Genomic DNA, 144,179 nt, shown 5'->3' on the forward strand with positions numbered 1-144,179 from the left:
TTAACCATAGCAACACTTCTGATCATGACAAGCTAATGCATCTCTCACACACACATTTCTGTACACTGTCTCATGATCATTAAATGCAGTTTGAGGTGAAATACAATTATTCATTATTATTTTTCCTTGTAGCTATTGATTTACTTATTTGTATACTAAATTACCTTTTAATACAAATATAAAGTCATCCTAATTCTATTTCACACTAGGCTCTAGTTTCTATCAATCACCCTAGGCTCTAAAAAGCTCCCTGGCTTAACAGGCTTCCTTACAGGATGTATAATCTCCTGAGCAATCAATTCTCCACAGGATCAAAGCTTTTCTTGGCGTTTTTCTTTTGTTCTAAACCACTACACTTATAGGAGATTTGTGAATGTTGACAATATATTTCTAGATTGCGCAAAACACCCTCTTGGATCTTGACATAGACGTAACAGAATATTTTCACAAGATAATGTTAAATATCATTTCATATTTGTTTGAATAATTGCATCTATTTCTTCTATTTTTTTTGTTCTCATCCATTTTTTTGTTTTATACCTTGTTATCAATATTTATAAAAAAAGAAAAAAACAATCAAGCAAGCAATAATAAATAATAGGAAACAATTAAAATATGTATTATTCTTTCAAGACCCATATTCTAGTGCATTATACAGCACTATATATATATATATATATATATATATATATATATATATATCACAAAATGGATAATACATCAGAAATAGGCAACTTTAATGTAATGAAAATTAGCATTCCGACTGGAGGTAACTGCTCAGTAACTGCTCAGTGAATGTTGAGAATGCTGTTCTTTGTATTCTGTCAAATGATATTTGCTCCAAATCTGCTAAATTATTCATTTTCCTTTAGCAATCAATATTAATAATCAGATTTGCTCTGTGCCATTTTTAGTCACACTTCTGTTTAAGTGACTATAAATAAAGGTCACTGTGTTGCTTCCTGCTGCTGTTTTGAAGGTCCTTGCCTAATTAATTCCTAGCACTTTGCTTCTCAGAGCTTGTGATTAGCAATCGTAATCAAGTTCTGCAATTAACTGTCTGCTTACGCTGTGATTTGCTCAGCCTAACTCTACAAAGCTGGCTAGGACTATCTGTAATCCCTTGGCTCCCCTCCCCCTCCTCTCTGTCTCTAGACATTAGGTAAACACTTTCTGTAATAATTTGCAGGAAAATAGGATGTGTAGAATGTGTATCTTCACATCAGTTTTAAAGGAAAGCCCACAAAATCTCATTTATTAACAACACTGAATGCTGCAATTTCATATTAGGAAAAAATACATTAGAATAATCCTAAATTTACAATAGTGTTGAATACACTGTATATGAATATAATAAGTAGTCATTTTAACATTGTGATTCCTTAAAATATTCCTAGAATTATATGAATATAAATAAATAGATTTAATTCATACATCATTACTTTATGTGAATAAATAAATCTTTGTAATATACAGTATGTACAGTATGTTATGAGAAATTGATGTCTTCCTAACCTGAAAGGGTTTTTCTGATTTGTATCAACATTGTTGAAGGTAGCGATAATTTGTAATTAGGGATGAGCGAACCCGAACTGTAAAGTTCCGGTTCGTACCGAACTTTTATTATTTTTGGACCCCGGACCCGAAGTCGAACATTTCTGTAAAAGTTCGGGTTCGGTGTTCGGCGCTTTCTTGCCGCTTTTTGAAAGGCTGCACAGCAGCCAATCAACAAGCATCATACTACTTGCCCCAAGAGGCCATCACAGCCATGCCTACTAATGGCATGGCTGTGATTGGCCAGAGCAGCATGTGACCCAGGCTCTATATAAGCTTGAGTCACGTAGCGCTGCACATCACTCTGCTGTTACAAGTGTAGGGAGAGGATGCTGCTGGACTTGTGATTTCAGGGAGAGAATAGGAGAGAATCTAACTCAGCGATCTACAGACAAATAGTTGTGTGGGTGCAGGGCACTATCGTTTTACCCTGCCCTGAGCTCATTGACCAAAAAATACAAACTTTTAGAATTCTGTTAGCTAGGTGGGTGGCGGCGGCAGCGGACATTTTATGCATGCTCAGTGCACCAGCACTGCATCTGAGCTTTTGGGACATTGCAAATCACCATTTTTTTGGGGCAAACTACAACATCTGGATTAGTCAGTGTGCAATTTAAGGTAGAAATACACCCATCATTTTCAGGGGTTTTAAAAACACACTAGTTTTTTAAAAAAAACTGTATTTTCCAGATCTGCAAGTGTTAAATTCAAGTTTAATATATACAGCTTTCATATTCTGTTAGCAAAAAAAGACTTTTTTGGCAATCTACAACATCTGTATTAGTCAGTGTACAAGTTTGAATTAGGCATTTGAAATACAGCCATTTGAAATACAGCCTTTTTGCGCAAAGATATATTTACTTCAGGCCTACAGAGGTTCAGGCCCTGTGAGATACCCCCTCTACATACAGGGGTTCGAATTAGGCATTTGAAATACAGCCAGTTAGTGCAAAGATATATTTACTGCAGGCCTACAGAGGTTCAGGCCTTCTGAGATATTACCGCTACATACAGGGGTTTGAATTAGGCATTTGAAATACAGCCTTTTTGTGCAAAGATATATTTACTTCAGGCCTACAGAGGTTTAGGCCTTCTGAGATACTACCTCTACATAAAGGGGTTTGAATTAGGCATTTGAAATACAGCCATTTGAAATACAGCTTTTTTGTGCAAAGATATATTAACTGCAGGCCTACAGAGGTTCAGGCCCTCTGAGATATTACGTCTACATACAGGGGTTTAAATTAGGCATTTGAAATACAGCCATTTGAAATACAGCCATTTTGTGCAAAGATATATTTACTTCAGGCCTACAGGGGTTCAGGCCCTCTGAGATACTACCTCTACATACAGGGGTTTGAATTAGGCATTTGAAATACAGCCATTTGAAATACAGCCTTTTTGTGCAAATATATATTTACTTCAGGCCTACAAAGGTTCAGGCCCTCTGAGATACTACCTCTACATACAGGGGTTTGAATTAGGAATTTGAAATACAGCCTTTTTGTGCAAAGATATATTTACTTCAGGCCTACAGAGGTTCAGGCCTTCTGAGATACTACCTCTACATACAGGGGTTTGAATTAGGCATTTAAAATACAGCCATTTGAAATACAGCCATTTTGTGCAAAGATATATTTACTTCAGGCCTACAGAGGTTAAGGCCCTCTGAGATACTACCTCTACATACAGGGGTTTGAATTAGGCATTTGAAATACAGCCATTTGAAATGCAGCCTTTTTGTGCAAAGATATATTTACTGTAGGCCTACAGAGGTTCAGGCCCTGTGAGATACCACCTCTACATACAGGGGTTTGAATTAGGCATTTGAAATACAGCCATTTTGTGCAAAGATATATTTACTGCAGGCCTACAGAGGTTCAGGCCCTCTGAGATACTACCTCTACATACAGGGGTTTGAATTAGGCATTTGAAATACAGCCATTTGAAATACAGCCATTTTGTGCAAAGATATATTTACTTCAGGCCTACAGAGGTTCAGGCCCTGTGGTATACCATCTCTACATACAGGGGTTTGAATTAGGCATTTGAAAAACAGCCATTTGAAATACAGCCATTTTGTGCAAAGATATATTTACTGCAGGCCTACAGAGGTTCAGGCCCTCTGAGATACTACCACTACATACAGGGGTTTGAATTAGGCATTTGAAATACAGCCATTTTGGGCAAAAAAATCCTTTATTGAGGCCTAGTCTCGTTCAGGCCGTGTGAGATACACCCTTTACATACTGTCGTTCTATTCTACTATTAATTAAACACCCATTTAGGGCAAGATCCTAAATTTAAAAAATATGAGGAGAGCGTCAAATAAGGGACGTGGCCCAGGTCGTAGTGCTGCTGGTGGATCTCCTGTTGCAGAGAGAGGATGAGGTCGATATGTGCCAGCTACATGCACAAGTGAAACCCCTTCCTCAGGTGCGAGTAGGCGACAAAACCTACAGCGGTATTTGGTCGGGCCTAATGCTGCTCTACGAATGGGGAGGCCTGAACAAGTACAGGCGATAGTAGATTGGGTTGCTGACAGTGGATCCAGTTCCTTCACATTGTCTCCCACCCAGTCTCCTGCTGAAAGACAACAGTTGGCACCTACAGTTGTCCATCAGTCTTTCACCTCACCCCCTTGCAAATCAGCCAAGCAGTCTGAGCCCCAAGTCATGCAGCAGTCTCTTCTGCTTTTTGATGACTCTGTTAGCAGGGTTTCAAAGGGACATCCACCTAGCCCTGCCCCAGAAGTGGAAGAGATTGAGTGCACCGATGCCCAACCACTTATCTTTCAAGATGAGTACATGGGAGGACCATCGCAGCACGTCTCGGATGATGACAAAACACAGGTGCCAACTGCTGGGGCTTTCGAAAGTGTGCAGATCGACAAGAAAGGCAGGGGTGAAGACTGGGTGGAACATGATGTGGAGGACGATGAGGTCCTCGACATCACATGGACTCAAGGTCATGCGAGTGACCTATGTAGTTTGGAGGAAGAGGCGGTGGTCGCACAGAGCCACTAGCACAGCAGAAGAGGGAGCAGGGTGCAAAAGCGGAGCGGCCATCCTCTAGACAGTACGCCTCCTACTGCCCACCGCAGCAAGGGACCGAGCACACCAAAGCCACCTCCAAGGAGTTCCCTGGCGTGGCAGTTCTTCAGACAATGTGCTGACGACAAGACACGAGTGGTTTGCACGCTGTGCAATCAGAGCCTGAAGTGAGGCATAAACGTTCTCAACCTGAGCACAACCTGCATGACCAGGCATTTAAGTGCAAAGCACGAGCTGCAGTGGAGTAGACACCTCAAAAACCAAGAAAGGTCTCTGGCTCCTCCTGCTTCCTCTTCTGCTGCAGTCGCGGCCTCTTCATCCACCTCTGGAGTGACAGTGCCACCTGGCACCCCGCAAACAGAGGATCTGCCGGGAAAACCAACACCTGGGTCACCAAGCATCTCCACAATGTCCCATGCAAGCGTTCAGCTCTCCATATCCCAAACGCTGGAGAGGAAGAGGAAGTACCCCCCTACCCACCCGCGATCCCTATCCCTATCCCTAAATGCCAGCATTTCAAAATTACTGCCATCTGAAATGCTGTCATTCGATCTGGTGGAGACGGATATTTTTAAAGGCCTTATGGGGGTGGCTGTCCCACAGTACGTCGTACCCAGCCGTCACTACTTTTCAAGGCGAGCCATCCCTTCCCTGCACAACCAAGTGGGGGACAAAATCAGGTGTGCACTGTGCAACGCCATCTGTGGCAAGGTGCACCTGACTACGGATATGTGGACCAGTAAGCACGGTCAGGGCCGTTATATCTATATAACAGCACACTGGGTAAATTCAGTGGCGGCTGGGCCTGAGGTGGATAGCAGTTAGGCGCATGTCCTTCCACCACCGAGAATTGCAGGGCGGCTTCAATTTGCCTCCTGTTGCTTCCTCCTCCTACTCCGCTTCCTCATCTTCTACCAGCTCCTCATCCGGTCAGCGTAACACCTTCACCACCAACTTCAGCACAGCCAGGGGTAAACGACAGCAGACAGTTTTATAACTTATCTGTTTGGTGGACAAACCACACACCGTGCAGGAGCTGTGGACGGGCCTTGAACAACAGACCGATGAGTGGTTTGTCCCAGTCAGCCTCAAGCCTGGCCTGGTGGTGTGCGATAATGGGCGAAATCTCGTCGCAGCTCTGGGACTAGCCGGTTTGACGCACATCCCTTTCCTGGCACATGTGCTGAATTTGGTAGTGCAGAGATTCCTTAAAAATTACCCCGACATGTCAGAGCTGCTGCATAAAGTGCGGGCCGTCTGTGCGCGCTTTAGGCGCAACTTCAGCCTTCCCACTCACCGCCTCATATGCGACGTGCCTACAAGGTGGAACTCCACCTTGCACATGCTGGCCAGACTGTGCGAGCAGCAGCAGGCCATAGTGGAGTTTCAGCTGCAGCATGCACGGGTGAGTCGCTCTGCGGAACAGCACCACTTCACCACCAATGACTGGGCCTCCATGCGAGACCTGTGTTCGTTGTTGCGCTGTTTCGAGTACTCCACCAACATGGCCAGTGCCAATAACGACATTATCAGCGTTACTATCCCACTTCTAAGCCTCCTTGAAAAAACGCTCCAGGCGATGATGGAAGCGGATGTGGCACAGGAGGAGGAGGAGGAGGAAGAGGGATAATTTCATAGGGTTTCCAGCCAGTCATTCCCAAGTGGCTCCGAGGGTGGGTTCCTGCACCCACAAACCCAAGGTACACAATTGTCTAGCCAGGGCACAGTTCTGGAGGATGAGGAGGTGGAGGATGAGGAGATGGAGAAGGAGAAACCATGTTCACAGCAGGGTGGCACTGTAATGACCGACGTCACGCACAGGGAGGAAAACAGGGAAAGCCCTGCCCAAGGGAGAGGGAAAGGTGGTGACCCCTAACTCACCTTGCGGCTGGCACCTGACTGCCCTGACGTCCCTAGACGGGTTCCTCACCCGTGCGGCGATCACGTGCCTAAACCCTGGCTTTCCCTAATATGAGCCCTAGATAGTGAACGGGCCGGTGGGATCGCTAGTCCGCACCACTATCACTAAGAGGGAAACACCAGGGAGAGGACAGACAAAACAGACAAACACATACACCCAGGTGGGCGACCACAATAGACCAAGAAGGTCCAACAGGGATCCGGAGGGTAGCGTTCTGGACCAACTACCAGAGAACGCAGCAACACAGCTCCAGAAGGTCAGAATAGATGTCCAGGCAGGAAGCTCTATCTCTGGCAACCAGAGAAGTGTGAGAGAGGAATATAAGGAGGTCTGGGAGTGCTGGACAAGGAACAGCTGAGGAGAAGGAGCTACGGATCCCTGAGTGAGCCAAAAGGGTTTGCAAAGCAAACCCAGAAAGCTACCATAAGGAAAACAGCCCTATCTTAAATAGAGCGTGCAGCCAACCGCTGCGACTTCCTGACCCCGGGTATAACGGAGTCAGGCGTGGTTCTCGATACCCTCGTGACAGGCACCCAGACCAGCTCATGGCCATCACTGGTGTGTGGATGGGGGGATACAGAGGACACAGACGATACGCCTCCCACAGCTTTTCTTTGCCTCTGGGCAACCTGGCACACATGAGCGATTACATGCTGCAGTGTCTCCGCAACGACTGCCGAGTTGCCCACAATCTAACTTGTGCTGATTACTGCGTGGCCACGCTGCTGGATCCCCATTACAAGGACAACGTACCGTCCTAAATTCCCTCACTGGAGCGTGATAGTAAGATGCGCAAGTACAAGCGCACACTGGTAGACGCGCTGCTGGTTGAATTCCCACCTGACAGCGGGGGCACAGTGGAAGCACAAGGCGAATGCAGAGGACGAGGAAGAGGTCACCAATGCAGCTGGGGCACCGCCAGCACCTCAGAAGGCAGGGTTAGCATGGCCGAAATGTGAAAAAGCACGCCACAACAACCAGCACCACCAGCTGATATGGAACGTCTTAGCAGGAGGCAGCATTTCACCAACATGGTGGAGCAGTATGTGTGCACACGACTACACGTACTGAATGACTGGTCTGCCCCCTTCAACTTCTGCCCTGCATCCAGTGTATTATCTGAACGTGTGTTTAGCACGGCAGGGGGCGTCATCAAAGACAAGCGCAGCCGCTTGTCCACAGCCAATGTGGACAAGCTCACGTTCATTAAAATGAACCAGGCATGGATCCCTCAGGACTTGTCCGTACCTTGTGCAGAATAGACATGTATACCGGCACTAAGCAGCCATTGTTATACTGCAGCGCAATTGCTCATGTTTGTATTTTGAATATTTCCCACTCTTTTGGAGTGTACCTTAATTTTACAAAATTTAATTAAAACCTGTGTTGGCTATCTCGTTCCGTTCTCCTCCACCGCTGCTTCCACCTACTCCGCTATGTCCACCGCCTCCTCAAACTCCTACTCCATATGGAACTCCACTTCATAAATCCATTTGTACGTGTTTTATTTTATATAATTTCACTACTTTGTCATTTACATTTTCTGGTGGAATTCACCAATTTTTGGGTGTATAGTACCACTGCTATACCTAGTATGACGGTGTGACAAAACCAACCTCGCCACTGGGTTTTGGAGAGGCCTGGCTGCTGGCCTCTTGCCCCAGGATTATGGGCCATATACTAACTTTTAAACCCCTGAACCGATTCAAGTGAATTTTGGATAGGTTTGTCCCCAAGTTATACTGTTTAAATTGATGTTAGTTATATGTATGGCCAATGTAAACTCACAAAGTTGTAACAATTTATAATAAGTGTAACTTGTCAGCTTGGGAGGAAATGCTGGGTGTGTTTCTATTGTGCCATTGTCCCATTGTGTGTTTAAAGGGTGATGTCTGTCCTATTGTCTGCACATGTGTATTGGTGACTTCTCTTTGTCTTGAGAGATAATTGGATTGCTCCTCAGGTTGTCTCCGGGACAGAAAGGAGGGAACCATGATGCATTGTGGGGATATGTTGTATCTGTCCTATGTCACAGTCTTCATTCTGGTCCTCTGGGGGCGTGAACGATTGGTTGCTGTAGTTACATTGTATGTGTTGTAAATTACTGATTGGTTGTATTTCAAACCCCTGTGGGCAGTACTATGTTTGTGGTTTATGAATAAAAGAGGCTGTACTTGAAGTACAGTCAGACCACTGCTTGACCCTCAACACGGAGCCTTGTCTCGTTATTGGGGGGATCCGCTGTATGCTGTTAGAGGCTGATTGCCAGGAGTGTAAGCTGATTCCTGTTCGTCTGCTAGCAGCTATTCGTGAGGTTCCAGTTTGGAGTGCTACTTTGTATCCAGTTCAGGACATTGGTGTTCTGCAGTAGCTGGGCCTGTCTTTCAGAAAGGGGCTTATCGCCTAAACGGATTTTAACCCCTTGTCTGCTGAAACGGACCGTTACATTGGTGGCAAGCAGCGGGATCGTTCCTACAGCCAGAAGGACAGCTACAGGAGACACCATATCTGTGGATTCTACAATTTAAAGGCAACGCATGTCCCAGTACAGCGACCCTAAAAGCAACAGGATGGAACCAGCAGTGTTATACGAGGAGGAGGAGGACCTGGATGGCCGGGATGCATTAAGGAAAGGCATCTGGTACCAGGCCCTGGATAATGTACAATACCAGCGGGGTGAGAGTCTCCCCAGTGAAGAGCAGCGGTTGCAGAAGCAAGTGGCCCTGCGGATGCCCTTCCTGGGAGAGCAGCCCCTGGAGGAATGGGTGAAGGATCTAGAGCACCGGGTATGGCAGGAGCTATGGCTGGAGGATGCCTACCAGGAGCTTTGGTGGTATATGGCACAGTATATACCCTGGACAGCCGAACATGACAAGCCAGAGGGAGAGGCGTTTGATGGTCCTGGCTTGTTATGGGAGTCCTTTGCAGAGCCTGACTTCGGGAGCCCTGTACAGTCCAGACTTCAGGACATTTTCTATGAGAGGGAGGCTAGGCACGAGTGGGATGACCCCCATGAGGTAGAGCAAGACCTGGCTCACCTAGCAACCCTGGAGTGGGAACTGGAGCAGGACTACCGAGATCTCTTCCACTCCATTGGGAAGGCTCAGCAGGACGGTAAGGTGACAGACCCAGATCCAGACCCATTCAGCTCTGCAGATATTGTAGAGTGTTACTGGGAAGGACCCCAGGTGGCCGGTAGAGATGGGACCGAGGTCTCTCCACCGGTCCTGCAGGGAATTGGGAGCCCAGTCTCCATTCCCCAGCGGCAGTGTGAATTGCAGGGAATTGGGAGCCCAGTCTCCATTCCCCAGCTGCAGTGTGAAGTGCAGGGAGAGGAGAGCAGCGTCCTCCCTCCCCAGCGGCAGGCTGAGTTACAGGGGGCAGAGGTAGTTGTTCCTGCCCCCCAGCAGCAGAGTGATATGCCGGGAAGGCAGTGTGAAATGCAGGGAGAGGAGAGCAGCGTCCTCCGTCCCCAGCGGCAGGCTGAGTTACAGGGGGCAGAGGTAGTTGTTCCTGCCCCCCAGCAGCAGAGTGATTTTTTGGGAATTGGGAGCCCAGTCTCCATTCCCCAGCGGCAGAGTGTCCAGCAGGGAATAGAGAGCCCAGTCTCCTTTCCCCAGCAGCAGGACACTGTATTGGGAGCGGAGACGGTCGGTCGCCCTCCCCAGTGGCTGGAAGTATGTATGGGAGAGGAGCTCGTTACCCCCTCTCCCCAGCGGCAGCTTAACGCACCAGGGGGAGACAGTAAGCTCCACAACAGTACAGATGGGACCTTGGTCTCTGCACCTACAGCACAGGGGGTAGAGACAGTCGGTCTCCCCCTCCAACAACCAGACTCTAAGCCAGGGAGCAACACAGAGACCGGAAGTACCAGCTTCCAACATAAACTTGGTGGACTCACTGGACAGAGACAGGCTACCAAATGCAACAGGTACAGTATTGGGTTGTGGGTGGGCTGCCAGACTAACTCAGGTACCGACCGGCGTGAGGTCAGGTATCTTGTTAGTCTTCCCTGGGAAGGGGAGATGTGTGACAAAACCAACCTCGCCACTGGGTTTTGGAGAGGCCTGGCTGCTGGCCTCTTGCCCCAGGATTATGGGCCATATACTAACTTTTAAACCCCTAAACCGATTCAAGTGAATTTTGAATAGGTTTGTCCCCAAGTTATACTGTTTAAATTGATGTTAGTTATATGTATGGCCAATGTAAACTCACAAAGTTGTAACAATTTATAATAAGTGTAACTTGTCAGCTTGGGAGGAAATGCTGGGTGTGTTTCTATTGTGCCATTGTCCCATTGTGTGTTTAAAGGGTGATGTCTGTCCTATTGTCTGCACATGTGTATTGGTGACTTCTCTTTGTCTTGAGAGATAATTGGATTGCTCCTCAGGTTGTCTCCGGGACAGAGAGGAGGGAACCATGATGCATTGTGGGGATATGTTGTATCTGTCCTATGTCACAGTCTTCATTCTGGTCCTCTGGGGGCGTGAACGATTGGTTGCTGTAGTTACATTGTATGTGTTGTAAATTACTGATTGGTTGTATTTCAAACCCCTGTGGGCAGTACTATGTTTGTGGTTTATGAATAAAAGAGGCTGTACTTGAAGTACAGTCAGACCACTGCTTGACCCTCAACACGGAGCCTTGTCTCGTTATTGGGGGGATCCGCTGTATGCTGTTAGAGGCTGATTGCCAGGAGTGTAAGCTGATTCCTGTTCGTCTGCTAGCAGCTATTTGTGAGGTTCCAGTTTAGAGTGCTACTTTGTATCCAGTTCGGGAGTTTGGTGTATCCTGCAGCAGCTGTGCCTGTCTCTCAGAAAGGGGCTTATCGTCTAAACGGATTTTAACCCCTTGTCTGCAGAAACGGTCCGTTACAGACGGTTAAAAAAAATTAAAATAAATAAATTGTCATTAACATTTTCTGGGGAAATTAACTAATTTTTGGGTGTATAGTACCACTGCTATACCTAGTAGGCCGGTTAAAAAAAAATAAAAAAAATTGTCATTAACATTTTCTGGTGAAATTTACCAATTTTTGGGTGCATAGTACCACTGCTATACCACCTAGTAGGCCGGTTAACAAAAAATATATATTTGTCAGTTACATTTGCAGTTGAAATTCAACAATTTTTGGGTGTGAAGTACCACTGCTATACCTAGTAGACAGGTTAAACAATAAATTGGTCTCTTACATTTTATGGTGAAATTTACTAATTTTTGTGATGTACCACTGCTCTACCTAATAGGCCAGTTAAAAAATAAAAATAAAATTATCATTAACATTTTCGGGTGAAATTCACCAATTTTTGGGTGTATAGTACCACTGCTATTCCTAGTATGACGGTTAAAAAAAAAAGAAAAAATGGTCATTAATATTTTCGGGTGAAATTCATTAATTTTTGGGTGTATAGTACCACTGCTATACCTAGTAGATGGGTTAACATAGTAACATAGTACATAAGGCCGAAAAAAGACATTTGTCCATCCAGTTAGGCCTGTCATCCTGCAAGTTGATCCAGAGGAAGGCAAAAAAAAACACTGTGAGGTAGAAGCCAATTTTCCCCACTTTAGGGGAATAAAAAATTCCTTCTTAACTCTAATCAGGCAATCAGAGTAACTCCCTGGATCAACGACCCCTCTCTAGTAGCTATAGCCTCTAATATTATTACACTCCAGAAATACATCCAGGCCCCTCTTGAATTCCTTTATTGTACTCACCATCACCACCTCCTCAGGCAGAGAGTTCCATAGTCTCACTGCTCTTACCGTAAAGAATCCTTTACGCAGAGGATGTCCCCTGGTCACAGTTACAGTCCTGGGGATAAATAGATGATGGGATAGATCTCTGTACTGACCCCTGATATATTTATACATAGTAATTAGATCTCCCATCAGTCGTCTTTTTTCTAAAGTGAATAACCCAAATTTTGATAATCTTTCAGGATACTGTAGTTGCCCCATTCCAGTTATTACTTTAGTTGCCCTAAACAATAAAAAAAATTGTCTCTTACATTTTATGGTGAAATTCACTAATTTTTGGGTGTGATGTACCACTGCTATACCTAGTAGGCCGGTTAACAAAAAACAAAAAAATTGTCAGTTACATTTTATAGTGAAATTCAGCAATTTTTTGGTGTGATGTACCACTGCTATACCTAGTAGACCAGTAAAAAAAAAAAAAAAAAATTTGTCAGTTAAATTTTAGGCTCAAATTCACCAATTTTTGGGTGTGATATACCCCTCCTCTATCTAGTTGACAGCTTAATAAATTTAAATAATTTTTATTTTACATTTTCGGGTGACAATAAACAATTGTTTTCTGTAAGGGACACGGACGCGGACATGGTCGTGGTGGTGTTAGTGGACCCTCTGGTACTGGGAGAGGACGTGGCCGTTCTGCCATAGCCACACGTCCTAGTGAACCAACTACCTCAGGTCCCAGTACCCACCAGAATTTACCAAGTAGACAGGGTAATTAATTTCTGTAATTTTTCTGTTACATTCTTGGGTTGACATTATACAATTTTAGACGTGAATAAACCCCTGCTCTGCATAAGTGACAAGGAATAAAATTTCTGAAATGCTTCTTTAATTGATGCCCGCCACCTGATTCAATGCTTAAACTTAAGCAAGTTGTACCACATTTAAGCTTCAATACTTTGTCCCACATTTCCGCTACACTCTTTTGGCCAACATTTGCGCCTCAATAGCTTTCCCCACAATTCCGCTTGACTCTTTTGGCCCACATTTGGGCTTCTGTAATTTGTCCCACATTTGCGCCTCAATAAGTTTTCCCACATTTCTTCTTGATCCCAAATGTTTTTTAATAAATTTATCTCCCTTAAATTTGGTCTCTTTTTCTCACGCTCCCTCTCCGGCCTGGAACCCTGATTCCCCGCCAACCGTAATCACCATGGTAGGCGTATAAAAGAACATTGAAAGTTGATAGAGCAGATATCAAATTGGATCGTGAATAGGGATGAGCGAACCCGAACTGTATAGTTCGGGTTCGTACCGAATTTTGGGGTGTTCGTGACATGGACCCGAACCCGAACATTTACGTAAAAATTTGGGTTCGGGTTCGTTGTTCGGCGATTTCTATGGCGCATTTTGAAAGGCCGCAAAGCAGCCAATCAACAAGCGTCATACTACTTGACCCAAGAGGCCATCACAGCCATGCCTACTATTGTCATGGCTGTGATTGGCCAGTGCAGCATGTGACCCAGCCTCTATTTAAGCTGGAGTCACGTAGCCTCGCACGTCACTCTGCTCTGATCAGTGTAGGGAGAGGATGCAGCTGCTGTTAGGGAGAGATTAGGCAGGGATTAACTCAGCAAAAACACTTAATGAAGTGATCGATCTACAGCTGTGAATCATTCAACTTCTGCTAGTTAATTGCTCACTGTTTTTAGGCTGCCCAGAGCATTTTTCTGTCACTTTTTTCTGGGGTGATCGGCGGCCATTTTGTGTCTTGTGGTGCGCCAGCACAAGCTGCCACCAAGTCCATTTAACCATCAATAGAAGGTTTGTTTTTTTGCTATATCCTACATCAGGGGCTTGGCCGTGCTTATTGTCACCCCTAGAAACTCAGGATAGAATTTTCTATATTTTATTGAGGGGTGAAATTCACTTGCAGAAATAGCAATCCCCTAAATCTGGTGTTCCAGCTGTAGCTAGCCAAGTGTAATACTGTCTTCTGTCTGGCAAAGGATATATTTTTTTCTGGGGTGAAATTCAATTGCGAAAATAGCAATACCCTAAATCTGAGGTTACTGCTGTGGCAGGACAAGTTTTATAGTGTCCGTCAAAGCATAGTTTTTGTTCTGGGTTGAAATTCTATTCCCAAAATAGCAATACCCTAAATCAGTGGTTTCTGCTGTTGCAGACCAAGCGTAAATCTGTCCGTAAAAGGGTATATTACACTCAGCGTGCATCTCCAAGTGTATTTTTTTCCGTAAAAGGGTATATTACACAAAGTGTTAAATTACAATTGCTTAAAGCATAAGCCTTTAAATTTGAACGCACTATTGTGCATCTCATAGTGTATTTCTGTCCGTAGAAGGGTATATTACATTCAAGGTTCAAATTCAAGTGCTGATAGGGTCATCCTCAACAACTTCACACGCTACCGTGCATCTCCAAGTCTATTTCTTTCCGTTAAAGTGTATATTGCAATAAGTGTTAAAATACAAGTGCTCAAAGCATAATCCTACATATTTTTTCACACGCTACTGTGAATCTCCAAGTGTAATTCTGTCCGTAAAAGGATACCTTTCACCCAGGGCCTAAATACTAGGCCTACAATTGATATTCCCCTAAATCTGTGGTTACTGCTGTGCCTGTGTTAGTGTAATACGGTACATAAATAGATAGCCAGATAGTGCTAGGTGCCTGTAAAAAAAGGCCTGAATTTGAATTCAATACATTGGGCCAAATAATTTTTTTCTTGTTTTGTGGTGAACGGTAACAATGAGGAAAACATCTAGTAAGGGACACGGACGCGGACATGGTCGTGGTGGTGTTAGTGGACCCTCTGGTACTGGGAGAGGACGTGGCCGTTCTGCCATAGCCACACGTCCTAGTGAACCAACTACCTCAGGTCCCAGTACCCACCAGAATTTACAGAGATATTTGGTGGGGCACAATGCCGTTCTAAGGATGGTAAGGCCTGAGCAGGTACAGGCATTAGTCAATTGGGTGGCCGACAGTGGATCCAGCACGTTCACATTATCTCCCACCCAGTCTTCTGCAGAAATCGCACAGATGGCGCCTGAAAACCAAGCCCATCAGTCTGTCACATCACCCCCATGCATATCAGGGAAACTGTCTGAGCCTCAAGTTATGCAGCAGTCTCTTATGCTGTTTGAAGACTCTGCTGGCAGGGTTTCCCAAGGGCATCCACCTAGCCCTTCCCCAGTGGTGGAAGACATAGAATGCACTGATGCACAACCACTTATGTTTCCTGATGATGAGGACATGGGAATACCACCTCAGCACGTCTATGATGATGACGAAACACAGGTGCCAACTGCTGCGTCTTTCTGAAGTGTGCAGACTGAACAGGAGGTCAGGGAGGAAGACTGGGTGGAAGACGATGCAGGGGACGATGAGGTTATAGACCCCACATGGAATGAAGGTTGTGTCACTGACTTTCAGAGTTCAGAGGAAGAGGCAGTGGTGAGGACCGAGCCAACAGTGTAGCAAAAGAGGGAGCAGGGGCAAAAGCAGAACACCCGCCGCCAAGAGAGTTCGCCTGCTACTGGCCACCGCCACCTGGGACCTAGCACCCCAAAGGCAGCGTCAAGGAGTTCCCTGGCGTGGCAGTTCTTCAAACAATGTTCTGACGACAAGACCCGAGTGGTTTGCACGCTGTGCCATCAGAGCCTGAAGCGAGGCATTAACGTTCTGAACCTTAGCACAACTTGCATGACCAGGCATCTGCATGCAAAGCATGAACTGCAGTGGAGTAAACACCTTAAAAACAAGGAACTCACTCAGGCGGGGAGCTACCCTCTTCTGCTGCTGCCTCGGTCTCTTCCTCTGCCTCGGGAAGGAACGTTGGCACCTGCCGCCCAGCAAACAGAGGCTGTACCACCAACACCACCACCTCCGTCACCCAGGCATCTCCACCATGTCACACGGCAGCATTCAGCCCTGCATCTCCAAACATTTGAGATGGAGGGCCCTGAATGCCAGCATTTCTAAACTATGGCCTATGAAATGCTGTCATTTAGGCTGGTGGACACAGACAGCTTCAAACAGCTCATGTCGCTTGCTGTCCACAGTATGTTGTTCCAGCCGCCACTACTTCTCCAAGAGAGCTGTGCCTTCCCTGCACAACCAAGTATTCGATAAAATCAAGTGTGCACTGCGCAACGCCATCTGTGGCAAGGTCCACCTAACCACAGATACGTGGACCAGTAAGCACGGCCAGGGACGCTATATCTCCCTAACTGCAACTCTGGGTAAATGTCAAGTGGCGGCTGGCCCCAGGCGGAGAGTTCTTTGGCGCACGTCCTTCCGCCGCCAAGGTTCGCTGGGCAACATTCTTTGCCTCCTGTAGCCTCCTCCTCCTACTCGGTTTCCTCCTCCTCTTCTTCCACCTGCTCATCCAGTCAGCCACACACCTTCACCACCAACTTCAGCACAGCCCGGGGTAAACGTCAGCAGGCCGTTCTGAAACTCATATATTTGGGGGGACAGGCCCCACACCGCACAGGAGTTGTAGCGGGGTATAGAACAACAGACCGACGAGTAGTTGCTGCCGGTGAGCCTCAAGCCTGGCCTGGTGGTGTGCGATAAATGGGCGAAATCTCGTCGCAGCTCTGGGACTAGCGGTTTGACGCACATCCCTTGCCTGGCGCATGTGCTGAATTTGGTGGTGCAGAAGTTCATTCACAACTACCCCGACATGTCAGAGCTGCTGCATAAAGTGCGGGCCGTCTGTGCGCGCTTCCGGCATTCACATCCTGCCGCTGCTCGCCTGTCTGCGCTACAGCGTAACTTCGGCCTTCCCGCTCACCGCCTCATATGCGACGTGCCCACCAGGTGGAACTCCACCTTGCACATGCTGGACAGACTGTGCGAGCAGCAGCAGGCCATAGTGGAGTTTCAGCTGCAGCACGCACGGGTCAGTCGCACTGCAGAACAGCACCACTTCACCACTAATGACTGGGCCTCCATGCGAGACCTGTGTGCCCTGTTGCGCTGTTTCGAGTACTCCACCAACATGGCCAGTGGCGATGACGCCGTTATCAGCGTTACAATACCACTTCTATGTCTCCTTGAGAAAACACTTAGGGCGATGATGGAAGAGGAGGTGGCCCAGGAGGAGGAGGAAAAGGGGTCATTTTTAGCACTTTCAGGCCAGTCTCTTAGAAGTGACTCAGAGGGAGGTTATTTGCAACAGCAGAGGCCAGGTACAATGTGGCCAGCCAGGACCCACTACTGGAGGATGAGGAGGACGAGGAGGAGGAAGAGGATGATGCATGTTCACAGCGGGGTGGCACCCAACGCAGCTCGGGCCCATCACTGGTGCATGGCTCGGGGGAAACGCAGGACGATGACGATATGCCTCCCACAGAGGACAGCTTGTCCTTACCTCTGGGCAGCCTGGCACACATGAGCGACTACATGCTGCAGTGCCTGCACAACGACAGCAGAGTTGCCCACATTTTAACGTGTGCGGACTACTGGGTTGCCACCCGGCTGGATCCCCGGTACAAAGACAATGTGCCCACCTTACTTCCTGCACTGGAGTGTGATAGGAAGATGCGCGAGTACAAGCGCACGTTCGTAGACGCGCTACTGAGAGCATTCCCAAATGTCACAGGAGAACAAGTGGAAGCCCAAGGCGAAGGCCAGAGGAGGAGCAAGAGGTGCCAACGCAGCTGTGTCACGGCCAGCTCCTCTGAGGGCAGGGTTAGCATGGCAGAGATGTGGAAAAGTTTTTGTCACCACGCCACAGCTAACTGCACCACCACCTGATACGGAACTTGTCAGCAGGAGGCAACATTTCACTAACATGGTGGAACAGTACGTGTGCACACCCCTCCACGTACTGACGGATGGTTCAGCCCCATTCAACTTCTGGGTCTCCAAATTTTTCACGTGGCCAGAGCAAGCCTTTTATGCCTTGGAGGTGCTGGCCTGCCCGGCGGCCAGCGTTTTGTCTGAACGTGTATTCAGCACGGCAGGGGGCGTCATTACAGACAACTGCAGCCGCCTGTCACAGCCAATGTGGACAAGCTGACGTTCATAAAAATGAAACCAGGCATGGATCCCACAGGACCTGTCCATCCCTTGTGCAGATTAGACATTTATAACTACCTCCCCTTAACCATATATTTTTGTACTCCAGGGCACTTCTTCATTCAATCCTCTTTTTTAAATTTTACCATTATATTGCGGGGGCAACCCAAAGTTGAATGAACCTCTCTTCGTCTGGTTGCCAGGGGCCTAAATATCGTAAACTGGCCTGTTCCAATGGTGTGTGACATGAAGCCTGATTCTCTGCTATGGGACCTCTCTCCTCTGTCTGGGTGCCGGTGCCTAAATATCTGACAGTGGCCTGTTCCAGTGGTGGGTGACATGAAGCCTGATTCTCTGCTATGGGACCTCTCTCCTCTGTCTGGTGCCGGGGCCTAAATATCTCACAGTGGCCTGTTTCAGTGGTGGGTGACATGAAGCCTGATTCTCTGCTATGACATGAAGCCTGATTCTCTGCTATGGGACCTCTCTCCTCTGGCTGGGTGCCGGGGCCTAAATATCTCACATTGGCCAGTTCAGTGGTGGGTGACATGAAGCCTGATTCTCTGCTATGGGACCTCTCTCCTCTGTCTGGGTGCCGGGGCCTAAATATCTCACAGTGGCCTGTTCCAGTGGTGGGTGACATGAAGCCTGATTCTCTGCTATGGGACCTCTCTCCTCTGTCTGGGTGCCGAGGCCTAAATATCTGACAGTGGCCTGTTCCCGTGGTGGTGACATGAAGCCTGATTCTCTGCTATGACATGAAGGCCTGATTCTCTGCTATGGGACCTCTCTCCTCTGTCTGGGTGCCGGGGCCTAAATATCTCACAGTGGCCTGTTCCAGTGGTGGGTGACATGAAGCCTGATTCTCTGTTATGGGACCTCTCTCCTCTGTCTGGGTGCCGGGGCCTAAATATCTCACAGTGGCCTGTTCCCAGTGGTGGGTGACATGAAGCCTGATTCTCTGCTATGACATGAAGCCTGATTCTCTGCTATGGGACCTCTCTCCTCTGTCTGGGTGCCGGGGCCTAAATTTTTCACAGTGGCTGTTCCAGTGGTGGGTGACATGAAGCCTGATTCTCTGCTATGGGACCTCTCTCCTCTGTCTGGATGCCGGGGCTAAATATCTCACAGTGGCCTGTTCCAGTGGTGGGTGACATGAAGCATGATTCTCTGCTATGACATGAAGCCTGATTCTCGGCTATGGGACCTCTCTCCTCTGTCTGGGTGCTGGGCCTAAATATCTCACATTGGCCTGTCCAGTGGTGGGTGACATGAAGCCTGATCTCTGCTATGGGACCTCTCTCCTCTGTCTGGGTGCCGGGGCCTAAATATCTGAACAGTGGCCTGTTCCAGTGGTGGGTGACATGAAGCCTGATTCTCTGCTATGACATGAAGCCTGATTCTCTGCTATGGGACCTCTCTCCTCTGTCTGGGTGCCGAGGCCTAAAATATCTCACAGTGGCCTGTTCCAGTGGTGGGTGACATTGAAGCCTGATTCTCTGCTATGGGACCTCTCTCCTCTGTCTGGGTGCCGGGGCCTAAATATCTCACAGTGGCCCGTTCCAGTGGTGGGTGACATGAAGCCTGATTCTCTGCTATGGGACCTCTCTAATTGATATTGGTTAATTTTTATTTATTATTTATTTTTTAATTCATTTCCCTATCCACACTCGTTTACCTACATTTTTCTGCCTTTTGCAGCCCTCTAGCCCTTTCCTGGGCTATTTTACCAGGCCGTTTTAGTGCGAAAAGTTCGGGTCCCCATTGACTTCAAAGGGAGTTCGGGGCGAAGTTCGGGTCGAGTTCGGATCCGAAACCCAACATTTTCGGGAAGTTCGGCCGAACTTCTCGAACCGAACATCCAGGTGTTCGCTCAACTCTAATCGTGAACATCACGGGGACGTGCGACATGGTGGGTAGGGCAGTAAGTATGCACACACCTACACGAACTGACAGAGGTCAGCCCCTGCAACTTCTGGGTCTCCAAATTGGGCACATGGCCTGAGCTTGCCCTTTTCGCCTTGGAGGTGCTGGCCTGGCCTTCAGCCGGTGTATTGTCTGAACGTGTGTTTAGCACGACTGGAGGGTTATATTTCCCAATGTTTTGGGGTGTACCCTAATTTAAAAAAATATAAATAAATTTAAAACCAAAAAGCAGTGTAGGCTACTTCCTCCTCCTCCACCGCCACTTCCACCTACACCGCCACATCCACCGCCTCCTCAACCTCCTTCTCCATATGGACCTGGTCCTCCTAGATCAAGATTATAATTTTTTTTTTTTACGTATTTTATGTCATTTTAAGTCATTTCCCTATCCACATTTGTTTGCAGAGCACTTGCCATGCTCTTAACCACATTTTGACGCAATTTTCAGCCCTCTAGCCCTTTCCATTACATTTTTACAGCCATTTTAGTGCTCAAAAGTTCGGGTCCCCATTGACTTCAATGCGGTTCGGGTTCGGGGTCAAGTTCGGTTCAAGTTCGGGTCCCGAACTCGAACTTTTTTCCGAAGTTCCGCCGAACCCGAACATCCAGGTGTCCGCTCAACTCTATTTGTAATGTGTTTATTTCTTTTCTTGATTGCTTCCATCCTGGGCTGTGTTCACATGACTAATTGACTATGCAGCTCTTTCTTATTTCCTGTGATGTTATGTCCATGGGTGTCAGTGATAGTGTTGAGCGTGAATATTCGAATTACAAATATTTATCGCGAATATCGCCACTTCGCGAATTCGCTAATATTTTTAATATAGTGCTATATATTCGTTATATCGAATATTCGTACTTTTTTTCCATCTGAAAACATGATTCCTCCCTGCTTCTTGCTTGTGGGCCAATGAGTCATTGGACCACAAGCAACTTAAGCAGGGAGGAATCAAGACTTCAGATGGAAATAAATTACGAATATTCTGAAAACGAATATATAGCACTCTATTCTATAGTCCTATATATTAGTTTTTTTGAATATTCGTCATTTTTTTCCATTTGAAGTCATGATTCCTACCTGCTTAAGTTGCTTGTGGGCCGATGACAGTTCACTTCATATGGAAAAAAATTACGACTATTCTAAAAATCTAATATATAGCACTATATTCTATAGTGCTATATATTCTTTTTTGACCCACTTCGGATTACTCGATTTTTACATTGCAGATTTTTCGCAATCACGAAAATAATCTTATGCAATTTTTGCATTGCAGATTTAATCGCAAATACGAATATTCGTGAATATATGACGAATATTCTACCACATATTTGCGAAATATCATGAATTTGAATATTTCCCCTGCCGCTCATCACTAGTCAGTGATAGGGGAGTGTCTATGTAACTAGCTGGGTAGGAGGAGCAATAACCTAGCTTGTCATTGTTAGAGGCAGTGCTGGAGCTGTGGCAGAGAATGAAGAAGTGCATCATGGGTTTGGTTGGATACAGGAACAGGAAGTGTTACATACAGGAAGGAAACAAACCAGAGTGATTTGGAAGCACGTACTTCATAGGCAGGAACATCTCCCTCGGGCAGAGATCAGGGGAGGCATTCCATGTCAGTAATGAGCCTGAGCATATACTATGTTTCCAGGCTTATTACTTGTATATATATATTTTAAATTTATTTTTATTCAAATACAAAAAAAATCACATAATAAATAATTATACACAACAAGCAGATATTTTTACATTCCCAATTTTACCCTACCTTCCCTCACCCATCCTATCTCTGAGAGAGAGAAAAAAAATAACAACATTTTCCCACACATTATCTAGTATATCATACCTTATTGTTCAACCAACTTTTCCAAAATTTGTCAAGGTAGTCCTTCATTTCCCTATTATTGTATATTATCCGCTCCATCTTTTCATATTCTCCACTGACCTCTTCCAGTCCGCTACCAAGGGTGGGTCCTTCTCCATCCACTTTTTAATTATAACAAGTCTTGCCTGAAATAGTTTACAGAGTACCCTCCTATCCATTCTTGAAAGGTAGAATTGTAAAGTACCTTCCAATATACAGTACAAGCAACTGGATCTCCTTCTATTTGTACTCCCAGAATCTTTTTAATAATATCCGCTATCCCTGACCAATAACGAAACAATTTGGGACACCTCCAAACTAAATGATAAAGCTCTGCTTGTTCCATAACACATCTAGGACATTCATCAGAAGATTTCAGACCCATCCTTTTGAGCAGCACTGGAGAGCGGTACAGTCTATAAATAAAGAAAAACTGGGAAACCCCATGAGAGGCCCTCATTGAAACCAGAGGCCTATTCCTTAATATACAGTACAGACCAAAAATTTGGACACACCTTCTCATTCAAAGAGTTTTCTTAATTTTCATGACTATGAAAATTGTAGATTCACACTGAAGGCATCAAAACTATGAATTAACACATGTGGAATTATATACATAACAAACAAGTGTGAAACAACTGAAAATATGTCATATTCTAGGTTCTTCAAAGTAGCCACCTTTTGCTTTGATTACTGCTTTGCACACTCTTGGCATTCTCTTGATGAGCTTCAAGAGGTAGTCCCCTGAAATGGTTTTCACTTCACAGGTGTTCCCTGTCAGGTTTAATAAGTGGGATTTCTTGACTTATAAATGGGTTTGGGACCATCAGTGGCGTTGAGGAGAAGTCAGGTGGATACACAGTTGATAGTCCTACTGAATAGACTGTTAGAATTTGTATTATGGCAAGAAAAAAGCAGCTAAGTAAAGAAAAACGAGTGGCCATCATTACTTTAAGAAATGAAGGTCAGTCAGTCAGCCGAAAAATTGGGAAAAACTTTGAAAGTAAGGGCTATTTGACCATGAAAGAGAGTGATGGGGTTGCTGGCGCCAGATGACTCTGGTGCCTCCACAGTCCACCGGTACCTGAAGTCCCAATCGAGTTGGTTTGGGAATGAGCTGGAACGCAGAGTGAAGGCAAAAGGGCCAACAAGTGCTAAGCATCTCTGGGAACTCCTTTAAGACTGTTGGAAGACCATTTCAGGGGACTACTCCTTGAAGCTCATCAAGAGCATGCCAAGAGTGTGGCAAAAGCAGTAATCAAAGCAAAAGGTGGCTACTTTGAAGAACTAGAATATGACATATTTTCAGTTGTTTCACGCTTGTTTGTTATGTATATAATTCCACATGTGTTAATTCATAGTTTTGATGCCTTCATAGTCATGAAAATAAAGAAAACTCTTTGAATGAAGAGGTGTGTCCAAACTTTTGGTCTGTACTGTAGCTTACCATTGTTCCTCCGATTTTCATTCAATATCTCTTTTTCCATTTTTCTTTAGCCCGTATTTTGAACTTACCCCGTTTCATTTTCATCAATACTCTATGTCTTCTTGAAATACTCCCTTTTTTCTGTTCTGTTATCCAAAAACTGTTTTATGTTTTCCATCGGAGTCTTTTATATTTTAAGAATCTGCCTGTGTTGAATTAATTGCCTCCCTCAATTGCAAATACATCTTTATCCAAAATCCAAATTCTTGTCTCAAGTTACAAAATCTTTCAACACATCCTGTTCAAAGAACTGTGACAACCATCAAACTCCTTACTTTCCCAATTCACATAGTGCTTAATCTTTTGGACTTCTCTCAAATTAACATTACACCATATAGGTGTAAAGTTTATATATCCTTTAATAGCCATAATTATTTTCACTTCCTTCCAAACATGATCCATTAAATTTAAAGACACAATTACTTATAATCCCCAATACTCCAGACTCCAACACCTCCATCATCCTACATTGACTATCTTTTCACCCCAAGTTCCCCAAATAACCAACTCAGAATGGGTGTTATTTTATCTATATTCATAAGCTTAAACTGTGCCACCAAAAAATAAAAATACCAATTAGGAAGTGCATATTTCAAGGGGTGAAACACAGAAACTGGATCGCTCATCCACAATTGCTATGCTTAGAGCTAATTAACCTCGCTTCTCAGTGCAATATTAAAGTGTACAGCCCCCTATACTGCATGCTGTACAAGAGGCATTAGGGTACATTTTGATCAAAAGGCATAAGCCCACTCACCACGCCAAGGTTGCCTCTTTGAGTGGGACCTACTCTGACAAAAAGGTGCAGCACAATCCGGTGACAAAGCGGCACTGCCCTAGTCAGTGGCAGGACCCAGGAGTCAAACAGCAACGCTGCGGTCTGACAATTCCACCCATGGCACTGGATCTCACCAACCCACCAGCACAGCGCCACAAAAACAAAGGCCACCAAGAAGTACTGCACCATGTGAACAGTTTTCTAACACAACATGTTCATTGCTTTTAGGAACTGCAGGTCAATTACACTTATAAGTGCCATCCCCCCTTCCTTAATAGGTAATTGCTAAATTTCTTTCCTAATCCTAGGACTTTCTCCTTTCCAAATAAATTCCCTCATCATCCTATCCATAATATTGAAAACCCTAACAGGCAACCACACTGTAGCACACTGTAATACATAGAGAATCTTTGGAAGAAAAATCATCTTTATCAGATTAACCCGTCCCATCATTGACATTGGTAATCGTCTCCAAATGTGGATTTTCCTTTTCAACTCCTGTATAAGGGGAACTACATTTAACTTAATATATTCATCTAAACTCTTTGCAATATTTATTTCCAAATACTTAACTACTTCCCACAACGTGTACATCCAAACACTCATCTTGTTCCTTATCACCCAATAACATCAAATGTGATTTTCCCCAATATATTTTCAAACCTGAATAATACCCAAATTTCTCAATAGTGTCCATTACTTGTATCAGAAAAAAACTATAAAATATCATCTGCATACAACATTATTTTCTCCCTTGCATTACCATATTAAAAACCCTTAATACTTTCATTCTCCCTTATACTAATCGCTAAGGGTTCTATTGCAAAGAGCAGCGGGGACAGGGGACATCCCTGCCTAGTGCCCCTAAAAAGGTCAAAAGGCAGGGACATAACACCATCCGCAGATACCCTCGCTCTGGGACTCAAATAAATCAACTTGATCCAACTTATGAAAGAGTCCCCAAACCCAAAGCACCTGAGGACCTCCCACAGATACTCCCACTCCATGCAATCAAATGATTTGGTTGCATCCAGCGACAATATCACTTTTTTCATATCTTTATTTCCTTCTAGATTCATAAAAAGTCTCCTAACATCGGAATATATAATTCGCCCAGGAATAAATCTTGTCTGATCTTCATTAATTATTGTTTTTATTACTTTTGATAACCTATCTGCAATACCCTGGCTAGTCATTCAATGTCAGTATTTAACAAAGAAATGGGTCTATATGACTCTAGCTTTAGTAAATCCTTATCAGCTTTAGGGATCAGAACAATGAGAGCCTCCTCCATAGAAGCAGGCAATTCATTTAATGTCTTGGCCTCAATCAGGGTCTCCATTAATTCCGGAAGTAACTCCTGACTAAACTCCTTATATATTTCAAATGGTAACCCATCCCGCTCGTTTGTTGCTCGTTGAAATCAAAGCTCTGACCAATTACTCAAGTTGTATATTTTCATCCAAATAGTTTTTCTGCTCTTCAGTGAGCCCCCTAAAGGGGATACCACCCAAGTATTGACACAAGTCCTATTTTCTATATAAAATGTTATATTTATGCAACTCTTGATAGTGTTCTCCAAATGCATTGCTAATCTGTTCGGGAGTCCTAACTATATCTCCGCTAACATTTTGTATTGCGCCTATTAGTGTTGATCGAGCACCAAAGTGCTCAGGTGTTTAGGTGCTCGGGTTGAACACCTTGGGTGCTCGGTGCTCTACAGAGCACCCGAGCACAATAGAAGTCAATGGGAGAGACCCGGAGCATTAAACCAGGCACTGTCACGGCCAGGCCATGTCCGTGACTTCTTACCGCATGCAGTTGCCGGTGGTTTTGCATGGGTCTTCAACCACGGGTGAAGGGCCGCTTGTCTGTGGCCTCACTTGTGGTTTGCCGCGGGCAACCAGTGTTGGGGTTTAGCAGCAGAGCAGCCTGAGCGTTGCTAGGCAGCTTGCTGCCGCTGGGCATGCGGTCTCACACCTAGCAACCTTTCTGTTAGGTGTGTGTGTTGTGTGCACCGTGTTGTAATGTTATTGTGTGCACATTTCCCTTTATTTATGTGTGTTTCCCTTCTGTGGCATTGGAAGGGTTAACTTCCTTCCCAGTGTGTGTGTGATGTCACTGGGTGTGTCTTACCTTTGCGTGTGGCCACTTTGGCCTATATAAACCCTCTCTCTAGCAGGGCTCAGGAGGTTGCTTCAGTCTTGCTAGCTGAAGCAGTCTCCTGTGCTTTCCATTCCTCTGTGAGAGCCACCACTGTGGTCATAGGTTTCAGTTCAGGTTTTATGTCTTATTAAGTTTATGCTTACCTGTATGTGTCATGTCTGGGTGATGGTCTGTTGGGATTTTCCTATGTTGGTTTGTGCAGCTAATGGTTCTGGTTTCTCTGTGTCAGGGATCCAGTCAGCAAGGCTGTGGCAGGTTGGTTGAGCTACTGAGTTCACCTGCCATTTCCGTTAGTCTGTTTGTGTTTCCCCTTTTTCCCAACAGCTTGGCCGTTGAGACTCCTGCTCCTCCGTGCCTAGGAGGAGTGGGTTGTCTACTCAGCTCCTAGCTTAGGGCCATCTTGAGGGCTAGCAGGGACTTCTAGGTTCCAGAGCATGAGCCCTCCTACCATCAAGGTTGGCTCATGTAGCTAGGAGCCAGGGTCAGGTTAGGGATGCGTTTAGGAGGTGACCTGCTCCCTATCCTGTTCTCCTGGCCTAGTAGGCCATAACATCACCTGGTTCTACACGGCTGAGGATTTCCCCCATCCTCAGCCGTGACAGGCACCCCCTGCTCTGAAGAGTGAAGGGTGTCTGGTTCATAGGAAAAGGTCAGAAATTGATGGAAACATCACCGAAATGGTTCGGGAACAGCATGGGGAGGATGTCTGGATGCATCTTGGACTCCCAGGTCACTGCTGGGAATTATGTTGTCCGAGTAGTACGCCACTTTTACAGACTGACACTAATTACGTACAAAACCGAAGATAAAATCGATTTTAGAAAAAAAATTGTTAGGAAACATTCCTGTATATTTACTTGTATATAGAGTGCAAGTGCTGCCAAAAACTTCAAGGAAGAGACACTCCGATACAACCTGTATATCACATAAAGGAGGGCCTTATTTACATTGTGGTACAATTGTTCAGGTAGTGGGACTCCTACACTCATAAAGCGTATGCACTAAGTGAAAGGGCTGCCAAAAATTACAAAGAAACTGACACTACAATACACGCTTTATTACACATAAAGGAGAGCATCATACACCCTAGAAAAATTATGATTGATGGCCTGCTGGTGACCCTCAAAAACATTAGGAGCATGGGACTGCTGGTGACCCTCTAAAACAGTGGTTCTCAACCTTTCTAAAGCCGTGACCCCTTAATACAGTTCCTCATGTTGTGGTGACCCCCAACCATTAAATTTTTTTCCTTGCTACGTCATAACTAATTTTGCTACTGTTATGATGACCCACCAAAAACACGCACAGACACCAATACACCAAATGATAATCAAATACCCAAGTATCATTCATAACCACAGAACTATAGCATAAATACAAAATATTTGTAACAAATAAATACTTTAAAATAAATAATAACAACAAATACTCCCTAAAAATAAATAGTGTGTGCGCACAGTACCCCTCAAATATATACTCCAGTGGTGCCTCACAGTACCCCCCCCCCCAAAAAAAATAAAATAAAATCAGTGGTGCTCAGGGTAGCCCTCAAATAAATAAATTAGGTGGTGCATCAAGGGGTCCCCCCCCCCCCCCCCCCAAATAAATAAATTAGAAGTGCTCAGGGTCCCCAAATAATTAAATCAGCGGGGCTTCAGGTCTCCCCAAATAAATAAATCAGCGGTGCTCAGGCTACCCCAAAATAAATAAATCAGTGGGTGCATCAGGTTTCCCCCCCAAATAAATTAAATCAATGGTGCTCAGGGTCCCCCAAATAAATAAATCAGAAGTGCTCAGGGTCCCCCAAATAATAAATCATCGTAGCTTCAGGGTCCCCCCCCCAAAATAAATAAATCAATGGTGCTCAGGGTCCCCCCCAAATAAATAAATCAGCGGTGCTTCATGTCCCCCCCAAAATAAATTAAGCCTTGCTCAGGCCAAATAATTAAATAAAATTAGCCAGGCTCAGCCAGGCTCAATTAAATCATTGGTGGCAGTGGTACTCAGCGGCGGTGTCATTAATGAAAAAACTCGGACCTCAGCAGATAGGCGGCCCGACTTACCCATCCAGACGTCAGGCTCCTTCAAGCACAGGCAGTGATAGGACATCACTTCCTGTGCACGAGGATAAGGGGCCGCTGCCGTTGTGCGGGCAACCCACAATCGGAAGCCTCAGGCGACCCCCCGGAAAGGGCCGATCGACCCCCAAAGGGGTCGCGACCCCTAGGTTGAGAACCGCTGCTCTAAAACATTACGGGCGAGGGCCTGCTGCTGAGCTGACCATCTAAAACATTAAGGGTAAGGGTCTGCTGCTGAGCTGACTCTCTAAAACATTAGGGTCAAGTGCCTGCTGTGGAGCTTACCATTGAAAAAATTTAGGGGCGAGGGCCTGCAGGTGAGCGGACCCTGTAAAACATTATGATTGAGGGCCTGCTGGGGAGTTGACCCTCAAAAACATTATATGCGAGGGTAAAACACTAGTGATGCACCGGCGCTTGCACTAAAATAGACAGATGCAGCGGTACCGCAGCGGTATCGCCACCGTTGAAAATCAAATAAATGATGTATGTAATATGTGTATTAGGTACTGCGCGACACCCCCTATTATTCTCCTTGCCAGTTCGGCACTTTGAAGGTCCGCAGTAAATATTACAGAAATTCACAGATTTTTTTGGAATACCTTATCCTGGATGTTCCTCTGCGAGGGCTGTTCCCCTGCGTCTTTCTGGCTTTTTCTTTTTTCTTTTCTTTTAAGTGCCGTTCGGGATGAGGAAAGGTGTAGGGGGCTGAACCCTAATGGTAATTGATGATTTTTTTATAAAATAGAGAGCTTGCCCCGGCCGGTGGCACAGCTCGTGGTTAAAAGGAGCCGCTCGTTCGCGCTCGCACAGAGCGCTGTGTGACGTCACGGCAGTAGCTACGGTGGACCAGGAGGACCAAAGTTTACTCCAACGCGCTTTGATTAGTTCGCTAATCTTCGTCAGGAATGATTCTTCTGGCTCCTGGTGCTATTTTTAAAGGTCCGTATCTCCTCCCTTCCTTAACCCCTTCATCCCTGGCATTCTAGATTGATGTTATTGAAAAGCAAATAATTCTATCTCTGAGTTTAGTCCTGAGGGTACCAGAGTATTTAAGTTGAATATCCAGCGGCTTTCTGATCTGGACATTTTCTTGATATAATCTCCTCCCCTTTTGTCTTTTTTAACTATTTCAATACCACAAAAAGTGGTGCCGCTGTTGTTTCCTCCGTGTTTCTCCTTATAATGTCTAGAGAGTGGGTGACCCTCATATTTTCTTCCTATATTGTAAATGTGTTCCCCTATTCTTTTACTTATGGTTCTCTTTGTGCGTCCTATATATGTTTTTTTACACGGACATGTTATAGCGTATATTGCACCCTGACTTCTGCAGGTCATGTGATCCTTTATTTTGTATGTTTCTGTGTCCCCTGTCTATTCATTTTTTATTTCCATGCTTGTGTGCTGTTTTCTGTTTATTTTTAATTTTTTGCAGACACCGCAATGGCCGCATGGGAAGAAGCCTCCCTGAGGTTTTTGTCCTAAGATGGCATTTATTGTTTGGTTGTCGTTTTTCTTGCTCAGGCATTTATTAGTGGGGGCTATTATACTTCCCACATTTTTAGCTTTTCTATAGATGAATTTTGGATTTTTGGGGATCTGATCTCCTATTATTTTGTCCTTCTTCAGGGTTTCCCAATGTTTTTTGATTATCCTTCTCAGTGTTCCTGCTTGGCTGTTATACTGTGTGATGATGGGTGGCATTTCAAAGATTCCTGCTTTTGTATTGTCTTCTGTTTTTTTCTTCTTTTTATTAATTAGCTCCTGTCTGTCTAGTTTTCCTACTAGTTCTTTCTGTATTAGTAGTTTTTCCTTGTTGTAGCCTCTCTCTTCGAATTTTTTCATCCGCCTCTGCTCGATATTTATTTTCCTTTGTGCAATTACGTTTTAGTCTCATGAATTGTCCCTTTGGAATATTTTCCAACCACTGTGGGAGATGGCAGCTCTCGCGGGAGATGAAGCTGTTAACATCTGTGGGTTTGTTGTATGTCCTTGTTTGTATATTACTATCCTCTATGTAGATGGTTAGATCCAGGAAATTAATTGTGCTATGACTAAATATTGGTCTGATTTCCAGATGATATTCATTGTTGTTAATTTCCTTAAAGAATGTATTTAGTTCTTCTTTTTATAGATTTCATCGGTGCATGCATCATGTTCATTTTAAAAAGAAATTATTTTTTATTCGGGGACAAGTTTTATATACAGCAGTGGGGTACCGCGATGGGGACGAGATTCGCACCGGGGTTCGCAAACATACTGTATATGTTGGCCAGTGGGAGCATCAAGTCATCTACCCCCACGGCCAACTCCGGTCGAATCTCGTCCTATGGAAACGTTTTATAGATGATATCATATTCATCTGGGCAGGGGAAAAAGAAGAACTAAATACATTCTTTAAGGAAATTAACAACAATGAATATCATCTGGAAATCAGACCAATATTTAGTCATAGCACAATTAATTTCCTGGATCTAACCATCTACATAGAGGATAGTAATATACAAACAAGGACATACAACAAACCCACAGATGTTAACAGCTTCATCTCCCGCGAGAGCTGCCATCTCCCACAGTGGTTGGAAAATATTCCAAAGGGACAATTCATGAGACTAAAACGTAATTGCACAAAGGAAAATGAATATCGAGCAGAGGTGGATAAAATGCAGAAAAAATTCGAAGAGAGAGGCTACAACAAGGAAAAACTACTAATACAGAAAGAACTAGTAGGAAAACTAGACAGACAGGAGCTAATTAATAAAAAGAAGAAAAAAACAGAAGACAATACAAAAGCAGGAATCTTTGAAATGCCACCCATCATCACACAGTATAACAGCCAAGCAGGAACACTGAGAAGGATAATCAAAAAACATTGGGAAACCCTGAAGGAGGACAAAATAATAGGAGATCAGATCCCCAAAAATCCAAAATTCATCTATAGAAAAGCTAAAAATGTGGGAAGTATAATAGCCCCCACTAATAAATGCCTGAGCAAGAAAAACGACAACCAAACAATAAATGCCATCTTAGGACAAAAACCTCAGGGAGGCTTCTTCCCATGCGGCCATTGCGGTGTCTGCAAAAAATTAAAAATAAACAGAAAACAGCACACAAGCATGGAAATAAAAAATGAATGGACAGGGGACACAGAAACATACAAAATAAAGGATCACATGACCTGCAGAAGTCAGGGTGCAATATACATTATAACATGTCCGTGTAAAAAAACATATATAGGACGCACAAAGAGAACCATAAGTAAAAGAATAGGGGAACACATTTACAATATAGGAAGAAAATATGAGGGTCACCCACTCTCTAGACATTATAAGGAGAAACACGGAGGAAACAACAGCGGCACCACTTTTTGTGGTATTGAAATGGTTAAAAAAGACAAAAGGGGAGGAGATTATATCAAGAAAATGTCCAGATCAGAAAGCCGCTGGATATTCAACTTAAATACTCTGGTACCCTCAGGACTAAACTCAGAGATAGAATTATTTGCTTTTCAATAACATCAATCTAGAATGCCAGGGATGAAGGGGTTAAGGAAGGGAGGAGATACGGACCTTTAAAAATAGCAGCAGGAGCCAGAAGAATCATCCCTGATGAAGATTAGCGAACTAATCGAAGCGCGTTGGAGTAAACTTTGGTCCTCCTGGTCCACCGTAGCTACTGCCGTGACGTCACACAGCGCTCTGTGCGAGCGCGAATGAGCGGCTCCTTTTAACCACGAGCTGTGCCACCGGCCAGGGCAAGCTCCGTATTTTATTTAAAAAAATCATCAATTACCATTAGGGTTCAGCCGCCTACACCTTTCCTCATCCCGAACGGCACTTAAAAGAAAAGAAAAGAAAAAAGAAAAAAACGAAAAAGCCAGAAAGACGCAGGAGAACAGCCCTCGCAGAGGAACATCCAGGATAATATTTCTGTAATATTTACTGCGGACCTTCAAAGTGCCGAACTGGCAAGGAGAATAATAGGGGGTATATGTCGCGAGTACCTAATACACATATTATATGCGAGGGCCTTCAGGTGAAGCTGAGCCTCTAAAAGATTAGTAGGTGGAGGCCTGCTGGTGAGCTGACCCTCTAAAACATTATATGCGAGGGCCCTGCAGGTGAGCTGACCCTCAAAAAGATTGTAGGTGAGGGCCTTCTGGTGAACTAACCCTCTACAACTTTATATGCGAGGGACTGCAGGTGAGCTGACCCTCTACAACATCAGGAGCCAGGGCAGAACTAATAAGCATGTTGATATGATGGAAGAGGAGGGAGGACACGAAAGGGAAGATTGATCCATATACCCTTTTTGTGGTGGAAGGGGTGCATGGGAATACAGTGTATTCAGTACATTATAAAAAACACATTTAAAGTGCTTTATGTTCAGCCGCTTTCTCTGGTGGAGCAGAAAGTCAGGGGCAATCCAGGCTTGTTCATTTTTATGAGTAAACCTGTCAGCATTTTCAGTTAACAGGCGGATGTGCTTATCAGTTATTATGCCCCAGACCTGGAGCACTAAAGCCTGGAGCAGGGCAGTCCAGCACATCCAAGGCGTAGAGCGCCAGTTTGTGTCATGTGTCCAACTTGGACACCCAGTAGTTGTAAGGCACTGAGGGATCATTCAGGATGCTGACACGGTCTGCTATGTACTCCTTCACCATCTTTTTTTCAAAATTTTTTCCCTCCTTGTGACACTAGGCCGCGCACAGGTTGAGGGTGCTGGCGGGGTGGGTGTCATGAAGTGTCCCATGCCTTGGGAGTGTTTGCCCTGCATTTGTTGGAACTGCTGTGTGTTCCCTTGTCTCCCTTCGCCGGTTGCCTAAGGAAGTATGGACAACGCCAGCGTTGTCTGATGGAAAGTTTTGGACAAGGATCTTCTAGTATTGCACCGTTTTGCTCGTCCTCTCCACCACAGGAATGAGAGATGAGTTCTCCTTGTAGCGGGGGTCGAGAAGGTTGAACAACCAGAGATCGGTATTGTCCAAAATGTGTAAACTCGTGGGTCATGGGAAAGGCAGCCTAACATAAAGTCAACCATGGGCACCAGACTTCGCTGTTGTCATCAGGAGGATGACTCTCAATCTCCTTATCCTCTTCCTCTTCTTATGCCCATCAACGCTGAACAGATGGAATTAAACTTCCACGAGTACTACCCTCTGTAGCGGAGGCTACCGTCTCCTGCTCCTCCTCCTCCTCCTCCTCCTCATCATCATCATCATCCAATTTGCACTGAGAAGACGAACCTTAGGGTGGTCTGGCTATCACTCTGTGTAATGTCTTCCACATTTTCACCTCTTACACATGCAAAGCATCGGCCTTAATTGTGAGCAGCAAGCGTTTGAGTAGACATATAAGTGGGATGGTGATGCTGATAATAGCATTATAACTGCTCACCATCTGTGTTGATTCCTCAAAGTTTCTTAAAACCTCACATAGGTCAAACATCCATGCCCACTCCTCGCTTGTGCAGAGCGGAACCTGACTGGAAAGGTGACGCCCATGTTGAGGCTGGTATTCCACTACTGCCCTCTGCTGCTCACAAAGCCTGGCCAACATGTGGAACTTTGAGTTCCAGCACGTGTTCACATCGCACAACAGTCGATGAGCTGGCAATTGTGAGCGCTGCTGCAGCGTTGACAGAACGGCGGAAGCTGTCTATGTATTGCGGAAATGGGCACACACACGGTAGCTCAGGCAAATTGGGGTAGGTTTTGAGAAACCACTGAACCACTAAGTTGAACACATGGGCTAGGCATGGGATGTGTGTGAGCTTCCGGAGATCCAAAGCCACCACCAATTTACGGCCATTATCAGACACAATCATGCTTGGTTCTAGGTTGAGTGGCGAGAGCCACAGCTCAGTCTGGTCTCTTATCCCCTGCCACAGCTCTGCGGCGGTGTGCTGTTTGTCATCTAAGCAGATCAGCTTAAGTACGGCCTGTTGCCGCTTCCCCACTGCAGTGCTAAACTGCTTCCAGCTACCGACTGATGGCTGACTGATGCTGCAAGAGGATAATTCTGAGGTGGAATTGGAGGAGGAAGCGGAGGAGGAGAATTTTGGGTTGGAGCCACTAACGTAGGTGCTGGCGGAGACTCTGATGGAATTAGGGCCCGCAATCCTCGGTAGTACCTATGCCATCCCAGGGTACGACTCGCTCCCAGCCTCCACAATGTTCACCCAGTGTGCGTCAGGGAAATGTAGCATCACTGGCCGAAAGAACTTATCCATGTGTCAGTGGTTAAGAGGACCTTCGCAGTAACTGCGTTGGTCAGAGAGCAGGTGATGTTACGGGACACATGCTGGTGTAAGGCGGGAACGGCACACCTCGAAAAATACTGGGGACAGAGTACCGCATGACGGCCACCGACATCAGGCTACGGAAGGCCTCAGTGTCCACAAGCCTAAATGGCAACATTTCCAGGGCCAGTAATTTTGAAGAGAAAAATTGTTGCGGCTGGTAGTGATGAGCGGCAGGGGTCATATTCGAATTTGCGATATTTCGCAAATATTTTGTTATATTTGTCAAATATTCGTTATATTCTACAATTTTTTAACTCGAAAAATCGGCAAGGTAATGATCGCGTTATATGCGAGTATGCAAATTTTCTTAATGTGAATTTTTGTAATACTAATTTCCGTAATGCGAATTTTCATAATACTAATTTTCGTAATGCAAATTTTTATCACAAATTTTTCTACTGCCGAGTAAAAACATGATTCCTCCCTGCTTCTTGCTTGTGGGCCAATGAGTCATTGGCCCACAAGCAACTTAAGCAGGGAGGAATCATGACTTTAGATGGGAAAAATTATGAATATTCTAAAAAACTAATATATAGCACTATATCGAATATATATTCATTTTTTCGAATATTTGTAATATTCTAAAACAAGAATATATAGCAATATATCGAATATTCGAAAAAAAAACAAATATAGAGCAATTTAGCTAATATAGTGCCATAATCTTTTTTTTTAATAGTTGTCAATTTTAATTTTATTTTTTAATTAGGGTACACTCCAAAAGAGTGTGAAATATCCAAAATACAAGAATGAGCAATTGCACTGCAGTATAACAATGGCTGGTTAAAGCCATTGTCTATTCTGCACAAGGTACGGACAAGTCCCGTGGGATCCATGCCTGGTTCATTTTAATGAACGTGAGCTTGTCCACATTGGCTGTGGACAGGTGGCTGCGCTTGTCTGTGATGACGCCCCCTGCCGTGCTAAACACACGTTCAGATAATACACTGGCTGCAGGGCAGGCCAGCACCTCCAAGGCGTAGAGGGCAAGCTCAGGCCATGTGCCCAATTTGGAGACCCAGAAGTTGAAGGGGGCAGACCCGTCATTCAGTACGTGTAGGCGTGTGCACACATACTGCTCCACCATGTTGGTGAAATGCTGCCTCCTGCTAAGACGTTCCATATCAGCTGGTGGTGCTGGTTGTTGTGGCGTGCTGACAAAGCTTTTCCACATGTCGGCCATGCTAACCCTGCCTTCTGAGATGCTGGCGGTGCCCCAGCTGCATTGGCGACCTCTGCCTTCGCCTTGTGCTTCCACTGTGCACCCGCTGTCAGGTGGGAATGCCACCAGCAGCGCGTCTACCAGCGTGCGCTTGTACTCGCGCATCTTACGATCACGCTCCAGTGAGGGAATTAATGACGGTACATTGTCATTGTAACAGGGATTCAGCATCGTGGCCACCCAGTAATCAGCACAAGTTAGATTGTGGGAAACTCGGCGGTCGTTGCAGAGACACTGCAGCATGTAATCGCTCATGTGTGCCAGGCTGCCTAGAGGCAACTAAAAGCTGACCTCTGTGGGAGGTGTATCGTCTGTGTCCTCTGTATCCCCCCAGCCACGCACCAGTGATGGCCATGAACTGGTCTGGGTGCCACCCTGCCGTGAACATGGTTCCTCCTCCATCTCCTCATCCTCCACCTCGTCATCCTCCAGAACTGTGCCCTGGCTGGACAATTGTGTACCTGGAGTTTGTGGGTGCAGGAACCCGCCCTCAGAGCCACTTGTGAATGACTGGCCGGAAACCCTACGAAATGATCCCTCTTCCTCCTCCTCCTCCTGTGCCACATCCTCTTCCATCATCGCCAGCAGCGTTTTTTCAAGGAGGCATAGAAGTGGGATAGTTACGCTGAGAACGGTGTTATCGGCACTGGCCATGTTGGTGGAGTACTCAAAACAGTGCAACAAGAAGCAAAGCTCTCGCATGGAGGCCCAGTCATTGGTGGTGAAGTGGTGCTGTTCCGCAGATCGACTCACCCGTGCATGCTGCAGCTGAAACGCCACTATCGCCTGCTGCTGCTAGAACAGTCTGGCCAGCATGTGCAAGGGTGGGGGAGTTCCACCCTTGTGGGGCACGTCGCATATGAGGCGGTGAGCCGGGAAGGCCGAAGTTACGCTGCAGCGCTGACAGGCGAGCAGCAGCAGGGTGAGAACGCCTGAAAGCCGCACACAGACGACCCGCACTTTATGCAGCAGCTCTGACATATCGGGGTAATTTTTAAGGAATTTCTGCACCACCAAATTAAGCACAAGCGCCAGGCAAGGGATGTGCATCAAACCGGCTAGTCCCAGAGCTGCTACGAGATTTCGCCCATTATTGCACACCACAGGCTGGGTTTGAGGCTCATTTGCACCAACCACTCATCGGTCTGTTGTTCAAGGCCAGTCCACAAGCTCTGTGCAGGTGTGGGGTTTGTCCCCCAAACAGATAAGTTATTAAACTGCCCTGCTGTCGTTTACCCCTGGCTGGCTGAAGTTGGTGGTGAGATGTTACGCTGACCAGATGAGGCGGTAGAGGATGAGAGGATGCGGAGTAGGAGGAGGAAGCAACAGGAGGCAAACTGAAGCGCCCTGCAATCCTCGTGGTGGAAGGACATGCGCCAAACTGCTATCCGCCTCAGGCCCCAGCCCACCACTGCATTTACCCAGTGTGCTGTTATGGAGATATAACGTCCCTGACCGTGCTTACTGGTACATGTATCCGTAGTGAGGCTGCACCATGCCACAGATGGCGTTGCGCAGTGCACACCTCATTTTGTCCCCCCAATTGGTTGTGCAAGGAAGGGATGGCTCGTCTGGAAAAGTAGTGGCGGCTGGGCAACGACGTACTGTGAAACAGCCACCGCCAAAAGGCCTTTAAAACTATCCGTCTCCACCAGACGGAAAGACAGCATTTCAATGACCAGTATTTTGACAATGCTGGCATTCAGGGCTTGGGATCGTGGGTGGGTAGTAGGGGTACTTCCTCTTCCTCTCCAGTGTTCGGGAGATGGAGAGCTGAACGGCTTCCGTGGGACATTGAGGAGATGCTTGGTGACCCAGATGGTGGTGTTGTCTGGCAGATCCTCTGTTTGCGGGGTGGCAGGTGGCACTGTCACTCCAGAGGTGGATGAAGAGGCCGAGACTGCAGCAGAAGAGGAAGCAGGAGGAGGCTAGAGACCTTTCTTGGTTTTTGAGGTGTCTACGCCACTGCATCTCGTGCTTTGCACTTAAATGCCTGGTCATGTAGGTTGTGCTCAGGTTGAAAACGTTTACTGCCTGCTTCAGGCGCTTGATTGCACATCGTGCAAACCACTCGTGTCTTGTCGTCAGCACATTATCTGAAGAACTGCCACGCCAGGGAACTCCTTGGAGCTGGCTTTGGTGTGATCGGTGCCTTGCTGCGGTGGGCAGTAGGTGGCTACTGTCTAGGGGACGGCCGCTCCGCTTTTGCACCCTTCTCCCTCTTCTGCTGTGCTGGTGGCTCTGTGCGACCACCGCCTTTTCCTCCGAACTACACAGGCTCACTCGCATGACCTTGATTCCATGTGGGGTTAAAGGACCTCATCGTCCTCCACATCATCTTCCACCCAGTCTTCACCCCTGCCTCCTTGTCAGTCTGCATCATCATCATCCGAGACGAGCTGTGATGGTCCTCCATGTACTCATCTGAAAGATAGTGGTTGGGCAGCGGTGCACTCAATCTCTTCCACTTCTGGGGCAGGGAGAGGTGAATGGCCCTGGGAAACCCTGCTAACAGAGTCATAAAAAAGCAGTAGAGACTGCTGCATGACTTGGGGCTCAGTTTGCTTGGCTGATTTGCAACGGGGGGTGAAGTGAAAGACGGATGGACATTGGCTGCAGTTGCCAACTCTGATCTTTCAGCAGGAGACTGGGTGGGAGACAATGTGAAGGAACTGGTGCACTGTCAGCAACCCAATCTACTATCGCCTGTACTTGTTCTGGCCTCACCATTCGTAGAGCGCATTAGGCCCGACCAAATACCGCTGCAGTTTTTGTCGGCCTACTCGCACCTGAGGAAGGTGTTTCACTTGTGTGTGTAGCTGGCACAGATCGACCACGTCCTCTCCCTGCAACAGGAGCTCCCACCAGCAGCACCATGACCGGGGCCCACGTCTTTGTTTAACGCTCTCCTCATATTTCTCAAATTTAGGATCTTGCCCTAAATGGGTGTTTTTTTTAATAGCAGAATATAACAACAGTATCTAATTGTGTATCACACACATACAGATGTAGACTAGGCCGCAATTTAAGATTTTTGCCTATAATGGGTGTTTTTATAATAGCAGAATAGAATAACAGTATCTAAAGAGTATATCTCACAATGACATATGCAGCAAAGGCCAAAAAAGGCTGTTTTATTAATAGAAGAATATAACCACAGTATATAAAGGTTGTATCTCACACGCCTGATCCAGACTAGGCTGCAATTTAATTTGTTTGCCAAAATGGCTCTATTTCAAATAACTGATAAGAACCCACAGTATATAAGTCTGTATCTCACACGTACTGTCCAGACTAGGCCGCAATATAAGTTTTTTGCCCAAATGGGTGTTTGTTTATTAATGAATATGACAGCAGTATATAACCCTTGAATTTCACACATGCTGATGCTGCAAGGGCTGTAAATTGTGTATTTGGCAAAAAAGTGTGTTTTAAAAAACCCTGAAAATTATGGCTGTATTTCTAGCTTAAATTGCACACTGACTAATCCAGATGTTGGATATTGCCAAAAAAGTGAGTTTTTTTTTTACTAACTCAATATGAAAGCTGTATATAACCCTTGAATTTCACACGTGATGATGCTGCAAGGGCTGTAAAATTTGGTATTTTGGCAAAAACTGTCTTTTTAAAAACCCAGAAAATTCTGGCTGTATTTCTAGCTTAAATTGCACACTGACTAATCCAGATGTTGTATATTGCCAAAAAAGTGTTTTTTTTAGTAACAGAATATGAAAGCTGTATATATTAAACTTGAATTTCACAAGTGCAGATCTGTAAAATAGTGTATTTGGCAAAAAAGTGTGTTTTTAAAAACCTAGACAATTATGGCTGTATTTCTAGCTTAAATTGCACACTGACTAATCCAGATGTTGGATATTGCCAAAAAAGTTAGTTTTTTTTACTAACTCAATATGAAAGCTGTAGATAACCCTTGAATTTCACATGTGCTGATGCTGCAAAGGCTGTAAAATTGGGTATTTTGGCAAAAAAGTGTGTTTTTAAAAACCCAGAAAATTATGGCTGTATTTCTAGCTTAAATTGCACACTGACTAATCCAGATGTTGGATATTGCCCAAAAAGTTTATTTTTTTTACTAACTCAATATGAAAGCTGTATATAACCCTTGAATTTCACATGTGTGATGCTGCAAGGGCTGTAAAATTGGGTATTTTGGCAAAAAAGTGTGTTTTTAAAAACCCAGAAAATTATGGCTGCATTTCTAGCTTAAATTGCACACTGACTAATCCTGTAAATGCACCAGATGTTCTATATTGCAAAAAAGGGTGATTTTTTAAAACAAGATTATTAGTGCAGTATTTCAAGCTTGGATTTGAATATCACAAAAGCTCAGATGCAGTGCTGGTGCACTGAGCTTGCATAAAATGGCCGCCGCCCACCTAACTAACAGATGGATAAAAGTTATTTTTTCTGTCACTGGGCTCAAGGCAGGGTAAAAAGATTGTGCCCTGCACCCACACAACTAAATGTATGTAGATCGCTGAGTTAGATTCCAGTTCTGAACAAAGATTCTCTCCTATTCTCTCCCTGAAATCACCAGAAGCATCCTCTCCCTACACTAGTAACAGCAGAGTGACGTGCAGCGCTACGTGACTCAAGCTTATATAGAGGCTGGGTCACATGCTTCACTGGCCAATCACAGCCATGCCATTAGTAGGCATGGCTGTGATGACTTCTAAAGGTCAGACAGTTAAATGCTTGTTGATTGGCTGCTCTGCAGCCTTTCAAAAGACGCTAGAAATCGCCGAACAACGAACCCGAACCCAAACTTTTACTGAAATGTTCGGGTTCCGGGGTCCAAAAAATCCTAATGTTCGGTACAAACCCGAACTTTACAGTTCGGGTTCGCTCAACCCTAATTACGAATATTCAAAAAACAAATATATTCGATATAGTGCTATATATTTGTTTTTTAGAATAGTCGTCATTTTTTTCCATCTAAAGTCATGATCCTCTTTGCTTAAGTTGCTTGTGGGCCAATGACTCTTGGCCCACAAGCAAGAAGCAGGGAGGAATCATGTTTTTACTCGGAATTGAAAAATTCTCGAAAAAAATTTGCATTATGAAGATTTGCAGTACGAAAATTCGCAATCAACTCTACTCCTAAAGTCAAAGATACTGCAGCCTTCTCATTGGCCCACAAGCTAGAACCAGGGAGGGATCATGTGTACTGTATTCGAAATTACAAATATATATCACTATATTCTAAATATTAGCGAATTATCGAAGTGCCTATATTCGCGATAAAATTTGAATATTCGTGATCAACACTAGTGAACACTAGCAACCTCACCACAACCAGCAGGATCCGCAACATGGCATCCAAGCTCCCTAACAAGTGGGCCGAACACCTGGGTCCACAATCTGGGTCTGCGGGTCACACACTGCCTCCTCATCCCCTGTGTTACGCACTGCTGAACAATCCCCTGTTGAAGGCGCAGGCCCGGATGCCCCTCGCCCTGCACTTGGACCTTCGCAAGAACCATCAGCAACAACATCCACTTCCCTGTCCTAGCGCAGCGTCCAAATGTCCATAATACAGTCATTTGAACGCAAGCGCAAATACCCACCCACCCACAGGCCATAGCACTAAAAGCGCAACTTTCGAAATTACTGGCCCTTGAAATGTTGCCATTTAGGCTTGTGGACACTGAGGCTTTCCGCAGCCTGATGTCGGCGGCCGTCCCTTGGTACGCAGTCCTCAGTCGCCACTATTTTTCACGGTGTGCTGTGCCCGCCTTACACCAGCATGAGTCCCAGAACATCACCCATGCCCTGGACAAGTGCTGGTGGCCAGGGGCGCTACATTTCCCTGACCGCACACTGGGTGAATGTTGGGGAGGCTGGGAGTGAGTCATACCCTGGGATGGCACAGGCGCTACCCAGGCCCAGGATTGCGGGCCCTACGACCATCAGGGTCTCCTCCAGCAGCTATATTACTGGCTCCAACCTCCACTTCTCATCCTCGACCGCCTCCTCCAAAAGGGGACAAAGAGCACACCGCCGCGGAGCTGTTGCAGGATATAAGGGACCAAACCGAGCTGTGGCTCTCGCCACTCAACCTACACCAGGCATGGTTGTGTCTGACAATGGATGTAACTTGGTGGCAGCTTTGGAGCTCGGCAACCTGAAACACATCCCATGCCTAACCCACGTCTTAAACTTAGTGGTCAGTGGTTTATCAAAACCTACCCAATTTGCCAGAGTTACTAGTGAAGGCGTGCCGCGTGTGTGCCCATTTCCGAAGTCGTCCATAGCTTCAGCAGTCTGTCAACGCTGTAGCAGCGCTTGCGACTTCCAGCTCACTGGCTGTTGTGCTACGTGAGTACGCGCTGAAACACTACGTTCCACATGCTGGCCAGACTTTGTGAGCAGCAGAGGGCAGTTGTGGAATACCAGCTGCAACATAGTCGTCACCTTTCGAGTCAACTGCCACTATTCACAAGCGAGGAGTGGGCATTGATGTAGACCTCTGTGAGGTTTTAAAAAACTTTGATAAAGCCACACAGATGGTTAGTGGTGATAACGCTATTATCAGCGTAACCATCCCACTGCTGTGTCTACTCAACGATCGCTGCTCACAATTTAGGACGATGCTCTGAATGTGGCAGACAAGGAAATGGGCGGGGACATTATACAGAGTGATAGCCAGACCACCAACAGTTTGTCTTCTCAGTGCGAATTGACCATGAAGAGGAGGAAGAGGAGGAGGAGGATCTGGAGACAGTTGGTAGTACCCATGGAACTTTAATTCCATCTGTCAGCGTGGATGAGCAAAAGAGGAGGAGGAGGATGAGGAGATGGAGAGTCATCCAGATGTCAACATCGACGTCTTGCCTGTTGGTACTCTGGCACACATGGCTGACTTCATGTTAGGCTGCCATTCCAGCGACCCTCGCATTATACGCATTTTAGATAACACGGATTTCTGGGTGTTCACCCTTCTCGACCCCGCTATAAAGAGAACTTCTCATCTCTCATTCCTATGGTGGAGAGAACGAGCAAAACGGTGCAATACCAGAAGATCCTTGTCCAAAACTTTCCATCAGACAACGCTGGCGGCAGAGTCCATACTTCCTTAGGCAACCGAGGAAGGGAGACAAGGGGAACACACAAGAGCAGTTCCAACAAATGGCAGGGCAACACTCTCCAAGGCATGGGACACTTTCATGACACCCCGCCAGCAACCTCACCCTGAAGCACAGCCTAGTGTTACAAGGAGGAACAGTTTTGGAAGATGGTGAAGGAAATACCTAGCAGACCGTGTCAGTGTCCTAAATGATCCCTCAGTGCCTTACAACTACTGGGTGTCCAAGCTGGACACGTGGAACGAACTTGCGCTCTACGCCTTGGAGGTGCTCGCCTACCCTGCCGCCAGTGTTTTGTCTGAGCGTGTATTTAGTGCTGCTGGTGGCATTTAACAGATAAGCGTATCCGCTTGTCCACTGGCAATGCTGACTGGATTGCCCCTGACTTCTTAATTCCACCAGAGGACAGCTGAGCTGATGATTAACATAAAGGCAATTTCAATCTATCATTTATAATGTACTCAATCTACTGTAGTGTATTCCATGCACCTTTTCCACCACAAAAAAAAGAGTATATGGTTGAATCTTATTTTCTCCTCCTCCTCATCCAGATTGTATATATTCCCTCCACTCTAATTTTTTTTAATAGAGTCAGCTCAGCAGCAGTCCCTCGCCCCTAATGTTTTAGAGGGTCAGCTCACCAGCAGGCACTCGCATATAATGTTTTAGAGCGTCAGCTCAGCAGCAGGCCCTCGCCCATAATGTTTTAGAGGGTAAATTCAGCAGCAGGCACTTGCATATAATGTTTTACAGCGTCAGCTCAGCAGCAGGCCCTCGCCCCTAATGTTTTAGTGTCACGAGGGTGTCAAGAACCACGTCTGACTCCGTTAAACCCGCGGTCAGGAAGTCGCAGCGGTTGGCTGCGCTCTCTATGTAAGATAGGGCTGTTTCCTGATGGTAGCTTTCTGGGTTTGCTTTGCAACCCCTTTGGCTCACTCAGGGATCCGTAGCTCCTTCTCCTCAGCTGTTCCTTGTCCAGCACTCTCAACCTCCTTATATTCCCCTCTCACACTTCTCTGGTTGCCAGATATAGAGCTTCCTGCCTGGACATCTATTCTGACCCTCTGGAGCTGTGTTGCTGCGTACTCTGGTTGTTGGTCCAGAACGCTACCCTCCGGATCCCTGTTGGACCTTTGTGGTCTGCTGTGGTCGCCCACCTGGGTGTATGTGTTTGTCTGTATGTCTGTCCTCTCCCTGGTGTTTCCTCTAGTGTCAGTGGTGCGGACTAGCGATCCCACCGGCCCGTTCACTATGTAGGGCTCATTTTAGGGAAAGCCAGGGTTTAGGCACGTGATCGCCGCACGGGTGAGGAACCCGTCTAGGGACGTCAGGGCAGTCAGGTGCCAGCCGCAAGGTGAGTCAGGGGTCACCACCTTTCCCTCTCCCTTGGGCAGGGCTTTCCCTTTTCCCTCCCTGTGCGTGACGCCGGTCATTACATTATATCTGGCCCTTATTTTGCGTAGGTAAAAAAAAAATATATATATATATATATTTTTTTTTTTTACCTACTTAGAATCTAGTATGGATCAAATTGCTGCTCTGTCCAAACAATTTCATGGCCTGTCTTTGGAGGTGGAAGGATTGAAGGCGTCGGTCCTCCAGCAACAGCAGAAATTACAACTGACCGCAAGCCCAGCGGTTGCTACTGGTAACCAGGTTGTTGCGGAACCCAAGGTCCCTCTCCCTGACAGATTTTTCTGGGGGAAGGGACAAGTTTTTGACATTCCGTGAGGCCTTTAAATTATATTTTAAACTGCGCCCTTACTCCTCTGGTAATGAAGAACAGCGGGTGGGGGGTTGTTATTTCCCTGCTGCAGGGGGACCCGCAGTCCTGGGTGTTCTCTTTACCTACTGATTCACAGGCTCTTCGGTCAGTGGATGAGTTTTTAGGGGCCTTGGGTCTCATATATGACGACCCTGACCGAGTCGCATTGGCTGAATCAAGATTACGGAGACTCCTACAAGGAGAGCGGCCGGTAGAGGAGTATTGCTCTGATTTCCGTAGGTGGGCTACGGATACCCAATGGAACGACCCGGCTCTCAGGAGTCAGTTCTGCTCTGGGTTATCCGAAAGGGTTAAGGATGCGCTTGCATTATATGAGACCCCCTTTTCCCTTGATGCGGTTATGTCCCTTTCTATCCGAATAGATAGACGCCTTAGGGACAGGTTGAAAAAACCAGGGCAGTCAGGTGCCAGCCGCAAGGTGAGTCAGGGGTCACCACCTTTCCCTCTCCCTTGGGCAGGGCTTTCCCTTTTCCCTCCCTGTGCGTGACGCCGGTCATTACATTTAGAGGGTCAGCTCACCAGCAGACACTCGCATATAATGTTTTAGAGCGTCAGCTCAGCAGCAGGCCCTCGCCCATAATGTTTTTAGAGGGTAAGTTCAGCAGCAGGCACTCGCATATAATGTTTTAGAGGGTCAGTTCAGCAGCAGGCCCTCGCCCATAATGTTTTAGTGGGTCAGTTCAGCAGCAGGCCCTCGCCCCTAATGTTTTAGAGGGTCAGTTCAGCATCAGGCCATCACCCCTAATGTTTTAGAGGGTCTGCTTAGCAGCAGGCCCTCGCCCCTAATGTTTTAGAGGGGTCAGGTTGCAGAATGCCCTGGCCCCTAATGTTTTAGAGGGTCAGTTCAGCAGCATGCCCTCACCCCTAATGTTTTAGAGGGTCAGCTCAGCAGCAGGCCATCTCATATAATGTTTTACAGGATCAGCTCACAAGCAGGCCCGAACCTAAAATCTTTTACAGGGTCAGCTCACCTTCAGGCCCACAACTCAAATCTTTACAGGGTCAGCTCACCTGCAGGCCCGCAACTCATGCTGCCTTGTTTTGAAGTAGTAGCCCTAGCCGTTTATCAGGCTGCCTCTCCGGCATGGAACCCTAATTCCCTGTTACCCGTGATCACCATGGTAGGTGCATAAAAGAACATCGAAAGTTGATATGGAAGATATCCAAATGGATCGTGGATGTCATGGGGACGTGCGATCAGGCAGAAGTTATCTAGAGTCAACAAAGCGGCAGCAGGGCCTCTCCTGTATAACGTTTCCTAATCCAAAATACCTGTCACGGCGGGGAGTGGGGGAAACCCCCCACCGGGGCGATGTTAAAAGGATAAGGAAGCTGCTAGGCCACGACTACGGGATTAGGGAGCAGGTCACCTCCTAAAACGTTCCTATACTGACCCTGACTCCTAACTGTATGAGCCAACCCAGATGGTAGGAGGGCTCATACTCCGGAACCTCGGGTCCCTACTAGCCCTCAGGAAATCCCTGGACTAGGAGCAGGGTAAGACGACCTGTTCCTCCACATCACGGACGAACAGGAGTTTCAACTGACAAAGCTGCAAGGAGAAGGGAACATATACAGCATATGGATATGGCAGGTAAGTGAAACCAGTTCCACACCTACCTGCCACAGACACACTGACTGGAACCCGTGCACACGTGCTGATGTCCATAAAGGACAGAGCACACATCACAAATCATACAGGAAACCAGAACACCATAGCTGCAATAAGGTGAGAAAGCACAAGAACATAAACTTAACATTATGACATTTACTTATGACCACAAGGGTGGCCCTCACTGGACAGTTGGGATAAGAAGACCAGGAGGATGACTCCAGCATACATCATGGCTGGAGTACCCCTCAGCATCAGGTCTCCAGAGAAAGCTAAATAGCCCAAGCAGCCACACCCACTCAGACACACTAGGAAGGGAGTTAACACTTCCAACACCAGACAGGGTAGTAAAGCCACTTAAAGGGAAATGCACACACAACTTAAGCCCCGTGCACACCAAACAGGGAAAGTGCACACATACAAACACATGTTAATAGAGGCAACCGCATGCATTGACAGCGAGCCGCCTAGCAACCAGCTCAGGCTGCTACACTACCAACAACATCATGTTGCCAGCGGCAACCACACGTGAGGAAACAAGCTCACAGCTCTCACCTGCGGCAAACCAACAATCCTGGCCGCTGGCAACTGCATGCGGATCTAGGACTCACGACCATAACCATAGTCGTGACAATACCGCAGTGACATTCCCTGTAATTTTTTACTACTTATTCCAATAACAGGGCATCTTAAGAGTCCTGTATTGTTATTTATCGTCACTACTTCCCCGAGTCGGGAGTGGGTAATTGCCACGCGCTTGCTGCCTTCCTTGCATGTTTCTGCTTTAAGAACTTGAACCCCCCTCTCCACCCAATCAGATTTCAGCCATTGACCTCCCTTGGATGTGGTATTCCTTTCTCAAGCTCCCTCTCTGGCATCGAACCCTGATTGCCCATCCATTACCCATGATCACCATGGTAGGCGCAGAAAAGAACATCGAAAGTTGATAGGGCAGACATCCAAATGGATCACCGCTGTCACGGGATGTGCAATCACCCAGAAGTTATCTAGAGTCACCAATGCCGTAGCAGGCCCTCGCCCCTAAGGTTTAGATGGTCAGATCAGCAGGCCCTTGCTATAAATGTTTTTGAGTGTCACCAGCAGGCCATCAATCATAATTTTTCAAGGGTGTGTATGATGATCAGATTCGTTTTGTAAACTGGGATTACTTTAAAACATAACATTTACTAAGTCATTTAAAATAATGGTTTCTGCAAGGTGATGGACAACAACAATATCTCCAATATACCACTTCAAATGCATGAAAAAGGGTGGATCTTACCCCATTCTGTGGATCCACATTCAATGGAGAAATTTCCTGGTCTTGGAATGTACCAGGAACCGGTGTGACCAGGGTCCTTGCGTCGGTATTGGCACTGCAGATAACTCCTAGTAGGCCCTATTCTGCCTTTCCTACCTCGCTAGGGGTCAGGGCTACAAGCAGCGCCTACCTATCACACATGGAGCACCCGCCCCGACAGGGGCGACCCCACACCGAACCTTTCCCTCAGTATGGGTCTAGTGTTCTATATGGCCCTAATTACAAAGCCCTACATGCCATGTTTCTGTCTTTCTTTTGAGACATCATCAGGGGACTTCACACATGTATTCAAGGGCAGCTGGAAATAAAATCACAAACATACACTAAATACAGGTCACATATATTACTGAGTACCGCATATGAGATAATCATCAGCAGGCTCAGGTTACTTACTAAAGATCAAGGTGGTTTTGGCCTCGTGTCTTCACTCAGGATATTCAGTTGTTCCTATCCATGCTGTACAGTGGGAAGTGTCCCATGACAGCCAGTGTCTCACCACAAACAGCAATGATTTGGGTGAGCATTCAACAGTTGTTATCCTCATCCTTATATACCTCTCCTTCCGGTTAGTGTACGCCCCCCCTAATTACCTACCTCACCTGTCCGTATCCATTGTGGTGCATGTTGCTGCAAGTGGAACGCACGCCGCTCGCATGCGTTCCACCGGACCGGAAGTTGTAATCACATGGGTCGGGCTGACCGGAAGTGAGGTAAAGACCTGCATCTAGGCGTCGCTGGTAACATAGCAACCTCCAAACGCACGGCCAATTCCCAGGCATATGATAATTTGCCTGCTCTTTTCTATATGCACAATCGCAAACCAGATTTATTAGGCAGGATTGCCAAACTCGATCTCACACTCATCATAGCCATTACCAAATAGGCCTGGGGGACATACGATATCAGAATTCCATCTGGAAGGGGAGCAAGTGGATCCATATTTATACCGAATCGGCCATCACATCTCACATTTTTATTATGAGCTATGATGTTTCTACTCAATCCCAGTAGATCTTCAGTATTCTGGTCAGATCATCCATTACATCTCACATGCCCATCACTATGGATGAGCTAATGTGAGTGGGAGGGAGATCTGGCCATTTTACAACACTAAACCGCTCCTAGGAGTAAAGATTATTCATATAAAGCAGCAGTAATTTTGTTGTTCGTTTAGGCCAAAAGGGTGAACTGTCTTCAAATAGAAGATCCATTTTGCTTCACATTGAAGGATCCTTCTATCAAAATCGCCCCTTCTTATTCCTGGCTTGATTTTTTCAATCCCCATAAAGGAGAGACAGTCCAGCCTGCCATCATGTTCAGTGTTCACGTGTCGTGCCACCGACGTAACTCTGCCATTTCTGATGTCGCTCACGTGTTCTCCTATCCTTCTCCTCAGTTCTCTCCCTGTCTTCCCCACATATTCCTTTCCACATTTACATGTAATTTTGTACACCAATCCCATGCTTTTACAGTTAATCATATCATTAACTGTATACATTTTGCCAGTGTTATTGCTCCTAAATGACTTTGCCTTGGCCATAAAGGGCACGCCACACATCCTCCGCATCTGAAGTTACCACTGATGCCTCTCTCAAGCCATGTTTTTTTATGAGGCACTGGTGTATAGTGGCTATGCACCATCATATCACGGATGCTTTTACCACGTCTGTACGTGATGCTGGGGTGCCCCTTTATGACCTTGCAAATATCTGGGTCCATCTGGAGCACATGCCAATGTCTTGATATAATGTCTCTTATTGCAGAGGAACAGCCATTGTATGTGCTAATGAGTCGGATTTCTCTATTTTCACTGGCGCCACTAGTCTTGGGGATATCAATTTTTGGGGCCAATAAAGACCCCCTGTCCTTGTTTAGGGCCATTTGGTACGCTGGGGTGAGTATACCTCCTGGGTATCCACGATCTAAGAAACGGGTTTTGAGGTCACCCGCCTGTTTGATGAACTCTGAGCGCCTGGAGCAATTCCTCCTTAGACGTAGGTATTGCCCTCTCGGTATTCCCTTCCTGAGGGGATATGGATGGCTACTTTCCCATCTCAGGAGTGAATTTGTGGAGGTCGGTTTCCGATAGATAGATGTCTCCAGGCAGCCCATCCCATTTATACTGACGCAAATATCCAGAAAGGAGAGTTTAGATGGATCGCATTCTGATGTAAAATGGAGGCCTATCTCGTTCTGGTTCAATTCTTGAACCCAGGCAGAGAACGTCTCCTTGCTCCCCTTCCAGATGACGAAAACGTCATCTATAAATCGCGCCCATTTTTGGACACACTGTAATTCTATTGTGGACTCATCCCCAAATACTATGGTGTTCTCCCACCAGCCCAGGAACAAATTAGCATACGATGGGGCACAAGGGCTCCCCATCACAGTGCCCCTGAGCTGGTGGAAGAACCGCCCATTAAACAGGAAATAATTCCTTTTCAATGTGAATTCTAATAATTCCAACACAAAAGCATTGTGTGCCCCAAAATGTTTGCCTCTAGACGATAGAAAGTAGGCCACTGCATGCAAGCCCCACTTGTGTGGTATGGATGAGTATAGTGCTTCCACATCTACACTCCCCAATATACAGCCTGCATCCAGATGAATACCCTCCATCTGTCTAAGTAAATCCCCAGTATCTTTTACATGGGATGATAAGGAAAGGACGAAGGGTGCCAAGATCTTGTCAATGTACACTCCTAGGTTTTGATTCAGGCTATCAATGCCCGATACAATCGGACGCCCTTTTAAAGGGTCATAGCCCTTGTGTACTTTTGGCAGACTGTAAAATGTGGCGATTTGTGGGCATTCTGGGTATAGAAAATCCATTTCTTCCTGGCTGATGAGTTTATTGAGTTTTGCTTTGATCAAAATATTTTTTAACTCTTTTTGATAAGTCATGGTTGGATCACTTTTTAGGATTTCATAGCAATCCCGTGGAGCTAGCAGTTTCTCGCACATCACCTCATAATTCTTTGTACCCAGGATGACTGTGTTGCCACCCTTGTCTGATGGCTTGATGACAATACTTTTATTCTTGGACAATTCCTCCAAGGCACACAGTTCATCCTGGGTACAATTATGAGGTGATGAATGCAGGTGGGTGGTCTCCAGGTCAGTGCTGACCAGTTTGAGAAATACATCTACGCAGTTTGTCTCACCTACCGGGGGTGTCCTCCTGCTCTTTATTTTAAGAGCTGTAAAGGGCCCTTCACCCAATGACGGTTCATTAGTCCCTGTTAGACTTTCTAAAAGTTTTACATCAGGTACCATCTCTCTGGGGACACCCATCTCTGCACTTTGTTTTTTCTCACAGAATGGGGTAAGATCCACCCTTTTTCATGCATTTGAAGTGGTATATTGGAGATATTGTTGTTGTCCATCACCTTGCAGAAACCATTATTTTAAATGACTTAGTAAATGTTATGTTTTAAAGTAATCCCAGTTTACAAAACGAATCTGATATTTATTTGGGTGTAATCAGATATTACCACAGATTTATCCAGTGTGGTGATATAATTAATTTTATTTTTGGTGTGTATGATGCCCTCCTTTATGTGTAACAAAGGGTGTTTTGGAGTGCCGGTTCCTTGTAATTTTTGGCAGCCCTGTCACTTAGTGCATAGGCTACCTGAACAATTTTATCACAATGTGAATGAGGCCCTCCTCTATGTTATATACAGGCTGCTTAGGAGTGCATCTTGCTCGTAATTTTATTGCAGCACTTGCACTTTATATACAATTGAATATACATGAAAGAATGTTTCCTAACAATTTTTCCAGAAAACTGTAAAAGTGGCGTATAACTCGGACAACATGGTTCTCAGCAGCGACCTGGGAGTCCAAGATGCATCCACACATCGTCCCCATGGTGTTCCCGATCCATTTCGGTGGTGTTTCTGTCACTTTCTGACCTTTTCCAATGGACCAGGCACCCTCCCCTCTTCAGAGCAGGGGGTGCCTGGTTGTCTCCCATTGACTTCCATTATACTTGGGTGCTCGGCCGAGCACGCGAATATAGCAATGTGTTCGGCCCGAACACCCAAATACTTTGGTGCTCGATCAACACTAACCAACACCTCTTCCTCCGAACTGCACATGTGACTCGCATGACCTTGATTCCATATGGGGTCTAAGACCTCATCATCCTTTACATCATCTTCCACCCGCTCCTCACCCATGCCCTCCTTGTCGGTCTGCACACTGCAGAAAGCTGCAGCAGTTGGCACCTGTGTTTCGTCATCGTCAGAGACGTGCTGTGGTGGTCCTCCCATGTCCACATCCTGAAACATAAGTGGTTGGGCATCAGTGCACTCAATCTCTTCCACTTCTCGGGCAGGGCTAGGTGGATTGCCGACAGAAACCATGCCAACAGAGTCATCAAAAAGCATAAGAGACTGCTGCATGACGTGGGGCTCTGACTGCTTGGCTGATTTGCAAGGGGGTGAAGTGAAAGACAGATGCCCATGGGCTGCAGGTGCCAACTCTGCGCTTTCAGCAGAGGACCTGGTGGGAGACAAAGTGAAGGAACTGGAGGCACTGTCAGCCACCCAATCTACTACCGCCTCTACTTGTTCTGTCCTCACCATTCATACACCGGTATTCGGGCCTACAAAATAACGCAGAACGTGCACCTGAGGAAGGTGTTTCATTTGGGCGTGTAGCTGGCACAGATCGACCACGTCCACGTCCTCTCCCTGCAACAGGAGCTCCAATAATACCAGTAGCACCACGTCCCTTATTTGATGCTCTCCTCATTCTTTGAGGTCACCCACCAAACTAACAGATGGATTAACTAAATATACACTCACCTAAAGAATTATTAGAAATAGCATACTAATACGGTGTTGGACCCCCTTTTGCCTTCAGAACTGCCTTAATTCTACGTGGCATTGATTCAACAAGGTGCTGATAACATTCTTTAGAAATGTTGGCCCATATTGATAGGATAGCATCTTGCAGTTGATGGAGATTTGAGGGATACACATCTAGGGCACGAAGCTCCCATTCCACCACATCCCAAAGATGCTCTATTGGGTTGAGATCTGGTGACTGTGGGGGCCCTTTTAGTACAGTGAACTCATTGTCATGTTCAAGAAACCAATTTGAAATGATTCGAGCTTTGTGACATGGTGCATTATCCTGCTGGAAGTAGCAATCAGAGGATGGGTACATGGTGGTCATGAAGGGATGGACATGGTCAGAAACAATGCTCAGGTAGCCCGTGGCATTTAAACGATGCCTAATTGGCACTAAGGGGCCTAAAGTGTACCCAGAAAACATCCCCTACACCATTACACCACCACCACCAGCCTGCACAATGGTAACAAGGCATGATGGATACATGTTCTCATTCTGTTTACGCCAAATTCGGACTCTACCATTTGAATGTCTCAACAGAAATCGAGACTCATCAGACCAAGCAACATTTTTCCAGTCTTCAACAGTCCAATTTCAGTGAGCTTGTGCAAATTGTAGCCTCTTTTTCCTATTTGTAGTGGAGATGAGTGGTACCCCGGTGGGGTCTTCTGCTGTTGTAGCCCATCCGCCTCAAGGTTGTGCGTGTTGTGGCTTCACAAATGCTTTGCTGCATACCTCGGTTGTAACGAGTGGTTATTTCAGTCAACGTTGCTCTTCTATCAGCTTGAATCAGTCGGCCCATTCTCCTCTGACCTCTAGCATCCACAAGGCATTTTTGCCCACAGGACTGCCGCATACTGGATGTTTTTCCCTTTTCACACCATTCTTTGTAAACCCTAGAAATGGTTGTGCGTGAAAATCCCAGTAACTGAGCAGATTGTGAAATACTCAGACCGGCCCGTCTGGCACCAACAACCATGCCACGCTCAAAATTGATTAAATCACCTTTCTTTCCCATTCTGACTTTCAGTTTGGAGTTCAGGAGATTGTCTTGACCAGGACCACCCCCCAAAATGCATTGAAGCAACTGCCATGTGATTGGTTGACTAGATAATTGCATTCATGAGAATCAGAACAGGTGTTCCTAATAATTCTTTAGGTGAGTGTATTTCCCTGTCATGTATGCAGTGCAGGTGTACCTCAGACAAACAATGGGAATATGTCACCCACTGAACTACCAGATGGATTAACTAGATTTATTTCCCTGTCACATATACAGTGCAGGTGTACCTTAGACAAACAATGGGTATAGGTAACCCACCGAGCAAACAGATGGATTAACTAGATTTATTTCCCTATCCCGTTTGCAGTGCAGGTGTACCTCAGACAAACAATGGGTACATGTCACCCACTAAACTAACATATGGATTAACAAGATTTATGTCACGGTCATGTATGAAGTGCAAGTGTACCTCAGGCAAACAATAGGTACATGTCACTCACTGAACTAACAGATGGATTAACTAGATTTATTTCCCTGTCACATATGCAGTGCAGGTGTACTGCACAAAAACAATGGGTATATGTCACCCACCGAACTAACAGATGTATTAACTAAATTTATGTCCCTGTCACGTATGCAGTGCAGGTGTACCTCAGACAAACAATGGGTATATGTCACCCACTGCACAAACAGATGGATTAACTAGATTTCTTCCCCTGTCACATATGTAGTGCAGGTGTACCTCACAAAAACAATGGGTATATGTCACCCACTGAACTAACAGATGGATTAACTAGATTTACTTCTCTGTCACATATGCAGTGCAGGTGTTCTTCACAAAAACAATGTTTATATGTCACCCACCAAACTAACAGATGGATTAACTAGATGTATGTCCCTGTCACGTATGCACTGCAGGTGTACCTCAGACAAACAAGGGGTATATGTCACCCACTGAACTAACATATGAATTAACTAGATTTATGTCCCTGTCACGTATACAGTGCAAGTGTACCTCACAAAAACAATGGATATATGTCACCCACCAAACTAACAGATGGAGTACCTAGAATTATTTCCCTATCCCGTTTGCAGTGCAGGTGTACCTCAGACAAACAATGGGTATATGTCACCCACCAAACTAACAGAATGATTTAACTAGATTTATTTCCCTATCCCATTTGCAGTGCAGGTGTACCTCAGACAAACAATGGGTATATGTCACCCACTGAACTAACAGAATGATTTAACTAGATTTATTTCCCTATCCCGTTTGCAGTGCAGGTGTACCTCAGACAAACAATGGGTATGTCCCCTACCAAATTAACAGATGGATTAACTAGATTTATTTCCCTGTCACGTATGCAGTGCAGGTGTACTTCAGGCAAACAATGTTTATATGTCACCCACTGAACTAACATATTAATTAACTAGATTTATTCCCCTGTCACATATACAGTGCAGGTGTACTGCACAAAAACAATGGGTATATGTCACCCACCGAACTAACAGATGGATTAACTAGATTTTTTTCCCTGTCACATATGTAGTGCAGGTCTACCTCACAAAAACAATGGGTATATGTCACCCACCGAACTAACAGATAGATTAACTAGATTTATTTCCCTGTCATGTATGCAGTGCAGGTGTACTTCAAACAAACAATGGGTATATGTCACCCACCGAACTAAAAGATGGATTAACTAGATTTATGTCCCTGTCATGTATACACTGCAAGTGTACCTCAGACAAACAATGGGTATATGTCACCCACCAAACTAACAGAATGATTAACTAGATTTATTTCCCTGTCACATATATAGTGCAGGTGTAGCTCAGACAAACAATAGATATATGTCCCCCACCAAACTAACAAATGTATTAACTAGATTTATTTCCCTGTCACTTTTAAAGTGCAGGTGTACCTCAGACAAAAAATTGGTATATGTCACCCAATAAACTAACAGATGGATTAACTAGATATATTTCTCTGTCACATATGCAGTGCAGGTGTTCTTCACAAAAACAATATTTATGTCACCCACTGAACTAACAGATTTATTAACTAGATTTATTTCCTTGTCACGTATGCAGTGCAGGTGTACCTCAGACAAACAATGGGTATATGTCACCCACTGAACTAACAGATGGATTAACTAGATGCATGTCCCTGTCATGTATACAGTGCAAGTGCACCTCACAAAAACAATGGGTATATGTCACCCACAGAACTAACAGATAGATTAACTAGATTTATTTCTCTGACATGTATGCAGTGCAGGTTCACCTCAGACAAACAATGGGTATATGTCACCCACCAAACTAACAGATGGATTAACTAGATTTATGTCCCTGTCACGTATACAGTGCAAGTGTACCTCAGACAAACAATGGGTATATGTCACCCACTGAACTAACAGATAGAATAACTAGATTTATGTCCCTGTCACGTATACAGTGCAGGTGTACCTCAGACAAACAATAGGTATATGTCACCCACCGAACTAACATGGATTAACTAGTTTTATTTCCTTGTCACGTATGCAGTGCACGTGTACCTCAGACAAACAATGGGTATATGCCACCCACTGAACTAACAGATGGATTAAGTAGATTTATTTCCCTGTCACGTATGCAGTGCAGGTGTACCTCACACAAACAATAGATGTATATGTCACCCACCGAACTAACAAATGGATTAACTATTATATTTTTGTGCGTACAAAAATAGTGGTAGGTTTGTGGTGGCTCACTAGCAAGTAGTTAAGGTATGGTGCTGCAAGCTCATAGAGGGAATCACCCCACCCTCTCTTAAAGGCAAATGTAGTAATAGGAAAATGAGCGAGCACTCATACACTTGGCAACCAGATTGACATGTGCAGAAAATATTTATTAAATCCCCATAAAATACAAGTAATAAAATTTATAAGAACAATGTAGCAATAATATACAACATTACAGTCACATATATTGTGGTAGATATGATCGACACTATATTCATATGACTCAATAGTGTCGATAAATTCAATAGTATATATCTCACGAAAAAACTTCAAGTATACAGTGGGGGAAATAATTATTTGACCCCTCACTGATTTTGTAAGTTTGTCCAATGACAAAGAAATGAAAAGTCTCAGAACAGTATCATTTCAATGGTAGGTTTATTGTAACAGTGGCAGATAGCACATCAAAAGGAAAATCGAAAAAAATAACTTTAAATAAAAGATAGCAACTGATTTGCATTTCATTGAGTGAAATAAGTATTTGAACCCTCTAACAAAAAAAGACTTAATACTTGGTGGAAAAACCCTTGTTTGCAAGCACAGAGGTCAAACGTTTCTTGTAATTGATGACCAAGTTTGCGCACATTTTAGGAGGAATGTTGGTCCACTCCTCTTTGCAGATCATCTCTAAATCCCTAAGGTTTCGAGGCTGTCTCTGTGCAACTCTGAGCTTGAGCTCCCTCCATAGGTTTTCGATTGGATTAAGGTCCGGAGACTGACTAGGCCACTCCATGACCTTAATGTGCTTCTTCTTGAGCCACTCCTTTGTTGCCTTTGCTGTATGTTTTGGGTCATTGTCGTGCTGGAACACCCATCCACGACCCATTTTCAGTTTCCTGGCAGAGGGAAGGAGGTTGTCGCTCAGGATTTCACGATACATGGCTCCGTCCATTTTCCCGTTTATGCGAATTAGTTGTCCTGTGCCCTTAGCAGAAAAACACCCCCAAAGCAAAATGTTTCCACCCCCATGCTTGACGGTGGGGACGGTGTTTTGGGGGTCATAGGCAGCATTTTTCTTCCTCCAAACACAGCGAGTTGAGTTAATGCCAAAGAGCTCTATTTTGGTCTCATCAGACCACAGCACCTTCTCCCAGTCACTCTCTGAATCATTCAGGTGTTCATTGGCAAACTTCAGACGGGCCTGCACATGTGCCTTCCTGAGCAGGGGGACCTTGCGAGCCCTGCAGGATTTTAATCCATTGCGGTGTAATGTGTTTCCAATGGTTTTCTTGGTGACTGTGGTCCCTGCTAATTTGAGGTCATTAACTAACTCCTCCCGTGTAGTTCTAGGATGCTTTTTCACCTTTCTCAGAACCATTGACACCCCACGAGGTGAGATCTTGCGTGGAGCCCCAGAGCGAGGTCGATTGATGGTCATTTTGTGCTCCTTCCATTTTCGAACAATCGCACCAACAGTTGTCACCTTCTCTCCCAGCTTCTTGCTAATGGTTTTGTAGCCCATTCCAGCCTTGTGCAGGTCTACAATTTTGTCTCTGACATCCTTGGACAGCTCTTTGGTCTTTCCCATGTTGGAGAGTTTGGAGTCTGCTTGATTGATTGATTCTGTGGACAGGTGTCTTTTATACAGGTGACTAGTTAAGACAGGTGTCCTTAATGAGGGTGACTAATTGAGTAGAAGTGTCTAACCACTCTGTGGGAGCCAGAACTCTTAATGGTTGGTAGGGGTTCAAATACTTATTTCACTCAATGAAATGCAAATCAGTTGCTATCTTTTATTTAAAGTTATTTTTTCGATTTTCCTTTTGATGTGCTATCTGCCACTGTTACAATAAACCTACCATTGAAATGATACTGTTCTGAGACTTTTCATTTCTTTGTCATTGGACAAACTTACAAAATCAGTGAGGGGTCAAATAATTATTTCCCCCACTGTATGCTGTTATTTGAGAAGAGGGGGTATTATCTTCTAGCGCTCTATCCCAATTTGGGAAACTGAATGTCACTGAAAATGCTGTAGGTGTATTCACTGGGAGCGCAATATGTTCATAAAGTGTCCACAGGAATCCTGATAATATGAAAAGTCTCTTATAGCATATCCTTTTAAGCTCGATATGAGCCTTGGATTGAAGAAAACTTTAAATCGATGTTTGGCTTACCGTCTAGCGTCTGCTGTCTCCCTATTGCTTCAATGGAGCTTTAAATATTTGCCGGCTTATTCAGTCGCTCCATACAGCAAGCTGGGTTAAATTTCACGGGAGTTCCAAAGATCGCAGGAGTTGCCACTCTGTTCCGCAATTTCCTTTGGTGCAGCTTTCAACGATAAGAATAGTTAATCCTTTACTGTAGAGATTTTCTTCTGTATGGCCATACAGTATTATCGGAGGCTTTTCAATGCAGGTACATCACTTGTTTCACCATACGCGTTACGCGTAGATTCACTCTCCCTTCCTCAGTGGTCAAGTGTCTGCCTGCTCTGCCTCCATTTTTATCCATTCCTTTAATTGCTTCCCAAATCTTGGACACCTGTTGTTCATGCTACTCCCAGTTTGCCAGGGAATCCTCCCACATAATCAGGGGATAATTCAAAACAGCCTTGATTTTTAAATAAAAATAAAAAATATATATATATTTTTTTTTTTCCCTCTTGCAGTTTCCATGCGTTTTTTATGCGTTTTCTGGGGGACACATGCGTTTTTTGGCACAGATGTCCCAATTGGTGTGATATATCATTGTGTGAAATATAAACTTGATATCTGATTGCTAACACTTATAAAATGACTTTTTATAATAAAATATTATTAAATAAATTTTCAAGATTAAAATATCAATATAAGAATATAAAACAATAAATAATAAATGTGAGGAATCTTGAAAGTTTCATAGGAATCTTAGAGTTTGATACAATTATTCGGATTAACCCAGCTTGCTGTATGGAGCGACTGAATAAGCCGGCAAATATTTAAAGCTCCATTGAAGCAATAGGGAGACAGCAGACGCTAGACGGTAAGCCAAACATCGATTTAAAGTTTTCTTCAATCCAAAGCTCATATCGAGCTTAAAAGAATATGCTATAAGAGACTTTTCATATTATCAGGATTCCTGTGGACACTTTATGAACATATTGCGCTCCCAGTGAATACACCTACAGCATTTTCAGTGACATTCAGTTTCCCAAATTGGGATAGAGCGCTAGAAGATAATACCCCCTCTTCTCAAATAACAGCATATACTTGAAGTTTTTTCGTGAGATATATACTATTGAATTTATCGACACTATTGAGTCATATGAATATAGTGTCGATCATATCTACCACAATATATGTGACTGTAATGTTGTATATTATTGCTACATTGTTCTTATAAATTTTATTACTTGTATTTTATGGGGATTTAATAAATATTTTCTGCACATGTCAATATGGTTGCCAAGTGTATGAGTGCTCGCTCATTTTCCTATTACTACATTTGCCTTTAAGAGAGGGTGGGGTGATTCCCTCTATGAGCTTGCAGCACCATACCTTAACTACTTGCTAGTGAGCCACCACAACCTACCACTATTTTTTGTACGCACTATTCACCCCTGTGTGTGAGCTCCTTTACAGTAGATTATGGACATTTGGCACCACATTGAAAGTAAAAAAGCGAAAGCAGAAAATTTTAAATTTGATGATATGCAGGATGATGTTTTTAGTAGCGATAAAGCTATGGCAGATGTCTTTAGAGAATTAGAGGGACTACTACAGAAACAACTCAGACAGTATTGGGAGATAAGGTCCCTACAGCAGTATATAGAGCATTGTAAAATTCCTAAGGGGTTAATTTTGAACAAAACCCCAGCACAAGATCTCCTGGATGAGGAGTTTGAGGGGGAATGGAATAGATTACTTTTCTCCTGTTCCATTTCACTCATGCAACTCATAATAAAAAGGAGAACAGCACTATTGGAAGTGCTGAATCAAAAAATTGGAAAATTAAAAGACCACCTTGAAAAATTCTCTAGAAATAGTGAATTTGAAATGTGGCAACAAAGACTCTGTAGTGGATTAGATAAAATTGAGAGTGAGATCATTAATAAAAAAAACTAAAAAACACCAGAATACACAGAGAAATCACCAGGGTGAAAGATCTGGGGAACAAATTCCCTTATCACAGAATGAGATCTCAAAAGGGAAGAAAAGGGAAGGGGATAGGGATCGGCAGGGCTTATCAGACAGCTACTCAATCTCTGTGACCAACAGATATGAGGAGCTGTCTGATCGGCATTTTTTTAGATCATACCCCAGCACATCACAGAGCACGAATACGGCACAGAGAAAGGACACCTCCCAATCACAGTTTAGAATCACCGACACATCACTACAATTTAAGACCCAAGAGCACTTATCAATACCAGAACACAGGGAAGGGACAACATCACATATCATAGAGACAGGATCACCATGCACCCCAAAAGATGAATCACACAGAACAAGTAAGATACCAACACTCAAGACACAGAGGAGGGTCAGAAAGACAAGACGAAGTAAGAGGAAGAGACACATATCACAAAAGACATCACTAGCAACGGATCTCAGCGCAATAATTAATTTAAGTTCAACCACCCTGACTAAAACCCAAAATAATCTGTTAGAGAAAGGTCTGAAGTTTGCCCCCACCAATAAGATGGATAAATTCTCTACATACATAGGAGTACAAAAACTAATAAGGAATATCTGCCTCAAAAAATATTTTATCAAAAATCCAATTGTGAGGAATGAGAAAGTGATAGTTGAAAAAACCGTAAAAAAGACAAAAAACCTAACAAAAACCTCCTAAAAAATAAATCAAATATGTTCCCAAGGAGTGAAATCAGTAAAGAAATAGGAGCCTTTCAGAAGTGTGTAGAGGAAGATATTTGCAAACTAAAAGCTAGACCAAGAGCCACAAACAATCTTACCAGAGGAGAGTTTGAGGCATTGAAACAATTACAAAAAAACCATTCCATCACCATACGCCCCGCGGACAAGGGAGGTGCGGTAGTGGTGATGGACACAATTAATTATAATAGGGAATGTCTCCGACAACTCTCAGATGGGGAGACCTATCAAAAATTGGGGGAGACCCCCTTGAGAGATTTGAGTTGGAGCTCAGGAGATACAGTATGGACGGATTGGATAATGGTACAATATCACAGCAGGAACTGGATTTCATTTTGGGCACGCAGAGGAGGCTACCATGCTTCTACTGCCTGCCCAAAGTGCATAAAAATCCGAATGATCCCCCAGGACGCCCTATCGTCTCAGGGATTGGATCTATCACATCCAACCTGTCCAAATATATAGACGTACAGTTACAGCCAATAGTCAAGAAAACCAATTCCTATATTAAAGACACTACCCAAATCATACAGATTCAGGAAAACCTAGATGTCCAGTCTGGATGGATTATGGGTACACTTGATGTTCAGTCACTTTATACTGTGATTGAACATCAGCAAGGAATTGATGCTGTAAAAATGCAATTAATAAGAGATGGCTCGTATAGGAGCAATAAAAAAAGAATTTATAACGAAAGGAATAGAGTATATCCTGAGCCACAACTACTTCTTTTTTGAGGGGGAATTCTTCCTGCAGAAGCGGGGTACCGCCATGGGGACCAGATTCGCCCCCAGCTATGCTAATTTGTTCTTGGCTGAGTGGGAGTACAACCTCATCAAGCCAAGGCTGGGGACGGATCTGGCCCTGTGGCGCCGTTATATAGATGATGTGATCTTCATCTGGAAAAAGAGTAAAGAAGAATTGGAAAAATTCCTAGAAATAATTAATATTAATAATTTAAATCTGGTCTTTACCTCAAACATACATGAGAGCACCGAATTCTTGGATTTATTAATCACACAATCTGGTAATAAATATATATGTGAGACATTTTGTAAATCCACAGCTAGAAATAGTTATATTGATTTTTCTAGCTGTCACCTGCCAAAATGGCTGACAAATGTTCCCTCTGGTCAGTTCCGTAGGATTAAGCGGAACTGCACAGAGGGACATACTTTTGAGATGGAAGCCATTGAGATGAAAAGACAATTTATTGAGAAGGAATATCCTGAAAACTTAGTGGAGGAGTCACTCAACCAAATTAGGAAATTAGATAGAAGAGAGTTCTTTAATAAGGAGGACAATAAAGATAAAAATGAGATGGATAATGAGAAAGATAAAACACAAAATAAAGAAGCCATGAGAGTTGTTCTTCCATTTAATGAGAATTATAGGAAGATTCAGAAAATTATCAAAACCCATTGGCACCATGTGTTGAATGACAAAATTGTGGGACACTTACTCCCGACTGTTCCAACGATTACCTTCACTAGGGCACCCAATCTAGGTATCAAGGTGGCCCCTACCGTGAAACCGTGGAAACAGAATAAGTTGAGTTTTTCAGGAACTTGGTTGAGTTTGAAGGGTTTTTATAAATGTGGAAGGTGTATGGGTTGTAGAATGAATAAAAAACCCCGCCTGACGACTAATGTCCCCTCGACTCAGAACAATTTTAAATGGGAGATAGAGATTGTCTTACATGTGACTCCAGTGGAGTTATCTACCTTCTCCAGTGCCCCTGTAACAGACAATATATAGGACGTACCAAGAGGCCATTCAAAAAAAGAGTGGCCGAACATATTGCCAACATCAGGAAGGGTTATGATAAACATTCCCTATCTAAACATTATAAAGAGATGCATAATCAGGATCCATCGAGCCTGGTGTTTACGGCACTGGAGAAGGTGGAGAAACACTGGAGAGGCGTTGATTTTATCAGACAAATGTCTAGGATAGAATCCAGACGCATTTATGAATTTGGATCTCTACAACCGAAAGGCCTTAATTCGGAGTTGGAAATTTTTGGATTTATGTAGGTTGGGTGTCTCGTGGCCGACGGCACGTCGCATGCTAGGCAGTTTATCGGCGCTGCGACGTGTCCTTGGCTCCGAGATACCCACCCTTCTTTCTCTATCAAATCCGAATAATTGTATCAAACTCTAAGATTCCTATGAAACTTTCAAGATTCCTCACATTTATTATTTATTGTTTTATATTCTTATATTGATATTTTAATCTTGAAAATGTATTTAATAATATTTTATTATAAAAAGTCATTTTATAAGTGTTAGCAATCAGATATTAAGTTTATATTTCACACAATGATATATCACACCAATTGGGACATCTGGGCCAAAAAACGCATGTGTCCCCCAAAAAACGCATAAAAAAATCATATATTCCAAGCTATATATTTTTTTATTTTTATTTTAAAAATCAAGGCTGTTTTGAATTATCCCCTGATTATGTGGGAGGATTCCCTGGCAAACTGGGAGTAGCATGAACAACAGGTGTCCAAGATTTGGGAAGCAATTAAAGGAATGGATAAAAATGGAGGCAGAGCAGGCAGACACTTGACCACTGAGGAAGGGAGAGTGAATCTACCCGTAACGCGTATGGTGAAACAAGTGATGTACCTGCATTGAAAAGCCTTCGATAATACTGTATGGCCATACAGAAGAAAATCTCTACAGTAAAGGATTAACTATTATTATCGTTGAAAGCTGCACCAAAGGAAATTGCGGAACAGAGTGGCAACTCCTGCGATCTTTGGAACTCCCGTGAAATTTAACCCAGCTTGCTGTATGGAGCGACTGAATAAGCCAGGCAAATATTTAAAGCTCCATTGAAGCAATAGGGAGACAGCAGACGCTAGACGGTAAGCCAAACATCGATTTAAAGTTTTCTTCAATCCAAAACTCATATCGAGCTTAAAAGGATATGCTATAAGAGACTTTTCATATTATCAGGATTCCTGTGGACACTTTATGAACATATTGCGCTCCCAGTGAATACACCTACAACATTTTCAGTGACATTCAGTTTCCCAAATTGGGATAGAGCGCTAGAAGATAATACCCCCTCTTCTCAAATAACAGCATATACTTGAAGTTTTTTCGTGAGATATATACTATTGAATTTATTGACACTATTGAGTCATATGAATATAGTGTCGATCATATCTACCACAATATATGTGACTGTAATGTTGTATATTATTGCTACATTGTTCTTATAAATTTTATTACTTGTATTTTATGGGGATTTAATAAATATTTTCTGCACATGTCAATCTGGTTGCCAAGTGTATGAGTGCTCGCTCATTTTCCTATTACTATTATATTTTTGTGTCAGGGGTACAAATATGGTGCAAGGCCCCCACAAAAAAATCGCTATAGGTCACCCACAGAATTAACAATCAGATTAATTATTATATTTCTGTGTCAGGGGTGCAAAGCTGGTGTATTGCACCCACAAAAAAAATCCCTATAGGTCACCCATAGTATAAATAGCCAGATGAGATTCCTAATACTTTCCCTCACTTTAGCTGCCTGCTTCCTGTCCCTGCAATACTCAGAGCTGATGGGCGGTGCTACACGTGATCCAGCTTTTATAGAGGCTGGGTCACATGATGTACAGGCCAATCAAAGCCATGACATTACTAGGCATGACTGTGATGGCTTCTAAGTGCCCATAGCTTAAAAGCTTGTTGATTGGCTGCACTGCAGCCTTTCAGCAAGCTTTATTAAATGCCTGAACACCGAACCTGAACGCAAACTTTTCCTGAAAAGTTCGGGTTCGGGTCCGGGCACCCGAACTCGCAAAGTTCGGTATGGACCCGAACTTTACAGTTCGGGATCGCTCAACACTAGCCATAAACATCCCTTTAACTACAGCTTCAAAATCAGTCTCCAGTTCAGCAGTGGTTCTCTTTTACATCAGATGATGATCGGGTAAACTATTGGGAACAAGCATTATACAAGTGCTTGTTACCAATAAGTAGACCAATGAAAGTTACTGCTGATTACCAAACAGATGAGTCAAACATTTCTTTTGTTGGGTGATCACATTCATTAGTTTTTCCTTTCAAAGAAATTAGCAAACATTTCTAAAATTCTATTTTGACTTTCTTATTATAGGGCATTGAGATTGATGGGGGATAACTGCAACTAATTGTGCATTTGGCAAACACTGATTTCAGTAAGTATATTTATATACACATTCAGTTATTTATTTATTTTATGCACTTGTATAGCGCTACTATATTCTGCAGCGCTTTACAGACATTAGCAAACAACTGTCCCCAATGGGGCTCACAATGTAAGGTCCTTATCAGTATGTCTTTGGAGTGTGGGAGGAAACCAGAGTACCCAGAGAAAACCCATGCAAACACAGGGAGAACATACAAACTCCATGCAGATGTTGTCCTTGGTCGGATTCGAACCTAGGACCCCAGCGCTGCAAGGCACCAGTGCTAACCACTTCATATAAGATAGGGCCAGGGGCTATCCATATTATTCAGTATATTGGGCAGACTAGATGGGCCAAATGGTTCTTATCTGCCGACACATTCTATGAGCCACCCATATTCGGTTGTATTATCTACTGTACCTTCATGCATTAACTTGCTAATTTTCTGCTAATTAGTACATAAAGCTTGTTTGGAAGTCAATTATTGTATGTAAATTGCATAGTTTGCCTGGACATATTGCTCTTAAAATGCAATAAAGATTTTGATTGGCAGAAATCCAGGTGCTAAGACCCCACCGGTTGCTGGAACAAAGAAGCAAAGGCACTCACTACCACTTCAGCTGTGATCATCTTTGGGTTTATACAAAGATGTTAAAGGGGTTATTCCATGATTAAAGAGGACCTTTCACTAGAATAAAACATCTAAACTAACCATACAGACATGGAGAGCGGCGCCCAGGGATCCCCCTGCACTTACTGTTATACCTGGGCTCCGTTCTCCCGGTATAGCCTCCGGTATCTTCACAGTTAGGCTCCACCCAGGGGAACCTGCTAGCGTCTCATTCTCCCATGCTGTAGAGCTGGCCAATCGCAGCGCTCAGCTCATAGCCTGAGAGAAAAAAAAGCCTCTCAGGCTATGAGCTGAGCGCTGCGATTGGCCAGCTCTACAGCATGGGAGAATGAGACGCCGGCAGGTTCCCCTGGGTGGAGCCTAACTATGAAGATAGGAGTAAAACGACGGCCCCTACAGACAAAACAACAAGTAAGACAAATACATACACAGACTGGTACATAGAAAAAGACCAGTAAATAAAGGTGTTGGTAAGGTGTTAGTGGTGGACTAGACCATGGATGGCAAGCCGAGCACGGCTATGTCAGCAGAAATTGGCAAGCCCTAGTGACTCCCTGCTTGGCCTGGTCCACCCTACAGCAAATATCCTCGGGACGGGGTCCAAAAAGCCCCGCAAGGGGTGGCCCAGACAGGAACTCTTAACCTAGATAGATGACCCTAATAAGGCCCTCACATATCAGGAAGAAAAATCCGTCAAAGGAGCAAAAAACACAATTTTACCAATATAAGCGTAACCCCACCACAGAAAATATCCACAGAAGGGGATAGAAGTGAGAGGAATACTCAAGTGTCCCGACGCATTTCTTCAAAAAGAGTATGCCCCAGGATTCATCAGGGGACACGGGGCGGTACTACGTTCAGGTTACGGTTGAGTCTAGAAATCATATCAGAAACAAAGACTGAATAAGTAAAACAGCGTATGCATGCTTCCATACCATCAGCCCATAGGGCCATGAAGGCAGCTTACTTACTTTTGTATGGCAGCGGTCAAGCGTATAGCTATAGTTCCACCAGCAGGCTGTGACCCAGGGTGGTGGTGTCCGCAGTAGTGGGGTGACCGGCAGTTATTGTGGCGATAAACGCCCCTTTTATGAGGCTGTGGGGCCCTGTGCGTTGTCCAGACGAGCCCCCGGCGCCCCCGTATGACGTCACAGCCAGTGCGTCCGTCATCCGGTCTTGTGACCGGAAGTGCCGCACTTGCACATGCGCAGAGGATTCGCCCTGCGTGTCACAGGCCCGAGGTGGAACGCACAGAGGCGCTTCCGCATCACGTGACCGCATCACAGGCCGTCAGAGCATCGCGGGGGTCACGTGATCGGAGCGCACCAGAACCAAGCAATCCCAGGTGAACAAATAAGAGCCGTGTCAGGCTCCATGTCCAGACAGGATAGTGTCACCATAGGATATTTAGAATAGTATGCACGACCACTCCTCCGGTCTGCATACAGTAGAGACTTGGTTGCCCCCCTTCTCATTAGAGATTACCGGTAGGAGGGGCTTATGAACCCAATCATTACAGAGCTTGGAATATAAATCTAACATAGGAACAGGGGGGAGCGGTACACCGCTCATTGGTCTAGTAGGACCTCAACCTCCCCATCCCTAATATCTAAGGGGGACATGGCAATGTCTGGCCACTGTTCCCCTAATGAGACCAATAATACAGAGGTTTTATGACCAGGAAAAACTGATACCAGGAATATGTCTGGAAAAATTGATATTTACAAAAAACATGAGAAGTTTAATTGTTCATTAAGGCCCTGAGGGGTGACTGTGTTGAGGGTGAAAGTCCACCAACACTCCCTCTGTAGAATACGCCTATTCCAGTCTCCCCCTCGTGTGGGTCTTGGCACCCGCTCAATGGCCATAAAGGTGATGGCCGAGGTGCGTCCATCATGTACCGTCTGCACGTGGCGTGCTACGGGGGTATCCTTGCTGTTACGGATGTCCCCGAGATGTTCCCCCATGCGTTTGCGTAACTCCCTAAACGTTTTTCCTATATAGCGGAGTCCGCAAACGCATGTAACCAGATAGATCACGCCCGCCGTACGGCAATTCATAAAGTCCTTCACCTGATAAACAGTATCATTAGGTTCCCCAATGAAGGACTTACCCTGTGAGAGGCTGCCGCAGAAGCTGCAATGTCCGTCACGGGTTTGCTCAACCACGTCCGTGGCTTCGCCAGAGGGGCAAAGTGGCTGTGCACGAGTCTGTCCCGCAAATTGTTGCCTCTACGGAAAGTTAGTGAGACACTAGGGCCCAAAACGTCCGAAAGGTCAGGGTCCATGAGAAGTGTCTCCCAATGTCGTGACAAGATCCCCCTCACCTGAGAGGCCGCGGCATCAAATGTTCCTATCACCCGGACAGTACCTTGAGATTCCTTCTCCCTGTTGGTTACAGGATGGAGAAGTTCTGTCCGAGTCCGTGATTTGGTCTTCTCATACGCCAGTCTGAGGGTCCTATCAGGATACCCCCTCTCCCGAAATCTTGCTCTTAGGTCCCTCGCCTGGCGCCTGAAGTCACCGGACTCGGAACAGTTGCGTTTCAATCTCAGGTACTGTCCGGTCGGAATACCTCTCTTGAGGGGCACAGGGTGGCAGCTATCCCATCTGAGAAGGGAGTTGGTGGAGGTCGGCTTGCGATAGATGGAGGTGCTGAGGCCGCCCCTCCCGTCCCTACAGATCACCACATCAAGGAAGGGGAGGCGGTCCTCCACAATCACCGAGGTAAACCTCAGGTTGAAATTGTTTATATTCAACTCCGAGATGAACCTCTCAAAGTCGCTCTCTGGTCCGCTCCACAGCACGAAGATATCGTCAATGTAGCGTGACCAGAGAGCGACCATATCGGCGAACCATGGTGACGGTTCAGCAAACACAACCGACTCCTCCCACCAGCCCAGGAGCAAGTTAGCATACGATGGGGCACAAGAGCTACCCATCGCAGTGCCCCTGAGCTGGTGGTATATACGTCCATCAAACAGGAAGAAATTACTCACTAATATGAACCTCAAAAGTTCAAGAGTGAAGGTATTGTGCTCCACATACTGTTGGCCCCTGGTCTTCAAAAAGTGGCTACTCGCTTCCAAACCTCGTTCGTGTGGAATGGAGGAGTACAAGGCCTCCACATCCACAGAGGCTAGAAACCAGTGAGGCTCGATGCAAATGTCCTCCAGTTTCCCTAATAGGTCCCCAGTGTCTCTGATATGAGACGGCAGAGATGACACAAAAGGACGTAGCACCTTGTCCACGTAAATGCCGCAGTTTTGGGACAGACTACCCACCCCCGAGACAATGGGGCGTCCCCTGATTGGGGTGGTCTCCTTGTGCACCTTCGGCAGACAATAGAATGTAGCCGTGACCGGGTGGAGTGGATACAAAAACTCATATTCCTCACCACTGATGAGGGAGGCTTTCTTTGCTCTATCCAGAATGTGTCTCAAAGTCCCCTGCAGGCCGGTGATAGGATTACTGGGGAGTATTTCATATCCCATCCTATCCTCCAGGACTGTGAGACACATTCTACGATATGCCGGCATGTCCATTATTACAATATTGCTAACTTTGAAAGGGACAAGGATATTGTCATCAAGCCCTCAGACAAGGGGGGCAATATTGTAATAATGGACATGCCGGCATATCGTAGAATGTGTCTCACAGTCCTGGAGGATAGGATGGGATATGAAATACTCCCCAGTAATCCTACCACCGGCCTGCAGGGGACTTTGAGACACATTCTGGATAGAGCAAAGAAAGCCTCCCTCATCAGTGGTGAGGAATATGAGTTTTTGTATCCACTCCACCCGGTCACGGCTACATTCTATTGTCTGCCGAAGGTGCACAAGGAGACCACCCCAATCAGGGGACGCCCCATTGTCTCGGGGGTGGGTAGTCTGTCCCAAAACTGCGGCATTTACGTGGACAAGGTGCTACGTCCTTTTGTGTCATCTCTGCCGTCTCATATCAGAGACACTGGGGACCTATTAGGGAAACTGGAGGACATTTGCATCGAGCCTCACTGGTTTCTAGCCTCTGTGGATGTGGAGGCCTTGTATTCCTCCATTCCACACGAACGAGGTTTGGAAGCGAGTAGCCACTTTTTGAAGACCAGGGGCCAACAGTATGTGGAGCACAATACCTTCACTCTTGAACTTTTGAGGTTCATATTAGTGAGTAATTTCTTCCTGTTTGATGGACGTATATACCACCAGCTCAGGGGCACTGCGATGGGTAGCTCTTGTGCCCCATCGTATGCTAACTTGCTCCTGGGCTGGTGGGAGGAGTCGGTTGTGTTTGCTGAACCGTCACCATGGTTCGCCGATATGGTCGCTCTCTGGTCACGCTACATTGACGATATCTTCGTGCTGTGGAGCGGACCAGAGAGCGACTTTGAGAGGTTCATCTCGGAGTTGAATATAAACAATTTCAACCTGAGGTTTACCTCGGTGATTGTGGAGGACCGCCTCCCCTTCCTTGATGTGGTGATCTGTAGGGACGGGAGGGGCGGCCTCAGCACCTCCATCTATCGCAAGCCGACCTCCACCAACTCCCTTCTCAGATGGGATAGCTGCCACCCTGTGCCCCTCAAGAGAGGTATTCCGACTGGACAGTACCTGAGATTGAAACGCAACTGTTCCGAGTCCGGTGACTTCAGGCGCCAGGCGAGGGACTTAAGAGCAAGATTTCGGGAGAGGGGATATCCTGATAGGACCCTCAGACTGGTGTATGAGAAGACCAAATCACGGACTCGGACAGAACTTCTCCATCCTGTAACCAACAGGGAGAAGGAATCTCAAGGTACTGTCCGGGTGATAGGAACATTTGATGCCGCGGCCTCTCAGGTGAGGGGGATCTTGTCACGACATTGGGAGACACTTCTCATGGACCCTGACCTTTCGGACGTTTTGGGCCCTAGTGTCTCACTAACTTTCCGTAGAGGCAACAATTTGCGGGACAGACTCGTGCACAGCCACTTTGCCCCTCTGGCGAAGCCACGGACGTGGTTGAGCACACCCGTGACGGACATTGCAGCTTCTGCAGCAGCCTCTCACAGGGTAAGTCCTTCACTGGGGAACCTAATGATACTGTTTATCAGGTGAAGGACTTTATGAATTGCCATACGGCGGGCGTGATCTATCTGGTTACATGCGTTTGCGGACTCCGCTATATAGGAAAAACGTTTAGGGAGTTACGCAAACGCATGGGGGAACATCTCGGGGACATCCGTAACAACAAGGATACCCCCGTAGCACGCCACGTGCAGACGGTACATGATGGACGCACCTCGGCCATCACCTTTATGGCCATTGAGCGGGTGCCAAGACCAACACGAGGGGGAGACTGGAATAGGCGTATTCTACAGAGGGAGTGTTGGTGGACTTTCACCCTCAACACAGTCACCCCTCAGGGCCTTAATGAACAATTAAACTTCTCATGTTTTCTGTAAATATCAATTTTTCCAGACATATTCCTGGTATCAGTTTTTCCTGGTCATAAAACCTCTGTATTATTGGTCTCATTAGGGGAACAGTGGCCAGACATTGCCATGTCCCCCTTAGATATTAGGGATGGGGAGGTTGAGGTCCTACTAGACCAATGAGCGGTGTACCGCTCCCCCCTGTTCCTATGTTAGATTTATATTCCAAGCTCTGTAATGATTGGGTTCATAAGCCCCTCCTACCGGTAATCTCTAATGAGAAGGGGGGCAACCAAGTCTCTACTGTATGCAGACCGGAGGAGTGGTCGTGCATACTATTCTAAATATCCTATGGTGACACTATCCTGTCTGGACATGGAGCCTGACACGGCTCTTATTTGTTCACCTGGGATTGCTTGGTTCTGGTGCGCTCCGATCACGTGACCCCCGCGATGCTATGACGGCCTGTGATGCGGTCACGTGATGCGGAAGCGCCTCTGTGCGTTCCACCTCGGGCCTGTGACACGCAAGGCGAATCCTCTGCGCATGTGCAAGTGCGGCACTTCCGGTCACAAGACCGGATGACGGACGCACTGGCTGTGACGTCATACGGGGGCGCCGGGGGCTCGTCTGGACAACGCACAGGGCCCCACAGCCTCATAAAAGGGGCGTTTATCGCCACAATAACTGCCGGTCACCCCACTACTGCGGACACCACCACCCTGGGTCACAGCCTGCTGGTGGAACTATAGCCATACGCTTGACCGCTGCCATACAAAAGTAAGTAAGCTGCCTTCATGGCCCTATGGGCTGATGGTATGGAAGCATGCATACGCTGTTTTACTTATTCAGTCTTTGTTTCTGATATGATTTCTAGACTCAACCGTAACCTGAACGTACTACCGCCCCTTGTCCCCTGATGAATCCTGGGGCATACTCTTTTTGAAGAAACGCGTCGGGACACTTGAGTATTCCTCTCACTTCTATCCCCTTCTGTGGATATTTTCTGTGGTGGGGTTACGCTTATATTGGTAAAATTGTGTTTTTTGCTCCTTTGGACGGATTTTTCTTCCTGATATGTGAGGGCCTTATTAGTGTCATCTATCTAGGTTAAGAGTTCCTGTCTGGGCCACCCCTTGCGGGGCTTTTTGGACCCCGTCCCGAGGATATTTGCTGTAGGGTGGACCAGGCCAAGCAGGGAGTCACTAGGGCTTGCCAATTTCTGCTGACATAGCCGTGCTCGGCTTGCCATCCATGGTCTAGTCCACCACTAACACCTTACCAACACCTTTATTAACTGGTCTTTTTCTATGTACCAGTCTGTGTATGTATTTGTCTTACTTGTTGTTTTGTCTGTAGGGGCCGTCGTTTTACTCCTAATACTTAATAAAATTGACATTTTAGTAGTTACTGCCCCTTTTAGTTTATTGATATCGTTTTTTGAGCAGTATTCAGGGAGACACTCCTGTCTTCTCCTGACTGACCACCTTTATTCTAACTATGAAGATACCGGAGGCTATACCTGGAGAACGGAGCGGCGCCCAGGTATAACAGTAAGTGCAGGGAGATCCCTGGGCGTCGCTCTCCATGTCTGTATAGTTAGTTTAGATGTTTTATTCTAATGAAAGGTCCTCTTTAATTTAAAAAAAATAAATTAGATATCATATAATACATGACAATCTCTTTCTAACAAAGCTAGAACCAGCCTCACATAGATCCAAAGATCTCCCCATTCATTGCTCTGCTAGGTTTATATCAAGATGAAAGCTCAAGGGGAGTGTCTTTTCTGCTGCAGCTAAGGGGGCATGTCCATGTTCTTCCTATAAAATATGGAAAAGACCACGGCACTAGTGGCCTTTTCCATATTTTATGAGTATTAAAACTTACCACTAAGCACTGCCTTGATCTTAGAGGTGTGTCGTTCAACTCTATTTCTGAACATGTTCTCCCTATCAGGGGGAAGTAGAAGGATAAAACTGAGCATGTGCGGCTTCCTCAGTGAGCAGGTCAAAGAAATAAGAAAAAAACTAACTGCAGGTGGTGCTATACAGATACATTTTATTAAAAAACTCACTGGCTATGCAAAGTATTTCATTATATGCCATTACAAAAGTATTCAGATCCAGGTGCTGGTTTGAAAACTGTACAATATTTTTCATTGGACAATCCCTTTAAGGTATACATATTTCTAGATATCCATGAACCATATTACTCAGCTCTCCAAAGGGAGCCAAACAAAGCTGACCAAAGCGCTGCCGAGTGCTTCTGTCCCTTCATTATCAAAATTCCTGATATATCCCATGATTTATCCTATGTGAGGAAATACAATTATTTTTAACACTTACAATCTATTTGAAACTTCCATCCAGCCAAATATATGAAAATATTCACATTATTCTTTGTTAGGCTATAGGCCTGGAGCAAGTGTTATTTGACCCCTATTTTTCTACAGATTTAATTGAGAATGATATAGGTTTCTGTCTTCATGGTAAGTTAAGGCATCCTTTTCTATTTCAAGCTGTTAGTGTTATACGTTTTTCCGTTCTCAGAATCTGACAGCTTCAAGCTAAAGTACCGTATGTGTGCCCCTGAACAAGCAAAAATCTTTTTCTACTTTCTGCTCTGCAAGTGTGTTCATTTAATCTCATTGGGGATCTGACAGCTTTCTATAGCTTCTGAAGTAATTCCTTTGCACTCATTTCAAAGAACTATAAACATTAGGAAAGAATGCTGACTGGTGTTTGCATGCAGAAACCTGCGGTAGGCAACTTAAGCCCTGAGCAAAGACTTTCTACTCTCCGAGTGTCTACTCTTAGCTCCAGGATTATAGGTAACAACTACAAACAGCACTTTGTCTTCATGACAGCTGAACTAATACATGTAAATATGCACTTACTCGTCTGCTGTGGAGTAGATGGCTGGGGGTGCAGAGATATTGATTATATTTGTTTTAATAATATATACAACATTATATAGTGGTTAGAATAGATAGGATCAGTGTAACAGGGTTCCGAAGGTGCACTCGGTCCCCCATTGCCCGCAGAACTGTTGCTTAGCTTTTGGAATGAGGATCTGTGTTTGACCTCATTCCCAGGGCGGCTTTACTGCTGGGTGGCTCCCTGCTCCTAAGTCTGCCTTGAGTGCCGAGCTGATCACTCGGTGCTCAACTGGTTGGTCTGTCGGTCATGTGACGCTGGCCACATCACATGACCCTCACTCCCCACTATAAATACAGGCAGCCTGCTAGCCACAGGTTGCCTGTTAATTTCTAGGTTCCTGGCTATTTGTTGGACTATTGAATACTCACCTGATTACGTTCCCTGACAATCCTTTTGCCTGCTCCTCCTGTACTGCGCATCCGTCCTGGTATTGTGACCTCGGCTCCCACCTGACTACTCTCTTAGGACTCCTCTTGTACTTCTCTACTCTCCTGGTATTTGACCCAGAGGGTGCAGGAGCTAGGAGAGAAACTCCGTTCTTGTGAGTTAGGGCAAGGTTCTTCCACTCCTCTGTCCTCCACTCCACATTTTGAACCCCAGATCAAGCTCCCAGAACCCTTTTCTGGAGACCGGAAGAGGTTTCTCTCCTTTAAGGAGAATTGAAAACTCTACTTCCGTTTGCGCCCCGTGTCCTCCGGTCCCGAGAGCCAACGCGTGGGGATTATCATTTCTCTACTACAGGGTGATCCCCAGGACTGGGCATTTTCCTTCCTCCTGGGGCCAGTTATCTAACTTCTTTTTCAGGCCCTGGGTACCCTCTATGACGAACCAGACAGGGCCCTGGTAGCCGAGACGGCTCTTAGAGCACTGGTTCAGGGCCATCTCCCTGCGGAGGAGTATTGCACCCAATTCAGACGGTGGTGTGTCCCCTCAGGATGGAATGAACCAGCCCTGAAGAGTCAGTTTAGGTCTGATCTATCTGATAATTTAAAAGATCTATTAGTCAATTACCAAATTCCTGAGACCTTAGAGGAGATGATGACCCTAGTTGTCCGACTTGACAGACGAGTTAGAGAGAGACGACAAGAACGACAGTTCTGTTCTCAGATGGTGGTCCAGCCAGAGGCCTTTTCCAGGGACAACACTGAGGCCTCCACCGAGGAACCCATGCAGGTTGGCATGACCCGGGGTAATCTTCGTCGCAGACGCAGAGAGTGCTTCTACTGTGGAGATCCTGGCCATTGGATCAACAAGTGTCCTAAGAGGGTCCTCTCTGACAAGTCTCCTAAGGCAAGACAACCTAAAGACCAGGTACACCCTGATTTTTCTAAAGGTAAGCTTTTGGTACCCATATCAATTTCTCTGGGGGTTAATAAGTGGCCGGGTAAGGCCTTTATTGACTCTGGTTCAGTGGCCAGCTTTATTGACTTTGAGTTTGCTTGTAAATTGTCTATTCCAATGTTTGCTTCACCTACACCTATCCATGTCATGGCTATTGATGCTACTCCCCTGATTGGTGGTACGGTGAGGTCATGTACCTCTGAAATTTCTCTGTCCGTGGGTGTGTGCCACTCTGAGAGATGTTCTCTTCTAGTCCTGGAGAACCTACCGGTTGAGGTGGTACTAGGGTTGCCTTGGCTCAGTTTACATAACCCCACAATTGATTGGTCCAAAGGAGAGTTGGTGAAATGGGGACCTAAGTGTGACTCATGCTTGTCCGTGGTCCAGGCTGGGGTTTCAGTAAGGTCTAATACTTTACCCTCTGTTATTAAGGAATATTCTAATGTGTTCTCGTCCCTTACTCCAGAGGTTCTACCCCCCCCATAGACCTTATGATTGCGCCATAGAGCTAATTGAGGGTGCCGAATTCCCTAAAGGTCGAATTCATAATCTTTCAGGGCCCGAACGCAAGGCTATGGAAGATTATATTAAGGAGAGCCTTGCTAAAGGGCATATTAGACCTTCAGTCTCTCCTATGGGAGCGGGGTTTTTCTTTGTTAAAAAGAAGGATGGTGGTCTTAGGCCTTGTATTGATTACCGGAGATTAAATAAAATCAATGTCCAAAATAGATACTCTCTCCCATTGATTCCGGATTTATTTAACCAGGTTTTGGGGGCAACCTGGTTTTCCAAGATTGACCTGAAAGGGGCATACAATCTAATCCGAATCAAGGAGGGAGACAAATGGAAGACAGAGTTCAATACTCCGATAGGACACTTTGAATATCAGGTGATGCCTTTTGGACTCAGCAATGCCCCAGCTGTGTTCCAAAACTTAATGAACGATATTCTTAGGGAGTTCTTAGGTAAATTTATTATTGTCTATTTTTGACGACTTTTTGATATTCTCTCCTGATTTCGAATCTCATGTGTCCCATGTCAAACAAGTATTAGAGGTGTTGAGGGAGAACCAGCTATACGCTAAGCAAGAGAAATGTCTTTGGTGTACAGGAGATACTGTTTCTAGGGCATGTTTTGACTCCTCACGCCTTTAAGATGGATCCTGGTAAGGTTTTAGCAATTAAGCAATGGGTAAGGCCTTCATCCTTAAAGGCTTTACAACGGTTTTTGGGTTTCGCTAATTACTACCGTAAATTTATCATGAATTTTTCTGTAATTGCTAAGCAATTGACCGACCTTACTAAGAAAGGGGCGGATTTAGAGAATTGGTCTACCAAGGCCATTTCTTCATTTGAAACATTTAAAAAGGCATTTAGTAGCCCTCCCATTCTGATCCAGCCTGATCAGGAGAGACCCTTTATTGTGGAGGTGGATGCGTCCGAGGACGGTGCTGGAGCAGTCCTTTCACAAGGTCCTGCTAGCCTCACCAACCTGAGACCGTGTGCCTTCTTCTCTAGGAAATTCTCTCCCACGGAGAGAAACTACGACATAGGGAATATGGAGCTGCTGGCTATTAAATGGGCATTTGAGGAGTGGAGAATTTTTTTGGAGGGGGCAAGGCTTCGAGTAACTGTTGTCACTGATCATAAAAACCTAATGTTTCTCGAGTCCGCTAAGAGGTTGAATCCCCGACAAGCCCGATGGGCTCTGTTTTTTACTCGTTTTGATTTCTCCATTACGTTCAGTCGGGAAGTAAAAATGTGAAGGCAGACGCATTATTTCGGAGCTTCTTAGAAATTCTCTCCCACGGAGAGAAACTACGACATAGGGAATATGGAGCTGCTGGCTATTAAATGGGCATTTGAGGAGTGGAGAATTTTTTTGGAGGGGGCAAGGCTTCGAGTAACTGTTGTCACTGATCATAAAAACCTAATGTTTCTCGAGTCCGCTAAGAGGTTGAATCCCCGACAAGCCCGATGGGCTCTGTTTTTTACTCGTTTTGATTTCTCCATTACGTTCAGTCGGGAAGTAAAAATGTGAAGGCAGACGCATTATTTCGGAGCTTCTTAGAAATTCTCTCCCACGGAGAGAAACTACGACATAGGGAATATGGAGCTGCTGGCTATTAAATGGGCATTTGAGGAGTGGAGAATTTTTTTGGAGGGGGCAAGGCTTCGAGTAACTGTTGTCACTGATCATAAAAACCTAATGTTTCTCGAGTCCGCTAAGAGGTTGAATCCCCGACAAGCCCGATGGGCTCTGTTTTTTACTCGTTTTGATTTCTCCATTACGTTCAGTCGGGAAGTAAAAATGTGAAGGCAGACGCATTATCTCGGAGCTTCCATGCTTTTCAACCCACTGAGACGCCGCCTGAATCCATCCTACCAGCAAACATCTTCTTAGCGGCTCTAACCCAGGATATCTCGGCTCGCATTAAGGCTGAACAACATCTAGCACCGGCATCCACCCCAACAGATAAGTTGTTTGTTCCCGTACAATTTCGTCTCCAGCTGTTGGGTGAGTGTCACGATTCTGCCTTTTGTGGACATCTGGGTGTTGAGGGCACTAAGGATCTGGTTTCTAGATCTTATTGGTGGCCCACTCTGACCAGGGATGTCAAGTCCTAAGTGTCAGCCTGTGAGGTTTGTGCAAGGTCTAAGACAACTAGGACTCGCCCTGCTGGTAACCTACGACCCCTACCCATTCCCAGTAGACCCTGGTCCCATATCTCGATGGACTTTATAACTGACCTACCACTGGCGGAGGGTAAGACTGTGGTTTGGGTAGTGGTCGATAGGTTTAGCAAGATGGTTCATTTCATTCCCCTGTCTAAACTTCCGAATGCTAAAACCCTGGCGTCTATTTTTGTGAGAGAGATTGTTCGTTTACATGGCATCCCGGAAAATATTGTTTCGGACAGGGGTGTGCAGTTTGTGTCCAAATTCTGGAGGGCCTTCTGTCAAAGATGTAAAATTTTGTTGTCTTTTTCTTCCGCCTACCATCCTGAGAGTAATGGGCAGACTGAACGCCTTAATCAGTCTGTGGAACAATTCCTGAGGTTGTTTGTTGCTGATGACCAGCAATTATGGGTCAAATTCCTTCCGTTGGCTGAATTTGCTTTGAATAACCGTGTCAATTCTTCTGCTGGGGTCTCCCCTTTCTTTTGTAACCATGGTTTTCATCCCGTTTTCATTCTGGGTCGTCCGTCTCCTCCTCTAACCCTGAAGCTGATAAACTCTCCTCCGAACTGTGCACAGTTTGGGCCCGGGTTCAATCGAACCTAGAAAAGGCTCAAAGTTCTCAAAAACTCAAGGCCGATAGGAGACGTTCAAGGGGGGTGAACTTTCAGGTTGGGGATAAAGTATGGTTGTCCTCCAAGAATCTATCTCTCAAGGTAGCTTCTAGAAAATTTGCTCCTCGTTTTATTGGACCATATAAGATCACGGAGGTGATTAACCCGGTATCATTTAGGTTGGAGCTGCCCGAGTCATTCCACATTCATAATGTGTTCCATAAATCTCTACTTAAAAAATATTTTGAACCGGTAGTACCATCGAAAGCCTCGCCTCCGCCGGTTCTTGTTAATGATGCTGTCGAGTATGTCGTGTCTAAAATAGTGGATGTCATGAAGGTGAGTAACTCCTTGCAGTACCTAATTCACTGGAAGGGGTATGGACTTGAAGAGAGATCTTGGGTACCTGACAAGGAAGTTCATGCTCCTAGACTGGTTCGTAAATTTCATTTAGAACACCCTGAAAAGCCATTTCCTGAAGTCTTGGGTCCGGTGGCCCCTCGTAAAAGGGGGGGTACTGTAACGGGGTTCCGAAGGTGCACCCGGTCCCCCATTGCCCGCAGAACTGTTGCTTAGCTTTGGGAATGAGGATCTGTGTTTTACCTCATTCCCAGGGCGGCTTTACTGCTGGATGGCTCCCTGCTCCTAAGTCTGCCTTGAGCGCCGAGCTGATCACTCGGTACTCAACTGGTTGGTCTGTCGGTCATGTGACGCTGGCCACGTCACATGACCCTCACTCCCCACTATAAATACAGGCAGCCTGCTAGCTACAGGTTGCCTGTTAATTTCTAGGTTCCTGGCTATTTGTTGGACTACTGAATACTCACCTGATTCCGTTCCCTGACGATCCTTTTGCCTGCTCCTCCTGTACTGCGCATCCGTCCTGGTATTGTGACCTCGGCTCCCACCTGACTACTCTCTTAGGACTCCTCTTGTACTTCTCTACTCTCCTGGTATTTGACCCCGGCTTCTCCTGACCATTCTTTGCTTAACCCTTTGTACTGCGTAGCTCTCTTGGTTCTGACTCGGTCCATTCATGTTCCGTTTTTTGTCTTGTCTGTCTTCCCTGCACGTATCCTAAGTTAGGGACTGTCGTCCAGTTGTCCCCTGTCATCAGGACTCGTGAGGCAAGTAGGCAGGGCCAGGGGTGAGGGTGGAGCGCAGTGGTCACTATCCTTCCCCCTGTGTGTGTGTGGACGTGACCGTTACAATCAGTCAGTGTAAGGAATTATATTGGTTTTTACTATATATATATATATATATATATATATCGTAGGAAGGAACAAGGGGCCATCATTGATGGACGGTACGTGTCACCAAGGTTCCTGGCCTCGTGAGGTAAGAGCCATTTTTTTTCTCCTGAAGTGTCATTATTGCAGATTGCAGTCTGACACTTCAGCTGGCTAGTATGGCTGTAAAGGTGATCCGGGACGGCTCTTAATGGGAGTAGCCAAAGTCCTGGGTGGCTACTCCCCACGTTCCTGTCACCGCCAGCTGTCTGAGAAGCTCTGGCAGACGTTCTTCTGTACCTCTTGCATGATGTTCTTTGTTTTGGTTTCACTTTGTCATCTCTTTTCCTTCTCCCAGCTGTCATCTATTTACACTGATAGCCTCCCTTTATATTCCCTCCCATACTGCCTCACTTTGCGGTTTATACTACTTCCTGGATTGTGTTCACTGCCAGAGGCTGCAACTGCTGGTTCCTCAGATAAGTCTTTTCCTTTATTTGTGTTTCCGTACTGGCTTGATTCTAGGTGACCCTGACTCCTTCCGTATTAAGTGCAGGGAGCCGGTGGTCGTGTCCCCTCACTATTATAGGGTTTTCAGGTGTCACACAGTCTAGGTATGAGGGCATGCAATTATCTATCATAAAGATCTTTGCATGGGCAAAGCAGTCAGGGAGAGCTCTAGGGGTTTTATAGGGCTCACCCATATGTTCCTTAGTTTGGGATCAAGTCAGTCGGATGTTTATTTATAACTTCCAGTTTTCTGCAACACCATCCGTGACAGTTCCAGGCCGGGTCTTGGCAGGCTTATAAGAGCAGTCAGCACTATCAGGTGGTGTGGATTTTCCTCCATCTGACAGTGAAACTGTGGAGTCCTCTAGGCTGAAGACTGCAAACAGGCGTGAAGGCCACCTGGAAGCCTGCCAGTAAACTTTTCTGTGGCTGAGCATTCAGCCAGGTGTGAACCAACACCTAGGATTCCAGGTGAACATTGTTTTGTTTTTGCTGTGTGTGAACAAGCATGAAGACTGTTATGTTTTGCTGAGTGCGAATAAAACACTGAAGTTTGATTTACAACCTGATTCCTTGCCTCTATAATGCATCCGCTAACCTGTCTACCAGAGCAAATCCCCACAATATATATATATATATGAGGTCATTTATTATCCTGAAATACGCCTATATTAGATGTATTTCAGGCGCAGATTGCGATGTAACAGTTAGTTGCGCCGCAATCTGCGACTTTTCCCCGCTCACACCAGGTCTAAAAAAGTAGGTGTGGCATGGGCAGGGAAGGGGCCATAATTTTCTATGTCTGTTTTAGGTGTACATTTAGACTGGCGCTGGATAGTTCTAGTGGAGAGTGTTCAGACAGGTAACAGCTCAGACAGTTTTAAAAACTGACATTGTATGTGGTTCTTGATATCCCTCTGTGCACTCCTCATCATAAATTAAGCACATTCTCTGGCAATCGCATGCCTGGATTAAAACTATGCGATCTAGTAGCTGGCATAGATTACAGTTAGCATTTATACCAGAAAACTGGTGTTAATGATGATAAATGTGACAGAACCAATGACCACACCCAAACTTATTTTTTAGAAATGCTTCTTTTTTAGAAAGTGTTAGGGTCACACGAGCGTTGCTGGTGACGTGCGGGAAAATATGCGGGTGCGTTGCGGGAATATTCGCGATTTTTCCCCACGAGTGCAAAGCGTTTAATGCATTTTGCACGCGCGTGAGAAAAATCGGCATGTTTGGTACCCGAACCCGGACTTCTTCACAGAAGTTCGGGTTTGGGTTAGGTGTTGTGTAGATTTTATTACTTTCCCTTATAACATGGTTATAAGGGAAAATAATAGCATTCTTAATACAGAATGCTAAGTAAATTAGGGATGGAGGGGTTAAAACAAAATAAAAAATATTTACCGTATTTTTCGCCCTATAAGACGCACTTTTCCCCCCCCCCAAAAAGTGGGGGAAAAATAGCAGTGCATCTTATGGGGCTAATGCTGTATTTCTCCAAACTGTCAATGATACGCCGCGCCGCGATGCCGCGCGGCGGGTGTATCAGCTGAGAGGGAGGAGGGGCTGGGGGCCGGCATCTAGTTTTATAATGACAGCAGGGCCCGTGCAGTGACTGTATTCTACTACACGGGCCCCGCTCACTGTACAGTCGTGGCCAAAAGTTTGGAGAATGACACAAATATTAGTTTTCACAAAGTTTGCTGCTAAATTGCTTTTAGATCTTTGTTTCAGTTGTTTCTGTGATGTAGTAAAATATAATTACACGCACTTTATACGTTTCAAAGGCTTTTATCGACAATTACATGACATTTATGCAAAGAGTCAGTATTTGCAGTGTTGGCCCTTCTTTTTCAGGACCTCTGCAATTCGACTGGGCATGCTCTCAATCAACTTCTGGGCCAATTCCTGACTGATAGCAACCCATTCTTTCATAATCACTTCTTGGAGTTTGTCAGAATTAGTGGGTTTTTGTTTGTCCACCCGCCTCTTGAGGATTGACCACAAGTTCTTTAATGGAATTAAGATCTGGGGAGTTTCCAGGCCATGGACCCAAAATGTCAACGTTTTGGTCCCCGAGCCACTTAGTTATCACTTTTGCCTTATGGCACGGTGCTCCATCGTGCTGGAAAAGGCATTGTTCTTCACCGAACTGTTGTTGAATTGTTGGAAGAAGTTGCTGTTGGAGGGTGTTTTGGTACCATTCTTTATTCATGGGTGTGTTTTTGGGCAAAATTGTGAGTGAGCCCACTCCCTTGGATGAGAAGCAACCCCACACATGAATGGTCTCAGGATGCTTTACTGTAGGCATGACACAGGACTGATGGTAGCGCTCACCTTTTCTTCTCCGGACAAGCCTTTTTCCAGATGCCCCAAACAATCGGAAAGAGGCTTCATCGGAGAATATGACTTTGCCCCAATCCTCAGCAGTCCATTCACCATACTTTCTGCAGAAGATAAATCTGTCTCTGATGTTTTTTTTGGAGAGAAGTGGCTTCTTTGCTTCTCTTGACACCAGGCCATCTTCCAAAAGTCTTCGCCTCACTGTGCGTGCAGATGAGCTCACACCTGCCTGCTGCCATTCCTGAGCAAGCTCTGCACTGGTGGCACTCCGATCCCGCAGCTGAATCCTCTTTAGGAGACGATCCTGGCGCTTGCTGGACTTTCTTGGACGCCCTGAAGCCTTCTTAACAAGAATTGAACCTCTTTCCTTGAAGTTCTTGATGATCCTATAAATTGTTGATTGAGGTGCAATCTTAGTAGCCACAATATCCTTGCCTGTGAAGCCATTTTTATGCATCGCAATGATGGCTGCACACGTTTCTTTGCAGGTCACCATGGTTAACAATGGAAGAACAATGATTTCAAGCATCACCTTCCTTTTAACATGTCAAGTCTGCCATTTTAACCCAATCAGCCTGACATAATGATCTCCAGCCTTGTGCTCGTCAACATTCTTACCTGAGTTAACAAGACGATTACTGAAATGATCTCAGCAGGTCCTTTAATGACTGCAATAAAATGCAGTGGAAAGTTTTTTTTGGGATTAAGTTAATTTTCATGGCAAAGAAGGACTATGCAATTCATCTGATCACTCTTCATAACATTCTGGAGTATATGCAAATTGCTATTATAAAAACTTAAGCAGCAACTTTTCCAATTTCCAATATTTATGTAATTCTCAAAACTTTTGGCCACGACTGTATATACCGTAATCTTATCTATAATTGTAGGCATTGTTAATATATACAAATTCAGGGTAATCAGCGCCTGTATTACTTACAACAAGCGCTCGGTAGCAGAGAGGAGGGAGGAGGCAGGCCGGGAGGACGGGCGCTGGCAGCGTGAGTCACTACGTCACGCGGCTGCGCCGCCCACTTTATGAATGAAGCAGGCGGCGTGGGATCATGACGTAGTGACTCACGCTGCAAGCGCCCATCCTCCCGGCCTGCCTCCTCCCTCCTCTCTGCTACCGAGCGCTTGTTGTAAGTAATACAGGCGCTGATTACCCTGAATTTGTATATATTAACAATGCCTACAATTATAGATAAGATTACGGTATATACAGTGAGCGGGGCCCGTGTAGTAGAATACAGTCACTGCACGGGTCACGCTGTCATTATAAAACCAGATGCGACCCCCACCCCCTGTATTGGGGGTCATACACACTACAGGGACACTGTTATGGAGGGGATCTGTGGATGACACATATATGTGTCATCCACAAATCCCCCCATAACAGTGTCATCCACAGATCCCCATAACAGTGCAATCCAGAGACCCCAATAAGAGCCATCCAGAGATCCCCCATAACAGTGTCACCCACAGATCCCCCATAACAGTGTCACCCACAGATCCCCCATAACAGTGTCACCCACAGATCCCCCATAACAGTGTCCTCAACAGATCCCCGATAATAGTGTCATCCACAGACCACCATTAGTTCAAAACCCACCAAAAGCACACCTTTTTGTTCAAAATATTTTTTTTCTTATTTTCCACCTCAAAAACCTAGGTGCGTCTTATGGGCAGGTGTGTCTTATAGGGCGAAAAATACGGTAAACTCACCTCATCCAGTTGTTTGCGCAGCACGGCTTCTCTTCTTTCTCCTTCTTTGATGAGCTTCTTCTTTGATCCGCACATCACATGGTCCATCACATGATCCATCACCATGGTGGTGGATCATGTGAGTGATGGTGATGGATCATGTGATGGACTATTTGATGAGCGCAGTGACGTCACCACAGGCCTGGTCTGGCTGTCCCTTATGAGTTTTCCTGCACAAGTTATTATTTGGATTGATTACCTGCATATGATTTCTGGTCTGAACTGTACTGCCGTCATTTGATAAATCCACCATTGTTTAAAGTCTGTCTGGTTGTTTGGGGTTCTGCACCATTAGGCTGAGTTTACACGGGCATTGCGGGAAAACATTGTAATGCGTTTTGCACTCGCGTGAGAAAAATCGCGCATGTTTGGTACCCAAACCCGAACTTGGGATCGGTGTTCTGTAGATTGTATTATTTTCCCTTATAACATGGTTATAAGGGAAAATAATAGCATTCTGAATACAGAATGCATAGTACAATAGCGCTGGAGGGGTTAAAAAAAAAAATAATAATAATTTAACTCGCCTTAATCCACTTGCTCGCGCAGCCCGGCATCTCTTCTGTCTTCATCTTAGCTGTGTGCAGGAAAAGGACCTGTGGTGACGTCACTCCGGTCATCACATGATCCATCACCATGCTAAAAGATCATGTGACGGACCATGTGATGACCGGAGTGACGTCACCACAGGTCCTTTTCCTGCACACAGCTAAGATAAAGACAGAAGAGAGGCCGGGCTGCGCGAGCAAGTGGATTACGGTGAGTTAAATTTTTATTTCTTTTTTTAATCCCTCCAGCACTATTGTACTATGCATTCTCTATTCAGAATGCTGATATTTTCCCTTATAACCATGTTATAAGGGAAAATAATAATGATCGGGTCTCCATCCCGATCGTCTCCTAGCAACCGTGCGTGAAAATCGCACCGCATCCGCACTTGCTTGCGGATGCTTGCGATTTTCACGCAGCCCAATTCACTTCTATGGGGCCTGTGTTGTGTGGAAAACGCACAATATAGAGCATGCTGCGATTTTCACGCCACGCATAAGTGATGCGTGAAAATCACAGCTCATGTGCACAGCACCATCGAAATGAATGGGTCAAGATTCAGTGTGGGTGCAACGCGTTCACCTCCCGCATTGCACCCGCACGGAATACTCGCCCGTGTGAACTCAGCCTTACAGAACAGTGGGCCCCAATGTCCAGTTATCATGGATCGTATCCAGCAGCAATTAGTAGAATTGACCGGAGCAGACAATCTCTTGGTCCAACAGAAAATGAACATCTCTGCAGCAGATCCGTGCACAACTGGCAACAGTCGGGGATGAGCTTAAACTCCTCCTTCCCTCCTTCCCGTCCCAACCCGACTCCAGCAGAACCCCGAGTAATACCGCTACCTGAGGTTTTTTCGGGAAATAGGCATGAGTTTCTCATCTTCCGTGATTCCTGCTATTTATAATTTGAATTACGTCCTGCATCTTCAGGGAATACCAAACAAAAAATCGGCATTGTTATGTCCCTATTGAGGAAGGATACGCAACGTTGGGTCTTTAATCTCCCGGCGGGAGAACCCGCGTTTCACTCAGTAGAGACCTTCTTTCATGCCATGAGTGTATTATATGATGATCCGGACCGCACTCTGCTGAGACCCAGATGGAACATCTCCAACAAGGACGACACCCAGCAGAGGAATTTTCTGCAGAGTTCCGTCACTAGGACACTTTTATTAACTTGGGGGATGCAGCTCTCCGGTTGGGACTATCTGACCCTGTCAGAGAATTGTTATTATCTCTACCTTCCCCACCATCACTAGATGTGGCAATCCAGCAGGCAATCGACGCTGATCATCGAATTCGGGAATGTAGTATATATTCCAATCGAAGATGGCCACAGCACTCGTATATAAGGCTTTTGTGGGTGCACGCCCCAGTCGGTTCCTTCCACTTAAGGAATCTTGTATACAATTTTCCACAAAAGATGGCGGGGACAGCACACCAGTTGAAGTTGCTATTCAAGGCTTTATTTGTACAGTAGTACACACGATTACATTTATGGCTAATGCAACCTTTCGGGCCCTAGTACGGTGCCCTTTATTAAGCTATAAATCGGAAATACATTCTGTGTCACAATACATAAACATCTCAAATTTATAATAGGGGACAATCCAACAAGGATAAATTCATCATAGGGATGATTCATCATTAAGGAGGATATGGTGAGAGAGTCCAAACAGAAAATGGACGGAAAAATACATGCACAGGACCAAAAGTGAAGGGGAATGACAGATCAGACAAAAGGCCAAGAAACATGAAATAAGTTACAGACCAAATGACATAAAGGAATAAGAAGCATATATCATACAGGGGTGGCCCCTAAGTGTTCCACAGGGATAATCTATAGTGGCCATATAACATAGAAATGGCTCATTTCAACTAGCGGGGAAAAGTACAAAGTTAAATGCAAAAGAAATGTACCTTAAGCCCGGATTATGGCGGACATGGCGTGGTGCAGCTTAGAGAAGGTCCAGTCGCACTTTATAACGCGCGCTTGGAAGTTATGTTGGAGTGGTTATGGTATGTGAACATAGCGCCATTGGCTGGCATGATCTCGTCATGAAATGACGCCTTGCAGCCAATGGAGATACAGGACATGCGTGTTGAAGCGCCCGGGAGATAGAGGGGGCGTGGTTAAGTCGCATGACTGCTACGTCATGAAGACGACTTATAGTTGACTGCGCGTGTGCGCGTCAGGCACTAAACGCCCGGCAGCGCCATGTTGGGGACAGGGGGGCGTGGATTGGTCACATGATTGCTACGTCATATCGACGACAGCAGTTGAATGCGCGCGTGCGCATCAGGCATAAAGCGCCCAACGGCGCCATGTTAGGAAAGGGACAGGCAAAGTAATTGATACTTGGCGTCAATGCAATGAAGCAACCAGCTGCTGGGGCGCCATCCTTAGGTCAGGATGAATACAGGGGCCAATATAATATGGATGCCCGCTAATGGAGCGCCAGGTATACTGGGAAGGCCACAAATGTATATAAGGAGAGAATTACAGCAAATCAGACAAATATATGGAAAAGAGCAGTAAGGCTAAATAGAATGAGAGTTGAGATCAGATAGTAACAAAGTAATCATCCTATAAATTAGGAAAAACAAGTGGAACACATTAGGGGGAACAACAGCATGAACAGCTGGGATAGCAGTGGAGACAATACCAAACCCGATGTAGAGGATGAAGAGGATAGTGGCATATCCAATGACAAAATGGCAAAGGTGAATTTGAAGGATAAGAGGGTTCAGAAGATTGTGGATGGCAAAACTGAGGTCTATGAGGACCTGGAAGTAAAATAAATGAAGTTAGGATGATACGACCTTACGGCAACACAGTATATGCAAATCTATATTCATGAGCTTAAGCAAATGCATAGTCCTTATTTAGGCCACCAGGGCCATATGTATCAAGATGGCGGATCCATTGCATTTCCCTGCGGTGCAGCAGTTCTTCACGGTTACCTCCTCGTCGGGGTGGGGGGCACCCAATCAATTATTTGGAATCTAAGTTGGCTTGTGGTGTGTTTAAATTCCATAAAGTGTTGGACTAATGGGGTCTCCTGTTTATTGGTTCGAATATTGGATTTGTGTTGACTGATCCGATCCTTAATTTATTGCGTTGTTTCACCTACATACCCAAGGCCACATGGGCATTTGATCAGATAGATAACAAAGTTAGTGAGGCAAGAGAAATGCCCCCTTATAAAGTATTTTATGCCAGTAGAGGGATGGGTGAAGGGGTTGCCTTTGGTGATATTACCACATTGTGCACAGCCAAGGCATGGGTACGTGCCCGGGTTGGGCAAACCCGTGATAGTGCGCTGTGGATCTTGTTTCACAGTGCCAAGGTCAGAGTGGACCAAACGGTCACGAATGGTAGGGGAGCGTTTATATGACATTAGAGGTTTGGTGTGGAACACACTGGGTGCACATCTTTGCATTATGTGCCAGTGCTTGTTAATGATTTTTCTAATGGAGGAACTCAGTGTCGAAAATGTAGTTACACAAGGTATTCTTTGAAGTGTGTCCCTAGTGGTGGTTCTGGCTTTCAGAAGAACGTCTCTAGTCATAGTATTGACATTATGAACGTGATCACTAAGTAATTTAGTGGGGTAACCCCGTACCGTAAATTTGTTAGTCATCTCTGACATCCTAGTTTCGGCAGTTGAGGAATCGGACACTATTCGTCTCACCCGCATCAATTGAGATAATGGGAGGGACCAAATCAGGCAGGGGGGGGTTGTGGCTACTGAATAGTAGTAGATTATTCCGGTCCGTAGGCTTGGAATAGAGATCATAATGTAAGGATTCGTTACATACCTTTAGTTGTACATCGAGGAATGGGAGTTGTGTAGGGCTGGTCTCCAGGGAAAATGCAATAGATCGCACTGAAGAGTTCAAATGAGCATGAAAATTCTGCAGTTCATCCATCGACCCCTGCCATAAACAAAAAACATTGCCACTATAGCGGAGCCGTATTCTGATCTGACACATTTGGTATAAAGGGGATGTTGGTAGACATAACGTTTCTCAAAAGCATTCATATAAATGACAGCAAAAGTTGGCGCCACGTTATTCATCGCAGTCCCAGATTGTTGAAGGTAAAAAGTGTCCTCAAAAAGAAAGTAATTACTTTTTTAGTACAAACCGCAATAGGTCTGTGATGAACGAGTTTTCCTTAATGGAGTATTCCTGGTTCTGAATCAGGGCCTCCCATCCTCAGCAGGAATGTTGGTATACAAACTGGAGACATCCATGGTGACCAACAGGTAGTTGGTGCCGTGGATCCCCAGATCTTTTGTCTTATTAATAAAATCAGTGGTATCTAGAACAAAGGATCTACCAGCTTGGGCATAGGGGCGTAACAGCTTATCTAGAATAGAGATCCGTTTGGAATAGAGATCTATAACCGGACACAATAGGTCGGCCAGGGTGATTCTCCAGACTTTTGTGAATTTTGGGCAACACATAGAGTACTGGTATCCTGGGATTTTTGACTATCAGGAACTCTGTGTTTTTTAGCAATGATCTGGTCATCTAGGGCCTGAGATACTAAATTATGCAAAATTTATCCAAATTCGGCCGTGGGGTCATAATCAATGGATACGTACGTATGAGTATCAGCAAATTGCCTCAAAATTTCATTCCTGTAATCCTCCCTATTCAATATCACGATACCCGACCCCTTATCTGCTGGTTTAATTATTATGTTCTTATTCTGGGTAAGATGACTAAGGGCCCTCTGTTCACGATTGGTTAAATTTTGTCTCACCTGTTTGGAACTAGCGCCTTTCTCAAGTTTCCTCAAATCGGTTTTGACGAAAGAGATATATGTTTCCACAGCATAATGGTCATGAGGTGGTTCAAACGTGCTTTTAGGTTTACACTCCTTAATTCTACTTCGAAAAATGGATGGAGACTAAGTCAGCGACTGTTCGGCCCATAGGGGTTTATCTAGTGCAAAATATGCTTTCAGGCGAAGGTTTCGGTAGAATTTAGACATCTCGGAATCCAAAGTAAATGGGTCCACGTGGCGAGTAATGGCGAAGCCAAGACCCTTATTCAGAAGGGCAATTGATGGTTTATCAAGTTGAATATGTGAAAGGTTCACCACGAGTTTCTTCTCTACAGTAGCGTCCTTAGTGCTTATCTGCATTGCGTCCTTAGTGCTTATCTGCCCCTGTTGCTGGATCTGGTTTGGATGGTATCCCTGTATCTGTAGGTAGCGGCGGTATTTCTTCCGGTGTTTTCGCCCAGCCCTCCTCGGCGCCTTCCTCTGCGTGGGCGTGGATTCTCTAAAAAATCGGTGTCGCTCGTGCTAGATGAGCCGGATGCCCTGGGGGAGGCTTGTTGGCGGGTCGAGGAGTTAGTAGGCGGTGTTCTATAAACGTAGCCTGAATCATAATCTTTAGTGTCACGTGGAAATTTCATACGTTTTCTGTCTTCCAAGCTTCTTCTGAAGAAGTTAATTTTCTGTGTCAGATTGGTTTTGATAGTATTGCATTCCTCTGGAGGGATGTTACTGAAGAGATTATTCTCTAATGTTGTAATCTCTTCTTTGGTCTTTTTAATTTCTCGATCCGCACGTTCTAAGACTAACAAGATAATATTGAATGAAGCTTTGTTCAATATTCTCTCGAAGCTCTGACAAAAATCTGGATCTTCTTAAAACAATGCGGGGAGCAAATTGCACCTCAGACCTCTTGGTATACGTCGGGTTTTATAATACTCCGCTAAAGTTACAGCATGTAATTCCAAGGCGGTCGCCTTCTTGTAGGATTTCTCCAATGTGGAGATCGAAATATTAGATCCTGAGTTGGTTTGGAATTCATTAGATGCCGTCACACTTGCGGTGATCCTTCTTGCATCTTCTTCCGTATAGAAGAATGTACCACTGTCGATACGTTGAGAATTAAAAAGTGACTTTGGAAATGTAGCAGCCAGGAACGATGTCACGTGGTCCAAGGCGGGTGGATGTAGTATATATTCCAATCGAAGATGGCCACAGCACTCGTATATAAGGCTTTTGTGGGTGCACGCCCCCAGTCGGTTCCTTCCACCCAAGGAATCTTGTATACAATTTTCCACAAAAGATGGCAGGGACAGCACACCAGGTGAAGTTGCTATTCAAGGCTTTATTTGTACAGTAGTACACACGATTACATTTATGGCTAATGCAACGTTTCGGGCCCTAGTACGGTGCCCTTTATTAAGCTATAAATGCAAGAGAAACATATAATCAGAAATAAATTCTGTCACATATAATCGGTAATACATTCTGTGTCACAATACATAAACATCTCAAATTTATAATAGGGGACAATCTAACAAGGATAAATTCATCATAGGGATGATTCATCATTAAGGAGGATATGGTGAGAGAGTCCAAACAGAAAATGGACAGAAAAATACATGCACAGAACCAAAAGTGAAGGGGAATGACAGATCAGACAAAAGGCCAAGAAACATGAAATAAGTTACAGACCAAATGACATAAAGGAATAAGAAGCATATATCATACAGGGGTGGCCCCTAAGTGTTCCACAGGGATAATCTATAGTGGCCATATAACATAGAAACAGCTCATTACAACTAGCGGAGCCACTGGTGAGCAGACAACAACATATGGATGGTAATATTGGGATCACAAATGTTAGCTGCAGAAAATACTGTGCGCAATGCTAATCAAAGCAGGGAAAAGTACAAAGTTCTAGATACCACTGATTTTATTAATAAGACGAAAGATCTGGGGATCCACGGCACCAACTACCTGTTGGTCACCATGGATGTCTCCAGTTTGTATACCAACATTCCTGCTGAGGATGGGATCGACTGTGTTATGGAGGCCCTGATTCAGAACCAGGAATACTCCATTAAGGAAAACTCATTCATCACAGACCTATTGCGGTTTGTACTTAAAAGTAATTACCGTACTTTCTTTTTGAGGACACTTTTTACCTTCAGCAATCTGGGACTGTGATGGGTTGTAACGTGGCGCCAACTTTTGCTGTCATTTATATGAATGCTTTTGAGGAACGTTATGTCTACCAACATCCCCTTTATACCAAATGTGTCAGAATATGGCTCCATTATATTGACAATGTTTTTTGTCTATAGCAGGGGTCAATGGATGAACTGCAGAATTTTCATGCTCATTTGAACTTTTCGGTGCGATCTATTACATTTTCCCTGGAGACCAGCCCTACACAACTCCCATTCCTCGATGTACAACTAAAGGTATATAACAAATCCTTACATTATGATCTCTATTCCAAGCCTACAGACCGGAAAAGTCTACTACTATTCAGTAGCCACCCCACCCCCCCAAACTGATTTGGTCCCTCCCATTATCTCAATTGATGCGGGTGAGACGAATAGTGTCCGATTCCTCAACTGCCGAAACTAGGATGTCAGAGATGACTAACAAATTTACGGTACGGGGTTACCCGACTAAATAAATTAGTAATCAAGTTCATAATGTCAATACTATGACTAGAGACGTTCTTCTGAAACCCAGAACCACCACTAGGGACACACTTCAAAGAATACCTTGTGTAACTACATTTTCGACACTGGGTTCCTCCATTAGAAAAAATCATTAACAAGCACTGGCACATAATGCAAAGATGTGCCCCCAGTGTGTTCCACACCAAACCTCTAATGTCAAATAAACGCTTCCCTTCCATTCGTGACCGTTTGGTCCACTCTGACCTTGGCACTTTGAAACAAGATCCACAGCGCACTATCACGGGTTCGCCCAACCCGGGCACGTACCCATGCCTTGGCTGTGCACAATGTGGTAATGTCACCAAAGGCAACACCTTCACCCATCCCTCTACTGGCATAAAATACTTTATAAGGGGGCATTTCTCTTGCCTCACTAACTTTGTTATCTATCTGATCAAATGCCCATGTGGCCTTGGGTATGTAGGTGAAATGACGCAAAAAAGTAGGGATCGGATCAGTCAACACAAATCTAATATTCGAACCAATAAACAGGAGACCCCGTTAGTCCAACACTTTATGGAATTTAAACACACCCCAAGCCAACTTAGATTCCAAATAATTGATTGGGTGCCCCCACCCTGACGAGGAGGTAACCGTGAAGAACTGCTGCACCACAGGTAAAAATGCAATGGATCCGCCGTCTTGATACATATGTCCCTGGTGGCCTAAATAAGGACTATGCATTTGCTTAAGCTCATGAATATAGATTTGCATATACTGTTTTGCCGTAAGGTCGTATCATCCTAACTTTATTTATTTTACTTCCAGGTCCTCATAGACCTCAGTTTTGCCATCCACAATCTTCTGAACCCTCTTATCCTTCAAATTCACCACTGTTATCCCAGCTGTTCATTCGGTTGTTCCCCCTAATGTGTTCCACAATGTTTTTCCTAATTTATAGGATGATTACTTTGTTACTATGGGATCTCAACTCTTATTCTATTTAGCCTTACTGCTCCCTTCCATATATTCGTCTGATTTTCTGTAATGCTCTCCTTATATACATATGTGGCCTTCCCAGTTTACCTGGTGCTCCATTAGCGGGCATCCATATTATATTGGCCCCTGTATTCATCCGGACCTAAGGATGGCACCCCAGCAGCTGGTTGCTTCATTGCATTAACGCCAAGTATCAATTACTTTGCCTGTCCCTTTTCTAACATGGCGCCGCTGGGCGCTTCATGCCTGATGCGCACGCGCGCATTCAACTACTGTTGTCGCTATGACGTAGCAGTCATGTGACCAATCCACGCCCCCCTGTCCCCAACATGGCGCTGCCGGGCGTTTAGTGCCTGACGCGCACACGCGCAGTCAACTATAAGTCGTCTTCATGACGTAGAAGTCATGTGACTTAACCACGCCCCCTCTATCTCCCGGGCGCAACACGCATGTCCTGTATCTCCATTGACTGCAAGGCGTAATTTCATTACGCGATCATGCCAGCCAATGGCGCTTTGTTCACATACCATAACCACGCCCACATAACTTCCAACCGCGCGTTATAAAGTGCGACTTGACGTTCTCTAAGCTGCACCACGCCATGTCCGCCATAATCCGGGCTTAAGGTACATTTCTTTTGCATTTAACTTTGTACTTTTCCCTGCTTTGATTAGCATTGCACACAGTACTTTCTGCAGCTAACATTTGTGATCCCAATATTACCACCCATATGTTGTTGTCTGCTCACCAGTGGCTCCGCTAGTTGTAATGAGCCGTTTCTATGTTATATGGCCACTATAGATTATCCCTGTTGAACACTTAGGGGCCACCCCTGTATGATATATGCTTCTTATTCCTTTATGTCATTTGGTCCTTAACTTATTTCATGTTTCTTGGCCTTTTGTCTGATCTGTCATTCCCCTTCACTTTTGGTCCCGTGCATGTATTTTTCTGTCCATTTTCTGTTTGGACTCTCTCACCATATCCTCCTTAATGATGAATCATCCCTATGATGAATTTATCCTTGTTAGATTGTCCCCTATTATAAATTTGAGATGTTTATGTATTGTGACACAGAATGTATTTCCGATTTATAGCTTAATAAAGGGCACCGTACTAGGGCCCGAAACTTTGCATTAGCCATATATGTAATCGTGTGTACTACTATACAAATAAAGCCTTGAAAAGCAACTTCTCCTGGTGTGCTGTCCCCGCCATCTTTTGTGGAAAGTCGAATTCGGGAATGTCGTCTGGAGCAGGCTTCTCGTCCAGCCTTATCCAGTCCATCTCCAAAACCTAGTAAACCGGCTGAAGATCCCATGGAACTGGGGTCCTCTCGTCTTACCCCTACTGAAAGGGCTCGTTGCCAAAACGAGGGTCTTTGCCTATATTGTGGAGAAGTTGGTCACCAGCTAAAGAGATGCCCATTATCCCTGCTGGGAAACGACAAAGCCTAGTTGGAATTGAGGAGAACCCACTAGGTGCTCTGCTGCCTCCTCCTAAAAGAAGTCGGCTTCTCATACCCATTTCTATCACCTGCACCCGGGTTGCAGGTAACGGTGGAGGCTGGTCACCTGGAGGTCTTAAACCTTTTAACCCTGGACATGCCATCCACTCCTGTGATTTTTGGGTCTCGCCTGGTTGAGACTTTATAATCCAGTAGTGGACTTTCACTCTGGACAAATTTGCCAGTAGAGTTCTGATTGCCTCACTAGGTGCTTTTGTCCGGATTTACCACTGGCATCCACGTACATTCTGAGTGTGTTACCTAAACATTATCATCACTTCCAGGACGTGTTCAGCCCACAGGGGACTGATGTGTGACCTCCTCATAGGCCATATGATTGTCCTATTGATTTGTTGGCAGGTACCATGCTACCCAGAGGACATCTGTATAATCTGACTGGGCCTGAGATTCAGGCCCAGTGGGATTATAGAAAAGAGAACCTCGATAAGGGTTTCATTCGACCATCTACTTCTATATAGAATATAGCAGTGCTAAGTTGAAATTGAAATTCGATTATTATAACTTGAATTAATCGAATTGCGATTTCAACGTAATTCTCAAATCCGACAGTACATTCTAGTATGGAGACGTTCCCATGGTGATGGGGACGCTCCATGAGCACGGAAGTCGTCAGAAGCGGCAACGGGCACTGACTGGAGCAGCCAGGAAGCCAGGAATCCTAAGGACAGGTAAGAACTACTTTTGGGAAGTGGGAAAGAAAAAAATATAACAATAAAAAATAAAAAAAGAATATAAAAAATATCAAATTTATAGCACTATATTCGAAATATTCGCGAATTAGCGAAGTGACGATATTCACCAAAAAAATTCGATATTCGAATATTCGCGCTCAACACTATTCACTGATCAAATCAGCTCCCTTCATTCAAACTCCATCTCCGGTGGAGTTTCAAGGGGAGCCTGAATTCGAGGTTAATAAGATTTTGGACTCCCGTTTTGTCCAGAGGTCCCTCCATTATTTAGTGGACTGGAAAGGATTTGGTCCAGAGAAGAGATCTTGGGTACCTGCCTGCCAGGTTCATGCGGATTAATTAGTGGCATCTTTCCACCGTAAGAATCCGGGGAAAGCCCGTTTGGAGTCTTCTGAGCCCCCTTCTCGAGGGGGGTTAATGTAAGACACTCTCCTGTTTCGCGGCCCACTGGGGCCCCCAGGAATTCTCGTGGGGCTTGGCCTGTGGGGGACCCCATTGGAGTAGCGAAACAGGTCACGCATGTGCCTGCAGAATCTTTGGTTCCGACTCCTTTGTGGGCGGACGCGGTTCTGGCGTCCGTGCCGACGTGATCGCGTATCCATTCTGGGCCACTTGAGTTTTGGCGTGCACGCTTGAGAGGAGGTTCGCAAAGGGTTATGCGGCCGAACGTACGCGCATCTTATTCGCTACGCCGGCCGCTGACGGGCAATATACATGTACATAAACTCTAGTAGATTAGAGGGCAGGCATGGGTTAAGTGATCAATGACTAGCCAAGGCCGCACGAGTGTCAGGGATTAGGATAATCATATGGCCTATGAGGAATAGACACATGGCACTCTGTGATTGGCTAGCAGGTGTTTAAAAGGTGATCTCCCTGGCGGGTCAGTTCCCACTGTTGTTTTGACAACCCGGGTGTATGTTGCTGTTCACATTCTTCTACTCTACCTGTGCATGACCTCTGACTTCCTCAATCCATCTCTAGAGACTGCCTGTGGGAAACTTCTATGCGGAACAGTTAGTCTCGTCTTGGACCTCGGATCGGACCCTAGAAATGTCTCTTAGGTACTAGGTTACACAGACTATTTCTGTGCATATGAACTTTGGCCTGGTCTGACTGTCCCTTGTGAGTTTTCCTGCACAAGTTATTTTTTGGATTGATTATCTGCATATGATTTCTGGTCTGGACTGTACTACCCTCATTTACTAAATCCACCATTGTTTAAACTCTGTCTGGTTGTTTGAGGTTCTGCACCATTACATTGCTCATCTCTTGTGTTTGTCACAACACTTCGATTAAAGGGGTTTTCCCACAAACAATATTTATACCCTACCATTAGAATAGGGGATAAGTGATGTCTAGGCGAATGGGTTCAACCACAGGGATGGCCACGGATCACAAAAATGGTAGTAATCAGTTTGAATAGACTGTTGGGTATGTATGTCCACCCACTGCCAAATCTAGCTGAGGGCTGAATGGACCACCAGCGCACATACACAATTGTAACTTCATTCATATACGGAAACATGGAACTCCTATTCTTGGGATTGGTAGGGATCTCAGTGGTCTGACCTTCTATGTTCAGAAACTTATCCCTATATATTATGCATTATTGGTGGTTGGCTGTATGACATTAAAGATGGACCATTTTTGCATGCAGGTTTTGCAGCTCAGTCTTATTCAATTAAATGTACATAAACTATAATACCAGACAAAATCCATGGACAAGAGTGGCACTGTTCCTGCAAAAGAAAACAAACCCTTTTTAATAATCCAGGCTAACCCCTCAGTATAGTCACTTGTATAAGGGATTTCTAAATAAAAAGTATGAAGTGTCAATCAAACATGTCTTAAAATGTGATTAGTGGGTGTTTGACAGTTGAAACTGCACAGATGTCAGGAAAGAGAATTTCATAATCTCATTTCTCTACAAGAATACATGTTTAATTTCTCTTAAAATAAGTGCATTTTAAGCATTCTCACATATATATTTTCAGTTCATGTAGGAATCTTATATTCTACTGTAACATATCAAAGGCAGGAGAAATATTTCCCTAAAGAAATGCTTTAAAAAATATTTGGTATAAATAGAGTCCACATAACTTTTACATGGTTGATGTTCATTCTCTAATGAAATGCACAACTATTAAGATCCGTAAAACAGTATACAGTTGGCATACAGTTGTATCTCTTTGTGATATTATACGTTCCTATTTAAAGGGGTGAAAAAGGAAAAAAAACATTATAGAATATTAAAGGGAATGTATTACCATTTCTTGCTAATTAAACTGTATACTGACACTTACTGGTCCATATTTACAAGTAGTTTACAGAAAAATAAATCATGGGCAGTGATGGATAAATTATTGGTAAAAACAGACTTTTCTTGCCAGTGACAAATTTGGACTAGATATACTAAGGGATCATAAAATAGTGCAAAAAGAGCAAAATGTGGTTCAACTCTATACTACAGAGCAGGTACAGATTACATTTTTTCATCAATTCCTTATTATGTTATTTTAAATTTTCCATGTCAATATCTATATTTAAACAAAAAACATAAAATCCTGCAGTTTTCACACACTGGTCACTAAGCCTAATAATTGGTGCTACTTCATCTGTACAGATCACTTTACTGCAGTTACCTGCTTATGTGTCATTCAAATCCTGCCTATAATGATATCACCTCTGTGTATAGATAAAACAGAGTCCACCATTGACAACAGGTGATTGCCAAAGATTATCATTAATTTCTAACGATAATTTGTTTTCCCTTAGTCCTAACAGCAGCACAGATGGGGGGTTAACCACCCCCCATGGACTGGTAGGACCGGCGGAATTTTAATGAGCCCAAGTAATAATTAAACACTTAAACCTCCCCTATAAAGGAGGGAATCACCTCCAGCCCATTGTGTTATAGCAAGAAAAAACTAGTCTTACTAGGGTGGGAAATTTGTGTGCTGATGTTAGGAATAGGGAAAACAAATTATCGTTAGAAATTAACGATTCCCTTACGTCCTACCAGCAGCACAGATGGGGAGATAGCAAGAAGAACCCCTAGGGAGGGCCATCATGCCTGGCAGAACTAAGAATAGTCTGCCCAAAGGCCGAGTACTCAGCTAATCTGGCATCTAGTCTATAATGGGAGATAAATGTTGATTCAGAGCTCCAGGAGGCAGATTTACAAATCATGTAGAGCGGAAGAAGACTCTTCTCGGCAAAAGAAGTAGCTACAGCCCCTCGTAGAATGGGCTTTTACAAACCCCAGAGGGTCTAGAGATTGGGAAACAAAGGATTCCCCATTAGCCTCCTTAATCCATCGACTGATGGATGGTTTAGAAGATTTTCATCTTTCCTGAACTCCTTGATCTATCCACATAGATCCGGAGGCATCTCGAGACATCCAAAGGATGTATAGCAGGTTCCTCGGAGGAGGTAGAAGGTCTAGAAAGAACCGGGAGGGATATCACCTGGTTGATATTCTGGAAAGAAGGAACCTTAGGCCTAAAGTACGGGAGAAATCTTAAAAGGACCCGGTCTTGCAAAAAAATGGTATAGGGCTCGTGCGCTGATAGAGCTTGAAGCTCAGAGACCCTCTTGGCCGAAGTCACAGCAAGAAGAAAAAACAAGTTTTCTTGTGACAAACTTGAAATCTACCTCCTCCAAAGGCTCAAAGGGGGGGAGATGCTAACCCCCTGAGAACTACTGATAAATCCCATTGAGGGATGGGTTTCAGTACTGTAGGCTTTAATCTTTCAGCTCCTTTAAGGAACCGTTTAATGAGCGGGTCCTGTTAAAAAGACTTGTTGAAACAAGCTGAAATGGCTGAAACTTGACCCCTCAAGGTAGATGGAGCAAGGCCTTTGTCACGGCCATCTTGCAGAAACTGAAGGATGATGGGGAGGGGCGGATCTGCAGACGCCACCTCCTTTGAGGAACACCAAGAAGAGAATATCCTCATAATCTGTGAGTAGGCTCTCTTAGTAGAGTCTGCTCGTCAATGAGACTGCATTCTCAGGACCGACTCTGAAAGCCCTTCTATTCTGGGAAGGGACTGATCAACCTCCAGGCTGTCAGGTTGAACCTGTGCAGATCTGGGCAGAGGTGAGTGTCCCATGACACCAGGGTCTGCTGTGGGGGGAGCCTCCAATAATGTCCCCGACTCATCTGAATGAGCTGGGTAAACCAGAATCTCTTAGGCCAAAACAGTATGATGGCTATTACCGAGGCCTGATCCTGACGAATTTTCATCAATACCCTCGGTATCATGGAAAAGGGAGGGAAGATGTAAGCCAGCCTGAACCTCCAGGATATTGACAGAACATCTATCGCCAGGGGGTTGTCCTCACTGTAAAGGGAGCAAAACCTCTCCACCTTGGCGTTGAACCTTGTTGCCATAAGATCCACCTCTGGCATTCCACACTTGAGGACTATCTGTGTAACGGGGTTCCGAAGGTGCACTCGGTCCCCCATTGTCCACAGAACTGTTGCTTAGCTTTGGGAATGAGGATCTGTGTTTGACCTCATTCCCAGGGCGGCTTTACTGCTGGATGGCTCCCTGCTCCTAAGTCTGCCTTGAGCGCCGAGCTGATCACTCGGTGCTCAACTAGTTGGTCTGTCGGTCATGTGACGCTGGCCACGTCACATAACCCTCACTCCCCACTATAAATACAGGCAGCCTGCTAGCCACAGGTTGCCTGTTAATTTTCTAGGTTCCTGGCTATTTGTTGGACTACTGAATACTCACCTGATTCCGTTCCCTGACGATCCTTTTGCCTGCTCCTCCTGTACTGAGCATCCGTCCTGGTATTGTGACCTCGGCTCCCACCTGACTACTCTCTTAGGACTCCTCTTGTACTTCTCTACTCTTCTGGTATTTGACCCCGGCTTCTCCTGACCATTCTTTGCTTAACCCTTTGTACTGCGTAGCTCTCTTGGTTCTGACCCGGTCCGTTCATGTTCCGTATTTTGTCTTGTCTGTCTTTCCTGCACGTATCCTAAGTTAGGGACTGTCGTCCAGTTGTCCCCTGTCATCAGGACTCGTGAGGCAAGTAGGCAGGGCCAGGGGTGAGGGTGGAGCGCAGTGGTCACTATCCTTCCCCCTGTGTGTGTGTGGACGTGACCGTTACAATCTGCTTGAATATCTCCGGATGTAAAGACCACTCCACTGTTGGAAGACCGCGGCTCAACTGATCCGCTATCATATTGAGGGAGCCTTGAATGTGGATCGCAGATAAGTGTGAAAGGTTTAATTTTGCCCAATCCAGAATCACCCCGATCTCTGATAAGAGGGTAAGTGATCTTGTGCCTCCCTGCTTGTTGATGTAAAGTACCGCAGTCATATTGTCTGACTGGACTTTCACCGCTTTGCCCCGGATCTGAGGGGCGAAGTGAAGGAGGGCTAGCCGGATAGCTTGAATCTCGCGGAGATTGGATGAGAGGAGCCGCTCCTGAGGAGACCAGGATCTGTGCACTGGAGAATCGTCTAGATGAGCACCCCAGCCTACTTGGGACACATCTGTTGTCAATATGACCCAGGTTGGCTCCACCATCTGAGGGAATGCTGAGTTTGCCAAGACAGGGAGCACAGGGAGTTCAGCCCGGCGGGGCTGCCATTCCATTTGGAGAGAACCTCCGACTGCAGCGGCCGGAGGTGCCATAAAGCCCAAGGGGCTGCTTACGCAGACGCTGACATGAGCCCCAACATCTTCATGAGAGTCCAAATTGGAACTCGCCAAGGCACGGATAGGAATTCTGCCATGTTCTGTATTCGGGATCTTCTTTCTGGAGTCAACCAGAGAGATCTCCCAACGGAGTCGATTATGAAGCCTAAATAACTTACTGAAGTCGACGGGCTCACGTTCGACTTCTGCCAGTTGATGATCCACCTTAGGCAGAACAGAAAGGAAATCACTACATGAAGATGGTGGGTCAGGACCACAAAGGAAGAGGCTTTTAAAAGCCAATTGTCCAGATAAGGAATGATGGTCAGTCCTTGGAGTGCTAGCCGCCACCACAGAAACTACCACCTTGGTGAAAGTGTGAGGGGCAGAAGAAATGCCGAAGGGAAGGGCAACGAACTGAAGGTGTCTGGTGACACCTGACACCTGGACCGCGATCCTGAGATATTTCCTGGAAGCAGGATCAATCGGATGTGCAAATATGCATCCTTGAGGTCCAGGGTTGCCGTCACATCTCCAGGATAGAGAACGTGAACCACTGACCTGATGGTTTCCATACGGAACCTTACTTTCCTTACATATCAATTGAAGAATCTCAAATCGATAATCATCCGGAGATCCCCTGACGCCTTGGGAACCAGAAACACTGTGAGTAAATCCCTAAACCCCGTTCCCCTGCCGGAACCTCCTCCAGAGCCCCCTTGTGGATGTAATCCTGAATGTAAGCCTCCAGAACCGACTGCCTTGCGGCCTGTGGAAGTTTGGTTCTGATGAACCTGTCCGGAGACAGAGAAAGAAGATTGATTGAGTACCCCTCTGATATGACATTCAGGACCCAGGGATCCGAAATCTCTCGGATCCAGATGTCCTTGAAGTGGGAGAGTTGACCTCCGATGGGAAGATGAGGCAGGGGAGTGGGGAAGTCTTCTGGCAGGAGTCACGGGAGTCATCCAAGAGCCTTGAGGAGGCCCGTAGTCAGGAGGTGGATTTTTTATCCTTGGCCCATTCACGAGAGCGCCTCGAACCTCTTCGCTGCGCTCCACAGTCACTCCGGGCTTTTGACTGCTGAGCAGACCTACTACCACGGTTTTGGCTGCCCCGCCCCTAAAAGGACTGTTGGGGAAGACTCTTCCCCTTTTAATCTGACAGGTCTTCCATAATCTTATCCAACTCTGAGTTGAACAAACAGTTGGGATCAAAGGGAAGGCTACATGGAATTGTCAGCGACCCAAGGCTTACGCCACAAAGGCCTGCGGGCCGCTGACACCAGGGTTATGGTTTTGGCCGCCAACTTCAGCTGTTGTTGCGCTGTATCAGACAGGAAATTCATCGCCAGGTTGACAGTCTTGAAAGCTGCCAGAATGTCGTCCCGACACCTTCTGATCCACATCCATCTGGATCTGGTTTAATCGAGACCGGAGGAAGGTAGAAACTTCTGTAGCAGCGATGGCCGTAGACGCAGAAGCTGCAGCTGCCGTATAACCTCTCCTGACTGTGCACTCTACTCTCCTGTCAAGGGGATCCTGCAGACTCGACCCATCGTTTGCAGGAACCAGAGTGCGCTTGGACAGTTTGGCAATCGCCATGTCCACCTTGGGAATGGAACCCCACGATTCCACCAAGGGTTTAGCCATCGGAAACATGGTTCTGAATCTTTAGTTAGAATCGGACCCCTTTTAGGTTTCTTCCACTCTGTGCGCATGACAGAGAGGAGGGTCTCATCCGCTTTAAAGACACGAAGTGCCCGACTAGCGGGATCAGAGGGCTCCCCCAGGTCAACATCATGGTCCCCCGACCTGATGGACTTAAGTAACTTTTGCGTCTTATCAGGAGGAAAGAAGCATGAAGTAAGCTCCTCCTCATCCGAGGAGGAGGAACTCAAGGAGACTACGGACGGTCTCTCTACTGGAGCCGAAGACTCCATAGGAGTCTGAGTAGGAAGCCTCTCATCCAGCAGGCTTATAACCCCTTTGATGGATCCATCAACATAGGTCTTTACCCACTGATACATATCCTGCATCGTAGGTTCTGTGGAAGGTTGAACCCTCGGACGGCAGCCGTCACACCTGGAGTAGGGACAGCTATCCTCCAAAAGCGCGCTACAATCATAGCACGAAAAATGTTTCTGCTTGGAAACCGCCTTTCTGCAATTCGAATCCCGTGGAGGCTTTTTTTATTTTTTTCTTAAAGTCAACGGAACAAGGGATTCCCAACCAATCTCCCAAGCTGGTTCCTACCAAGCCCCAAGCTGCTTATCTTCTGCGATCTGACGAGTGTAGGTAAATTCAGCTTAGAATAACCGTTGACCGACCTCACTGCGGGAAAAAAGAAAAAAAGGATAAGTAAAACATTTGTAAACAACCAATAAATGTTTCAGGAGAAAGGAAAAAGAAAAGGCAGACTGGCGGATAGCTGAAAACGAGGACCAGAAATAAGGCACCAACAAGTGGAGGAACACCAGCTTATGGGACTCTGGGAGCTAGCTTAAAAAGCATGTGCAGCCAGAGAACCTGGTTCACAATGTTTCCTTAAATAGGGGAGGGAGTGGGCTCAGAGCCGAGTCCCCGCCCCCGGAGGAAAAAACACATAGCAGTAAATAAAAAGGTTTCCCCCCAGGAAGGAATACAATAAAACCTCCAACCGGAGGGAAAATTGCAGATTATATATAAAAAAATCGCAATAATGATGCAAAATCGCGTCGCAAGGAAAAAATTCCGGAAGTGACATCAGATTCGGAAGATGGCGGCGCCCAGCGGTCGCAAGGAAAAGGACTGATGACGCCGAAAAATGCACTGCAGCAAAGCACCGCTGCGCAGCACCAGCAGTAGGTAAGCTGCCGGACAAGCCATAGTAGTAAAAGCGGAGGCAAAGCCCGCAGATAACATGAAAAAAAGATTCCCCCCTAAGAGAGGGGGAATCGCCGCCTAGTCCACCTGTCCGGAGGACAGAAAAAAACACAATGGGCTGGAGGTGATTCCCTCCTTTATAGGGGAGGTTTAAGTGTTTAATTATTACTTTGGCTCATTAAAATTCCGCCGGTTCTACTAGTCCATGGGGGGTGGTTAACCCCCCATCTGTGCTGCTGGTAGGACGTAAGGGAATCTATTCTTTCCTTGTACAATGACCTCTGCACAGGTTACAAAACATGCCTAGAAGACTCTCCCATAGAAATCAATATGGTCCCCTCCTGACCATTGTTTTTATGGCTCATGTGGCTGCCAAAAAGGCAATTTTCTTAATGCTTTGTAAATGCTGTTAAGTATAGCTCAGGCAAGATAGCCGCCCCCATAATCGTGTTCAGGAAATACAATATAAAAAAATATGCGATTAGACAATAAAAACAGATTATCTGGTTTTAACTGGCAGATAACATTTTTGGTGACACATTTCCTTTAAGTTTAAAAAAAACTTATATGGCAAACTGTTGTGGGCATGCTCTGTGGCATGTGGAGTAGTCATTGTGAAGAGAAGGAGAGAGCAGGAGATAAGCTATGTCCATTATCATGTGTTACCTGATTTTCATTGCCACCTTTTATTTTAACCGCCTCTGTGATGATGAGATGATGCCCCCGAGGGAAACAACAAAAGTGGCCTCTTCATAAAAAAAAGTGCTTCATATCATAAGGTTTCAGGGCCAAATGTGTATTATTTCAGTTTAATGTAAAAAAAATATATATTTTTTTTAAAGATATGTTTAAAATGAAACCATTATGGAAACATTATTTCATATTTCTGTTGCCATTCAACTAATTTATACAATAATCTTAATTAAAAATATCTGAAATAATCCAGGATTACAGAGCAACTAGGTAGAAATATACCTGCGTTATATGTGAGGTCGTGCCAGCAATTCTGGAAGACATTTTTAGAGCACAGCTGATCCCACTTAAATATAAATGTGTCAATGTTCTGAAAATATTACTCTGATAGAAAAATGAAATGCTTACACAAGCTTTAATCTAGCTTTGGGCTTTTGCCAAAACATACATTGTAAGTAGGATTTAGAAAAAGAATTGCTTTTTTTGGAGCTTTGTGTTATTTTCTGTCACAAAGATAAGGTAGTTATTTTTCTAAAATTGTGACATGATTTTTAGAACAATTTATTGCACATGGAAAACTACAATATGTATCAAGTCAAATTTAGAATAAAGATGACATTTCCTTTTTATATCTTATCTCTGTGTATCAAGATTATTTTTTCCTCTGCACAATTCCAGAAGGCAAAATTCAATAACAGCTCAGTGAAAATTCTTATCATTCTAGCATCATTCAATGTAAGAAGCTGCTTATCATTTAGGATATAACATGCAGTCAGTTAGTGAAGATAGTTTGCTGGTCCTGGGGTGAAAAGGTCAATTTGTTCCTATGCAACCTACAAGTTTTACAACAGCAGAGCACATTCAGTTTTATAGCTCCATGTTTCCTCAATCTTTGAAATATAAAAGAAAGACTAATTATCTAAATTTATTATTTGACATTGGTTTTAGCCATAATAAAGGTACAATGACAAAAAAAATCAATCATAACACTTTTAATAATAATAATAATAATGGAAAATGGAAAATTTGGACAAAAAATATGAACATTTTATATTTCACCTCCATTTTTCTTCAATTCCTGTGTAACACCAAAACAGTTAACAATGTTTCTAAAATCAGTTATGAATAATTTAAGGGGTGTAGTATCTAAAGTGCTGTCATTTATGGGTGGTTTCTATTATGTAAGCCCCTAAAATTGACATCATTAGGCCTCATGCACACGATCGTTGTGTGCATCCGTGGCCGTTGTACCGTTTTCCGTTTTTTTTCGCGTACCCATTGACTTTCAATGGGTCCGTGGAAAAATCGGAAAATGTACCGTTTTGCAGCCGCATCCATGATCCGTGTTTCCTGTCCGTCCAAAAAATATGACCTGTCCTATTTTTTTGACGGGCAACGGTTCACAGACCCATTCAAGTCAATGGGTCCGTGAAAGAACACGGATGCACACAATAATGGCATCCGCGTCCGTGATCCGTGGCCGTAGGTTACTTTCATACAGACGGATCCGAAGATCCGTCTGCATAAAAGCTTTTTCAGAGCTGAGTTTTCACTTCTTGAAAACTCAGAACCGACAGTATATTCTAACACAGAGGCGTTCCCATAGTGATGGGGACGCTTCTAGTTAGAATATACTACGAACTGTGTACATGACTGCCCCCTGCTGCCTGGCAGCACCTGATCTCTTACAGGGGGCTGTGATCCGCACAATTAACCCCTCAGGTGCTGCACCTGAGGGGTTAATTGTGCATATCACAGCCCCCTATAAGAGATTAGGGGCTGCCAGGCAGGAGGGGGCAGACCCCCCTACCTCCCCAGTTTTAATTTCATTGGTGGCCAGTGCAGCCCCCCCTCCCTCCCTCTATTGTATTAATTTCATTGGTGGCCAGTGGGCGGCCCCTCCCTCTATTGTATTATCATTGGTGGCCAGTGTGCGCCCCCCCCGCACCCCTCTATTGTTTTAATATCATTGGTGGCCAGTGTGCGCCCCCCCGGCCCCCCCTCTATTGTTTTAATATCATTGGTGGCCAGTGTGCGGCCTCCCCTCTCCCCCCCGATCATTGGTGGCAGTGGAGAGTTCCGATAGGAGTCCCAGTTTAATCGCTGGGGCTCTGATCGGTAACCATGGCAACCAGGACGCTACTGTAGTCCTGGTTGCCATGGTTACTTAGCAATATTAGAAGCATCATACTTACCTGCTGCGCTGTCTGTGACCGGCCGGGAGCTCCTCCTACTGTTAAGGAGCTCCAGGCCGGTCACAGACAGAGCAGCAGGTAAGTATGATGCTTCTAATATTGCTAAGTAACCATGGCAACCAGGACTACAGTAGTGTCCTGGTTGCCATGGTTACCGATCGGAGCCCCAGCGATTAAACTGGGACTCCGATCAGAACTCTCTGCTGCCACCAATGATTGGGGGGGTGGGAGAGGGGAGGCCGCACACTGGCCACCAATGATATTAAAACAATAGAGGGGGGGCGGGGGGGCGCACACTGGCCACCAATGATAATACAATAGAGGGAGGGGGGGCCGGGGGGGGGCCGCACACTGGCCACCAATGATATTCAAACTGGGGAGGGAGGGAGATCTGCCCCCTGCTGCCTGGCAGCCCCTGATCTCTTACAGGGGGCTATGATAAGCACAATTAACCCCTTCAGGTGCAGCACCTGAGGGGCTAATTGTGCTGATCACAGCCCCCTGTAAGAGATCAGGGGCTGCCAGGCAGCAGAGGGCAGTCATGTACACAGTTCGTAGGATATTCTAACTTGAAGCGTCCCCATCACCATGGGAACGCCTCTGTGTTAGATTATACTGTCGGATATGAGTTTCACGATCTAACTCAAATCCGATGGTATATTCTAACATAGAGGCGTTCCCATGGTGATGGGGACGCTTCAAGTTAAAATATACCACCGGATTGGAGAAAACTCAGATCCTATGGTATATTAACTCCTGACTTTACATTGAAAGTCAATGGGGGACGGATCCGTTTGCAATTGCACCATATTGTGTCAACATCAAACGGATTCATCCCCATTGGCTTGCATTGTAAGTCAGGACGGATCCGTTTGGCTCCGCACGGCCAGGCGGACACCAAAACGACTTTTTTTTCAAGTCCGTGGATCCTCCAAAAATCAAGGAAGACCCACGGACAAAAAAACGGTCACGGATCACGGACCAACGGAACCCCGTTTTGCGGACCGTGAAAAAATACTGTCGTGTGCATGAGGCCTAAGTGAAATGGTCCTTAAAAAAATTGCTGCTATACACTCTAAGGCCCCTTTCACATGGGCGAGTATTCCGCGCGGATGCGATGCATGAGTTGAACGCATTGCACCCGCACTGAATCCTGACCCATTCATGTCTATTACTGTTCACATGAGCAGTAATTTTCACGCATCACTTGTGCGTTGCGTGAAAATCGCAGCATGCTCTATATTCTGAGTTTTTCACGCAACGCAGGTTCCATAGAAGTGAATGGGGTTGCGTGAAAATCGCAAGCATCCGCAAGCAATTGCCAATGCGGTGCGATTTTCACACACGGTTGCTAGGAGACGATCGGGATGGAGACCAGATCATTATTATTTTCCCTTATAACATGGTTATAAGGGAAAATAATAGCATTCTGAATACAGAATGCATAGTAAAATAGCGCTGGAGGGGTTAAAAAAATTAAAAATAATTTAACTCACCTTAATCCACTTGATCGCGCAGCCCGGCATCTCCTTCTGTCTTCATCTTAGCTGTGTGCAGGAACAGGATCTGTGGTGACGTCACTCCGGTCATCACATGGTCCATCACATGATCCGTCACCATGGTAAAAGATCATGTGATGGATCATGTGATGACCGGAGTGACGTCACCACAGGTCCTGTTCCTGCACACAGCTAAGATGAAGACAGAAGAGAAGCCGGGCTGCGCGATCAAGTGGATTAAGGTGAGTTAAATTATTATTTTTATTTTTTTAACCCCTCCAGCGCTATTTTACTTAGCATTCTGTATTCAGAATGCTATTATTTTCCCTTATAACCATGTTATAAGGGAAAATAATACAATCTACAGAACACCGATCCCAAGCCCGAACTTCTGTGAAGAAGTTCGGGTTTGGGTACCAAACATGCGCGATTTTTCTCACGCGAGTGCAAAATGCATTACAATGTTTTGCACTCGTGCAGAAAAATCGTGCATGTTCCCGCAACGCACCCGCACATTTTCCCGCAACGCCCGTCTGAAAGAGGCCTAAGCCTTCTAATATCTTAAAAATATATTAACATTTACAAAATGATGCAGACATAAAGTAGGCAAATGGTAAACATTAATTAATAACTATTTCATGAGGTATCACGATCTGTATTAAAAGCAGAGCAATGAAAATTTTGAAAATAGTGAATATGTTTTCAAATTTTCTGTAAATTTTGCTTTTATTATTTTACTATGATGTGTCACAAGAAAAAAAAATCTCAGGATCACTGAAATCGCTTAGGTAAGTAAAAGCATTGCAAAGTTATTAGCATATAAAGTGACACATGAGATTTGCAATATTAGGCTGGGTCCTTAAGGTGAGAAATAATAAGAAGGAAACAATAAATATGTCAAATACAAGTATTTGTCACCTTATGACTCTCTCAATAGGCACACACAATTAACGTTAACATTATAGGTATTATATTATAGGTACTACAGATCTCCGAAGTATTAACATGAAATTCTCATGGCAGGAGCCAAGATTAAAAAATGTTTAAAGGAGTTCACTAGATAAATATAAAAATTATTATTGCTGGAAGGCTTACATTCTAAACATTCAATAAGGCCCCTTTCACACGAGCAAGTTTTCAGCGCGGGTGCAATGCGTGACGTGTACGCATAGCACCCGCACTGAATCCTGACCCATTCATTTCAATGGGTCTGTGTACATGAGTTTTTTCTTTCATGCATCAGTTCTGCGTTGCGTGAAAAACGTAGCATGTTCTATGTAATGGATCCGCTTCCGTTAATGGACGCTTCCTAGCTTGCGCCGAGGACCACAAGCACCGCACTGGACACCACAACCACTGCAGACTCCACAACCGCCGTAGCTTAACTGGAGCCGCGCCGTCTTCCTTCCACCCTGAATGAACCTCCAGCATTCAGGACCGTGTGGGGCAGATCTCTCCTCCAGGGAATATGCAGAGCATAGCAATCCCCAGCGTGATACAGCAATTCCCTCCAATAACGAGACAAGGCTGCGTTCTGAAGGGTTCGAAAAACATGAACTGAGCTGAACTCTTTATTGAGGGCTACCCGCCCGTATTTATGCAGGTCCCCACAATGCATCATGGTCTCCTCCTCTCTGCCCTGGAGACACCCGAAGTGCAATTCAATTATCTCCTAGGACAAAGGGAGATCACCAATACACATGTGGGAACAATAGGAGAGGAATCCCCACCCGAATACACAAAATCCTCCCTTCTGTCTGGGATATAATTATAGATTAACATAACTATCACAGACAGTAAAAATACAGTTTTTTAAACATACACTGTAACTTTAAAACCATACATTCCATCTCCATAAAAATTACATATTTAAACTCTGCATACATCAAACATAAACACTTCCAAAAATCACACAAATCCCTCCAGCGGATCAAAAGTTCAGTGGAAGTCCTTTATCACCGACCGCAAGCACAATTTCCTGCCCCAAAACAGTTCCATAGATTCTTTACTATACACCGCTGACCGCGTTCGGTCCTAAGAACAGTCCAGACATGCGGCATAGTTCTGTTCTTGAAGGGTAATATGTCCCGGGGCCATAGTCGTAGGGCAGGAGGCTAGCCATCAGTCCTCTACAATGCCCAGTGGCAAATGGCAGTTTGTCACATTCTATATTCAGTGTTTTTTAACGCAGGCCTGGCCCCATAGAAGTGAATGGGGCTTCAGTGAAAAACACATTGCATCCGGAAGCATGTGCGGATGCAATGGGTTTTTCACTGATGGTTGCTAGGAGATGTTTTTTGTAAACCTTCAGTTTTTTATCACGTGCATGAAAAATGCATCAAAATACATTGCGATTGCGCTGAAGAATCTTAACAACTGAATGCAATTGCAGACAAAACTGACTGAACTTGCTTGGAAAATGGTGCGAGTTTCACTGAACGCACCCTGAACGCATCCGGACCTAATCCGTGACGCTCGTGTGAAAGGGGCCTAATAAATCCTTGGATTATGAAACTTTTTTTACATTTATTTCAAGAAGTATTTCCAATATTTATTTCCAGAATAGAATTACTGATTAATATAAATATTTCATCTCTAAATATTGTGGGCATATAAAATAAAGTGGATAACCAAGGGAAATGTAACCTACAAAAATATGTTTTTCTTTCCAAAGGAACATTTGTGTCATTGGGCTCAATTGACTATCGCTAATAATATACAGGACAGCTTTGTACTAATTGTTGTTTCATTAGTTGAACATTAATTAGCCCATTAATATGTACTGTATTTCCAAGATCATTATCAACGTGAAGTACTCTGACCCTATGCTATAATTATTAACTGCTAGGAAAATTCAAAGTTAGATCACTGGAATATAATAATGTAAACGAGTTAGTAAATAGGCAGCGCGGTGGGAGTTAAATCTGCTGTTGCACACTAATGTATATAAATGAATAAATAAATTAATATATAAATATATAAACTAATCAAGAGTTTTTCCTAGTGTTGAGCGAAGCAAAGCATTTGAAGCAGAATTCGGTCCAACGTTTAGGAAAACTTGGATTCGCAAAATCTAATTTTTCTTGAGCTTTGTGGTAACGGATGTTACAAAGCGAAACTAAGTGTAGAGGAGACAAGCCCGGATAAGCAAGATCACCCATAATGCCATGCAGCCAGCCAATCCGTAGACCAATTAGCCCGTAGATGCCTTTTATTTAATAACGAAGACCACACTGTATAGTTGGCCTAATTGTTAATGGCCACATGGCACCTTTAACCCTTTCAGGACCCTGGCATATTTCACCTTAAGGACCAGGCCATTTTTTTGAAATGTGATATGTGTGGTGATATCTTTGGAACGCTTTACTTATCCAAGCCATTCTGAGATTGTTTTCTCGTGACACATTGTACTTCATGACAGTGGTAAATTTAAGTCAATATATTATTTTTTTTTAAAAATAACAATGAAATATATTGACTCAAATTAACCACTATCATAAAGTACAATATGTCACAAGAAAACAATCTCAGAATGGCTTGGATAAGTAACGACTGGCTCTATAAAAATATCACATGATTTATCCCCTAAGGCCTCTTTCACACGACCATTTTATCTTTACGTTTACGGGCCGTTTCTTGCCTTCCGTATACGGTCCGTATACGGAACCATTCATTTCAATGGTTCCGCAAGAAAAATGGAATGTACTCCGTATGCATTCCATTTCCGTATGTTTCCATTCCGTTGAAAGATAGAACATGTCCTATTATTGCCCGCAAAATCACGTTCCATGGCTCCATTCAAGTCAATGGGTCCGCAAAAAAAACGGAACACATACGAAAATGCATCCGTATGTCTTCCGTATGCGTTCCATTTTTGCGAAACCATCTATTGAAAATGTTATGCCCAGCCCAATTTTTTCTATGTAATTACTGTATACTGTATAGGCCATACGGAAAAACAGAACGGAAAAACGGAACGGAAAAACGCAACAGAAACGGAAACACAACGGAAACAAAAAACGGAACAACGGATCTGTGAAAACCGGACCGCAAAATACTGAAAACCCATACTGTTGTGTGAAAGAGGCCTAAGGTGAATGGCATAAAAAAATCTATATATATAACCTGCGCCAAAACAAACATTTTCTTTGGTCACCTTACCCCAAAAAGTGTAATACTGAATGATCAAAAAATATGTACCCAAAAATGGTACCAATGCAAACGTCAACACTTTACGCAAAAAATCAAGCCCCTACACAAGACGATCGGCAGAAAAATTTAAAAAAATAAGGCTTTCAGAAAATGGAGACATAAAAAACATGATTTTTTTCCTCAAAAATTGTATATTATGTAAAACGGAAGTAGTCATATTTGGTACTTTTGTGTCCGTATCAATCTTATATATAAATAGCACATGATCTTACCTGTCAGGTGAACATTGTAAAAAACTGAAAATAAAAAAGGTGCCAGAACAGCCATTTTTTGATACTTTACCTCACAAAAAGCGTAATATAGAGCAAATGCCGCGTGCAAAAAATTTTTAAGAAACAAAAATCGAAAAGTCTTACACACCCAAATGGTATGAATGAAAAGTACAGATCACCATTAGAGATGAGCGAATTTTTCAAAAATTCGATTCAGCTGGTTTGCCTAATTTTTCGGGAAAATTTGCTTCGCTCCGAATTTATTCGTGTCGAATCGCGTAAAAAAAAAGGCTATTTCCTGGCTGCAGAGTGCCTTTATAGTGGTGTAGAACACTGTGCCTTGCAGTAACACGCATAGGGAGTCTGCTTTGGTAGTGAAATAATACTGTGAGTCGGTATGACATTCAGATGACAGGCGTCGCTCTTAGAATCACTGCATACTTCACTTATTTGGGTGGTCAAGGGGCTAAAACTGACCAAATAACTCAAGTATCAACTTAGCCTTACAGGTAGATGTTGGAGTCAAGAAGAAGCTGTTCTATTCAATGCTTATACAAGTAGAGCCCCCCCCGGAGAGTGTGGAGAGGGTGTCAGCAGTAAGTTTGTGTTGACGTCACTGTCACTGATTAATTTTTCCCATTCTCTGATCCGTCAGAACAATTACCCAGAAAAAACGGATCCTGTCTGTGGAGCATTCGCTCAATAATCCATCAGTATTGCTAAAGGCAAAAAAAAAAAAATGGAATGGATCCAAAACAGAGATGACATGTGAATGGAATATTTGCATATCTTCTGTGTTTTCTACTCACTCTTGCTTTTGGCTACCAAATCATAAGCCAATTCTAATAGGACCATACAGGCCTTAAAGCTGGTACAGAGACATCAGGGGCGTAACTAGAAGTGACTGGGCCCCACAGCAAATATTTGTAAGGGCCTCCCCCAGCGCGCTTCGCACCTTCCTCGTCCTGTGTAAACCCCACTCCTTTGGCACAGTGTAGCGGTATACTGTATATTGTGGGGCACAGTGTAGCGGTATACTGTATATTGTGTGGCACAGTGGATGCTATACAGTCTTGTGAAAAAATTAGGACACCCTTTGAAAGCATGTGGTTTTTTGTAACATTTTTAATAAATGGTTATTTCATCTCCGTTTCAACAATACAGAGAGATTAAAGTAATCCGACTAAACAAAGAAAACTGAAGAAAAGTCTTTTCAAGATCTTCTGTAAATGTCATTCTACAAAAATGCCTATTCTAACTGAGGAAAAAGATAGGACACCCTTGCCCCTAATAGCGAGTGTTACCTCCTTTGGCTGAAATAACTGCAGTGAGACGGTTCTTGTAGCCATCTACCAGTCTTCGACATCGGTCTGAGGAAATTTTACCCCACTCCTCAATGCAGAACTTTTTCAGCTGTGAGATGTTTGAGGGGTTTCTTGCACGTACAGCCCTTTTCAAGTCACCCCACAGCATCTCAATGGGATTCAAATCTGGACTTTGACTTGGCCATTCCAGGACTCTCCATTTCTTCTTTTTCAGCCAATCTTTGGTTGATTTACTAGTATGTTTTGGGTCATTGTCATGTTGCATGGTCCAGTTCCGCTTCAGCTTTAATTTTCTAACTGATGGTCTCACATGTTCTTCAAGCACCTTCTGATACACAGTAGAATTCATCGTGGATTCTATGATGGTGAGCTGACCAGGTCCTGCTGCAGCAAAGCAGCCCCAAACCATGACACTTCCACCTCCATGCTTCACAGTTGGTATGAGGTTCTTTTCTTGGAATGCTGTGTTTGGTTTACGCCAAACATGTCCTCTGCTGTTGTGTCCAAATAATTCAATTTTGGACTCATCTGTCCAAAGAACATTATTCCAGAAGTCCTGGTCTTTGTCAACTTTATCGCTGGCAAATGTCAGTCTGGCCTCGATGTTTCTCTTGGAAAGCAAAGGTTTCCTCCTTGCACACCTCCCATGCAAGTTAAACTTGTACAGTCTCTTTCTGATTGTAGAGGCATGTACTTCTACATCAACAGTAGCCAGAGCCTGCTGTAGTTCTCGAGATGACACTTTAGGGTTTTTGGATACCTCTTTTAGCATCTTGCGGTCTGCTCTTGGGGTGAACTTGCTGGGGCGACCAGTCCTGGGCATGTTGGCAGTTGTTTTGAAAGCCCTCCACTTGTAGACTATCTTCCGGACAGTGGAATGGCTGATTTCAAAATCTTTTGAGATCTTTTTAAATCCCTTCCCAGACTCATAGGCTGCTACAATCTTTTTTCTGAAGTCCTCTGACAGCTCTTTTGCTCTCACCATGGTGCTCACTCTCACTTCAACAGTCAGGAGCACACCAAACTAAATGTCTGAGGTTTAAATAGGGCAAGCCTCATTCAACATGCAGAGTAACGATCTACTAATTATGTGCACCTGGTGTGATATACCTGTGTGAGATCTGAGTCAATTTAAGAGGGAATACATGTGAGGGTGTCCTATCCTTTTCCTCAGTTAGAATAGGCATTTTTGTAGAATGACATTTACAGAAGATCTTGAAAAGACTTTTCTTCAGTTTTCTTTGTTTAGTTGGATTACTTTAATCTCTCTGTATTGTTGAAACGGAGATGAAATAACCATTTATTAAAAATGTTACAAAAAACCACATGCTTTCAAAGGGTGTCCTAATTTTTTCACATGACTGTATGTGCATAACAAACATATTTCACATGAAAACTTACAGTTACTTGACCCTTGGGGATCTCGGACGCCACTTCAACACTTGGCCGGGGGCTCGGCGGAGCTGATGTTGTGATGCCAACCCCCCCTTCCCCCACCAGGTGCCAGTATCAGGTGCCAACCCCTCTCCCCCCCCCATGTGCCAGTATCAGGTGCCTCTCCCCCCCCCCAGGTGCCAGTATCAGGTGCCTCTCTCCCCCCCCCCATGTGCCAGTATCAGGTGCCAACCCCCCCTGACCCCCCCAGGTGCCAGTATCAGGTGCCTCCCCCCATGTGCCAGCATCAGGTGCATCCCCCCCATGTGCCAGTATCAGGTGCCAACCCCCCTCCCCCCAGGTGCCAGTATCAGGTGCCAACCCCTCTCCCCCCCATGTGCCAGTATCAGATGCCTCTCTCCCCCCCCATGTGCCAGTATCAGGTGCCAACCCCCCCTGATCCCCCAGGTGCCAGTATCAGGTGCCTCCCCCCATGTGCCAGCATCAGGTGCATCCCCCCCATGTGCCAGTATCAGGTGCCAACCCCTCTCCCCCCCATGTGCCAGTATCAGGTGCCTCTCTCCCCACCAGGTGCCAGTATCAGGTGCCTCCCCCCATGTGCCAGTATCAGGTGCCTCTCTCCCCCCCCATGTGCCAGTATCAGGTGCCAACCCCCCCAGGTGCCAGTATCAGGTGCCAACCCCCCCTTCCCCCACCAGGTGCCAGTATCAGGTGCCAACCCCCTCTCCCCCCCAGGTGCCAGTATCAGGTGCCTCTCTCCCCCCCCAGGTGCCAGTATCAGGTGCCTCCCCCCATGTGCCAGTATCAAGTGCCCTCCGCTCCCCCCATGGCAGTAACAGTCGGGTATTAAAAAAATATATATAAACACTTCTACTTACCTCCATGTCAGCGATGCGATGCAGCCTCTTCCTGTGTCCCGCCCTGTATGTCCATATATGGAGTCAGTGCTTATATTTCAGAAAAGGTTTCTGCTGGGATTTGAACCCACAACCTTCTGTATCAGAGGCAAAGCATCTAACCACTAGACCATAGGAGACACCTTGCTGCTGACTGAAAAAATTTGAGACTTCTACTGTTATAGCTGGCTAAGTGTACATCTATACACATAACAGCTGCTCATATATAGAGATATAGCAGAGCTGAGTGTGCTGGGATAGCTGTCATATAGAGATATAGCAGTGCTGGGTGTGTTGGGGCAGCTGTCATGTGTATAGCTGTACACTTAGCCAGCTATAACAGTAGAAGTCTTTAGTTTTTTCAGTCAGTTGTAATGCAGCCTTTATGGTTGTGAGGGTTAATGCTTTGCCTCTGATACACTCAGACTTTGGAGGTTGTGGGTTCGAATCCCAGTCACATCAGAAGACTTTAGGAGACAAGAAAGATTAGATCATATTAGCGAGGGGGCCTGGTCAGCTGCTGTGGAGGGGCCCTGAACAGTTAAGACATCGATAGAACTTGAAAATAAACTGTCACACACGCTGCCGACGCCGGGCCCCGAAGCAGCTGCTTCCCCGGTAGTTACACCACTGAGAGACATGATCCATTGTTCATCTCATTTTTCCTTCCTTCTGACAGATCAGAAGAAGTGTCAAATAAACGATGATGTCAGCCAGGCCGAAAGCCAAAATACAGTTGTGTTCAACATTTTTCAACCCCCAATGCTGTAAAGGGTTTTAGGGAATTTAGTGTACATTTGTAATTGTGTTCAAAATGAAATCTTACAAGGACTTTTTAAAGAAACAAATGCAACTAAAATGATATCAATTGTTTTTGTAATACAGTATTACATTTTTTTTGTGATTTCTTCATTGACACAATTATTCAACCCCTTAAAGACTACCACTCTTAAGAACAGAGGTTAATTCAAGTGTTTTCGATCAGGTATTGAAAACACCTGTGGATGTCAAGGAGCAGCAATCAAGCATAATAAGCACCAATTAGGCAGATTTAAAAGGACTGTGATACTCAGCTCCTTCTAGACATTTACTGGTGTGTTTACAAACATGGTGAAGTCAAGAGAATGGTCCAGGAAGACAAGAGAAGAGGTGATTTCTCTTCACAGGAAGGGCAATGGCTATAAGAAGATTGCAAAGATGTTAAACATACCAAGAGACACCATAGGAAGCATCATTCGCAAATTCAAGGCAAATGGCACTGCTGAAACGCTACCTGGTCGTGGCAGAAAGAAGATGCTGACTTCGACTGCTGTGCGCTACCTGAAGCGCAAAGTGGAGAAAAGTCCCCATGTGACTGCTGAGGAACTGAAAAAAGATTTGTCAGATGTGGGTACTGAAGTTTCAGCTCAGACAATAAGGCGCACACTGCGTAATGAAGGCTTCCATGCCAGAACTCCCAGGCGCACCCCCTTGCTGTCTCCAAAGAATAAGAAGAGTCGACTGCAGTATGCCAAAAGTCATATGGACAAACCACAAAAGTTTTCTGTGGACTGATGAAACAAAATTAGAACTGTTTGGGCCCATGGATCACCGCTATGTTTGGAGGAGGAAGTACAAGGCCTATGAAGAAAAGAACACATTGCTTACTGTGAAGCATGGCGGGGGGTCAATCATGCTTTGGGGCTGTTTTGCTTCTACAGGTACAGGGAAGCTTCAGCGTGTGCAAGGTACCATTACTTCTCTTCAGTACCAGGAGATATTGGATGAAAATGTGATGCAGTCCGTCACAAACCTGAGGCTTGGGAGACGTTGGACCTTTCAACAGGACAATGATCCCAAGCATACCTCCAAGTCCACTAGAGCATGGTTGCAGATTAAAGGCTGGAACATTTTGAAGTGGTCATCGCAGTCACCAGACTTAAATCCGATTGAGAACCTCTGGTGGGACTTAAAGAAAGCAGTTGCAGAGCGCAAGCCTAAGAATGTGACTGAACTGGAGGCTTTTGTCCATGAAGAATGGGCGAAGATACCCGTAGATCGCTGCAAGACACTTGTGTCAAGCTATGCTTCACATTTAAAAGCTGTTATAACTGGAAAAGGATGTTGTACTAAGTACTAAGATTGGATGTCACTTGGGGGTTGAATAAAACTGATAATGATGTGAGCACAGAAAATACATTTGTGGTTATTTCATTATAAATGTTATGTTATATTTGTCTGACTTACAAGTGCCTCTTTGATTTAATTGTAAACAAGATGACTGAAATGATCAAAATCAATGTCAAACTGGCCAAAACACTCAATTTCAGTGGGGGTTGAATAATTTTGAACACAACTGTAGTAGCCTAGTCATGAAGTGGGGAGGGTGGGAACAGCATGAAAAGTCCAGAGATTGGACCTATGACATAGTGTTGAGGTGAGAGCAGCATGAGGAGACCACAGAGTGGCCCAATGACAGAGTGTGGAGGTGGCAGTACCATGAGTAGGCCACAGAGTGGCACAATGACCGAGTCTGGAGGTGGAGGCAGCAGCATCAGGAAGAGGCCACAGAGTGGCACAATGACAGAGCCTGGAGGGTTGCGGCAGCATTAGTAGGCCAAAGAGTGGCACAATGACAGAATCTGGAGGTGGCAGCAGCAGCAACATCAGGGGGAGGCCACAGAGTGGCACAATGACAGAGTTTGGAGGTGGCGGCAGCAGCAGCATCAGGAAGAGGCCACAGAGTGGCACAATGACAGAGTCTGGTGGTGGCGGCAGCATGAGTATGCCACTGTCATGCCCCACTCTGACGATGTGCGGAGGTCAGCCAGGATTGCAGCACAAGTCTAGTATTTGTTTTGATGCTGTGCTGGATCCGCCTCGCATCAGGTGCACTGGGTGGAGTCATTAGTTTAAATAGTCTCTAGCTAAGGTGCTCTGAGCGGATTATACTCTTCATTGTGGTCTTGGAAGCTAGAAAGGAAGGTTGGCTGTTTGTTCCTGCTCTCAGCAGATAAGTGTCTTTGGTTGTTTATGTCATCTATCCCATCCAGGTTCTGTGAGAGCTGGCAGCTCCTTTCTCCCCACTTCACCATCTCAGGGAGTTCAGGGTTCTGTTAGCATAGGCTGGTGGACACAGCAAATCTACCATCAAGATTTGATCTGTGGGCTGAGCATTGTAGGGAAAGAGGTCAGGGATTAATTAGGAGGTGACCCTTCCCCTGTCTCTCGTCCAGAGCCTGGTTGGTGTGTTATCTGTTTAACTGTGCACGTCCGCCGTGACAGCCACAGAGTGGCATAATGACAGAGTGTGGAGGTGGCAGCAGCAGCATCAGGAGGAGGCCACAGAGTGGCACAATGACAGAGCCTGGAGGTGGCGGCAGAATGAGTAGGACAAAGAGTGGCACAATGACAGAGTCTGGAGGTGGCGGCAGCAGCAGCATCAGGGGGAGGCCACAGAGTGGCACAATGACAGAGTTTGGAAGTGGCGGCAGCATGACGAGGCCACCGAGTGGCACAATGACCGAGTCTGCAGGGGGCGGCAGCATGAGGAGACCACAGAGCGGCACAATGGCAGAGTCTGGAGGTGGCAGTAGCATGAGGAGACCACAGAGCGGAACAATGGCAGAGTCTGGAGGTGGCAGTAGCATGAGGAGACCACAGAGCGGCACAATGACAGAGCCTGGAGGTGGCGGCAGCAGCAGCAGCATCAGGAGGACTTGCTTGCGGATGCTTGCGATTTTCACGCAGCCCCATTTACTTCTATGGGGCCTGCGTTGCGTGGAAAACGTACAAAGAGGCGCATGCTGCGATTTTCACACAACGCACAAGTGATGCGTGAAAATCACTGCTCATGTGCACAGCCCCATAGAAATGAATGGGTCCGGATTCAGTGCGGGTGCAATGCGTTCACCTCGCGCATCGCACCAGCGCGGAAATCTCGCCCGTTTGAAAGAGGCCTAAGGGTTAAAGAAATTCTAAGCACAGAGACATTGAAACTAAAAGTAATAATAATAGTAACAATAAATATTTCACTTCTCATCATATCCTTTGCTGTGGTCCTATTTTATTTCATATTACAGTAGAACTAATTTCTTCATAACACATATCTAAAAAAAAATTATTTGGGTGCCCCATGAGCTCAGTCAAATCCCCCTCCTCCTCCTAAGGGCTCATGCACACGAACGTATTTTCTTTCCGCTTCCGTTCCGTTTTTTTTGCGGACCGTATGTGGAACCATTCAGTTCAATGGGTCCGCAAAAACAACAGAAGGTACTCAGTGTGCATTCCATTTCAGTATTTCCATTCCGCAAAAAAGTAGTGCATGTCCTATTATTGTCCGCAAATCACGGTCCGAGGCCCCTTTCAAGTCAATGGGTCTGCAAAAAATACGGAACGCGCATGGAACACATCAGTATGTCATCCGTATTTCGTATGTATTTTTCGGATCCATACTGTAGAAATGCTATGCTCAGCCCATATTGCTTGTGTTTGGTGATTAATAAGTTTACTCTTTCCGTTTCTGATCCGCAAAAAACGGATCGCATGCAGAAACCATTTGGATATGTTTTGTGGAATAACGGAACGGAAGAGGACTTAAATCAGAGAAATAAAAACCTCAGATACGGAACAACGAATCAGTGAAAAACGGACCACAAAACAACAATGGTCGTGTTCATGAGCCCTAACTGTCCTGTGTCTGGCTGTAGACAAATTCCTTGAGCAGAAACCTTTTGTTATGTCCTACCTGCTGTAAGGCAAAAAGCTTGTCACTCCCCATGCTTTGACTCCAGATAAAAGTGGAAAAGGTCAGCAGGATTTCTACAAGACTGTTTGTATCAGGAACATGTGGAACATTCCGCAGATTGAGACTCAATGGGTACAAGATTATCTTCTGTTTAGTTTTAGCATTTATTTCTGGATTTACTGTTCCTCTGAGAGTGATGGTGATGGACCATGTGATTGGAGCATGTGATCTGACGTCACCAAAGGTCCTTTAGCCCACAGCTCATCATTAAAGAAGTAAAGAAGAGACCGGGAACTACGAGAACAAGAGGAGAAGGTGAGTTAATTTTTTTATTTTTTTTAACCCTCAATTGATCACCTACTAAGCATTCTGTATTCAGAATGCTATTATTTTCCCTTATAACCATGTTATAAGGGAAAATATTAACATCAACACAACACCTAACCCAAGCCCGAACTTCTGTAAAGAAGTTCGGGTTTGGGTACCAAACATTCGTGATTTTTCTCACGCGAGTGCAAAACGCATTACAATGTTTTGCACTCGCGCGGAAAAATCGCGGGTGTTCCCGCAACGCACCCGCACATTTTCCCGCAACGCCCGTGTGAAAGAGGCCTTAGGCCCCTTTTACACGGGCGAGTTTTCCGCGCGGGTGCAATGTGTGAGGTGAACGCATTGCACCCGCTCTGAATCCGGACCCATTCGTTTCTATGGGGCTGTGCACATGAGCGGTGATTTTCACACATCACTTGTGCGTTGCGTGAAAATCGCAGCATGCTCTATTTTGTTTTTCTGTTGCGTTTGTCACGCAACGCAGGCCCCATAGAAGTGAATTGGGCTGTGTGAAAATCGCAAGCATCCGGAAGCAAGTGCGGATGTAGTGCGATTTTCACGCATGGTTGCTTGGAGACAATCGGGATGAGGACCTGATCATTATTATTTTCCCTTATAACATGGTTATAAGGGAAAATAATAGCATTCTTAATACAGAATGCTTAGTAAAATAGGGCTGGAGGGGGTTAAAAAAATAAATAAAAATTAACTCACCTCATCCACTTGTTTGCGCAGCCTGGCTTCTCTTCTGTCTTCTTCTTTGCTGTCCAGGAGGAAAAGGACCTGTGGTGACGCCACTACGCTCCTCACATGGTCCATCACATGATCCCGCACCATGGTGATGGATCATGTGACAGACCATGTGATGAGCGCAGTGACATCACCACAGGTCCTTTTTCTCAAAGAAGAAGAAAGAAGAGAAGCCGGGCTGCGCAAACAAGTGGATTAAGGTGAGTTAAATTTTTAATTTTTATTTTTTTAACACCTTCAGCCCTATTTTACTAAGTATTCTGTATTAAGAATGCTATTATTTTCCCTTATAACCATGTTATAAGGGAAAATAATAAAATCTACACAACACCTAACCCAAACACGAACTTCTGTGAAGAAGTTCAGGTTTGGGTACCAAACATGCCAATTTTTCTCACGCGCTTGCAAAACACATTAAAATGTTTTGCACTCGCACTGAAAAAACGTGCATTTTCCCGCGACGCACCCGCATCTTATCCGGCCCAAATCCATGACGCCCGTGTAAAAGAGGCCTTATGATGTCTGCATGTATAAGAACAGGTGTAATGGATACCACAACTTTGTTAACAACGGGGTGGAACTGCCTAGCAAGGCCCATCAATAACTGCTCTAAGGAACAGAACTAGTAAAGCCAAGGCCCACCCATAGAGACCACCTAATGCTAATTATCCACTGTGCTTGTCTCAATATTACTAATGTGACTCATTCACCAACAAATAGAACCAGTGGTTATCTGAATCTATGCCTGTTTGGTATTTCCTCCATCCAAAACGCCGTTCAGTGACTGAACTGAAGACATCCTGATGCATCCTGAACGGATTTCTCTCCATTCAGAATGCACGGAACTCAGTGCCGGAAAAGAAAAACGCTAGTGTGAAAGTACCCTTACTTGGAAACCATTGCAGCTAAGAGGCCTACTAGATTTTTCAAGGCTAATACACTTTGAAACAATTAAATACTCTAAGGCTGAGTTCACACGGGCGAGATTTCGGCGCGGGTGCAATACGTGAGGTGAACGCATTGCACCCGCACTGAATCTGGACCCATTCATTTCTATAGGGCTGTGCACATGAGCTGTGATTTTCACGCATCACTTATGCGTTGCGTGAAAATCGCAGCATGCTCTATATTGCGCGTTTCAAGTGAATGGGTCGCAGCATGCACTGTGTATTCAAGGGAATGGGTCCACATACGTGATGCGGAACGCACACGGCCGGTGCCCCGTGTATTGCGGACCTGCCGTATGCAGGCCGCAATACGGCAACGGTCGTGTCAACAAGCCCTAAAGGAAACATCCTTATCAAGGTTTGCCTGCGTGTTTAGTCTTGAGACATGAAGGTTTACATTTTCTGCACAGCTGTGTTAGCTGCAACGAGTTGGTGAAGAGCCAGGAGTCAATGTTCACAGAGAAATGTCTGGAATGTCAGACCCACATCTGGCCTGTGCAAATCCATTGGAGTGAATGACAAAACAACTAGTGTAAGCCTAATATTTATTCACAAAATATTTCCAGCCTTAAAGATATGTTAGCTGAAACCTTATACCCATTAATAAAAACCTACAGGTTAGGCCTCTTTCACACGACCGTATGGCTTTTTCTGTGTTTTGCGGTCCGTTTTTAAAGGATCTGTTGTTCCGTTTTTTGTTTCCGTTGTGTTTCCGTTTCTGTTCCGTTTTTACGTTCTGTTTTTCCGTATGGCATATACATAGTAACATAGTAACATAGTACTAACTCCTTGGATCAACGACCCCAAGTGCATTTAACCATCAATAGTGTAGTTATTTTTTGGCTATATCCTACATCAGGGTCATGCTGTCATCAAGTGCATTTAACCATCAATAGTGTGGTTATTTTTTGGCCATATACTACATCAGGGGCCGAAAAAAGACATTTGTCCATCCAGTTCGGCCTGTTATCCTGCAAGTTGATCCAGAGGAAGGCAAAAAAAAAAAACTGTGAGGTAGAAGCCAATTTTCCCCACTTTAGGGGAATAAAAAATTCCTTCCCGACTTCAATCAGGCAATCAGAATAACTCCTTGGATCAACGACCCCTCTCTAGTAGCTATAGCCTGTAATATTATTAAGCTCCAGAAATACGTCCAGGCCCCTCTTGAATTCCTTTATTGTACTCACCATCACCACCTCCTCAGGCAGAGAGTTCCATAGTCTCACTGCTCTTACCGTAAAGAATTCTTTTCTATGTTTGTGTACAAACCTTCTTTCCTCCAGACGCAGAGGATGTCCCCTCGTCACAGTCCTGGGGATAAATAGATGATGGGATAGATCTCTGTACTGACCCCTGATATATTTATACATAGTAATTTGATCTCCCCTCAGTCGTCTTTTTTCTAAAGTGAATAACCCTAATTTTGATAATCTTTCAGGGTACTGTAGTTGCCCCATTCCAGTTATTACTTTAGTTGCCCTCCTCTGGACCTTCTCCAGCTCTGCTATGTCTGCCTTGTTTACAGGAGCCCAGAACTGTACACAGTACTCCATGTGTGGTCTGAGTAGCGATTTGATGCAACCCATTATCTTATTGGCCTTGGCAGCAGCTGCCTGACACTGGTTTTTGCAGCTTAGTTTGCTGTTTATTAAAATTCCTAGATCCTTTTCCATGTCAGTGTTACCGAGTGTTTTACCATTTAGTATGTACGGGTGACTTGCATTATTCCTTTCCATGTGCATAACTTTACATTTGTCAGTGTTAAACCTCATCTGCCACTTATCTGCCCAAGCCTCCAATCTATCCAGATCCCTCTGTAGTAGTATACTGTCCTCTTCAGTGTAAATTACTTTACACAGTTTAGTGTCATCTGCGAAAATTGATACTTTACTATGCAAGCCTTCGACAAGATCATTAATAAATATATTGAAGAGAATAGGGCCCAATACTGACCCCTGAGGTACCCCACTAGTGACAGTGACCCAATCTGAGTGTGTACGGTTAATAACCACCCTCTGTTTTCTATCACTCAGCCAGTTACTTACCCACATACAGACGTTTTCTCCCAGTCCGAGCATTCTCATTTTATATGCTAACCTTTTATGTGGTACAGTGTCAAATGCTTTGGACTAGTCCAGATATACGACATCCCTCACGAAGCCATGCTGATATGGCTTTATTTGCTTATTTCCGTTGAGATGCTCTAAGATAGCATCTCTCAGAAAACCTTCAAACTGTTTACCCACAACAGATGTTAAACTTACCGGCCTATAGTTTCCAGGCTCTGTTTTTGGACCCTTTTTGAATATTGGCACCACATTTGCCATGCGCCAATCCTGTGGGACATTGCCTGTCAGTATAGAGTCCGCAAATATCAGAAATAAGGGTCTGGCTATGACATTACTTAATTCCCTTAGGATACGGGGGTGTATGCCATCCGGTCCTGGCGATTTGTCTATTTTAATCTTTTTAAGTCGCTGATGTACTTCTTCCTGGGTCAGACAGTTTATTTTCCTCAGTGAATACATTGGAGAGAAAAATATTTAACAGCTTTGCTTTCTCCTCGTCGCTCTCTGCGACTCCCCCCTCATTACTCTTTAAAGGGCCGACACCTTCAGATTTATACTTTTTAACATTTATATAATTGAAGAACAGTTTAGGGTTAGTTTTACTCTCTTTGGCAATTAATCTCTCAGTCTCTAGTTTGGCCGCTTTTATTTGTTTTTTACATGTTCTATTATTTTCCTTATAGTTTTTCAGTGCTTTCGTGCTACCGTCCTGTTTTAGTAATTTATATGCTTTCTTTTTGTCATTTATTGCTTTCTGTACAGTTCTATTTATCCACATTGGTTTCTTTTTGTTCCTTGATAGGGATGAGCGAACCCGAACTGTATAGTTTGGGTTCGTACCGAATTTTGGGGTGTCCGTGACACGGACCCGAACCCGAACATTTTCGTAAAAGTCTGGGTTCGGGTTCGGTGTTCGGCGCTTTCTTGGCGCTTTTTGAAAGGCTGCAAAGCAGCCAATCAACAAGCATCATACTACTTGCCCCAAGAGGCCATCACAGCCATGCCTACTATTGGCATGGCTGTGATTGGCCAGTGCAGCATGTGACCCAGCCTCTATATAAGCTTGGGTCACGTAGCGCTGCACGTCACTCTGCTGATACAAGTGTAGGGAGAGGTTGCAGCTGCGATATTAGGGCGAGATTAGGCAGTGATTAACTCCTCCAAAAGACTTCATTCAGTGATCGATCTACAGCTGTGGATCATTGAACTGCTGCTATTCAATTGCTCACTGTTTTTAGGCTGCCCAGAGCGTTTTTCAGTCACTTTTTTCTGGGGTGATCGGCGGCCATTTTGTGGCTTGTGGTGCGCCAGCACAAGCTGCCACCAAGTACATTTAACCATCAATAGTGTGGTTATTTTTTGCTATATCCTACATCAGGGTCAAGCTGTCATCAAGTGCATTTAACCATCAATAGTGTGGTTATTTTTTGGCCATATACTACATCAGGGGCAAGCTGAGCCTGTCACACAAGTGCATTTAACCATCAATAGTGTGGTTATTTTTTGCTATATCCTACATCAGGGTCAAGCTGTCATCAAGTGCATTTAACCATCAATAGTGTGGTTATTTTTTGGCCATATACTACATCAGGGGCAAGCTGAGCCTGTCACACAAGTGCATTTAACCATCAATAGTGTGGTTATTTTTTGGCTATATCCTACATCAGGGTCAAGCTGTCATCAAGTGCATTTAACCATCAATAGTGTGGTTATTTTTTGGCCATATACTACATCAGGGGCAAGCTGAGCCTGTCACCCAAGTGCATTTAACCATCAATAGTGTGGTTATTTTTTGGCTATATCCTACATCAGGGTCAAGCTGTCATCAAGTGCATTTAACCATCAATAGTGTGGTTATTTTTTGGCCATATACTACATCAGGGGCAAGTTGAGCCTGTCACCAAGTGCATTTAACCATCAATAGTATGGTTATTTTTTGGCTATATCCTACATCAGGGTCAAGCTGTCATCAAGTGCATTTAACCATCAATAGTGTGGTTATTTTTTGGCCATATACTACATCAGGGGCAAGTTGAGCCTGTCACCAAGTGCATTTAACCATCAATAGTGTAGTTATTTTTTGGCTATATCCTACATCAGGGTCATGCTGTCATCAAGTGCATTTAACCATCAATAGTGTGGTTATTTTTTGGCCATATACTACATCAGGGGCAAGTTGAGCCTGTCACCAAGTGCATTTAACCATCAATAGTGTAGTTATTTTTTGGCTATATCCTACATCAGGGTCAAGCTGTCATCAAGTGCATTTAACCATCAATAGTGTGGTTATTTTTTGGCTATATCCTACATCAGGGTCAAGCTGAGCCTGTCACCAAGTTATTCTCAATAACTTCACACACACGCTACAGTGCAGATCCAAGCTTAATTCTGTGATTAAACGTATACCTGTCACCCAGCGCCTAAAAAATAGGCCTCACATTTATATTCATCGAAATCTGTCATTACTGCTTTAGCTGGTTAAGTTATTTAGTGTCCGTCAAAGCACAGTTTTTGTTCTGGGTTGAAATACAATTCCCAATTATGCAATTCTCTAAATTAGTGGTTTCTGCTGTATCAGGCCTACTTTAAATCTATCCCTAAAAGGGTATATTAGATTCAAGGTGCTGATAGGGTAGTTCTCAATAACTTCTCACACACGCTACTGTGCAGATCCAAGTCTAATTCTGTGATTAAACGTATACCTGTCACCCAGCGCCTAAAAAATAGGCCTCACATTTATATTCATCCAAATCTGTCATTACTGCTTTAGCTGGTTAAGTTATTTAGTGTCCGTCAAAGCACAGTTTTTGTTCTGGGTTGAAATACAATTCCCAATTATGCAATTCTCTAAATTAGTGGTTTCTGCTGTATCAGGCCTACTTTAAATCTATCCCTAAAAGGGTATATTAGATTCAAGGTGCTGATAGGGTAGTTCTCAATAACTTCACACACACGCTACTGTGCAGATCCAAGTCTAATTCTGTGATTAAACGTATACCTGTCACCCAGCGCCTAAAAAATAGGCCTCACATTTATATTCATCGAAATCTGTCATTACTGCTTTAGCTGGTTAAGTTATTTAGTGTCCGTCAAAGCACAGTTTTTGTTCTGGGTTGAAATACAATTCCCAATTATGCAATTCTCTAAATTAGTGGTTTCTGCTGTATCAGGCCTACTTTAAATCTATCCCTAAAAGGGTATATTAGATTCAAGGTGCTGATAGGGTAGTTCTCAATAACTTCACACACACGCTACTGTGCAGATCCAAGTCTAATTCTGTGATTAAACGTATACCTGTCACCCAGCGCCTAAAAAATAGGCCTCACATTTATATTCATCGAAATCTGTCATTACTGCTTTAGCTGGTTAAGTTATTTAGTGTCCGTCAAAGCACAGTTTTTGTTCTGGGTTGAAATACAATTCCCAATTATGCAATTCTCTAAATTAGTGGTTTCTGCTGTATCAGGCCTACTTTAAATCTATCCCTAAAAGGGTATATTAGATTCAAGGTGCTGATAGGGTAGTTCTCAATAACTTCTCACACACGCTACTGTGCAGATCCAAGTCTAATTCTGTGATTAAACGTATACCTGTCACCCAGCGCCTAAAAAATAGGCCTCACATTTATATTCATCCAAATCTGTCATTACTGCTTTAGCTGGTCAAGTTATTTAGTGTCCGTCAAAGCACACTTTTTGTTCTGGGTTGAAATACAATTCCCAATTTTGCAATTTTCTAAATTAGTGGTTTCTGCTGTATCAGGCCTACTTTAAATCTATCCCTAAAAGGGTATATTAGATTCAAGGTGCTGATAGGGTAGTTCTCAATAACTTCACACACACGCTACTGTGCAGATCCAAGTCTAATTCTGTGATTAAACGTATACCTGTCACCCAGCGCCTAAAAAATAGGCCTCACATTTATATTCATCCAAATCTGTCATTACTGCTTTAGCTGGTCAAGTTATTTAGTGTCCGTCAAAGCACAGTTTTTGTTCTGGGTTGAAATACAATTCCCAATTTTGCAATTCTCTAAATTAGAGGTTTCTGCTGTATGAGGCCTACTTTAAATCTATCCCTAAAAGGGTATATTAGATTCAAGGTGCTGATAGGGTAGTTCTCAATAACTTCTCACACACGCTACTGTGCAGATCCAAGTCTAATTCTGTCCGTAAACGTATACCTGTCACCCAGGCCTCAAATTTATATTCAGCTAAATCTGTCATTACTGGTGTACCTGTATTAGTGTAATACGGTACCTAAATAGATAGCCAGATAGTGTTAGGTGTCTGTAAAAAAAGGCCTGAATTTGAATTCAATACATTGGCCCGAATAATATTTTTCTTATTGTGGTGAACGGTAACAATGAGGAAAACATCTAGTAAGGGACGAGGACGCGGACATGGTCGTGGTGGTGTTAGTGGACCATCTGGTGCTAGAAGAGGACGTGGACGTTCTGCCACAGCCACACGTCCTAGTGAACCAACTACCTCAGGTCCCAGTAGCCAGCAGAATTTACAGCGATATTTTGTGGGGCCCAATGCCGTTCTAAGGATGGTAAGGCCTGAGCAGGTACAGGTATTAGTCAATTGGGTGGCCGACAGTGGATCCAGCACGTTCACATTATCTCCCACCCAGTCTTCTGCAGAAAGCGCACAGATGGCGCATGAAAACCAAGCCCATCAGTCTGTCACATCACCCCCATGCATATCAGGGAATCGGTCTGAGCCTCAAGTTATGCAGCAGTCTCTTATGCTGTTTGAAGACTCTGCTGGCAGGGTTTCCCAAGGGCATCCACCTAGCCCTTCCCCAGGGGTGGAAGAGATAGAATGCACTAACGCACAACCACTTATGTTTCCTGATGATGAGGACATGGGAATACCACCTCAGCACGTCTCTGATGATGACGAAACACAGGTGCCAACTGCTGCGTCTTTCTGCAGTGTGCAGACTGAACAGGAGGTCAGGGGTCAAGACTGGGTGGAAGACGATGCAGGGGACGATGAGGTCCTAGACCCCACATGGAATGAAGGTCGTGCCACTGACTTTCACAGTTCGGAGGAAGAGGCAGTGGTGAGACCGAGCCAACAGCATAGCAAAAGAGGGAGCAGTGGGCAAAAGCAGAACACCCGCCGCCAAGAGACTCCGCCTGCTACTGACCGCCGCCATCTGGGACCGAGCACCCCAAAGGCAGCTTCAAGGAGTTCCCTGGCATGGCACTTCTTAAAACAATGTGCTGACGACAAGACCCGAGTGGTTTGCACGCTGTGCCATCAGAGCCTGAAGCGAGGCATTAACGTTCTGAACCTTAGCACAACCTGCATGACCAGGCACCTGCATGCAAAGCATGAACTGCAGTGGAGTAAACACCTTAAAAACAAGGAAGTCACTCAGGCTCCCCCTGCTACCTCTTCTGCTGCTGCCGCCTCGGCCTCTTCTGCTGCTGCCGCTGCCTCGGCCTCTTCCTCCGCCTCTGGAGGAACGTTGGCACCTGCCGCCCAGCAAACATGGGATGTACCACCAACACCACCACCTGCGTCACCAAGCATCTCAACCATGTCACATGGCAGCGTTCAGCTCTCCATCTCACAAACATTTGAGAGAAAGCGTAAATTCCCACCTAGCCACCCTCGATTACTGGCCCTGAATGCCAGCATTTCTAAACTACTGGCCTATGAAATGCTGTCATTTAGGCTGGTGGACACAGACAGCTTCAAACAGCTCATGTCGCTTGCAGTCCCACAGTATGTTGTTCCCAGCCAGCACTACTTCTCCAAGAGAGCCGTGCCTTCCCTGCACAACCAAGTATCCGATAAAATCAAGTGTGCACAGCGCAACGCCATCTGTGGCAAGGTCCACCTAACAACAGATACGTGGACCAGTAAGCACGGCTAGGGACGCTATATCTCCCTAACTGCACACTGGGTAAATGTAGTGGCGGCTGGGCCCCAGGCGGAGAGCTGTTTGGCGCACGTCCTTCCGCCGCCAAGGATCGCAGGGCAACATTCTTTGCCTCCTGTCTCCTCCTCCTCCTACTCAGCTTCCTCCTCCTCTTCTTCCACCTGCTCATCCAGTCAGCCACACACCTTCACCACCAACTTCAGCACAGCCGGGGTAAACGTCAGCAGGCCGTTCTGAAACTCATATGTTTGGGGGACAGGCCCCACACCGCACAGGAGTTGTGGGGGGGTATAGAACAACAGACCAACGAGTGGTTGCTGCCGGTGAACCTCAAGCCCGGCCTGGTGGTGTGCGATAATGGGCAAAATCTCGTTGCAGCTCTGGGACTAGCCGGTTTGACGCACATCCCTTGCCTGGCGCATGTGCTGAATTTGGTGGTGCAGAAGTTCATTCGCAACTACCCTGACATGTCAGAGCTTCTGCATAAAGTGCGGGCCGTCTGTTCGCGCTTCCGGCGTTCACATCCTGCCGCTGCTCGCCTGTCTGCGCTACAGCGTAACTTCGGCCTTCCCGCTCACCGCCTCATATGCGATGTGCCCACCAGGTGGAACTCCACCTTGCACATGCTGGACAGACTGTGCGAGCAGCAGCAGGCCATAGTGGAGTTTCAGCTGCAGCATGCACGGGTCAGTCGCACTGCGGAACAGCACCACTTCACCACCAATGACTGGGCCTCCATGCGAGACCTGTGTGCCCTGTTGCGCTGTTTCGAGTACTACACCAACATGGCCAGTGGCGATGACGCCGTTATCAGCGTTACAATACCACTTCTATGTCTCCTTGAGAAAACACTTAGGTCGATGATGGAAGAGGAGGTGGCCCAGGAGGAGGAGGAGGAAGAGGGGTCATTTTTAGCACTTTCAGGCCAGTCTCTTCGAATTGACTCAGAGGGAGGTTTTTTGCAACAGCAGAGGCCAGGTACAAATGTGGCCAGACAGGGCCCACTACTGGAGGACGAGGAGGACGAGGATGAGGATGAGGTGGAGGAGGATGAGGATGAAGCATGTTCACAGCGGGGTGGCACCCAACGCAGCTCGGGCCCATCACTGGTGCGTGGCTGGGGGGAAACGCAGGACGATGACGATACGCCTCCCACAGAGGACAGCTTGTCCTTACCTCTGGGCAGCTTGGCACACATGAGCAAACGCAGGCATGGATCCCACAGGACCTGTCCATCCCTTGTGCAGATTAGACATTAACTACCTCCCCTTAACCATATATTATTGTACTCCAGGGCACTTCCTCATTCAATCCTATTTTTATTTTCATTTTACCATTATATTGCGGGGCAACCCAAAGTTGAATGAACCTCTCCTCTGTCTGGGTGCCGGGGCCTAAAAATATCTGACAGTGGCCTGTTCCAGTTGTGGGTGACATGAAGCCTGATTCTCTGCTATGACATGAAGACTGATTCTCTGCTGACATGAAGCATGAATCTCTGTTATGGGACCTCTCTCCTCTGTCTGGGTGCCGGGGCCTAAAAATATCTGACAGTGGCCTGTTCCAGTGGTGGGTGACATGAAGACTGATTCTCTGCTGACATGAAGCCTGAATCTCTGTTATGGGACCTCTCTCTTCTGTCTGGGTGCCGGGGCCTAAAAATATCTTACAGTGGCCTGTTCCAGTGGTGGGTGACCACATCCCACATCCCCTGATTCTCTGCTATGACATGAAGACTGATTCTCTGCTGACATGAAGCCAGATTCTCTGCTATGGGACCTCTCTCCTCTGCCTGGGCCTAAATATGTGACAATGGACTGTTCCAGTGGTGAGTGACGTGAAGCCTGATTCTCTGCTATGACATGAAGACTGATTCTCTGCTGACATGAAGCCTGAATCTCTGTTATGGGACCTCTCTCCTCTGTCTGGGTGCCGGGGCCTAAATATCTGACAATGGCCTGTTCCAGTGGTGGGTGACGTGAAGCCTGATTCTCTGCTATGACATGAAGCCTAATTCTCTGCCATGAGACCTCTCTCCAATTTATATTGGTTAATTTTAATTTATTTTATTTTTATTTTAATTCATTTCCCTATCCACATTTGTTTGCAGGGGATTTAACTACATTTTGCTGCCTTTTGCAGCCCTCTAGCCCTTTCCTGGGCTGTTTTATAGCCTTTTTAGTGCCGAAAAGTTCGGGTCCCCATTGACTTCAATGGGGTTCGGGTTCGGGACGAAGTTCGGGTCGGGTTCGGATCCCGAACCCGAACATTTCCGGGAAGTTTGGCCGAACTTCTCGAACACGAACATCCAGGTGTTCGCTCATCTCTATTCCTTAACCTTTTATTCCCATACAGTATGTACCTCTCACAATGAGATTTTAAGATGTTTTTAAAGATATCCCATTTTGTGGCTGTATTTTTATTTTTGAGGATTTTGTCCCAGTTAGTTAGTCCTATGGCCTCTCTTAGTTGGCTAAATTTAGCTTTTTTGAAGTTTGGTATTTTTTTTCCTCCCTGTAGAAACGCTCTTTTGAATGATAATTGGAAGGTTATTACTTTATGGTCACTATTTCCCAGGTGTCCACCAACCAACCTGTTGTTCTGTCAGGCCTATTGGTTAATACTAAGTCCAGTATGGCCGTCCCTCTAGTCGGGTCCTGAACCAGTTGGGAGAGGTAATTGTCTTTGGTTATTGCCAAGAACCTGTTTCCCTTATGAGATATACAAGTTTCCGTTTCCCAGTCTATATCTGGGTAGTTGAAGTCCCCATAATAACCACCTCATTATGATTTGCCGCCTGGTCTATCTCGTTTAGTAGTAGATTTTCTGTGGACTCTGGTATATTAGGTGGTTTATATTAAACCATTATTAGTAATTTATTGTTGTTTTTAGCTCCATGTATCTCTACCCACAGTGACTCCACATGTTCATGTCCCTCACTTATATATTCCCGGAGTGTGGGCTTTAGACAGGACTTTACATAAAGGCAAACCCCTCCCCCTCTCCGATTTTGACGATCCTTTCTAAACAGACTGTAACCTTGTACCTTAACTGCCTAGTCATAGCTATCATCCAGCCATGTCTCAGTTATTCCCACTATGTCATAGTCCTCCTCACACATCACTAATTCCAGCTCCCCAGTTTTATTAGTCAGGCTTCTGGCATTAGTATACATACATTTGAGAGGTTTATGTATATTTTTTACCCTACACCTTTCCTTCTGAACTGTTCTAGTCCCTCCTTTCATTCCTCCCACAGTCCCACTACCTTGCCCCCGGTCTCTATCTGCACTATCTTCCCCTCCTATAGTGTAATTTCCCCCCCCACTCCCTAGTTTAAACACTCCTCCAACCTTCTAGCCATCTTTCTCCCCAGCACAGCTGCCCCTTCCCCATTGAGGTGCAGCCCATCCCTACGATAGAGCTTGTAGCCGATAGAGAAGTCGGCCCAGTTCTCCAGGAACCCAAACCCCTCCTTCCTACACCAGTTCTTGAGCCACTTGTTAATTTCCCTAATCTCCCGCTGCCTTTCTTGTGTGGCCTGTGGTACAGGTAGTATTTTGGAAAATACTACCTTTGAGGTACTTGCCCTAAGCTTTTGACCTAAATCCCTGAAATCATTTTTAAGGACTCTCCACCTACCTCTAACTTTGTCATTGGTTCCGATATGGACCATGACCGCTGGATCTTCTCCAGCCCCTCCCAGTAATCTGTCAACCCGATCCGCGATGTGTCGAACTCTAGCGTCAGGAAGACAGCACACTGTTCGGCGATCACGGTCTTTGTGACAGATTTCCCTATCTGTTCCCCTAATAATGGAGTCTCCCACTACCAGCACCTGTCTGGCCTACCTTGCTCTCCTGGTTCCCTGCTTACTGGAGCTGACATTCCCCTGACTGGCAGAGGAAGTGTCTGGCTGCACCAGTGCCGTCCCTGGACTGACATCCCCCTCATCTGCCAAACGTGCAAACTTGTTAAATGGTTATTTTAAAGGATGTTGATGCAAACCGGTAATCCAATTTAACCAACGCGAGGTCCTTTGGTAAAGGCAGCTGTGTTACATACATTTCAAGATTCTTCAGAAACATTGAAAGTGACAGTCTTCTACTGGCTTCCATTATGGAAAAATATACTGTATATTTATTGCAAATGATTGCATTGAAAATCATATTTCCTTATATTTTCAAACTGTTGAAACAACATATGCCAATAGGACATTTTTCACGCACCATAGAGATTTATTTTTTTTACAATTAAATCTCAAATCTAAAAAAGATTCTTCAATCTTCTCTGAAAATTGCTATTAGAGATGAGTGAATTTTTCAAAAATTCGATTTGCCAGTTCATGGAATTTTTTGGGAAAAATTTGGTACTATCCAAATTTATTAATGGCGAATTACGTTAAAAATGGTTATTTCCTGGCTGTAGAGGGCCTTTATAGTGTTGTAGAACACTCTGACTTGCAGTAACATGCATAGGGAGTCTGCTTTGGTAGTGAAATAATACTGTGAGTCCATATGACATGCAGAGGACAGGCGTTGCTCTTAGGCCTCTTTCACACGAGCGTGACGGATTAGGCCCGGATGCGTTCAGGGTGCGTTCAGTGAAACTCGCACTATTTTGCAAGCAAGTTCAGTCAGTTTTGTCAGCGATTGCGTTCAGTTGTTCTGTTTTTTCCGCGCGGGTGCAATGCATTTTGATGCGTTTTTCACGCGCATGATAAAAAACTGAAGGTTTACAAACAACATCTCTTAGCAATCATCAGTGAAAAACTCATCGCACCCGCACTTTCTTCTGGATGAAATGCGTTTTCCACTGAAGCCCCATTCATTTCTATGGGGCTGGGGCTGCGGGAAAAACGCAGAACATAGAACATGCTGCGTTTTTCACGCAATGCAGAACTGATGCGTGAAAAAAAACGCTCATGTACACAGACCCATTGAAATGAATGGGTCAGGATTCATTGCGGGTGCTATGCGTTCAGGTCACACATCGCCCCCGTGCGGAAAACTCGCTCGTGTGAAAGGGGCCTTAGAATCACTGCACACTTCACTTATTTGGGACCAAACCTGAACAAATAACTCAAGTATGAACTTAGCCTTACAGGTAGATGTTAGCGCCAAGAATTTTCCGTAAAAAAGCCAGTGTCACATTAAATATTTCACCACTAAGTAATTCTGTCCATACCGCAAAAGGAGGCGTACAATGACCCATAAATTTTCCCAAAAATGTTTACTGCAAAGAAGTAATTCGGTCTATACAGCAAAAGGAGGTCTACAATCACCCATCAATTTTCCCCCAAAAAAGCCTGTTTCACATAAAAAAGTTTCACCACTACCTTATTCCGTCCATACAGCAAAAGGAGGTCTACAATCACCCACCAATTTTCCCCAAAAAAACATGTTTGAAATAAAAAATTTCATGAATGAAAGGATAATGGAAATCGGTTCATACAGAACAAAGTCTACAATTACCCCTCAATTTAAAAAAAAAAAGCCTGTTTAACATAACACATTTCACCACTACGTAATTTGGTCCATACCGCAAAAAGGGCTTCATCACATATAACTGCTTGCTGAACGGCAAATAGGCCTTTATTTTTTTTCAACTTTTACACTACACAAGCCTTTTCAACATATAAGTGCAATGCTGAACGCCGAATATATTTTTATTTTGCCACTAATACACGGCAAACAGGGCTTTAGAATATTATCACTGCACCGCTGAATGGCAATTAGGCCCAAAAATGTTTCTACTTTTAAACAACAAAAAGGCTTTTCAACAGATAAATGCAACACTGATAGCGAATATATATTTATTTTGCCACTAATACATGGCAAACAGGGCTGTAAAATATATCACTGCACAGCTGAACGGCAATTAGGCCTTAATTTTTTTCTACTTTTACACTACACAAAAGGCTTTTCAGCAGAAAAGTGCAATGCTGGACGGTGAATATATTTTTATTTCGCCACTAATACACAGCAAACAGGGCTGTAGAATATATCACTGCAGCGCTGAACGCCAATTATGCTAATTTGTGTCTACTTTTACACACCAAAGTCTTTTCAACAAATAAGTGTAACACTGAACGGCGAATATATTTTTTTTTAGCCACTAATACATGGCAAACTGGGCTGTAGAATATATCACTGCACCGCAGAAGGGCAAATATATTTTTCTTTTGCCTCTAATACACGGCAAAAAGGGATTTACAACATATAACTGCACCGCACAAGGGCAAATAAGATGTACTGTAGAAATATTTCCTTGTAATAAACCCTGTAATTGGCTGTATCAAACAGCACTTGCACCCCAATAACAAGAACGGTTTGCTGGAATGACAAAGCTGTATAATGGCAATTTGAATAACCAGTCAGTGCAGCAAGCGGTAACAGGATTGTTCCTATTATCCAGTCAGTAACCTCCCCTACTGAACCCTGTTCTACATAAATGCTATGGAATGATTTCTCCCTATCTTTTCCCTGCACTTATAAATCGTTTTTTCACCACAATCAAGTCTTTCCTATCACTGTCCCTAGCGCCTGCAGACATCTCTCCCTGCACTAAATACACTGTTAAATGGCAGAATCTAAGATGGCTGCCGCTATTTATGGGGCTGTGACATCACCGGGCTGGCTGGCTGCTGATTGGCTGCATGCAGGGCATTATGGGTGATCCCGCCTTCCCAGAGTTCCTTTCTCCATTTCCTCACACGTGCAGCAGCCATTTTAGGAAAAAATGTGATTTGTTTCCACGAAGCGCAAGGAAATTCGGCTTCCGTGCAAATCAAATTTTTCCTGAAATTCGGATCGACTTCGATTCGCTCATCTTTACTTGCTATCATGCAACTCATGTTCCTGTGTAGCTTCACTAGAAACCTATGTGCACCCTGGGAGTATTTCCTGCCAAACATAATGCCTAAACATGGTATATATTTACTCAAAACTTGTAAAAGATAAGCAAAAGGGAGGCACATCTGAAAACACATAAAGGTTTTTCTCACTCTTTGATGGCCATTAAACCTTTCAAGAAAATGTTCTGGACCGATGAGTCAAAAATGGGATTTTTTGAAAGATAAAGGTCTTGTAACATCTGATGTCTACAAATACTTTTGAAACCAACAGTCAAGTATGGTAAAGAATAAATGCAAGTTTTAAGATTTATAGCAGCATCTGGGGTTCATGGTTTGTTTCTAATTGAAAACATCACATATACTGATGATACAAGCATGTTTTAATACATCATTTAATATCCTCAGGATAATGTTTGACGAGGAAAAAAATAATTCTACAGAACAGAAATAACCCCAAGCAGACTGCTGTGAAGATCAAAACGTACTTATCAAACAAAGAAGCTGCTGGTGTTCTCAGAACAATGTACTGCCCACCCCGGTGAATCCACATTGCATATTACTGAGAATCATGTTACAGCGCTTCAAACTGGATCGTTTAGGGAAAAATCAAAAAGCAATATAGAATTGGAGAAGCAACATGCAGCATTTCCCTATTAAAAAGCTGTCCAGATAATGCTGAAGGGCACTGGCTTAGCTTCTGCCTGATATTATATAGCTTGGACACAGTGATAAGTCTTTGCTAATTTTCTATTTAGATTTTTTATCAATTCAGCAAAACGACATATATTTAGTAATTTATTAAGTAATTTATTCATGTTGCTTATATAACAATAAAGGTGATCATACACATTAATAGTTGTCGACTGAACAATCTTTTAGCCAACAGCTATCTTTCCTGACTCCCCCATACACATATATGCTAAATGTGTATGTGTATTTAATAGGGGGAGAGGAGAAGGTTGCTGCCAAAAATTCCTGGAAGAACAAAAGGACTGGGCAAAAATGTTCAATTTGCCTGATCTCTCTCTCTCCTGAGAGATTGGGGGCCGTAACATATTCTGCAGCACTATACAGACAGAGATTGTTATTGCTTTCATTATTTCCTGTTCTGAATGGGGTTCAATTACAATCTAGTTTTCCTATGTCAGACACACACTAGGACAAAATTCATAAGAATCCAGTTAACCTGTCTGTAAACTACTCAGTATGCTACTGAAGTGTAGAAGCTGGAAAGCCTGGCAGAAGTACATACAAACACCAGTAGAACATATGAACTCCATGCAGATTTTGCCGTTTGTCAGGACCCCAGTAAGACAACAGTACTAAATACTGATATACCATGCTGCCAACATTAATCATTGAATGCATACAACCCTTACTATAGAAACATAGAAACATAGAATGTGTCGGCAGATAAGAACCATTTGGCCCATCTAGTCTGCCCAATATATCTGAATCCTATGAATAGTCCCTGGCCCTATCTTATATGAAGGATAGCCTTATGCCTATCCCATGCATGCTTAAACCCCTTCACTGTATTTGCAGCTACCACTTCTGCAGGAAGGCTATTCCATGCATCCACTACTCTCTCAGTAAAGTAATACTTCCTTATATTACTTTTAAACCTTTGCCCCTCTAATTTAAAACTGTGTCCTCTTGTGGTAGTTTTTCTTCTTTTAAATATGCTCTCCTCCTTTACCGAGTTGATTCCCTTTATGTATTTAAAAGTTTCTATCATATCCCCTCTGTCTCTTCTTTCTTCCAAGCTATACATATTAAGATCCTTTAACCTTTCCTGGTAAGTTTTATCCTGCAATCCATGTACTAGTTTAGTAGCTCTTCTCTGAACTCTCTCTAGAGTATCTATATCCTTCTGGAGATACGGCCTCCAGTACTGCGCACAATACTCCAAGTGAGGTCTCACCAGTGTTCTGTACAGCGGCATAAGCACTTCACTCTTTCTACTGCTTATACCTCTCCCTATACATCCAAGCATTCTGCTGGCATTTCGTGCTGCTCTATTACATTGTCTTCCCACCTTTAAGTCTTCTGAAATAATTACTCCTAAATCCCTTTCCTCAGATACTGAGGTCAGGACTGTGTCAAATATTCTATATTCTGCCCTTGGGTTTTTACGCCCCAGGTGCATTATCTTGCACTTATCCACATTAAATTTCAGTTGCCAGAGTTCTGACCATTCTTCTAGTTTTCCTAAATCCTTTTCCATTTGGCGTTTCCCTCCAGGAACATCAACCCTGTTACATATCTTTGTGTCATCAGCAAAAAGACAAACCTTACCATCGAGGCCTTTTGCAATATCACCTATGAAGATATTAAACAAAATTGGTCCCAGTACAGATCCCTGTGGAACCCCACTGGTAACACGACCTTGTTTTGAATGTTCTCCATTGACTACAACCCCCTATAGGTGGAAGTTATAGATTGTTTAAATATACATATAGGTGTAGAGGATATTAAAAAGTTGCATAGATCTTGGAAGGTCTAGAAAATTGGTGCTAACCTAGATACTACATCTATTTTTTATCTTATTTTTTTTTTATTTCACCTTATTTCATATGAATTGTTACCATTTATTTTACATTTGCCATAGAATAAGGGTACTTTTACACTTGCGGCAGAGGATTCCAGCAGGCAGTTCTGTCGCAAACGGATGCATTTGTGAGACGGATCTGGATGCGGATCCATCTCACAAATACATTGCAATACTGGATCCGTCTTTCAGGTTGTCATCCGGAAAAATGGATCCGGTATTTATTTTTTCTCATTTTTAAAGGTCTGCTCATGCGCAGACCACAAAACCGGCACACTTAGGGTCGGATCCGGCATTAATGCATTTCAATGGAAATTAATGCCGGATCCGGCATTCCGGCAAGTGCTCAGGATTTTTGGGCGGAGAGAAAACTGCAGCATGCTGCGATATTTACTCTGGCCAAAAAACGTAAGAGGGACTGAACTGATGCATCCTGATGCATATTGAATGAAATGCTCTCAATGGAATGGAACTCAATACCGGAAAACTTTAACGCAAGTGTAAAAGTACCCTAAGATGAAATCTTCTTCCATTTCAGCCAGAGTAACTGCATTATTTTATACCTATGACAGTAACGGGGCATAATGAAAACCACACACAAAGGCGAAATTTTAACTCAGACCTGAATCTGTGTATCATTAGTAGAGATGAGCAAATTGAATCGATCCGAATTTCAGGATAAATTTGATTCGCCTAGAAGCCGAATTTCCTTGTGCTTTGTGTCAGCGAATCGATTTAACCTGAAATAGTACAAAAAACTAAAAAATTTCAAATTTACCTCCTTCATTTGATCGCGACTGGCTGCCAGCCTCCATCTTGCTTGAAGAACTCGGCCAAAATCCCATGCGGCGCGAGATTAAATTATCATGCCGGATGGCATCATGATGTGATACATCACCACGCCAGCCGGCATGATGACGTAATCTTGCGCCGCACAGAATTATGATGATGTAATCTTGCGCCGCACAGAATTATGATGACGTAATCTTGCGCCGCACAGGATTTCGGCCGAGATTTTCAAGCAAGATGGCAGCGAGCAAATGGAGCCGATAAGTTTGATTCATTTTTGTATGTGGCATCTGAGGGGTACAATGACGGGCGCGGCGCTATCGCAGCTCCCAGTCATTGCACCCGCTACTTTAAAAAAGATGCGCTTTGTGACGAATAAATCATCACAAAGCAATTTTTTTTGCGAAATTCTGCGAATCAGCCGAATCAAACTTTTAAGAAATTTGCTCATCTCTAATCATTAGCAAACTGGAAATTTGAATGCATACAATTTCCTTTTTGTGTGTAGTTTTTTTGTAATAAATGTAATGCATCAACTACATTATGGTATCTGTAGTACCCATACTCGTAAGTTCGCTGCAATAGCTAATTTTTCACATAAAAAAATGACATGGCAACGTTTGTAATTGTAATTACATTCAAAGAAAATCACTGAAGATGAAACATAGCGTGTCAGAATAAAAGAATTAAAGTTGACAGACAATATATAATTAAAAAAATGCACTATTAAAGCTGGAACATTTTGCAGGCAGCTTTCAAATGGAGATGAAGCTTCAAAAACAACATCACAGGACTGGAATGTCTGTCTGTTCTTTGTTCAGCTATGTGTACGCATTGTTAAATTATGGATCAAGTTTCACCCATAGCTTCTTGCCCATGTTGTTTATCCTTGCTATATCCCTCTTTGCCATCATGCTGACGGGATAATAGATAATCTATGGATTTTTACCCAGTTAAATACTTTTGAGAACATTAAAAGGTTATAGAAGCTTTTTTTTTTTTTAATCCGTGAAAAAAATGATATATCTAGTCATTACTAGTCTGAAACAATATAGTGAAATTCTCACAGGGCAAAGATCTAAGAAACTGAGAGGCTGCTCCTCTTTCACAGCTGTCTGAATGATAAAAAAGGCAGCAAACAGCACAAAATATTGAAATGCTGCCAAGATTTTAACTTCAAACAGTAGTTTTCAAGGGCAACAGCGTTAGTTGTACTGTGTACATACTGTGTTCATCTGCTGGTATGATATTCTGCTTATTTAAATGTATTATCCACCCACCCAGCTGACCTTTTACAGTGACCCTATCCACCCAGCACTAAGTGGTCTGATTTCCACCTTCCCACTTAATGTAATATTGCAGCAGTCTTAGTAGAATTTATTCTGTGAAGCAGTGAAAAAACAAAACTACCAAAACATCAATTAAGTATCTCAGCACAGGTGAAAACATTAGTACTTTTAAATTCATAAAGTTGAAAGACAATCTGATGCTATTTTATTGTAAAAATTGAAAAATAAAGTAAAAGGGGCTAAAAATTGCATCATGCTTAACCCTTTCTACCCCGGGCCAGTTTTCATCTTCCTGCCCAGGCCATTTTTTGCAAATCTGACGTGTCACTTTATGTGGTAATAACTTTGGAACACGTTTATTTATCCAAGCCATAATGAGACTGTTTCCTCGTGACACATTGTACTTCATGATAGTCATAAATTTGAGTCAATATATTTCACCTATATTTATGAAAAAATCCCAAATTTACCAAAAACTTTGAAAAGTTCACAATTTTCAATATTTCAATTTCTCTGCTTTTAAAACAGAAAGTGATACTTCATAAAATATTTATTACTTAACATTCCCCATATGTATACTTTATGTTGGCATCATTTTGTAAATGTCATTTTCTTTTTTTAGGATGTTACAAGGCTTAGAATTTTAGAAGCAATTCTTCAAATTTTTAAGAAAGTTTCCAAAACCCACTTTTTAACGACCAGTTCAGGTCTGAAGTCACTTTGTGAGGCTTACATA

The sequence above is a fragment of the Bufo bufo genome, chromosome 2 (genome assembly GCF_905171765.1).
Source record: "Bufo bufo chromosome 2, aBufBuf1.1, whole genome shotgun sequence".
Classification (NCBI taxonomy): Eukaryota; Metazoa; Chordata; class Amphibia; order Anura; family Bufonidae; genus Bufo; species Bufo bufo.